The sequence below is a fragment of the Leptosomus discolor genome, chromosome 2 (genome assembly GCF_034619465.1).
Source record: "Leptosomus discolor isolate bLepDis1 chromosome 2, bLepDis1.hap2, whole genome shotgun sequence".
Classification (NCBI taxonomy): Eukaryota; Metazoa; Chordata; class Aves; order Leptosomiformes; family Leptosomidae; genus Leptosomus; species Leptosomus discolor.
In genome coordinates this window covers 38,465,815-38,607,693 of record NC_141392.1, presented here as the reverse complement: position 1 = coordinate 38,607,693, position 141,879 = coordinate 38,465,815, and the positions used below count along the sequence as shown (strand labels likewise).

The 141,879-nt window shown below is 41.3% G+C and overlaps 7 protein-coding genes across 9 annotated transcripts in view; 4 read left to right on the top strand and 3 right to left on the bottom strand.

Moving 5' to 3' along the window:
• Positions 1–998, top strand: part of SLC30A6 (solute carrier family 30 member 6) — a 16,264-nt gene extending 15,266 nt beyond the window's left edge. For both annotated transcript variants that reach the window (XM_086482331.1, XM_086482330.1), the window contains exon 14: positions 1–998. This exon is cut by the window's left edge and continues 213 nt beyond it. In XM_086482331.1, the coding sequence (XP_086338457.1) occupies positions 1–285 (285 nt within the window). In that variant the 3' untranslated portion in view covers positions 286–998.
• A 5,474-nt stretch (positions 999–6,472) lies between these two features.
• On the bottom strand, positions 6,473–19,900 carry QPCT (glutaminyl-peptide cyclotransferase). Its single transcript, XM_009946059.2, has 7 exons — positions 19,784–19,900; positions 15,559–15,705; positions 12,952–13,233; positions 10,250–10,426; positions 9,291–9,390; positions 8,697–8,813; positions 6,473–6,618 (listed from the first exon to the last, which is right to left on the bottom strand). The coding sequence occupies exons 1-7, from the start codon at positions 19,898–19,900 to the stop codon at positions 6,473–6,475; spliced, it is 1,086 nt and encodes a 361-aa protein (XP_009944361.2).
• A 10,106-nt stretch (positions 19,901–30,006) lies between these two features.
• Positions 30,007–75,185, top strand: PRKD3 (protein kinase D3). Of its 2 annotated transcripts, XM_086482329.1 has the most exons (20): positions 30,007–30,375; positions 42,285–42,423; positions 44,108–44,239; positions 44,923–45,080; positions 45,689–45,696; positions 48,865–48,872; positions 49,050–49,226; positions 52,456–52,533; positions 54,476–54,659; positions 56,212–56,335; positions 60,623–60,700; positions 62,322–62,598; positions 65,776–65,828; positions 66,654–66,726; positions 69,971–70,077; positions 70,671–70,832; positions 71,300–71,398; positions 72,917–73,184; positions 73,923–74,008; positions 74,894–75,185. In XM_086482329.1, the coding sequence occupies exons 1-20, from the start codon at positions 30,085–30,087 to the stop codon at positions 75,065–75,067; spliced, it is 2,676 nt and encodes an 891-aa protein (XP_086338455.1). In that variant the 5' UTR covers positions 30,007–30,084; the 3' UTR covers positions 75,068–75,185. The 2 variants fall into 2 exon arrangements, with proteins under 2 accessions (XP_086338455.1, XP_086338454.1); XM_086482328.1 differs by lacking the exons at positions 45,689–45,696; positions 48,865–48,872 and having other exon boundaries at positions 49,037–49,226.
• A 3,609-nt stretch (positions 75,186–78,794) lies between these two features.
• NDUFAF7 (NADH:ubiquinone oxidoreductase complex assembly factor 7) lies at positions 78,795–84,830 on the bottom strand. Its single transcript, XM_086460396.1, has 10 exons — positions 84,749–84,830; positions 84,487–84,656; positions 84,289–84,369; positions 83,539–83,649; positions 82,348–82,558; positions 81,795–81,853; positions 80,959–81,072; positions 79,995–80,138; positions 79,487–79,660; positions 78,795–79,087 (listed from the first exon to the last, which is right to left on the bottom strand). The coding sequence occupies exons 1-10, from the start codon at positions 84,828–84,830 to the stop codon at positions 78,875–78,877; spliced, it is 1,359 nt and encodes a 452-aa protein (XP_086316522.1). The 3' UTR covers positions 78,795–78,874.
• A 310-nt stretch (positions 84,831–85,140) lies between these two features.
• Positions 85,141–100,721, top strand: CEBPZ (CCAAT enhancer binding protein zeta). The gene is made up of 16 exons (XM_086482326.1): positions 85,141–85,281; positions 85,520–87,039; positions 88,098–88,329; positions 88,893–89,058; positions 89,688–89,776; positions 90,291–90,344; positions 91,031–91,133; positions 92,254–92,322; positions 94,773–94,839; positions 96,262–96,362; positions 96,870–96,930; positions 97,805–98,007; positions 98,982–99,065; positions 99,542–99,603; positions 99,690–99,771; positions 100,577–100,721. The coding sequence occupies exons 1-16, from the start codon at positions 85,141–85,143 to the stop codon at positions 100,714–100,716; spliced, it is 3,174 nt and encodes a 1,057-aa protein (XP_086338452.1). The 3' UTR covers positions 100,717–100,721.
• Positions 100,722–100,782: 61 nt separating this feature from the next.
• CEBPZOS (CEBPZ opposite strand) lies at positions 100,783–102,793 on the bottom strand. Its single transcript, XM_086482327.1, has 3 exons — positions 102,700–102,793; positions 101,138–101,182; positions 100,783–100,873 (listed from the first exon to the last, which is right to left on the bottom strand). The coding sequence occupies exons 1-3, from the start codon at positions 102,791–102,793 to the stop codon at positions 100,791–100,793; spliced, it is 222 nt and encodes a 73-aa protein (XP_086338453.1). The 3' UTR covers positions 100,783–100,790.
• A 1,290-nt stretch (positions 102,794–104,083) lies between these two features.
• SULT6B1 (sulfotransferase family 6B member 1) lies at positions 104,084–111,543 on the top strand. Its single transcript, XM_009950091.2, is given in 7 exon segments — positions 104,084–104,285; positions 107,695–107,807; positions 108,054–108,143; positions 109,137–109,263; positions 109,928–110,022; positions 110,310–110,466; positions 111,356–111,543. Coding segments are annotated over 7 exon segments (972 nt in total).
• The last annotated feature ends 30,336 nt before the right edge of the window (positions 111,544–141,879 follow it).

Here is a 141,879-nt window from a genome sequence, read left to right as displayed (position 1 = left end):
GCTGATAATTTGAACCCTGTTACATCCACTCCAGCTAAGCCCAGCAGCCCACCGCCAGAGTTTTCTTTTAATACACCAGGCAAAAATGTGAGTCCAGTCATCCTTTTAAACACTCAGACAAGGCCCTACGGATTGGGCTTTAATCACAGATCCGCACCCTACAGCAATGTATTCAATCAAGGATTTGGAATACCAGGAACGGGAGCAACTCAAGGATTCAGAACTGGTTTTACAAATGTCCCAAGCAGATATGGAACAAACGCTCATGGTCAGCCCCGACCATAATAAACACCATTATTTATTGTACTTAAGGGTATTGACTTAATTCTTTTATTACCCAATTTTTATAAACATTTGGAATGTCAGATCATTCTAAATGGCTGGGAACAAGTGCATTGTTCATATTCATGAAATGGTTAAATTGCAGTTTTTTTCCTTGCATCCATAGTAGCCTGTGTAATGCCATAAATATTTTCCAGACTTGTGATACTTTACAGGTAGTTTTTATAGAGTGTCTATTTCTATTTAGCTTTTTATTCACTTTATTTTCCCAAGAATATATTGAGATATAGCACAACTCCATGAGAGAGTAAAATTGTGACCAGGTAGCATTTTTTTTTCTAATGAGAATTGCTTACTGAATGCTGAGTAGCTGAGAGAATAGGAAATTGCAGAAATGCAAGTCCCAGGTTTTAGAGATGTTTTGATTGCTGTATTAAGCCATCTTTTGGCAAAGTCACAATTAGTTTTTGGTTGCAAAAATCCATCAATATTCATATTGTGGCCATTGTGAAGACAATCTGGCATTTCAGATTCTAATTAATTTTGTGAGACCATGTTTTTATATTTTTTATTGATGCTTTTATAGAAATTCAGATGGTTCAGCATCCATTTCCTAGTTGTAAGTATTCCATATTCATCTCTGATATTTCTTCCTTTTTGGTTTAACTGCAAAATTATTTAGCAATATACTGGGAAATAAAATATTTCAAACTTCAGATTTTACAAGCACCTCTTTTTTATGATTAACCCTATTTAAGATACAGAGCAGATGGCTGTAATGTTTCTGAAGCCAGTATTTCATTTTTGACTATGGAAAGTATTCTCTGATTCAATTGTGACTTTGTATTTTTCCTCTTTGTATTTTTTTTTTTTTTGTAGTTTCAGGGGAGAAAATACCTATTTATATTCCTGGTTTATATCCAGAGTACAGGTCAGTGATTGCTGACAGTTCTTAGTCATTGCTAGAGTGCTTAACCTTTGGGGCACACTCGGAACAAGACTGCCAAACTTGTCTCTGCTTTTGCATTATTGTTCTACTGTACATCTAGGTGGCTGTATTTCTCCAGGGCCTTTCTCAGAGAGCTCTTTCCTTTTTTTTTTTTTTTTGTTTGTTTTTGTTTTCTTCACTGCTCTTGTAACAGGGAAAGGCCTTTCAGAAATACTTCCATTTTTTTCTGTTCTCCAGTGCAGTATGTATCTTCTGACTCCCTAGGCAATACCTCCTCTGCTCTTTCTTCTGCATCTCTTGGCTGTTGAGGAATGGGTTGCCCGTTCCTGTTGTTCCACGTGCAACTCAGGGTGCTATATTGGCTTCCACCTTGTTAATCTGTACGCTAAGTAAGTCTCTCCATTTGTCCAAGGTGGTTATATGGAGCTGTAGTATCTCAGGGACTCCAAAGATGATATGTTACCTGAACATAATGGGTCTGATAGAGAAGTTTTCTCTTGTAGAACTGAGTTGAGAAAACAGCCTCCATTTGAATTTTAAAGATCTGTGGCTTCTTCACACTGGCTGACAATTTATTTTTCTGCATAAGGACATTGCTTTCCTCTTTGGCTTTTTCCCTCTGCTACTTGTGTTTCTCACTCCAGTGCATGGAGGAGGGTGTCACTCTTGCAAACAAAGCAAGGTGACACTCTGCATGATGGTATCTTGCTGTGAAGTTTTAGGCTGAGGGTAGTGTCCAGGCTGCCGCTGGTATTCCATCCACATAAGCTACAAGTAGGGAATCTAGTTCTGTACTTCTTTTGCAGCAAGAGTAACTGTTTCATTGCTGTGTTAGAAAATGCAATGACCTGGAACACTTGCATTTAAAGATTGCAGTGAACTTACAACGATTGGGTGTGTTTCTGTGAGGTCAGTATTAGTTCAGAAATCACCTTAGTTTCATTGCTCTGTCTTTATGTGTACTCTGTTACACGTGCCATAGCTGCATAGATATTCACTGAAGTACAGAACACTTCAACAGATTCTCTGTACCTCTTGGGTGCTGAACTAGACTGCACTCTCTGCAGCCTCTGCAACACCTTAGAGCCAGCAGAATGTTTACATACAATATACTACTCTCATGTGGCCTATTTGAGAATTGTTCCTTACTCCAGTTTCATAACCAAACACTTGCCCTTTTTCTGACGTTTTACATATGTTGTATTATATTGATTGCATGCCTACTTGTTTCTAATAGAAAATTAAAGCTCCATTTTATTAAAAAATGAAGCTGATCTTTGATTTAAAATGGGAAGGGAGAATGAGAATCCCAGAATTCTGAGTGCAATATAATCACTTTAACAAAATTATTTTTTGGAGTGATTGTTTACAATATATATCATATGTGCAGATGATAAAGCTTCTTTTAGAGATTAGAACAGCTTTTCAGCTGCTTTATTGTTATGAATATATTAAGAATATTTGTTAAATCAGCACAGAGTAAAATGTCACCTTTTATACGAGGAAAATAAAACCAGTGTCATCCTTAAATGAGAAGGAAAAAGTGTTAATTTGTGTACAAGATTTTATAGTTATCTTTTTATATATATTGATTATTTAAGTGATGCTCTTGGGTGATACTTCAGTCTCAATGAGCAGATGTGTGAAACTTCAGAACTGTTTTGCTGGGTCTGCTACCAATGTAGACTGGGTCCTTGTAATAATTCTACACAAAGCATTTTTACCACATTTTGTCTTTTCTAATTGTGTTTTGCTGTTAGGTCGTCACAGTCCAAATGTTTATTTGAAATGTGGTGACTAAGAATTGCTGATTTATGTCGTCTTCATTCCTAGTGATAGGAATGCTGCCCCAGCTAGAGAAAAAAAAGAGGACAGGTACTCACTATCATTTCCGTTTTGCCAGAGGATTTTGCACTGTTACTCCCTTAACTTGTTCCAACTGTGATTGCACAGGATCACTTCACTTGATGTATTTACCTTCGTATGTAAATGCATCAAGCTTTAGAGAATTTGAGGGGCACGTTCCATTACTTAGGCTTAAGATTCTTGTGAAAAACTGCATTGACCTGATAAAAAAGGAGCCAGAGCACCTCCTACAATACAAATAACTAATGTAGTATGGGGGGAGTTGCAGCTTTACCTATTAATAGCTCTTGAGTTCACGTCGTTCTGCATTGCCTTCATCCAGGTAATAACCACATACACCTCTGGGAGGGCTCTGACAAGCCAGCAACAGCCTCTCATGGGTGATGGATTGATGATTTTTATTTATTTTCCCCCCTTGACTGAGATGTGACAAATCATATTCAAGGGCAGAACCTGTGCAGCAATTCTGCTCATTTGTGTGATTATTAGAGTAGTTGAAGTCCCTCAGTTGATTTCTGTCCCCTGCTGCCACCATCCAACAGGGACTGAGAAACTATGAAGGGATGGGTTCTTCAATGTAGAGCCTGTCTCTGAATTCTGAAGTGATTATCTGCTGTGCATGTCAAGATCCTACAGATCTGGATATTTAGGGATATTCAATGTTGAAACTGAGAGTGGAAGAGATATTGGTCCTGGTCTTTTAACTTGCATTTTTTGGTTTCTGGGTGTTCTATCAAATTACTAGACCTTCTCTGACCTGCTTGTTCTCCTCTGCCTTAGTAGCAGTGAGAACCCACCTTGCACCATGTCTTCAGTTTACTGTCTACTTCAGGTTCTTGTGCTTTTGGGAGCTTAGGTTCTTGGATTCATGTGGTCACGTGGTTACTGGGCTGATACAAGTTTTCTTTCCAGCAGTTATTTTTTAAATGAATGAAGGATCATATAAATTGTTAAGATAATGACCCTCCCTTCTTTAAGTAAACCCTTTCCAGGGCTCACATCCACTTAAGAGATGGCCCTTTTTTTTTCTTGTACCTGCCCCGCCCCCCCCCCCCCCCCCCCCAAAAAAAAAAAAACAAACGCAAGGGAAAGAAAAAAAAGCAAGCCTCTTCATGTTTCCTTTTGAGAACCATTGAATATGATTCTACTACACCAACCTGTATCTCATTTGTTTGAACTGAATAAACATAACTCAGAGAACTGCATGCTCAGGCAGGGAGAAGTTGGTGACAAAATTGACATGCCAGAGGTTTGGTGGACTACATACATAGTTAAATGATGGTTTCAACTAACCCTAATAAAGACTTTTTAAAAATTAGGCTTTTCCCAGTTACGACAACCCGTTGATCCTACTTTTCATAATGAAGCTGATTTTAAGTTAACTTTCAAATTCTTGAAGAAGCAGAATAGCAGCGCACACTGCAAATGCATACTGTGTTTTTCAGAGGCCCTGCAAAGTATGGAGTACCGCAAGAGTTCACCTGTAAAAAAAACCAAAATTAGCCACACAAACTGAAGTTTAATATTTCTGTATATAGCCATTTTGTCACCTTTTTTTTGCCACTTAGGAGGGTGCAGTAGGTGCCTTATACTACTCACAGTATTCAAACTTCAGAAGATTTAATTTAGTTGTTTAAAATGTTTTCTCGTGGGCTGAAGTAGAGGAGAATATAGTAGCAGAGAGTTGAAATAGCTTTGATGTATTTACACAGATGTACAGTAATATCTGCAAATAAACAATCTGTCCAATTTTTAGCATTTTCATTATATTCTATTTCAGAAGTTGCATGCAAACTAGAAACATTTCTCACAAATGTTCAAGTAATGGGAAAACATAAAATGCTTTTGTTTCATCTTGAGCAGCAAATGTAATTTTCAGGCTGTTCTGTAATAGTAAAATTACGCAAACTTGCATTGCTGTAAATACATATTTCTATTGCCACTTTAAAATATGTATGTAAATGTTGTCTTAGGTTCAGAAATGTTTGCTTTAGGAAAATGGTGAAATATAGGCCAAATCTGATGTGCCTAGAACTCCATAGCTTATTTCCTTTTTTGGATCTCTTTGTCCAGCATAGAACTTTCTAATGGAAGAAGTTGGGAGCAGTAAAATAGTGATTTGTTTTTTTTCTCAGCTCATCCTCTACCAACCTGATTTTAAAAAATTTTTTTATTTTCTTCAAATGCTCTCATCTTTTTCTCACCAGTCAAAACCATAATTCTGTAGGTGGCTTTTGAATACTGTTCTTGCAGCTTCTCTTGTTGATTTCATTCCAGGCTAGATTTTTTGCCTGTGTTGTACTAAATTTATTGAGTAATTACAGTAAGGAATGTAAAAGCATGGGGTTGTTAAACTGGTGAGTATCTTTCTCTGATATAGGCTATGGCTTGGCCTTACTTCTTGGTGCTTAAACTGTCCTCTTGTTTCCAACTGTCATACTCTTGATAGATAGCACTTTGCCTTTAAAATTATATTTATATAAAACTATAGTTTCTAAAGTGATCACTTTCCTACTATGATTACTTCTGATGTAATCTGCATTAAAACCAGCTGGGTTTGGGTTGTGTTTGTTTTTATTTTGGTCAAATTGTGAATGTTTCTCACCTAAATGAATGGTATGTTGCTGGGGCACTGCTCCCCCACCCCACCTACTCATCTCCTGTGTTGCAGTCAAAGCATGTTGGAAACCCCCACATACCTTCCTCTTAGCATCACTCCCCACCACCCTTCTCCATCAAAAAGTATCCAACAAGTGACAGGGAGAAATTTGAATTTGGGTTATTTCATGTTTCCTGGTGGCCTGCTGTCTGCGGACAAGAGTCCTTGTGGCCCTCCTTGTAGGGAAGGAGGAGAGGGAGCAGAGAGGATTAAAAATCCCTTCTGTGTGTCAGGAGTTCTAACAGCTCATTTCAGGATGAGGTGGTTTAGTCGAACGCAAAACAGAACTCTCTTTTAAGTGTCATTTTTGTCTGTTTTGATAATGTGGTATAAATTTCCATTGCTGAACTCTACAAAAGTTGGTCACACCTTGTAAAAACTGTAGCTAACATGTAAGTCGGGAGGCATTCCCTCCTGGGATCGTAATAAGTGACAGAAAAGAGCAATAACAATCTGGAAAAATTTTGACGTTTTTTATTCAGAGGTAAGACATGGAAAGATCAAACTCTTTCCAGGCTGAAAGTAATTCTTACTTAATGCTATCTTATTTGGCTACATGGAACATTGGGCCAGAACAGCTGAATCAATAATCAGTCTAGCAAGAGCTGTCATTGTATTTTGCTTTGCTTTAGTGCTCTCCAATGCAATTAAATAGCAAATGTGAAGGTGGGCAAACAGTATTTAGAATGGAGTACAATTCACTGCCATTTTGTCTATCACAGGTTTAGATACTCCAGTACAAACACTTGCAGGATTTTGCTGAGATTATCGATAGTGGTTTTGTCAAGGTTTTCTTCTGTGTCCTCCATGGTATGCCATACTGCAGGAAAGGGGGATGGAATCAGATGTAGGACTGGAACCCCTATTAGGAAAGTGAAATTTGGAGAAGAAATATTGGAGAAGTTCTGTTAAGCCAAATGACATGTTGCAATTTTGCAATAGAGTCAGGTAAGCTTACTCAATAAGCTTACTTTATAGAGGTGTGTGTGTCACTGCAGCTTCCTTTTACCGTCTCTCTTTTTTTGAAGCTTGTGACTGCATCCCATCCATTTCATTATGTTTCCTAAAACTGGCACCTTCCTTTGAGTATTTCCCCCTGCCGTTTTTTTTTTTTAAGGCACCTATAGCTAGGAGTTTTACTGTGATACTTGCTTTTTTTTTTTTTTTTTTTTTTTTTTTTTTTTTGAGATCTTTGCTTTGTAGTTGTTGATGCCATGTTTAGGAGCTACAGGCACCACTGCAGCTCCCCACACTGAAAGCTGATTACCATGTTCTTGTGACAGTGTTAAGGTTGAGCACTTTTTGAAGCATTTTTTTAGTCCTCTCCACAAACGGTAAAATAGGGTGTCAGTATTTTTACTCTCTAAAATAGAACCAGTGTTATCCTCAGATAAAAGAACTTCTACTTGAAAGGGTCTGTGTCACTGCACAGAATATATACATCAAGCTATCTATACATACTGCAGCTTTTAAGTAGAAGGGGAGTTAAACCAGTCTTCTGCTTCCTGATAGCTTTGGGGGGGGGGGCATTGTTTCTCTCCAGCCTCTTTCCTGTTTTACTGTTTTTCCTCTCTCATTTTTCAGCTGCATCCCACTAAGGAATCTGTTTTCTTCACTAGCTGTTAATCATGTTATTAGGAAAGGTTTTGAGGTTTAGTCCTTGTTTTCCCCTATCAGCTTCTCCCATGTAGGATTTTTGATACCCCTGGACATGCATATGATGGCTGTGTTGGTTTCGTTGGACCTGGGCTCTGCCTTGGTGTGAAAAATGAAAGGTTTGTGGAGTTGAAGAGCCATTGAGCAGAAGACAGTAGCCATAGGTCAGTGAAGAGAGCGCTCAGAAGCGGAGAGGCGTAGCTGCTCTTCTGCCTGCTTCCAGAGCTGCATGCGCATTTTATATTACTCAGTGTAAAATTAGAGGCTGGATATGAAGATACGTCCTTCCTTTCGTAAGTAGATCCCCTCTTCATTGAACTAGTGTTACATTCCTTTTTGGTTAACCCTTCTCTAACAATATAACTCTTGTAGTCCTTGCTGTGCAGTGGGAAACTTCAACCAGAAGAGTTACTCTATCTACTACCCTTCTTTGGCCCACCTTGGTTTTGAAGATTCTCTGCTGAGTGCTTCAACCAAGAAGGATGGCAAATCCACAGCTTGAACTTGGACGAGTGCTTTAATCACTGACATGTAGCTTCACGAGGTGGCAGCAGTAGTACAACTGCTTTCCCTTTCTTTGATTGCATCCCAAAGGAAAAGAATGAACACAAAGTTGGAGACTATGGCATGGGTGTCTGCCAGGAGAAATGCTTTGGTAGGGAATCCCAGTTTCAGGCATGTGCCTAAAATTCAGGAGGGATTTCAGGTATATTTTGTCCTTCGCTATTTCGGCTGGCTACTCTATGCACCTTTCCCACCCCTTAAGCTGACAGCTGTGTAACCTCTATTCTCCTTAGGGAATGAGGATGTTGAATTTGAGTATGTGAGTTTATTGCAAGAGTCAGTGCCTTCAAATTTAAACAGGTAATAGTGAGCATTACTGTATCTTTGACAACAGATCTTTATGGATTTTTGTAGTCTTTGAATATACGACCCTTGAGTGTTTCACTGCTCCTAGAAATAGTAGCTAGCTGGCTAGTGTGATATGTAGTGATATCCCACTGGATCAGAGTTGCTTATCTTTGTAGGATGCTACTGCTGACAGAACTTTCCATTATCTCTGTGCCACTGGAGCTGTGCTTGTGTGAAATGATGAGGGCCATGTTTTATCGCTGCTTTTGTACAGGTATGTTTTTCAAAGCTGTGACTCTTGGCCTACATAAAGTTGGATTTAGAAGCCTCAAGTTGGGGCAAATACACTTGAAAAACAGGATCATATGCACTTGCTCATTCATTAAATGATGCATTTGTTACTGAACTTTAAAATGTAAGAGCTTCCAGTACCTCTTAATAAAAATGGAATGTGGTCATCTTCAACCAGTCCTCGATGCAAAGTAGTCTGGAAATACTGCCTTTCAACAAGGTGATTCTTCAACAGATTCATGTTGTGTAGCTCTTGCTCTGTCATTCACAAAGAAAGTGATTGTTACAACTTTTGGACAATATGAGGCATGTTAGCACATTTGAATTATTTTTCCTCTCACATGGAAGCTTTTTCCATCAAAGAAGAAAAAAGAGTTGGTGACTCTCATTTGCATTTGTTTAGTACTTAGAAGACCTTAAGACTGGTGCTATTACCGTTATTTTACAGAACTAAAACACAGAAGTGAAGCAGTTCCCAGGAGCTGCAGAGTGACAATCAGTTATAGAGTCTGTTTCACGGCTTCCAAGTGTCTCAGAATTTTCCTCAGTTATCTTATTAATTAAATATTAAAATATTCATATACATTTAAGATGCACAAAATTAATATTTACATTATTAAATATTATAACTGTAAAACAAAAGTAATCCAAAAATGTGACTTACAGGACTTAATATATTCAGAATCTATGCACTACATTTTCAAATTCATCAAAAGCCCATACCCCTCTCCTTACCAATTGCTTGAAGCCTCTGAAACCATCGAATAGTGTTTGGAAAATAATTGGGAAAAACTGGGTTTGGTGCACCAATTAAATCCAGTAGTACAAGCAGGTCCTACAGAAGAAAGAATCTTTAGTACAGAATACTTTACTGCAACACTATCAACAGCAGCAATGAAACCTCTTGGTTCCTGTATAGGTCATGACTAGGTCTTTGATAGCTCTGGGCAAAAATCTGGCTTTTCTACCATGATGCCTGGGAAGAACTCATTAGCAGAATCCAATTCCAATCTGATGCATTTTGCTGTCTTTCCGAGGAGGAAAAAGGTAGGCTGTTTCGCTGTTCCTCGAGCTGAAGCAGACTGCATTGCTTTGCAGTTTGTGTTATATCCCTTTAAAAGAAAAACTGTGGTAGGTGGGGAGAAAGAAGAGGAAATTGCTTCTTCCCCGCAGAACAAAGTCTGTCAAGGGAAAGACATTGTATGAGTCACAAGATATACTGACAGAAGAAAAGTATCTCAGCAGTGAGCAGGGAAACTAGAAGGCAGTAGGGAGAAGAGATCAGACAAGCAGAATGTCAGTAGAAATCAAAGGGAAATGGAGAGCTTGCTGTAGCTTAGCGCTGAGCTAAGGGAGATTTGTTCAAAGATTGATACAATGTCTGTGCTCTTTCCTAATCCCTTTGAATTACTTCTCTTGAGGCAGGTGGATATCTTAGTTTATATTCTAATAAATTTTTGTATTTTGATTTTTCTATTACTCTTTCTCATACTGGCATAGAGAAGGTCTAAGAAGATTTACCTGAAAAGCTCTTGCCAACTCTCTATTTTATCACATCTCATAAAATTTCACAAGCCTGCTTTTTCCTTTAACTTTGGTGGAGTTCATGGTTTCTTGGGAATTTGGTCAATTACTTCCTAATTAAATATTTTTTAAAATGCAATTTACTCATTGGGGAGGTGAAAGCCACTTACTATGCTCTGCAGCTGGTTTGTAGTTGTTGAACCAGGTGGATGTTGAGTAGATACCATTTTTTGAGCTAAGTGTTGAGATCCATAGAGGGAATCGGAAGGGGACCATTGGACAAAGGCTTCTTCACCATCAAAAAAAATGAGCTGAAGTGAAAGGTCTGGTCTTGACATTGAGCTGGTCTGTTAGAAGAAGTTAAAAGTGACATAACTGATTCTGGCTAGAACATCAAACAAAGGACAACTACTGTAAGGTAAGGGGTGTCAGGAGGGGTATATTTTCAATGTACCCTATGCAAACCTTCCTATGGCTGTTAAACACAAGTTATGTTGTAATAGTGGTAGTGATCAGCCATTATTATTTATCCAGCACAGTGACACATTCTCCAGTCTGGCATCATTTTGATTCTGGTAGCATTTCATATCTGACTTTAGCGGACATGAGCTGAGTATGTTGAGACAGGTCTGCAAAACCAGGTAGCAGAAACATCATCCCAATGTGGAGACGTGTCAGCAACACCACCTGATGTGAGTGCTAATATTACTTGATAATGCCACAAAGGAGTAATATCTCTGCTACAGATGTGCATCAGTGGAGGTGAATTATGTGTTTGTAAAGCTGACTGCTCTTTGAGGGCCAAAGAGCAGTCAGTCATGAGAAAATGACCATTTCTTTTCCTTCAGGGAGACTTGCAACTCTCTGAGGCAACCTTACCCTAAAACTAAAGCACAAAGAGTGGAGCAGATATGCCCTTCCCTTTCAACAACTAAAAATATCACAGCAGTAAAAGCTGAGAATATATATGATTAATGTATTTAAGGTCACAACGGAGACATCTGTGTGAAATTTCTTCCCCATGTAGAAAGAGCCTTTTTTCTCTTTGTGTTTACTAACTGAAGCCTTGTTTGCACTGGCAGTGTTTCCTAATAATCTACGACATGGCTAAATCCAGTTCGGTCCCACTATATGAACAGTTTTAGGGAATTGTAGTCTCAGCACTTGCTATAAATATTTTAACCCCTCTATGAATTAATGCTATTTCAAGTGAAATTGGCTGATGGGGTTAAAAAGGTGGGGTCACTGGCAATAGTCATGTCCTCTATGGGCTCCAACTCCCAACTATCTGGAGCTAATCCAATACAAACAGTAGTGGAAAACTTCTATAAAATGTTGCTTACACAGCCAAGATGATATTGATTATGCTCACAGTGAGATATGGATTTCTTTAATGGCAATGCTTTACTGCCCTTTGTCCTTTGCCTAGGACAGAGTTCTTTTGATAGCAGTCATTTTGCATTACGTTCTAGAGGAAACTGTATTAATGCTGTTTGCATATAAGAAAGTGGTATTTGTATTAACATTGTTAGTATTAGTGTTTAAAACATTCCCAGGTCTGAATAACAGAGAGCTGTCTTTGCCCTTTAATTTTAAACTTACTCTATATAACTGGAGAAACAGCAAGATAAAAATCACAGCTTCAAGTCAAAGTATAAATAGATTTGGCTGAAAACCTAATAAGGTCTGTTATGCTACTATGAGCAGAGCAAAAAGGTCATAGCTAATGTGTTAAGCAGATGGATCTCAAAGTATGTTTTGTTAACGGACTGTACAAATGGTAGCCTGTGCAAAGTAATTAGATTGCCTTTTTGTCAGATGCTGTCATCTTACATGATAGGGCAATTGAATCAAAAAATGATGTATTACTTATGAAAAAATCCTGTCTTTAAGTCGGTGTGCAGGTTTTTCCATGAATACATTTGCTTGATGGTTATTTTAAATGAAGCTTCTACATGAAAGCACGTGTATTACAGCAGTGCTTTGTTTTATGATCAAAACCACAGGCATATTCTTAAACTTCTAATTCTTAACTATTCTAATGTCAGAAGGCATCAAACCAGTTTCTGAAAACAACTGCTGACAAGTAAGCTTAATACCTGAGCTGAGTGTATTCCTGACACTTTGTAAAGCATTTGAGAGACCTGTTCCTGTGACAGCTGTTTAGTGTGTTCTTCTGTAAACAGTAAATGCTGAACCAGTAGATGGCACTCATCAATCATATTTTTGTGCTTACCAATAGCAGCACTTTGAAGAAGATTTTCATAGCACAGGTAACACAGACTGATAATATTATACTATCACTTGACTGTTTCCCTGTACTCAGCCATCATTTGTTTCATACATAAACTGTTCAAACTGATAAAGGAAAACAAGAAGAAAAGCTTGAAATTGTTATGGGATGGACGTGAGTGTAACTCTCCTGCACAGCAATTAGTTCATCAGTCTCTGAAAATAGAATATAACTGAGAGATTTTAAAAATGCAAGATTCATAAAGCAACAAAACAGATGTTACTGGATATGATAGGAGCTTCTGAGTAGGGTTCTGTGCCTTTTAGACAGAAAGACGGATTATATCTCACCGAGTCTATGAAACATGTATTATTCATGTATAAATTGTTATTTTTATATAGTATTATATTTATTAGATATTTTTTAGATAGCCACCCTTTGCGTAAGAAGTTTTAATGTGATAACATACTCTGAAGTATTAGATACAGACCTCTGCTCTGTTCTTCTTGCAGTCAATGGGAGTTTTACTACAGGCACAGCAATCAGAGAATCAGGCATGCTCGCTATGGGAGAGAACATGGCAGTGCCCTAAGGCCTAATGCTGTCGCAAACCAAACAAAAGTGAAACAAGCAAACTACCTTGATTAACTGAAGCTTGTTATCCAGGGCACGTGCCAGCTCCAATATCATAGCACAAGGCACAGCTGAATCAGTTGCTCCTACAAACACTCTCCCATGCCATTGCTGTCCAAAGAATTTTGAGTCGTAGTGGCAAGCAAGTACTAGATGGCGTTTTGCAGAGGGGTTGAGAGTCCCGATAATATTTGAAAATGTTTGATAGCCGTATGGTGTGTATCTCTGAAATGTATCTTCTTCAATTTCCCACCCAGCCCGTAATCTTTGAAGACGGTGCTTGATATGCTGCAATTAAAAAAAAAAAAAAAGAAAATCAGATTAATATTGCTTGCTTCAGAAAGATGTTGTAGACAAATTGTTATTGGCTAATTAATAGTGGCACTTAAGCTTATTTCTGTAAGTTCATGGTATTTTTATAGCCAAAAATGCCATGCCACTATATAATCAACATCTTTGCTCCCTTAGCATTTGACTGGCTCACTTGCTTTTCATTTCTCTCTTTTGTCTTTGGAATCTGAAGGTGCTTTGAATGATTGCCCATGTATATGACACGTCAAGACCTTGATCTCTGAAGTTTCCAGGCCAGGGGTTTTTTCAGGTGTAACCAAGACAGATTTAATTTTACCTCTTCAAATTTAAACTCAGTTGTGCCCTTAAATTAAATGTCAGAACTGACTGGAGAGACCTTGGTGTGGCTATTTTGACAATTACCACACATCAATACCACAGCAGCATTAAAAAAAAAGGTTTTTGTTTGTTTGTTTCATGTGGGGATTTTTTGTGTTGTGTTTTTTTATTTTTTAGCTTCTATGAGAAATCTGCCTTTCAAGTGACATAAATTGTTTACAAGGCTATAACAGACAGTCTGATTCCTGTAAATTAAAGAAAGAATTAAACATTTCAGAACAATGTTTTAAAACTGAAATCCTGTGAGTGTAGCTTATGTAAAGATAAATATTAAGAGAGTGAATCTATAAAAGAGATCATTCATTTTAGGTATCTTCCTACCTAAAGAGAATACCTCCAACAACCCCAGTTTACTTAGTACAGAGCTCTGGCTAACTGTTATTAGAGGGACATCTCTGTTGAGCAACTTATTTTTATGGGTCCCTAGAGTGCTTCTTCAAGGCAGATTCCTCTGTCTTTAAATAAACATTAGGAAAAGCCTCTAAGGGGAAAAAAGAAAATAGACTTTGAAGACTTGTCCTGCTCTTAGTGAAGTCAGTGGGAATGTTGCCATAAATTTTAGCGCTAGAACAAACTTCCATTTTGTTTGTGGTCACCCTCTGAAAGCTTTTATGACATTGTATGGTCTATCTGCTATCTGTAGGCAGAGCAAAGGATGTCTGTTACAGATTAATGGGACTATATAAGCCTAGATGGAGTTCCCAGTGACTGGCACTTGCCTTCTCCCTAGAGGCGTCTGATGCTTATTCTGTGTCTTAACAAAGAAATGTCATCCATTTCAAACTCCAGTGTGCTTTGACAATGGAGAACTTTTCTTTTTTTCCCTTTTGGTAGGGGTCTACTTTAGAACCTTGTAACAGGATGATCCTATTTTGAACATGATTTGTGGTTTTCTAGCCTAGGCTCAGCTGCCTTTTTGTTTTTCTTACTTTTTCCCCTTTCATTTGGCTGCCTTCCAGGGTATCGCTAGAAGAAACCACAAAACTAAATCTATAGAGACATGCGCACACACATACATAAAGCATAAAAAAGCTGCATTTTTGCAGTCTACCAACTGCAGAGTGGCAAATAAACTTATTGTAGTTAGGGCTGTCTTGGAGCTGTTGAGTCACTGCCTGAAGCGTAGATGAAGGCTGGTGAGATGCTGTGAATGTCTTCTAGTAAACTCAGATGTACCCGTTTTAGTCTCCCGCTTGGCTAATGTAATCCAGAGCCAGCACGGCACACAGTCCTGAAGATGCCTGCGCCATGAGTGCAGAGCAGAGGTGCTGACAGGGCAGCAACCCAGCCGTTAATTTGCAGCTCAAATACAATGTGCTGGAGCTTTTACTGGCTTGGGGCCAGGTGCACTCTGGCTATGTTAGCCCAGCATTAACACACTGCTTGCTTGAGCTAGCGTGGTACCTGGACCACTGTGCGCATCATCATGTTGACCATTTCATCTGCTTGCCCGTTTGGGCCCCTCTGATCCCTTTTTGTGTTGGTACACCTACCTGAAGCAACACTACAGGGGAGTATAACAGCACAGGACCTCTCCAGAGAAAAGAGTGTGTGGGGTGTCATTTATTTCATCCCCCTGTGTGGTCCCAGGGGGTTTGAGCCAGTGACCAAAAACCTGTTCATGTGAGGGAAAGGACGTTGGTTGTGTTGTACTTTGAGTACCAAACCTGAGGCAAGCTTTTTAATTTAAAACACAAATTTAAAAACAGATTTTTTTTTTATCATGCTATGCAGCTCTGGGAAATGATGTCAGCTAAAGTGCAAGCTGTGTCATGTGGGCTCTGTGCAGTCTAAACTTGAACAATGACAGAGTTCATCCTACCGAATGAAAGGAATGTGTTTGTCCCTTTCGTGATTGCTAAAGGCACTCCCAGCATATAAATAATAGATGTTCTTAGAGGTTTTCAGGAAATGTTGTCTTACCTGTCGTACAACATAATTTCCTGGTGATCCCGAGTATCTTTCTATCAGGATAGGGCGCAAATCATTCTCCCACATTTCAGAAACATCTGTGTTTGCTGCAACTTTTTCAATAGCATCAGAATGTAAAATTCTTGGTTGGTGAGAATACTGTAGAAGGGAGAAAAAGGAAAGATTGCTATAGCTATTACTAGACATTTTTAACTGTAGTTTTCTTCAGAATTACAGTAAATGTGATATATTGTACTACTTTGATTTACTAACAAAAAGTAATTTAAAAAAACCCTTTTCTTTCAAATATGATTTTTTTTAAGTTCTGTGGCTTCTCTATCTTTGATTTCTATGCAAAATATACTATATATATACACGGGAGAAATTTTTACCTACCAGCTAGCTGTAAAAACTCACACCAAGACTGGATTGTCTCTTTTCTAATATCTTAATTCTACATACATCAGCCGTGTTTGCAACCATGTCACCTTCAAATGAGGTTTCCATTGAGACAAACACCAAAAGCTTTGTTTATAGTAGTCAACAAAGTAGTTTATAGCAGCTTTATGCTGTGTCTACATTGTGAGGTGCAGTACCACAAAGAAATGCATAGGCTAGCTCAGTTCCAGAAAGAGTACAGCTGCGTCATTGTGGCCTCTGCCCACAGTGGTGGTATTGGTGGGACTGCACAGCATGGTGCAGCTCATTTGGGGCCAGCTGGGGTATACATCAGCTTTGTGACACATGGGTTAACATCAGAATTGGCAGCTTGTCTCCTGTGACAACAGCTAGTAGTGCTAGCTACCTCCCAAGTGGCTGCTTTTCTGTTGCCTTTAGAGCTATTTCAGGTAATGTAGAATACTTATGGTATCCCCATGGGGCTGGCAAATGCATGTCTGTCTTTGACGTGAAAGAGCCTTGTGCTGTTCTGGAGTGGTAGCTGAATGCCAGGTGGGATCCCCAAAGACATCTCAAATGCCCCTTTGAGTGCCTGATTTGAACCTATCCAATCTCTAGCAACTGTCTTCTCAGAAACTTCCTGAGCCACTCCTGTTTTTATAGTTTTCTATCTTAGGCACTATTGTAGGATGCTCCCGCAATATCCATTCCTTGTTTCTATCATAGGGACGTCCCTCTACTCCTCTCTTTCTCTCACTGCAAAATCCTGGCCTGCTTATTTGTTCTTTGAGCAGAACCACTATACATGATTGATCAGACTTGCTGTCCTGCTGTGTACCCTGTCTGCCTCATCCTTTTTGAGATGAGGAAATGGAGGGAAACTGGAACACGAGTGCACCATAGCTTATAGTGTAGGATGATGGTATTTTCTATTTTATTCTTTTCCTTTCTTCAAACGATTTAACAACTGACTTGCTTTTGGGCTGCTGCTGCATCAAACTGACATCTTCATGGATGTATTTACTCTAACTCCATCATTGTATATGTTAACAAAACATAATCATTCCCCCTCCTTTCCCACTTACTCATGTGCGTAATTTCACATTTGTCTGAAATGACTGCTGAACCTCATTACAGGGCCAGAAAGCGTACTGACCTTGAGATCTCTGCAGCCCTGTATAATAACCTGTTATCTTAATTACCCTGACTGATGAATACTATTAAAAAAATTTTTTTTGCCTCACTGTTTTCTTTTCTACTTCCATCTGTGTGTGTGCTGAGCAAAACAGGCACAAGCACAAATATTTTCTAGACTTCACTGTAAACATTTAATTCTACCCTTCTCTCTTTTCCTAGCTGCTTATCTATGTGTGGACCTTTCCTCTAATTCCACTTCAGTTTACTAGTGAAATTAAGTAGAGGGGAGACACAAAGACACTGAATCCTACAATGCCAATTTTAATGTAGCATTTAAAGCTGAATTTTAAGACTACAAGGACACCGAATTTTAGGATGTGCCGTTAACATTTTTAATGCTAGCAAATTTAGACATGGGTTAAAGAAAAATTGCATTTCATCTGATGTAAAGAACTTTTACAAGTTTGGGAATTGTATTGTAGAAGATGCATAAACTGTCTTTTGAAAGACTAGGAGTTAAATACGGTGGAAATTAGCACCAGTGTAGAAAAGACACAGACGAGAGAAAACATTGTCAGGGAGCTGTTCTGTTTACGGGGAACAGGCTCTAAGAGGAGAGAGAAAAGATAAAGCTACACACTTCATAAGAGTCTAGGAGGACAATTTAATTAAGGAAGTTCAGGAAATATGCCTTCGGTTTAACAAGCAAAGGGCTCAATTAGAATGTGGAATTGTCTTGCTTCTAACCGTAGAGCATGCCTGATAATTGGGGTCATTGAATCACTTTGCAAAGAAACATTATTATTATTAAAGTACACAATGTAGGAAAACACTTCAGAAGAGAGTAAAAAATAATAATAATTTCTAATAATAGAGATATCTTCAAATTTGGGAAGTGAAAGGAATTACAAAAGTGGTCATGAAATAGAAGAGAAGTAGAATGAGATCTGTAGGTGACTCATTCCTTACAGTTTTCGTCAATCCCTGTTTCCTCTATGGCCACAGCAGGGTGGCAGAGCAGTGTACTTATGACAGGGCTATCACTACACCTCTTGTACTAAGCTGCATCCACTTCTACAAGTAGCCCATATTTACCTGCCAATTTTGGTATATTTGAGCCCGGTGCCAATGGAGGCTAGCTTCTAGGAACTCAAGTTTAGGACCCAATTCCTCCTGCTCAGTGAGAGGAGGAGAGGATGGTCTGCACGCTGTAAGACTTTCAACTTCTGGCTGACATGTCCCTTTAGGGAGAAGGAACAAAAGTTGTCAAGGGACAAGAACTTGATAAGAAAGAGGAAGTCATTCTTGGTTAGTGTCTGCACAGGCAGAGGGGTTCAGATGCTCTGTTTCTGTGGTTAGATGATAACCACTTACATCATTGGCGAGTAGATTGACTAGCTGGAATGGAATGAGCTAAAGAGTGTATTGCTGTGGCTCAAAGAGGCTGAAAAAAGGAGCACTACGGGGCTACATGTCTGTATGTTGACTAGTATAACTAAAGAGTCAGCCTCATGATTTCTTACATATTTATTATGCATGTGGAAACATGTATTATGCATATTATAGATGTATTATGTAACAGATATGTCATCCATACATAAGCTATATAGATAGTAAGATACAATTAATAAACAGAATGACAAATTTTCTCTTAAAAAAACCCCAAACAACAATCAACGAACCCAACACTTATTTGAATAGAGAGTGAATAAAATCAAGGAGAAAGGGAATGAATAAGGGGAAGTGAGTGGAAAGGTATGAGGGAAGCTTCATTTTGCTAGTTTGTCCTGGACTCTGATCTACTGGTGAACAGTGCACTGGATTAGTGGAGTTCAGTCAGTTCTGGATGAACTTTGAGTTCAACACATCTACAACTACCTGGGGATAGGCCCTAGAAGTAAATTTTCCATTTGGAAATTCCTGAACCCTTTAATGGAATGTAATTTGCAGTTGTATGCTCTCCCACGTTCCATGTGGCTTAGTTCTTCACGTAGAAACTATGTTAGTGTTTCATTAACTGACCACTAAGAGTCGTTTCATAGAGAAATCAGGGGTTTACTGTTTATCACTGTTTCATTAACGGTTATCTCGAGACTGCTTTTTTCACTAGTTCACACAACACTTTGAATTAAAAACAATACAGCTCTACGACACATTAGAATATTATATCCTTTCAAAACAATTTTGCAGTAGCTATCCATACCATTCCTGCTTGTTTTTCCTAGCTAACTGTGCATCGCTGCTGGAAGAGCTATTTATTTTCTCAGACTAAGACACTGTCCTCTGAATCACCGTAATCACGTTGAAAATGGAAGTACAACAATGTTATATGGAACGTAATTTCGGATTTTGACCGTTCGAGTTTCTCCTCGAACTCCCCAGCCGTCCCTGACAAAGCGCCCCGCCTTCGCTGCCCCTTCCCAGGCGGTGTACAAGGCGCCGCCGACACGGCGAAGGCGTGAGGAACCCTTCTTCCCTCAGCCGCCAGCTCAGGGGGCGAGGGCAGCCATGTTACCCACCCCTCACCCGCGCTCCCCCGGGCGGGGCCGCCTACCCACGGCTGACGCCCACGTTCGCGCCCAGGGCAGGACCACACGAGGCTGCGCCAGGTTTGCGGGGGGGGGGGGGGTACCACCGCCCCGCTGCTGACCCCCTGCCTCCCGCGTCAAGGGGCAAGAAGAGCCTAAGAAACGCGACCCACCTTCTCCAGGGTCCACTCTGCTCCGGCTTCCCTCCCGTGCGCCAGGTGAAGGCAGGCGGCGAGGCACAGTGCCCCAAGCAGGCGAGAAGCGGCCGTCGGCCCCTCGCCCCCTGCCATCCCTGTCCTCTCCCCTCACGGCTTTCCCCGCAGGCCCCCTTCCCTCCGTCCTTTCGAGGCCCGGGGGTGGAAAGGGGAGAGCCAGGGCCGGTGCCGCCAGAGGAGAAGGAGGACGGAGGGAGGGAGGTAGGCAGCTGCAGAAGCGAGCGCTGGCTGCTGCAGCCGCAGCTCTGCCAGCCTCTTCCAGCTCGTCTCCCCCTCCGAAATGAGCCCCGTCCCTGGCACACGTCAGCAGTGCCAGGAGAGCTCCCTGCGGCCAGCCCGGGCCCGCCGCCCCCTCCCTCCCTCCCTCCCCGCTCCCGCCGGGCCGGGGCGCTGCCAGGGGAGGCTCCCCGGGGCTCGCCATTGTCACCGTGAGAAGGGCTGCAGCCCGCGGTTTCCCCTGAAAACCCGGTTTGTGTTTCTGGGGACGGCTTTGACGTGGGTTGAGTGAGGCTCGGCGGCTCCGTGTGACCTCGGTGCGTTTGAAGACAGAGGGGTAGCCCCGGGCGCTGGAGTGAGGGCTCCGGAGAGCGGCGTTAGGCTCTGCCGAGACGGGCCCTGCCCACCGCCCAGCGCCGGTGACCAGCCCGAAATGAGGATTCGCGAAGGCCCTTGAAAAGCAAAGACCTATGGAATTGCAAAGCGGCCTAATTTATTATTTCATAGGCTCTTCTTATGATCTTTTTAAGGCCTAAAGCGAAAACGCTTGCGAAAATGACAATCCTGTCTTCAGGCATTTTAAATTCTGTAATTATACCATTAACTACCAATGAAGCAAATTTGTGGTGAGGTGATACTTTGCAGTAGACCAATTAAAATGATTAAACCAAAGATACAAGCTTCTGAGCACATAAGCCCTTCTTTAGGTCATTTAACATCACCATCATTGCTTTGCGGTGTTGTAGAAAACATCTGACTATTTTGCATCACAGATACTCCATTTAAAGTCTCTAATTTCCATGTAACTCTTAAAGTTCAGACTTAACACTAAAACAAATTGAAAGAAAAAATAAAGATCGGAAGAAAGAAAGGAAAGAGGGAGGGAGCAGGAGTAATTATCTTGCTGCTCTTCAGCCTCATACTGGAAAGCCACATCCTGGAAACTACAGCTTTGCAAGTATTCAATGTGTCTGTGAGGGTAATATTAGAGAAATGGAGCAATTTATTGATTTACAGATTGTTGACCCAGATTCCACAGATTTCCTAGAAAAGCCGGTGGATATGCTGCCCAGCATACAGATGGGATCTCTGGTGGTGATAGTTTTACTGCAGATTCAGCATCCTTCCAGCTGGTACGTGGAATGTGGCTGTATCCAAATTTTTCATATATGGGGAAACGAAGAATTAATTTAAAACAATGCCATTCCCCTCCCCCCCCCCCCAATCTCCACGCATTGGTTTGTTAGGAAATTGTTCCAAATGCAAAGCCAAGTCACTGGTGAATAGGGGAAAATGGGCAATTATTTGATCACCAAGAAAAATCAGCATGGTTTACAGATTCTTAGGCAAGAGCCCTGGCATGTCAGCAGAGATCAAGTCACAAGAAGTTAGTCTAAATCCACCTACCAAGATGACAGTGATGCCAACAGGACGACACAACAGATCAAAAAGCTATTGCCCCTCCATCAGATTTCCTGTGGTTGACTATATAATCCAAACACTGGACAAAATTTCTGGCTCACGTGCCAGGCTTCTCATACAATTTAGCAGAAGAAACCCCAACGAAAGAATAGCTACAGGAGAAATTTGCCAAGAGTATGAGCTTGATTCAGGACTCGCCAACACTGTTTTCTCCTAAGGGACTGAGGTCCCACTGAGGGCTAAAATTCTTTGATAGATTATGAATTTGGCAAGCGTAAACTCAGCTTAAGACAGTGTTGTTCTCACCTACATGGGAAACACAGATGAAAATTTAAGTGCTGGACCAGATGCGTAGAGAGATTGAGCAGGATTTTTTAAAGGATTTTTTTCAGAATTCGGAGGGGAGACCTTCCTCCCCTCCCCCTCAGAACCACCCCTGAAAGTTCTATGTCGAATGATAGAAAGATGACTGAGAAAAAAAAAGAACATCTATTGAAATATAACAGAAAGCAGAGCACTTCACAGCTGAAAAGAGAATTATGTAACTATTTTAAAAATCAATACACAAAGTTAAAAAAAATGATCAAAGGCAATGAACATTTTGTTTTTCCAGTGACCTATAATGGGAAAACATGTTATTTAGTCCTACTCCATGCTACCAAATTGACAAGATGTCAACAAATTGCTCAGTGGTCAGCTGTTCTATTTTATACTTTTTAAATAGTTGGATTATTACGCTGAAAATTCAAATAGAGGTAACTAGATATCATCTAGAGAACAAAAAAGGTAGACTATTTGAAGAAAGGCATACATTATCTGTATTTCACATAATCTCTACATTGTTCCTTTCCTGTAACGCAGCTGATGTGACAGTGCCATCTACTGAAGCTCCGAAGGATGGACATTAGAGGCGGCACTGTCAAAAGCGTTTTCCTTGTGCTGGCACTGCAGCCTATAAGCGTTTCAGCCCAAACCGCCTCTCGGAAGCTGAGGCCGTGTGCTCTGTCATTACCCTGGTTATTAACTCCGGAGAAATGCGCTGTCAAATGCTGCGGATTTAGTGCCTGTTTTCCCGAGAAGGGGGACTCCTGCACCTTCCGCCGTTTCAAACACAGTTTTGACGCTCAGCACTTTTAACTGGCAGGCCCATGGTAGGGAGAGGAGAGCAAGTGTGGTTTGTTGTGTTTTGAATCCACCCAACATAAGGCAGTTTTGTGCCTGAGCTATGGCTGATTTGCCAGCAGTGGTAAGCCAGCAGTTAGAATATTCAGCCTAAGATTTCCAGTGTTTGGCAGCCTGGGCTGCGGCATATTCAGAAATCTGTCGGCAGCTCTTACTGCCCAGAGGGAAAGGGTGGTGGGGCTGATGTTCACAAAGAAGCATATGGGCCTGCATGTGCCTGGCGCTCATGTGCATTCTGTGGGCTTGAGCTGCTCTTCATCCCAGTCCACTCGTCTGCCGCTGATCCCTGTGGGGTTGGAATAGAGCGTTTATCTGGCTGTGGAAGTAGCGCTTGGTGATTCAGGTTTAAGAGGTTCTGTTTCAGTGGGCTGAGGTATTCGCAGACAAAGTTTTACTAAATGAAATGCACAGGTGAACCCTAAACACTTATTTAGGGAAATAACTTTTATGTTTATTTCAAAGTCGGTACAGTAGGATTATATGATATGACTGAGGCTGCTCACTCTGCAGGCACAAAGATTCGTGAGGTCATTACTTAAACTAGTTGGGGGGGAGGAAATGAATCCTGAAAAGTCAATTACACATAATTAATAATATAAAAATATATTTTGTTTTTAGTGGATTTATACTAAGGTAAATTTTGATCCCATGTTTTTTAAGCCTATACTAAACTTTTCACTGTTTTGTTGGAGGTAGACTTTAGGACAAAGTTCAGCTAAGGGCTCAAACCATGACGATGAGGTAATTCAGAGACACATCCACATTTCAGGATTTTGTCCAAACCAAACCTGAACTTCTAACTCTTTTTCAGAGCTCTTATGGGGTGGGAGGGGGGAAGGAAGAAAGGAGACCATGAACTGAAAAAAATAAAAGAGGGCGAAAAGAAAACCATTTTGGCATTTTGTCCATAGAGATATTAGTCCCTCTTTTTGCTAGTGTTTCTTGCAGATCTTGCAGATCCTGAATGGGTGCATTTGCTATGCAAGAACAGTGTCAAAACCAGTGAAAACTAATCATGGCAGCACATGCTTATGGAATTTCTCAGACAAATGCACCAGTCAAGTCTCCCCGCACATTGCTTTCTTTGTAACCCAGTTAGATGATAGGAAAATATTCCAAACAGCAGATTGGGAAAGAGAAGTGAATGTATTATGTTTCCATTTTCAGATACACAATATCCAAATACTATGGGCATTAATTTCAAACTGGAAAAACTCAACATATTTTTAGAGTTATGAAACAGTTGTTCCAAATGCAGTTTGTCCCTATAGACCTAGTGGTCCATATAGAACGAAAAACAGTTTTTTTATAGAAGCAAATAAATACAATAAAAGTTACCCCTATTTCCTGGTATCCTGTAGTCGTAAGAGAGAGCAATATGTAAAGCGCAGCTGACTTCAGCAGGGAAAGCTCTGAGCTGTGAAAACAAGCTAACTGAGGGAACGCTGTGGGCTCAGAAACAAGATGAAGAACTTTGATGAAATCCACAGGAAATCACTAATTATAGTAGTCACAAAAAAACCCAAACCAGAATGCTTGCCCTGTCAGTTGATGCAGAGAGGGCCAACGCTGCGCCATAGCGTCACCCAAAGTCAGTTGTGCACAGGCACAGAGGTATGTGCGGCTCTGAAATGCAGAGCTGCTTTCAGATGTGCTTTACTTAGAGGTCTTTACAAACAGAACAGCTTCTGGATGCTTCAGGAGTATTTGTTTAGTAGAAAGTATCGCTGCACAGATACTTAGAGCTGTTTGTTTTGTTTTGGCTGATGCTGTTCTGTAATAAACTGATTTCAGCTAATCCATCTTCTGTTCTAATTTATGAAAAAGCAGCTATTACGGCTTAGGGCAGCAAATTAAATGGCACCAACCCTATTGGATGGTATAAAGCTGAGCTTCTTTACAAAGAAGTATAATCGCTGCCCAGTGACTGTGATAATACCTAATATCCATCTGGTATTGTCCATAAACAGCTATTTTTAGGGCTGTTACTCAGAATGTGAGAAGCTCGCTGCACTTTAAATACTCTAGAGTATGACTCCTTGCTGTGCTAAACATCAAAAATCATGTTTATGGAGGCAAGCTCTGTGTTTACAGTGGTGGCGTGTGGGAGTCATACTTTAGAGGAAAAAGGAAACGAAGATTGCTCAGTTATCTGGTGCAGAGCTTTGGCAAGAACATCCTCTATTCATGGAATAGCCTTCATTAAAAAGTCCCAGGGTGTTTTTTAGCATTCAAAACCAATTAAAAGCAGAATCAACCATTAACTGCTGCAGTTTTAGTTTAAAGTAGTTCCAGATTTCGACAAGAAGCCACAAACGAAGTATTTATCAAATAAACTGTCTCCAGTCACAGCATGGACCTGGTTATGCTCTGTATCAGCTGCACTATGCAAAGGTTTGATGCAAAATGGAGTGAAGCGAGCGGAAAGACTCCACTCAGCTTCAGTGGGTTTTAGGCCAGGCCTCAGGAGTATAAGATGAAGGAAATGAGAAGCGTACGTTGCAAGCAGCGCTATAAATGACAAAGCACTGATCTGCTTCTCCATCTGTGTCTCACTGAGCTGAGCATTGGAAGCCTTTGAATTTCTGTTGACAGTTTGCCATTTCCAAGTGTTTTTGGCCTGGTATATAATTTAAACTTCAGTAACTTCTTATGGTAGTGGATATTATTTTAAGACTCATACACAGAAATTGAATCCAAATGCAGGAAGGAAGATTACAGGTTGTCGTTTAACAGGGAGCTTTTGGGCAGGAGCGAGGTTACAGATGCAGTTTTGGCTTGTGACCAGTTTTATTTAGTACTTTTGCTGAATGTTTTTGCCAAGTATCTTGTGCGCAGAGATTTTGATGTGGCAAGAGTGGCACCATTAACGCAGAGCAGGAAGACGGGCTTTGAAGGTATTAGAAAGGGGGGGCTGAAGTGGAGCAGCAGACAGGGACAGCCACGTCCGAAAGGGCCTGGAGAACTTCAGTGATGAGCTACAGGCTCATCAGTGGTGGCCGCCAAGAGGAGCGCAGGGACAGGCAGGCACGCCGCTCGCAGAAAGCCCTTTCGAGCTACCAGGTCAGAGCGGCCACGAAAAAGACCAGCGCGACCGTGTGACACACTAGGTCAAGTATTTCCTGTGCAGGGATGCGGGGCCTCGTCCGAGGCCCCGGGGAGGTCTCCGTGGGGCTGCGCTGCGCCACCCACGCCCCGGAAAGGTGAACTGAAAGTGGCGCAGATGGAGAGAAGGGCTGTGGCGGCGGCTGGGCTCGGGAGCAGCGGGGCTCAAGGCGCTCCACGAGGTACAGCGGGGAGGGCGGAGGAGCTGCCGAAACGCGAGGCCGGCGCTGGCACAACAGCAAGCGGGTGTGAGCTGGCGCGGACCCAAGTTTTGGCACGACCGGAGGCGGCGGGGGCCGGAGAGGCGAAGCAAGGGCGGCGGCGGGACGCCAGCCGCAAAATGGAGCACAAGCGACGGCTGAAGGCGCCGCCCTGCCGCGCCGCGCCCCGCCGTCCCGTTAGCGGTTCGAGGCAGCGACCGCCACAGGCAAGAAAACTAACGGAAACTCTTTCGGGCAGGCCTGCGCATGTGCTGCCTCCCTGGTTGAGCCCCGCTCGCGCGGGGCACGCCGGGGCTTGTAGTTCGCATGGGCGAGGCGCCCCGGGCCATAGCGGGGCTGCGGGACTACAGCTCCCGGCAGGCCCTGCGCCGCAGCCCGTCCCGGGCGGCTCTGGTGCGTGCGGGGAGCAGCGGGGCTGCGCGGCGGGTGAGATGCGCGCGAGGCAGCTCCGGCCCGGGGGCAGCCGGTGTCTGGCGGGGCCGCAGGTGAGGGTGGCGGGACGGGGACGGGCGGGCGTTGCCGCCGCAGTTGGGGCCGGGAGCCGGCGCGCGGAGGGGCGGGGGCTGGGCCCGCCGCGCCGGGAGTAGGGCGGGGGCGGACTCGGAAAGTTCCTGCCGCGGCGGGAGCGGCGACGTCGCCGCCGCCGACCCCGGCAAGGGCCCTGCCCCGCGGTCTGTGGTGGGGCCCCCGCCGCCCCCCGCGGGGGGAAGCGCCGTCGCGGCTGCAGCTCCGCCCTGGCGCGGGGGTGCCCCGGGGTGGGGGTGATGGGCCGAGGCCACATCATCTCCGGAGAGCGGCGCCGCGGGAAGCTGTGCCGGCAGGGGCGGGTCGCCCAGCGGGGATTTAAACCTGGGAGGGACGGGACAGGACGGGACGGGGCGGGCGGCTGCCAACGCCAGCCCGGACGGGCTGCGTGATCGGCGGCAGGCAGGACGCATCCCGCCGCCGCGCCGGCGGCTCCTCCGCTGGTCCCGTCCGCCTCGGCCTGGCCCGTGGCGGCGGAGAGGCCGCCCGGAGCCCCGGCCCTGGCACCTGCGGGCGACCCTGAGGTCCGGCAGCGGGAGCCCGCCTGCTGCGCGGCAGCGGCTTCGGTCCCTGCCGGCGGGAACGGGGAAAGCGACCAGCTTCCGCAGGGCTAAGAAGAGCGAGAGGAGCCGCTCGGAGCGGGGCTCGAAGTCCGTGTGTTGTCTAGCAGGGGGAAAGGAGGGCGAATGAAGTGCCAGATGCTGGGAGAAGCTGCCTGAAAGCTGCTCGGTTTGGGAGCAGCCCCAAAAGGGAAGGGGAGGGTCAGCGGTTCTGCGGCGAGAGCAGGCTGAAGAGTAGGCTGCGAGCTGTGCAGGGGGCGGCGGGGCTCCCTTCATCACCCTTGTGCTGCTTTGCTTTTTTGAGGTGTAGGGTTTTTTTATATACATATGCAAATATAGAGTCACAGGATTGAATATAAATTTCAATATTCACCTACTTTGGTTGATGTTCAGAATCAGTTTATCCTGACTACAAAGTGATCAGTTTCTATGGTTTTCCTTTCTTAGAAAGATCCATTTTTTTGTACTGAGTAGCAAAAATAAACTTCGTTAAAGGCTTATATGCAAATACATTTGGTATAAAAATGATTTGTAAATGCAAATAAGGCACGCTTTTGGTAAATATAATTGACATACTAATTCGGCAGCTGTAGGTGAGCTTTCACATTGTGTTTTCACTGTATAAATTAAACTTGCTTAGGAGACCTATTAATTCTTTTGCATCATACGAACTTCCCATTTTCTGTTTTTGTTGGTTAGGCATTATTGGTTTTTAATTCAGCTCCACCTCTGAAGCTTGGTATTTGCTGTCTCTGGTATCAAAGACAATTGAGGGAGAGAAAACCAACATGTAGACAACAAAAATAAGTCATCTTCAAGCAAAGTTGAAGGCACCGTGAAGCTGCTTTCTTGAGAAAGGTGCTTAAATGTAACTGTTGCTGCCCGTATTCTTCCTATTTATGACCTTCGTCCGTATCATGTCTAGTGCGTTCTTTAATGCAGAAGTTGTCTTTTCAGCTGTCATTGATAAATGACCAGTGGCTCTTGAGTGTTTGAAGACAACAGTTTGTAGATAGCTGTGCTGAAAATCCAGAAGATATCAATTTGTTCTGTCTTCTGGAGCCCCTGTTTGGAATTTTTATCACAGAACCAAGAGCTTATTTGCCTTCTGGTACTGCAATTCACGTACCTCTCTTCCTTATCTGCCTTTTCAAAGGCAATGCTAGTGGGGTTTTGAGTTATTACATGGGTAAATACCAGGAGCATGTAATCTATTAATTGGACTGTTTTACCAGTTATCAGCCTTATTTCTAGTAAGGACAGTTTATATTGTGTGTGATAAACTGTGGCATCTCTTCGAAAATTCCATTTAATTTAATCTTAGTAATACTCTTTCTGAGATTTTTTTTTTTTTTTGTATGTAAGGGAAGGAAAAAATAAGTGTTTTGGTTTATTATATTTATTTTGGTGTCCTGTATGGATCCATGTTCTTTTAAAAACTGTTTGCGATACGTAGTATGTATGTACTTGAACCACTTTTGCGTTCTTGGGTAACTTTTTCTGTGGCAGAAGTTGCATGAGGAACCTAAAAATGATTTGGGTTTTTTTTTGAGTGTTTCAGTTGCTCATGAAATGCTTGAAACATCGAATCGGGTAGCACAGCATCTTGTAACAAGTACTTTGAGCTTGTGCTCATGGAGTGATTTATTTTAAAAGGTTGTAGCAGACTTGCTTTTTTAATCAGACATGTGAGCATTAAATGATTTTTTTTTTTTTTCCCCCCAAGGAACCAATGCTCAATTGTATGCTATGCATATCTTCCTGCAGTTAGAGTTTGTGCAAGATGTTCTTTGCTTGTCTTGAATAAAAGTATTAAAATGGTATCCTGAGTACATGCTACATAGAGGTTTTTTGAGTTTTGGTATTATGGGTTCTTTTTTGATATTTTAATGCATTTAATAAATTTCTTTCCCTATCCACTAGCTTCTCAGTATACACCTACAGAGCAGAACTGTGGTCTAGTCTGTGTCCCATCCTACCCCCTCTTTTTCCCCCCTTTTTTAATTTTTTTTTTTTCCCCTCTTAGCTGTTAAGTGCTTTGCCCTACTAGGTTCCGGTTAATTAAAAGATGTTGGTAACGTATTGGGCAGTGTTAGGTCTGATTCGTCTTGCGTATCATGTAGTAGGAAAACATTTAAGTTCAAGTTATAAGTACAAAATGTTACTAACATAACATATTTGAGTAAAAGGAATTGGTCATCCTGCTGTTTCAAAATAGAGTAGTTATGACATTTCTCTGCAATTTTATGCATTTTATGTGAAATAACAACTTTATCTTTTCCCCTACAGACGGAGTACAAAGCTTCAAAATGCTGGAGATTATCTGGGTGAGGCTAGAGATTACATTTAATGTGATTGTGTCTTCAGACATTCTGCTCCTGCATTTCGTGAGCTAAAATATTTTATAAAAATGAAATCAGATACCTTCACTGGTCTCCAAGTTAACTGTGTCCTGTGAATTCAGAGAAGACTTTCTGAAGGAGGAATAGATTCATCACATATATGGACCTCTGGTGTTGCTCAAGGATATGCTTTTTTTTTTTTCATTCTAAAAGGCTACCTACATGAAGATGAGTCTGCATTTAATATATGATTTGTGGAATTAGATGAACAAGGATACTTTTAATGAGTTACCAAGATTTATTTCCATCTGTGTTTCCAGCTTTTTTTTTAATACATAAAAATGAAGGACAAGTATAAAACAGCAGAGCTGATATATTTCTGTGAGGCCTTTATGTAAGCCTCTGTTGTCTGGACGTGGTGCTAAAGGACAGGCAATCTGCTTTTGATCAGCTGATTGTAACTGCGTAAAGAGAACCTTTATTTTGAAGTAACAGCTGAAATTATTTTACTCTTTGGCTTGCACAGAATGAAAGGGAAAATTAAGTTTTACTGATCAGGGGTGTTTTACTGAACTAAGAAAGGGAAAGTTACATTATCCTTGTTTTCATTTCAAACCAAGAACTGACAACGTATTTTTCTTAGAATTTGACTACTAGGGAGATCTCACCAGAGGAAAGCAAGTCAGATGTCAGCAAACGACTCTTCTCCCCCATCCTTACAGAAGTTTTCCCCACCTACTTGTCATGTTGCTGCACCACAAACCCCAGCTTTGTCTTCAAGTCCCCAGTCGGGGCTCTCCAGTCGACTCTCCAATGGCAGTTTCAGTACGCAGAGCCTCACCAACTCCCGGGGCTCTATGCATGGGGTCTCCTTCCTTCTGCAGATTGGTCTCACTCGAGAGACTGTCACCATTGAAGCTCAGGACCTGTCCCTCTCTGCTGTTAAAGACCTCGTGTGCTCTATAGTTTACCAGAAGGTATGATATAACACTACCCTGTTCTGCTGATGGCAACAGCTGTTTTGTAACAGACTGCTTAGTAATAATAACAATGTGTGACTGGAACATGCCAAGAAGTTTGGTACTGTGACAAAGATCCATGTTAGGTATTTGCAGTTATGCACAAAGAAATTTTGCTGACTCCAAGATAGAAGCTTTTAATTTAAAAGGGGTAAACCTTCCTGTTACTTTCTTGTTTGTGAAATCTTGTAAAAGAAGATGTAGCAGTAAATTTTCTGCAAGAATTAGTTTCCACAGTATGGAGAATATGTTTTTTTCCTTTCAGTGATTGTCACTGATATCTTAGGGTTTTACTAGTTTATGCTAACTACTGTTAAGGGGTATTCTTGCAACCATATAGCCAGCTGTAATGAAAGGACCAGTTGTGGCTACAGAAGTGCGCTGCAGGCCTGCAGACTTGGGTGATATTAGCTTTTATTTTTGTTTCTAGTCAATAGTTAAGACTCCCAACAAACATGGAATAGATGCGATACTCTTTCGTGAGAGGACTATTATCAGCATAATTTCTATTAAGAGAGGGTTGACCAAAAAATAAAATCTGAGCGTACTTTTCAAATGTGTCTTGGTTAAGCTGTAGCAAGTTCTGACTCTCTAGGAAGGAAATAACATTGATCTTGCTGGTTTTGCATCCAGGTTTTATCTTTATTTAGATTAGGTAGGTTAGATCCTACTAAGCAACCTGAAGAGTAGTTAATGTTGTTTCATAAAATAATGAAGAATAATTGCTCTTTTACCTGAAGGCCAGGGGTGGCTGAGAGAGAGTTGAAGGCAGATTATTTTGTAGGCAATTGTTTTTTCTATGTCTTTCATTGTTGTGATTGGTGTTTCTGGTTGATTAGTTTTATTAGATAATTCTTTTTCACTTAATAGCTTGAAAGAGCGTAAATGCAAACATTATATGAACTCACATTTGCATATGCTTGTGTATCTTTTTTCCTCAATCTCATAACTTAGCTGTATCTTCCATATTTTTACAAATTAGTTGGCAAGCAAGATTTCATAATGACTTTACGTGCTACCAAAATGTGGTTCAGCATGTTAGTTCCTTCCTGAAGAGAAGAGTTATTTGGGTCAACTTTTTTTTTTTTTTTGTACCTTGCATGTTAGGTGTGCTATTTGGGTCAACTTTTGTTTTTTTTTTTCTACCATGCAAGTTAGGTGCACTTTTTTGCAGCCATTTTAGGGGCTGCTTTTTCTTTCTGTATCAACTCCTCTTTACATCTGCATATTTCCTGTCTTCTGTCTTAAAGATGAAAACAAATACATTCACGCTTGTTTTTCTTTTTCCTTTCTGTTCTTTTGAAAAGAAAGGAAAGAAGAGTTTAGTTCAAGTTCTTGTTATAGTGTAAGAAACTACTTATATGCTGAGCCTAAACTATTGCAAAACTGATGAGGATTTCACGATCAGTTTTCCTCTTTTGTTTGGCTTTGATTCAGTTTATGCTTTCCTGCAGCTGATGCTACCAGTAAATGACTGCTCAATGAGCGCATGTTTGCAGGCACCAAACTGGTCAGGGAACAGCTTTATGTGTGGTGGATTCATCTTTTATAAGTTGTTTTACAGCCAGTGCACAAATGGCAATATCTTCCCTTCGCCCTCTATTTGACAGCAAAGTGTCCTGCCATGACTTTTTTCTCTTAAATCTGATGACTGTTGCAAGCATATTAAATATTCTAGTATTAATATATAGCTCATTATAGCTCATTTTGTATTGTGGAAAAAAAAAAAAAAGGTAAGCTGTGTTCTTATGTGTACTGTCATGCATATAGCTGCCTGTTTTTTCCAGTTGAAAACTTTGAAGCTACTGGGTATGCCTTTGAGATTGAACAGTGTTAAAGCTTCCCTTTCCTTTGGTATCCCACAGCCTGCTTAAAATGTCTTTCCTTGACTGGTTCCTGGCTTTCAACTTCAGGGCACTGTATAGTTTGTTCTTGTGATAGTTCTGTAGTTAGTAGTCTCTATTAACTGTTGCACTTCTTTAATGAAAAAGGAGAAATATCTTGGGATTATTTATTGCTTTTCTTATTGAGTGGTGTATTTACTAGAATTAAATGGAAGTTTCCTTATTTTTAATAGTGCTTTTAAGTTGCATTTCAGCCTTGTATTTCTCTACATATCTGAAACAAACAAAAAAAAGTTTCAGGTGTCCTTCCTCATTTCTCTGGGAGCTTGAACTGCCTGCCTAACTCTATTTCAGGCTACAATTACAGTATCAAATATGTTGATTAGGACTTGCCAGCAGATTTCTAAGGAGGCTGGATTTTAACCTTTGTAAAAGTAATTATAGCATAGTTTTCAGAAAAATAACATGCTGTAGCTTTATTTGTTTCAGGGGACATTGATCAACTGGGGGGAAAACAATCCTGCAAAAGCCTGTGGAGGAGAACAGTTTAGTTAGGAAATAAATATGGTGTTTACCTAGTGCATTTTCATAGTGCTTTCTGTGTTGCTGGTCTTGCTGTATTGGTGGTCATCTGTGCTTCCTGCTTCAGATGCTCCTGTTCAGTGTGGCTTGTTCAGTTTTTGCAGAAGGGTAATTAAAAGTAGCATCAGCAGAACTGAAACTAGAGAGATGTGTCTGCAAGGAGAGCAAGATGAGTAATGCAAATATTTAATGTGTCTTGTAGCTCTGTTAAAATGTTCTAGAAATCACAGAAGAGTAGAAAAAACTTTTTTTCAAGTTTGAAGTTAAATTTGGGGAGCACTATGTTAGGGGTATTGTATATTGGAATGCTTAAGAAAAGTCCTCAGAAAAAACGAACTTTAGACTTTATAGGGATGCTTCAAAAGATTCTTAGTTATAGTGTCAATCCATCTTCTCTGTTCATTGCTTATCTAGATTGCTGTATATTAAAGTATCAGACATACAGTTCTCAGGGGAGTCTGAAGAGGAATGAAACCATGAACAGATATGACTGCTGGAATAGAGGGAGTGTGTTTAGAAGCAGAAAAATGTGTAGACTAAGTTGCAGATGGACAGTGTGTGTCCTTGCACAATGATCAGATATTACAGAGGGAAGTTCTTAATCCTGTTTTGTGTTTAAATACTGTTTCTTCATTCCTCACATGAGAGGACATGAAGTAGAATGTAGGGCTTCCTAGCTTAAAACTAGAAACTTGCATGTGGTAATGCTCCACTGCCTGCAAACTGAGAATTGTGTAGGACAGCGTGCTATAAAGGCTTTATTCTAGCTCATTTATTTTGTTCCAGTTAAACTAATAGCTATAAATGAAAAACATTACATTATTGTGTGCTATTACTTCTATAGTGTCAGTACCTGCACAACTTATCATAACTTTTTTTCTTAAACATGGATCTTTACTTTCATGATTCTGAAACTTCCCTTGTCTACATTTTTTTCATCTACAAACCTGTCTTTCAGCCTTTCATTTTCAGTCATACTCAGCATCCTCTTCCTTTACATACTTTTTCTCTGATGGCTTTGCTACATTTTGCTCTGAAATAGGCCAGTTGCGCTCCTACCTTAGGGTGTTTGCCTGAAATTCTCGTGGCCCTTTCTAACCGTGGCCTTCTCTTTGACTTGAGTACTGATACGCTGTTTACTCATACAATCTGTTTCTTAATCTTCCAAACTAGATTTTCTTTTTCCACTTCACTGAACCCACCCAAATGGTCACCACTTAGCAAAGTCAAAGGTGTGTTTCTTATGTCTTACTGATTAACAAACCTCTCTGATTTTTCTTCTGTATTTTCATAACATTGTGCTCTCATATTTAAATTTAAAAAGGAAAAAAAAGGCAAGCCAAACCAAACTTATTTTCTTGCTGTCTTCCTCTTCTTTCCCTGCCCTTACAGTGTTTCATTCATGTTTGCTGCACTTGTTTCCTGTCTATTTATCTGTTTTTTATGTAACCTGATCCAGCCTAATATTTTTTGGTCTATCTGGTGTCTTTAGTTCACCTCCAAAAGTAATTTTCCCTTCTGTGGCCTGCGTGTTTCAGGTTTGTTCTTAAGCCATTTCCACCGCCCATGTTTATAATTCTGCTATTGCTGAACTCTTCCATATGTAGTATGTTGTTTTTTTTTTTTTAATTTCTTTCTTCGAAGTAGCCTCAAAATTGTCTTGCTTACGAATAAGCTTGAAACCCCTTTTTAGGACATGTGGCTTTCATCTTGATTTCTCTAATTCTTGTGTTTGGTGTCTTTGCTTTTGCTAGAAATAGTATTTTTGTTGTCTTGATTTTTTTCTATCCTAACTCACTCTCTCTCAACGATGTCTACTGTTTTTGTCTACACTCAACAGCAAATTCAGTGTATAGTCTCATTTCTACTGGATTACTGGCTTACTTTGTGCTTCTTTGTCCTTTCATCTTATATCCACATTGGGTTTTTTGGTCATCTTTCTCTCTATGGGCAGAGTCCTTCAGGTGTCATTGTTTACCTTTAATGTTGTCTCCTCTCCCAGGAGTACTTATGCTTTCTTACCTAGTGTTAATTCCTTGATTGTTTCCTGCAACATTATGCTGTTTTGACTTGCCTGAATTCAGGCTTTAGTCTGTCAATAGCCACTTACACAGGTACTTGACATGTACACACTCGTATTTATTTCTTCAAGACTCTGAACTGTGTAAGGTGTTGAGAACACAACCACTGGAAGTATAGTTGTGTTTAAAAGGAGTTAGATTTTGCATATTACAGCTGCTTGTGATTCTTTCTGTGGTTTCTGTAGTTTCATACTTTAATTGTTGTTATAAATGTTGTAGTTCTTGTACATCATATTCCCTGGTCAATAATTTGAATAATCTGAATTGAATGCGACCTTATTGGTATGTCTGCACTTTTTTGATAGTCCTGCCTATTATTTTAATTAGACTAGGTGGGATTTCATTTTCAATAATTGGAATATGACTGAAGTCCTTGGATTGTTTGGAAAACTAGCCAGTTTCCTTCAAAGATGAAATAGACTGGGGTGCAGGGGTGGGGGGAAGATGAAGAGATGGGTTCAAACATTTTGCTTTGATAATGAGGGAAGAAAAAGCCCAACGTGAAGAACACACAAATAATCTGTGGAATTTTCTAACCAAGTGACAATTAACTGTATACCTGTATTGTTCGTGTAGCTAAGAACTCAAGTTTTAATGGGCTGAATTAAAGTAGTTTGGATAGCTAGCTCTTCAGTGAGGGCTGCTGAAGAGGAAAAAAGTGTTTCTATTAAAATACTTTTAAATTGTCATGTTATGAAAAGACTAAAACATGTGGAATGAATACGAGCTGTCTTCCAAAGGTTTGGACACTATCATGGTAATGGCTATCTAACCGAATTGTGGCAGAGGTGTTGACTTGAAGCTTAATATGAGTTCTGAAGTGTTAACAGATGTTTTGCTAATCAAATATTGAGAAGTGAAAGAATCATGTTACGATCCATCCGTGTTACGATCCATCCGTGTTATGGTCTGATCTCTGCAACTCTTGTAGTAACAACTTTATTTGGTGTAATAAATAGGTAACAGTACTGCAACCACCCTTCTGGGGTTTTCTCCAGATAAATGGTTCGTAGTGCTTATTTTTGAATGGCTCTAAAATTAATGCAAATCATGTTTGTATTCATCAGTTGTGCTCAAATATTTTTCCCCCTGTTGGTCTGCCTTCTTGATTTGTTATCTGCTTTCTTTGTATGAGTTAAATAAGGCAGCAGAGTAAGAGGGACTAGAGGCATGAGAAGCAAACATGCCTGTGAGAAGATGGGAACTGGGTAGTACCGGGGGCATGGAGCTAGTGTATGTGGGACGGATTAGCATTTCCAGCATGGTAATAGATTTGTATGCTGGAAAACCTAGCCAAGCAGTAGTCCAAGTATGTCTGTACTGAGGCATCTGGTGAGGGGAAGATCTCATGCAATGTATTTGAAGCTAATTGTCTGTGTGAAGTGATTTGGCACACGATTCTAAAGAGTGGGAGTGAATAGCTGGGTAGGGATGCAGGATAATAGATTGGAGTGATTTAAGTGAACAAAGAGGCTTTCCAAGGTAATAGGTGTTTTGTACCCTTAGACTTTGGAATTAACTTTCAGTGGTTTGAAGCATTTGTTCTGAGTTATGATGGGTCATGAGATATTGGACCTTGAAACAATATCCGCCTACGCTTTTCCCTAGTGTGAATTTTTGGCGACTGGTCCAGAACTTTGTAAAGTAAGTCCTGGAACTTGAAGTAGAGGGATTTTTCTGTTACTGCCAAGATAGAAAGAAGCCTCAGTTGTGTTTTGCTCCAGCAATACTGGCTGCTGTGTATTGAGTTTTTGAGTAAAAAGAATGGTGTAATACACTATCAATTAAAACTAGACATAGTGTAATACTTACAGTACAAGCATTCTAGATAACACCAATTGTTTTTCCTCAGTGTAACTGCAATAATGCACTAGTAGTGTTACTTGTGCTAGTACCACCCAAGTATGAAGGATTGCTTGCATTCTTTACATAAGTTAATGGTATTGGTGTACCAGAGATTAATTTTGGCACAGTCTATCGCATACGTAGACTTCCCACAAGTGATTTCCTGTAGCTAGATGCTCTTTTGGAACTGTTAACACTGGGAACAGTCTCCTTTTTGTTTTTAGGAAACATAGTAATAATGGGATTTGCAGTTTATATGTTCTGAGTCACTGTACAGATACTTTGGGCTTTTATGCAGGAAAGTAAGACCTGTATAATCCTGTAAGATAAAACAGGCTTTAAAAAATTCTGCTTTGAGTTTTGTTTTCAAGTTTATATTATGAGCTCTTAACACTTCAAAGGAACTGGATAGTGTTTTTCATTAACAACTTCATGTAACTGAGCGTAAGGAAGGCTATAAAATCTGTACTTTGCTGCAGTACAAGAGAGAAAAATTAGGTAGTGCACAACTTGAACATAGTTTAAGCTTTGCATAAAAATTCTGTTAAAAGATACCACTTGAAATAAAAACCTTCTTAATCGATGAGGTTATTCTTGGCCAGCAGTCCGCACATAGCCTTCTGGCTAAGGTGATACAAAGGAATGCTGTATTCCCAAATGTACTGGGGAGTGGAAGAGAGAGCAGGGCGCTGCATATCTGCAAGAAGCCAAGCCGCTTGCACAGCTCCCCCCATCGAAGCCTGGCCAAGTGCCTTAGACACAGGCTCTGGTGGGCCACCTGCAGCTCATCAGGACCGGCCATGTGGAGGGCAGCCAGCCAGTGCTTCCATTGCTTGGGCGCACAGGACTGTAGTCAGGACAGTGGAGGGAAATCTGAGCTGAAGCGTGTGGAAAGGAGCGGTCAGGGAGGCATCTTTGTGTCAGGGTCTGTTCTTTTATGACAGGGGAATCTTGGGCAGGGCACGTGCAAGGAGAGGGCAGGACTTCTTCATCAAACTTGAAAAGTTTCATTAAGGACAATCAAATCCGACAGCCTCCTGGCAGAGGCGAGGCTGCTGCAGCTCCGTGTCCCTGGTCCAACCAGTAGCAAGGCTGACCATGTATTCCCAGTGGCACAGGCACTTGGATACAAGTGTACAACACATATGGGTATTGTACACACAGATCAACGCAGGCAGACACAGGGAGCACTCATGTGAACACAGACAGCACCAATGCCCTCATACTTCTCTGGTGGTTCAGGATGAGGGCCTGTTAGTGGGAACACACATGCACACACACAAAAAACCCAGCCCCCCAAAAAATCAACAATAACAACAAATTGAATGTCTCCAGTAGCTGGGCTCAGGCACTCTCTGCCCAGTAGCAGCTGCTGGATCTTGCTCTTTCCAGTTGCTGGCACCTGGATATTCAAGCTCTTGCTTTCACTCACTCTGGTCTCTCTGGTTGCTGGCACCCACAGACATGTGGATCTTCTGACCTGTGGTCCGGCTCCACTTGCTGGCACTTGGACCCCCGTACACACACATGCGCTCAGAATGAGAACCCATCATCCAGGAAAATAGTTAGAAATGGAATTTAATGAAAAGGTAGGACAGAGGGTGCTGATCAGGCACAGGGCATGACCAGACAATTGTTCTGACCAGCGCCTGTTTACAGGTGACCAGCCTTTATCTTCTTATCCCTGTATTTTTTTCCCCACATTTATTCCTCCCTGAATCACCTCTTTCCTTGCCTTTGATTCATTCCATTCATGTCGCGTAATAAGTCTTGTACAATCTTAATTCCCTGGCATCTTACAATGTATCCCATACCATTGGGCAGCAGCCTCTCTTAGTCCAAAAGGTGCTCTAGTTTTGAGTTATCTTGATGGGTTTTATGGCTGGAAACTGGGGCTGAGGCTCTCCAATGACAGCTCTGGGAGGGTCCTGGACAGTGTGTCCTTTCCTTGGAGGCCTTAATTTGGGTTCTGCACCTGCCCTTGTGCCTCTGTGCTCCTCTGGCATGTGGAGATGGGACTCTAATGGGCTGATGGTTCCTGGGAGGAGCTGGGCAGGGTGTTGTATGGGCAGCCCCACCTGCATTGTTCCTCTGCGCCTCCTGGGCAGACATGCAGACAAGTGGCTAACCTAACAAGCAGGAGAGGTAAGGGAGCTATTGCAAGTTTCCTCAACTATGCCTGTCCCTGTTGTGGATTCAAGAAAACCTTGTAGCATCTGCAACTCTGTTGTACCAGTGAACAGGTTATCTCTATTCTAATGCTTTTAATTTTCGGAATTATTGTTTCAGAAATGGAGATTAGACATGCACAATGCATAGAAAAATGTGTCCTGATCTGTCACATATATCTATAGAAATTGTATACAGAGTCTGTGTTTTAATGATAGACTTCTTGAAATAAATACTAACATAAATTATTGTTAGTCTTGTTAGGCCTGGGCTTGTGATTCTGCATCTTAGTCTAGAAGCTACTGATCAAGCTGAAGCTTCTAAATAGAGGAATTGTCTTTTAGGAGTTAGTTACAAAACCGGACAACCTTTTGTAGTCATTTCATGCTTGTATGTATACTTGTTTTGAGAGAAGATGGCAGTAAAACATGTCACTACAGTATCATAAGCATTCATGATACACAGCTTAAAAGGTCAGTTTAATTTAACGTAGAACCAAATGAGAGTGTTGATGCAGACAGTTCTAACAATCTATAATAGATGATTTTGCTTTTATTCCATAGAAATTAATTTAGCCATTGTCTGGAATTTATTTGAAAACCAAATCTTAGTTATAGGCATTATACTGTTACTTACAAACTTTGGAATTAATGTTGATGCTGCTTTCTAAGGAATGTAATGTCTCGTATCTTTAATGATTACACTTGCTGTCACAACAAGGATTTGAGTATTCATCTGTAACTTTTGTTTATTGTCAGCTAATGCTTTTTAGTTACCAAAATTAATGTGGTATGTTTAAAACACTTTAACAAATCCAAGATTTGTGTATGAGAATGGGTAAATGGTGCATATGCAGAATACATGTGGTCGTAGCATTTAAAACAAGTGCTTCTTGGTATGCGGTTGTGTGACCTGTGGTTACTGGGGTGGGAAATTGTGTGTAGGGGTGTTCTAGCAGCTGTGTGATAGGTTTATGGGCTCAGAGAATGAAAAAAAGAGAAACAAAGACATATCTTTATCAAAAGAGGGAGACTTAAATCTGTGAAATATCTTAGGGCTTCCTTAAAATCTGTGGTTTGTAGGTGGTTTTGTAAACTTAATAGAAAGAGGCAATAGTTCACACTGATTCTCTGGATCATCAGTCGTCCCTCCTAGCAGCTGAAATTAATATCAGCATTAATAAAAAGTGTCATGTTTATTTGCGGGCAGATACATATCATATTCATGTTGATTTTATCTCCCTTTTGTTGGAATTAAGTTTTTCAGCAGCATGATGAAATTGATACATTATAAATAGAAGTTATCTTGAGGATACAGTTGATTGTAGCATTGATATGGTAGCTTCCTCTTCTTGATACTAGCGTTAAGATGTGATATCTGGCTAAACAGTGTATGGAGTATCAAGGAATAAAACCTCACAACACTTCCTAAAAAAAATGTAAATAATAACTTGTTTTCTTGTTAATGGAGGCACAGCAGAATTTTGAGTTAGAGCTTAAAGTAGGTTTATGCACTGTTTCAGGTATAAAGAGCTGTCAGTTCCCTCAGAAGAATTACTAGTGTGCAGTATCTATGCATGTTCTGAATGTAAAGTCAAGTCCTGCGCATACTTGCAGAGGTATGGAGACACGTATTTGGGCAGCACAGCTAATTCTCAAGATATTTGTTTGCCTTCCTAATGCAAATAATCTTTGGGAGATCGGAAAAACGTAATTTTCAGAGTATTTATGGATATTTGCTCTTTATCAAGATGAATCAGTGGGTGAGTATACTGCAACTTAGTATGATAAGAGAGGAGTTCTTATGGGTAATTCCAGATGACCTAAGGGATTTTAAACAATAGCATTTTATTTTATAAAGGTTTGAAAAGCATCTAGTTTAGGGGAATATAATGCTAGTGTCATATCTGTACCGTCATAGCTACTGCACGGAGTACCAGAGAGTATCAAATATATGTAGGGAACCTACAAGTAAGTTGGGAGGCAAAGGAAGCAACCTCCTGCTTTGGCATCAGCCTAGTAAATTGGTTTCTCGGTGCTGCGGATTAAATATCTACTAGTGTCTGTGTAATTTTGTCAGGTCCATCTTTTGCAGAGGTTAAATAGCACAAATTCTGCCTCTATTTGTGACTGTCCCAGTAGCTAGTATGCTTTCCAGACCATGGGGATTCTTCAGTATTGTGTGTAGTGTAAACATGTAGGGTGTGCACATCAAAACATAGAAGGCTAACTTAACATTTTGGATAAAATTGCTACTGGAAAGAGGAAATTATTTTCTCCTTGAATGGGAAGGGAATGTGAAAACAATCAGTGTGACAGATACCTTCATTATGTCTTTGATTTGGTAGAAACAAGTCTTTGACTACTTTAGTTAAGGATAATTAATGTACCACAAGCTTCATGCAGTTTAGACCCTGTTATTTATTGACTGTGCAAGATCTAAATTACTGAACTGTAGTCTGTTACCTAATTAAGTGAAAGTTTGTTATGTGGTTTTCCATATTTTTTTCCCACATTCTTCCTGTTTTCTTCTGTGGAGTGCTTCCATCTGTTCCCACCATGAGTCTGAATTCTGGTTTAAACAAAAAGGCCAAAGGAGGTGGTTGATTGGTACTCATTCCTCTCCAGGGTCTATTCCTGCTTTTTTTTCTGTGAAATGTTTACTTTTAAGCTTTAATTTTAAGAAGTTTCACTCACACTTGACAATATTTTGAAGAGTGGGGAAAATACAGAATAAGAAAGCTATTTTCATTGTCTTGGAAAAATGGCATGCTATGTAGTGTATCTATTCCCTTTATGGATTTGCTATATTATCTCCTGTCTTTGTGGGGAATTGAGTTTTCCTTTTCTTGCATCTGCAGATCTAAACTGTTGTAGAACAATGACATGGACCCTTTCTTGGCTTGCCCCTAAAGAAAAGTGTGGCAAGTGCTACTGTGTCTCAAGCTGAATGCCTGCCTGACCCAGAAAGGGTTACAGGTGGTGGTATCAGAGTTAGAAGGGTCTGCCTTGGCTTTCAGGTGCCAGACTGATTATGCAGGTCAAAGATTAAAACCCCAAAGAAACAAAAACCCTGACATTTTTTCTTTTCAGATTTGTTGGTCGTGGGGGAACAGGGAGGAAGTTGGTATTGATTTGTTTTGTTTTGGTGTGGGTTTTCTTTTTTTTTTTTTCCTTTTTATCATACATTTCATTTCAGAAAATACTTAGGTTCCTCAAAAATAAGCAGATCAATTTTGTTTCCATGGAACACTTAAAACACTCAAGTTCTGTAGCTGTTATTTAAAACGTATATGGACAGGATTATCAAAGAGCATGTGTAATTTAGAGTTTGCTTTCTGTTGCAGTTTCCAGAGTGTGGTTTCTTTGGCATGTATGACAAAATTCTCCTCTTCCGTCATGACCTGAACTCAGATAATATTTTGCAACGAATTACATCTGCAGAAGAGATACATGAGGGAGATCTTGTGGAGGTTGTGCTCTCTGGTAGGTATTGTTGCAAAAATGGAACAGTGCTTATTCAGTAGATTAAAAGAAAAAAGGACTTTATGGAACGTTATTATCATGCTTGCCTTGATCTCTTAAGTCTCATACTGGGTCACTGTTTGGGGGTAGAGGTTTCCAAGAAAATCCAAGTAGTGTACTGGTGCTTTAGTATTCAGTTTTGTTATTGTTTCTTTGTCATGTTTTAATCTTCTTAAGGTTTATTATTGTAAATAAATCTGAGTTATATGAATATGACTTTATAATTATAATAATAAAAATTTATTGTTATGCTTGTTGAAGCTGAAATGCAGGTAAGATTCAGAATTTGCTCTTCCAGCACTGTCATTGCTTTTTTTTTTCCGCTTAGGTCTGTCTTTTTTTCTGTAGCTTTCGCCGTTGATGGTTTATATTGCTAAAAGGCCTCATATAAAAATAATTGCTGAATCATACCTATAAGGACAGACTTTAAGGGTTATTGTAGTGCTTGAAAACAGATAAAGTCCTTAGAATGGTGGTTATTAACCTGTAGTACTCTGGAATAACAAGGACAAAATCTCCACCCCCCACCCCGCCCCTCTAACTGATTTAAATTGTATGTGTTTCTCAATACCCTGTAGAATCCAAGCAAAAGCCAGCTGTAGTTGAATTACAAATAAAATCTGGATTAGAATCAAGCAGTTCTTTCAGTCTTTGAGGACTGAGTGCCAAACTGGGGTTGCATTCTAGATAGATCTCTTGGCTGTCATGGGATTTATTTTGTAAATTGGATCAATAAGGTATAATTTCCAGAGTCATAAAGCTGAGTTCCTTGGCTGCATTTCAAGACCTACTGTTCTAGGCATGTCTAGGGTATTCAATAGTTGATCATCTTAGTTTGAGCTTTTTATTGCCTCTGGTGAATGGCATATTTGGAAAAATTGTTGTGTGTGCCTCTTCTTGACAATCTCTGACAGACCTTATAACCAGAAACCAAGGCATTTTGAAGAAATATAAATCTCTTTCAGTAGGGTTTTAAAACAGACATGAGAATTTGAATTTGAAATGTTAGTACGTATTTGATCAAAGAATAGTAGCCATCAGGGCAAGGTAATGTTGGTGTAAAATAACACTTTTTTTTTTTTTTACATTCCAAAGAAACAGGACAAAAATTAATTTAAATATATCTAGTTTAAGAAAAAGAACTTTACTAGTGAAGTTTCCAGTGATCCATGGAAACTCTATCCACAGTTCTGTTTTGATGCACACAGAGTTCAGTATAATAAGCTTTTACTGAAAAAGTCTTTTAGAAGATAAAAATCTAACCTGCAGATCTGTCCTTTGTTTGAAAAGCTTGTAGATTGTGAAAACAGCTTGAAAATTAAGTTGCTCTTTCAAATGTTTACTGTTAAGTTGATATTAGCAAAGCTTGTTGTATTTGCCTTCTGAACTTAGTGAGGTCTTCAGCATCATGACTCAGTGTTGATTAGTGGTGGCCTTCAGAATTCAACGGATTTTTTTCTCAATAGAAAAGCTTGCTGAAAACTGTGTAATCTTCTAAATGAGTATTTAAGTGGTATAGAGTAAAATGCTGATGTCTAAACAGCTCGGTGTTCTTTGAATCTGCTGTTTTAAAACAACATATTCTTTCCGTAAATACATGTTGATCCTGTGGCAAGAACCGTAACTTACTGCAATTTTTTAAAAGCTTTGGCTACAGTTGAAGATTTCCAGATTCGTCCTCATGCACTTTATGTGCATTCCTACAAGGCTCCTACTTTTTGTGACTACTGCGGAGAGATGCTTTGGGGTTTGGTACGACAAGGATTAAAATGTGAAGGTAAGTCTGTGATTTTTAGTGTACTTTTGTGTATGTATATCTATATGAAATGAGGAGGAAGAAATTGTATCTTGTTCGGTATATTAGCACATGATAAAATGTAGTTGAAAGGAGTTGTGTATCAGGAAACCCAAGGTCTGATCCTGGCATTAATGCAAACTATGTGTGACCTTGGGCAAATTACTTAATAGGTATTCTTTTTTCCCACTTTGGAGGCCGGGGAAAAAAAAGCTAGCTTACAAGCAGGTGTTCTTTGCACAAGGAGCACAGGGGAATCCCTTTCCTTATGGCCTTCGTCCAGCTGGCTGTGGAGCACTCTGCAGGCTGCTCTTAGGTACTGATGCTGCCTGCTCGCTGGCTTCTCCTTGGCTCTTGTGCTCCAAAGTAAGGAGTGATGAAAGCCTCCTGGTGGGGGGAGAAGTGAGGAAGGTGATCAGCTGCTTTTGAGTCTTAGGCCTTGTTTCTAGAGCTGGCCTTACTGGAGACCAGTATTTTAGCAAGTAGTGCAAAAGGAACTGTGACTTGCATCAAGGACATTGAAAAAAGAGAATCTAACAGAACAATCTTATTTCTGTCTTTACATTTTCCTGGATCATCTTTTTAACTGCTTTATCAAAATACTAGTACTGGTTTTATTACTTTGAATGTTGGGAGGATTTTTTCTAAAACCCCTTCTGTTTCAGGTTGTGGATTAAACTACCATAAGCGATGTGCCTTCAAGATTCCAAATAACTGCAGTGGAGTGAGAAAGAGGCGTCTGTCTAATGTGTCTTTACCAGGAGCAGGGCTTTCAGTTCCAAGACCAGCACAAGCTGAATACACATCCTCTGCCTCTGAAGAAGTATGTAATGTGAAAAGGGGAACAATTTCTGGTTTTAAATCCTTTAATCTGTAGGGAGCTAGATAGTGTTGTAAGTGGCTCATAATGAGTATGAGGGAGTGAGCTTAACCATTATGATTGGTTTTAGTTCATTTTCAAATCTGGTGAGTCTTAGACTGTGACAGTTACTGTTATTACTGTCAGAAATGAAACGGAAAGTAAATTATAACTTTTATGTATAATTTTGCTATTAGCCTGTCACTCATGGTTATATGAACTCTGAGAACTTTGATTTCAGGAATGATAAAATACCTTGCCTTCTTTGTAATACAGATTTCCTCTGTAATTACGGTATCAGTATGGAACAGTTGCTTGGCTAAAGCAGTACAAATTGTAAGCTTTTATGCTGGGAGAGGAGAGAGTGTTCCTGATATGCTGTTAAGCTTTCCACAGAGTTAATCTAAAAAAAACCCGAAGCCCTATCAAGAAGGGTGTAGGGCATGAAGGGCTGATAGTGAAACCTGTCATCCGTAATAGTTCTTTATTATAATGATTATGATGATTGCTGAGAGGTTATCGGTTATACTGCAACTATATTGGGATCGTAACACAGGACAGGCAGTGATTAGATCCATTTGTTTCATTGCTGCTTTCATGGTGGGGTAAAAGCAGTGCTTTTGACACTTGGTCTTTCTTGCTTATCTAATTATATTACTTTACAGTATAACAATTCTTACCATAGTTTAAAATATTAATTGTATAGATTGTCTAGTTCAGGAACATAATTATTTTAGCTAGAGGCTATGAAGCCTAATCTTGAGTCATGAAAAATATTTATTCTGATGTTTATTGGTAAGATTTATTCAGTGAACGTAGAATTGTAACCATTTCTCCTATCACAGCATTTAACTTGGATTTCTACATGCGTATGTAGTACCTCTTTGACACCTCACTTTGCTATCAGATTTCAACTACTTAGCTTAGGTGATCAGTAATATATTATCATATTTGTGGCCATGTTCCTTTACATTTTTCTGTAGATGTACATAACTAAGTTTACCCTGCTGAATGTTCAGCATGACTTTTCTGTTTTAATTGCCCAAGTTTTTGGTTAAACTTAATTTCAAAGTTTTTTTGGGGTGTTTAATTTCCAAAATTATTTTTAAATTTTCTGAATATTTTTGCCCACCTTAGTAACATGTTCAGGCATGCCATTCTTTGCTTTTTAAAACTGATAGCTTGAGGTAGTGATTGCTGACCTCCAACATTTTCCATTTTATCCCCTTTATGTGTCTGTATATGCTGTCTGTGAACCTTGCCAGGTTGCTTTTTTTAAAAAAAAAAAAAAAAAAGTCATGAGTGAATTTTTAGCATTTTAGCTTCTGTGGAAGTAAAGATTCGTACATACTTTCCTGCTCTCTGCGAGGCTTTTCCATCTGGTGTTGTCTTGGTTTTGTTTTATGATACCAGAATGTCCTGTTGAAGCTCCTTGGCCAGATTGCTTTCTTATCCAGTAATTTTCTGAGCCAACACCTCCCTCCCAGCCCCACTGACTCTTTTTTTTTTTTTTTTTTTTTTTTTTTTCTTTCCCTTTAAGTAGAACCATAGAATAGTTTGGTTTGTAAGGGACCTTTAAAAGCCATCTAGTCCAACCCCTCTGCAGTGAATAGGGACATCTTTAGCTGGATCAGGTTGCTCAGAGCCCCGTCCAACCTGACCTTGAATGTTTCCAGGGATGAGGTTTCTGCCACCTCTCTGGGCAATCTATTCTAGTGTTTCACCACCCTCACTGTAAAAAAACGTCTTCCTCATACCCACTCTAAATCTACGCTCTTTTAGTTTGAGATCATTCCTCCTTGTCCTGTTGCAACAGGGCCTGCTAAAAAGTGTGTCCCCATCTTTCTTGTAAACCACCTTTTAAATACTGAAAGGCTGCAGTAAGGTCTTCCAGAGCCTTCTCTTCTCCAGTTGAACAATCCCAACTCTCTCAGCCTTTCTTCATAGGAGATGTGTTCCATCATACTGATCATTTTTGTGGCTCTCCTCTGGACCCACTCCAACAGGTCTGTGTCTTTCCTCTACTGAGGGTTCCAGAGCTGGATGCAGTGCTCCAGGTGGGGTCTCATGAGAGTGGAGTAGAGGGGGAGAATCACCTCCCTCGACCTGTTGGTCACGCTTCTTTTGATGCAGCCCAGGGTATGCTTGGCTTTCTGGCCTGCAAGCACACATTGCTGGCTCACAGAATCATAGAGTCATTTAGATTGGAAAAGACCTTTAAGATCATTGAGTCTAACCATTAACCTAGCACTGCCAAGTCCACCACTAAACTGTGTCCCTAAGCACCACATCTACACGTCTTTTAAGCACCTCCAGGGATGGTGACTCAACCACTTCCCTGGGCAGCCTGTTCCAATGCATGACAACCCTTTTAATGAAGAAATTTTTCCTAATGTCCAATCTAAACCTCACCTGGTGCAACTTGAGGCTGCTTGTTACTTGGGAGAAGAGACCGATGCCCACCTTGTTACACCCTCCTTTCAGGCAGTTGTAAGGTCTCCCCTAAGCCTCCTTTTCTTCAGGCTAAATGGCCCCAGTTCCTAGCTAGTCCCAATAAGACCTGTTCTCCAGACCCTTCACCACCTCTGTTGCCCTTCTCTGGACCTGCTCCAGCACCTCAATGTCTGTCTTGTAGTGAGGGGCCCAAAACTGAACATGGTATTTGTGTGGCCTCACCAGTGCTGAGTACAGGGGCACAATCTCATCCCTACTCCTGCTGGCCACACTGTTTCTGATACTTGCCAGGATGCTGTTGGCCTTCTTGGCCACCTGGGCACACTGCTGGCTCATGTTCAGCCGGCTGTCAACCAGCACCCCCAGGTTCTTTTCCGTCAGGCAGCTTTCCAGCCACTCATTCTCCCAGCCTATAGCATTTCACGGGGTTGTTAGGACACTTGGCCTTGTTGAACCTCATACTACTGGCCTCGGCCCATTGATCCAGCCTGTCCAGATCCTTCTGAAGAGCTTGTCTACCCTCAAGCGTGTCAACACTTCCACCCAATTTGGTGTTGTTTGCAAACTCCTTGAGGGCGCACTCCATTCCATCATTCAGATCATTGGTAAAGATGTTAAACAGAACTGGCCTCAATACTGAGCCCTGGGAAACACCATGTCCAGCTCTTTGTCCACCAGTAACCCCAAGTCCTCCTCTGCAGGGCTGCTCTCCGTTCCTTTGTCCCCGAGCCTGTACTGATGATACTGGGGGTTGCTCCAACCTAGTTGCAGCGCCTTGTTGAACCTCATGAGGTTCACATGGATTTGCTTCTCAAGCTTGTCCAGGTCCCTCTGGGTGGCACGCTGTTCCTCAGGCATGTCAGCTGCACCACTCAGCTTGGTGTCATGTGCAAACTTGCTGAGGGTGCACTTGATACTGCTGTCTATGTCACTGATGAACGTTTTAAACAGTACTGGTCCCACTATGGACCCCTGAAGGATGCCACTTGTCACCAATCTCCACCCGGACGTCCAACCAGTTCCTCACTCACTAAACAGACCACCCATCAAATCCATCTCTCTCCAAATTAGAGAGAAGGGTGTTGTCAGGGACCATGTCAAAGGCCTTGCGGATAGATGACATCTGTAGCTCTTCCTTTGTCTGCTGATGTAGTCATTCCATCATAGAAGGCCACTATGTTGGTCAGGCAGGACTTGCCCTTGGTGAAGCCGTGCTGGTTCTCTTGATTTGCCTCCCTGTCCTCCATGTGTCATAGCATAGCTTCTAGGAGGATCTGTTCCATGATCTTCCCAGGCACAGAGGTGAGACTGACAGGTCAGTAGTTCCCAGGGCCTTCTTTTTACTCTTTTTTAAAAATGGGTGCAGTGTTTCACTTTTTCCAGTTGCCAGGGACTTCACCTGACTTCGAAAAGTCATGGCAGTGGAACTCTTTTGATGCAAATAATCTATACCTTCTTTATTCCAGCGCTGCTGCCCAGAACCTAGTAAGAGGATTCCCTCCTGGAGTGGCCGTCCCATCTGGATGGAAAAGATGGTGCTTTGCAGAGTGAAGGTTCCGCACACCTTTGCTGTTCACTCTTACACTCGTCCCACCATATGTCAGTATTGCAAACGGCTGCTCAAGGGCCTTTTTCGACAAGGAATGCAGTGTAAAGGTAAACATTTAATAATGCAGTAATAAATTTTTGTAAAGGTCTTGTATTTAAAACTGATTTCAACTTATGTTTTGATTGCCAGGTTGTATACTGTGAAATAGGGCAGTATGATTTTTGAAAAATTGCATGGTTTTGAGAGTATTACAACAGCCTTCATTTTCATTTTAGTAGACCGTGCATTGTACATTTTTCTCAAAAATAAGGTTTAATTACAGGTAGATTGGGAACACCTTAGTTCTAGAAGGATAATTCTAAATTAATAAAAATGAGAAATACTTCCCTTTGTTCAGTGTCTGTCTTCTAGACTCATCACTAAAGAATTTGTAAGGTTTTATTACATTTTTCTAGTACAGAATGCTGGTTATTATCTTTTAGAAAAATTTTACACAGGTGGGTGCCTTTCGTGGACTCGTGTAGGCTTTGTCAGCTGCATGGTTTTTGTTTAGCATATGTTAAGATGCATGACTTCAATTCTCAGACTCTTCCGTGCAGTTCCCAGGGCATAACTATGACGTTGTGATCTTCTTCTGGCTCTTTATTGCTGGATAGTGCAGATCTGTCAGCTTTGTTGCAGGAAAGAAAACTGTAGTAATGAATCATAAACATAAATATGGAAGGACTTTCCATTTCTCTCATGTTAGTTTGTCAAACTTGAGTACCAAATTTTGAAAGAGGTGGCTTAATAAATTTTCAGTTTGCTTTAGTAGAGCAGAGCAAAAATTGTAAGCTTATAGTCATGTTAACTTCCTTTTGACTAAAAATAGTGCTGTCTCATGTAAGTAAGTAGTTTTATCTTTCATTTCTGCTTTTATTAATTTGTAGTCTTTGAGTCCATCTGAAGTCTGCATCCTGAACGTTTTTTAAATTTTTTTTCAGTCAATGTGTCTCTTGGAAACATGTGATATATAAATAATGAAACCTGAAAAAGATGCTTTGCAGTTTTAACATATAGGTGCTACTGTCCGTATAGAGTTGTTGTGACTGTATATCCTGCTGAACAAGCAAGGCCACCACATCAGTTTCAGGGAGGTGAATGACACTGGATAAAAATAGCATTTACATATGGAAAATGAGCAGAGAGAAATGTTATGTATATGCACAGGACAGAAATAAGTACATTAATAAGCCTCTTTTTATGCGGTATGGACCTATATGCATTTTTAATGATCAGGAATTTATATCAAACAGTCAAAATATTTTCATACTGCTTTCTCCTACATGGAGCTGGTGGAACGAGTCCAGAGGAGGGCTGCCAAGATGGTCAGAGGGTTGGAACACCTTCCCTACGAGGACAGGCTGAGAGAGTTGGGGTTGTTCAGCCTGGAAAAGAGAAGGCTCTAGGGAGACCTTATAGCGGCCTCCCAGTACCTGAAGGGGGCCTACAAGAAGGCTGAGGAGGGATGTTTTGCAAGCGCCTGCATTGACAGGACGAGGGTTAATGGTTGGAAGATGGGAGAGGAAAGGTTTAGACTAGATAGAAGGAAGAAGTTCTTCACCCTGAAGGTGGTGAGACACTGGGACAGGTTGCTTGAGGAAGTTGTGGATGCTCCATCCCTGGAATTGTTCAAGGCCAGGTTGGATGGAGCTTTGAGCAACCTGGTCTAGTGGGAAGTGTCCCTGCCATGGCAGGGAGAATGGAACTAGATGGTCTTTGAGGTCCCTTCCAAGCCAAACTGTTCTGTGATTCTATGATTCATAAGGTTTCCCACCGACTTCCTTGTGCACATTGCCAAAGCTTGGGGTCTTTCAGCAGTCCCATGTTCCTGAGTATCCATAAGAGCCCTGGATTTCTTGAATTAATCCAGGCTTCTGCTTGGACTCTGACGATGATCTTTGGGATGCTAAGGCTGTATTTGTGGCAATAAATTAAATGTGCCCAGGAATGTTCCTGGATGCTAAGGTCAACTGGGACAAAATGACCTGTGCTCATGAATGAGTTTTCTTAGCATCCCAGCCTGGGTGGCTGTATGCAGACTGCATGTTGGGAACAATTTCATGGGATGCTCTGGTTTATGAACTAGGCTTGGGAACTGTTTGGGATTGTGCTAATGCTGTGGGCCAGAAGCATGCTAAGGGATGTTCCTAACTGATTACTAGACTAGAGAGTTGCATTGCGGTGCCTGAGAATGTTTCTGGACGTAGTTTATTAGGATTGACTTGTTCTTAGTCTTCCTAGTTCCCTGGTAGGATTTGAAACGTCTGTGTTTTTTCCAGCCCCCTTCAATCTAGTGAAGTAACCATGTTCTGTAATACAGACTGAAAACACTGCTATAGAAAGGACAGTTCATTGGTCTCCTAGGGTGCTTCCTCGTAGACACTCAAAAGCTGAACAGGATTGTATTTTGCTCTAGGGCTTGGCTTCTCTGCTGCTAAAAATGGGAAGATAATGATTTTTCTCTTATGTGGGCTTAAAAGGAAAGCGCAATGAGCTTTCTTTGGATAGCAGAAAGGGGCTAAAATATTAGTTTGAAAACAGTTGTGGGGGCAGTAGGGAGTTTTCAAATTCATGATGTTGATACAGAGTTGAAAATCACAGCGATGCTGCTAATAAAGGAGATGCCTGTTAAAAGCACTAATGTTTTGTGCTGGACTTTGTTGAGTAGGCTGTATCCGATATCTCGGATGCAGAAATGGCACACATCCAGGTTAGATTCCATCTCCACGTCAGGCCAGACCTGGACATAATGTTATTCTGTCTGCCCTGTGTCAGCAGGCAGAAATGGAGCTTAAGTGTTCAGCCAAATCTGTGGTCTGAATGACTGGATTTTGAGATTTACTGCAGAGCATATTTGCTTTGTGGTATGGGTGGGTGATCCTAGAGGCTCTAACGGCTACAAGTCTTAGGCAGCAGGTGGAGAAAAATGATAGAGATAAGACATTTAAATTGTATAGCAATGGAAAAAAGGATGTGGAACAGATGAGAGGATGGGGAAAAATTACATCATAATGGAAAAAATATCTACAGAGAAAGCTAGAGAAGAAGAAAACTGTTTTGTACTGGAAGGGGAAGTGCTGACATAATAAATAGTGGTAGGGCAAATCAATGTGTGACATCAAGACAAGATTGTTAACTTCCTTCTGAAGGTGACCTCATTGGTGCTGTCTTCAGTTACATGCAAATGTATGAATCTGAACTGAAGTTTGTGATGGAAGTAGCGAATGATAGAATGTTAGTGTCTGAGTAGGAGAAAGATTCTAGTATCGTGGGCTTATTTATCTTCTATTTTAGATTGCAGATTCAACTGTCACAAACGCTGTGCATCTAAAGTACCTAGAGACTGTCTTGGAGAGGTGGTTTTCAATGGAGGTAAGATGAGAAACATGCTTTCAAATACTGACAGATCTTTGGAGGCTTAGCAGGATATGTTAGCTTTTGGTTCCCTCATCTTTGAATATTTTACATCTTTTTATCTTCCCATTTCCTTCACCTGAGATTGCTGATAATTAAGAAGAGTCACTGTAAAACTTATACTCTGGTGACTTTAATTTTACTTTATCACTCTTGACAAGTACAGTATACTTACTTTGCTTGAGATGGCTCAGGGGAAATAAAAATCAAGAAGCCTCAATGTACAAAAATGAAACATCTGTTGTGATCAGTCTGCTCATTGTTCACCATGAAATACGTATTTTTAAATGTTAATATCTGAAGACAAGTACTGGTTCTTGTGACTTTCTCATATCAATGATTTTTAGTGGCCAGAGTTAGTCCAGCAGTTTGAGGTAAAAGAGAAAGGAAAAAACCCAAGCCAAAACAAAACAAACTTAAGTTTTTTGAAACCTTAATTAAGTAGGACTATTTTCTGAATAAAGCTTACAGAGTTGAAAGGTGAAGGTAGGGAACAGTATGTGGAACAAAGTTTAGAGAGAGTCTTATTCTTACAAGTTTTAGATCAGTGTTAAGTTGATGAAACATGGGATGGATGAGTGAGGTGGATTGAAAGCTGGTGAATGGGTGGGCCTAGATGGTACTGATCAGTGTTGTGAAGTCTAGGAAGCTGGTAACTACTGATTTTCCCCAGGGGCCAATACTGGGTTCAATCCTGTTCAACATCTTCATTAATGATCTGGATGATGGGGCAGAGTGTACCCTCAGCAAGTTTGCTGATAACGGGACGGACTGGCTTGTATGACAGAGGGTTGTGCTGCCATCCAGAAGGACTTAGGCTGGAGAAGTGTTGGACCAGATGACCTCCAAAGGTCTCCATTGACTTCAACCATTGTATGATTGTGTTGCCCAGAATCTTGATCCTTGGCGCACGCATTTTTGACGGGAATAAAATTGATGACATGCAGCAGATCACACCAAACTGCACAACCTGATTCAAAGGCCTAGGCAGCAGCCCTGTTAGCCAGTGGATCTGTTGCTATTGCATGATGTGTGCCATCCATTCATGCCTGCCTTCTCCAGCTCCAGGGCTCTTGCCTGGGTCTTGAGATTGGTGACCATGAACAATAGCGTGCAACATGTTGTTGGTGCAGCCTGCTTTCCCCACTCTTGTGGTGCTAAGGTACTAGGACACATGGTTTGGGAACTATGATTTCCTACTGTTCTTCTGTGGACGTAAGGAATCGTTTATTTTTTGTTCTTTCTCCCACCCTTAAATTGAGCTCTCTTCAGACAAAAAAAAAAAACCGACCCAAACCCAAAAGGCTACAGATGAAGGTATTTGTATGTCTTAATTCTTAGTTTTCCACAGTGCAAGTTTTACAGCTTCTGGAAACTTTAAACTTCTGCCAGCAGGGAGTCAGATGTGAATAAGATCTATTCTGCTTTTCTCTTTCCCTGCAATACACATCCCCCCTTTTCTCTCTTACTTTTGCTATTGTGGGCTACAAGGGCAGGGAGAACAGAGTTGGGTTTCTGTTGACGGAGAATTAAATTTGCACAGGAATAATTCTCTGGGTCATCTCTAGCCATTGAAAGGTTACTTTGTACTGATTACTTGTGTGGAACAGAATTACTTAGTGAGATTTAGATTTAGACCTAAAGCTTTTCTGTTTCTTTCAATATGATTCTTCTTTTAGTTGGGTCTCTCCTTGGCATTTAGCCAAACCAAGTTGATGATGTTCATTAGCATACTCTGCATCATTTAGCAAAAACTTGAGGATTTTTTATATTCTGATTGTACTTCTATATTTACTTGCATAAATATGAACTGAAGAAGAAATGTGGGGGTCTTTTTTGTTTTCTTTGTTTTTTTAAATTGTATATTTGAAGTAATATCTGAATCTTGTGTTGTTTCCAGAACCTGCTAGCCCAGGCCAGGACTTGGACATGCCTATGGAAGTTGATAGCAGTGAAATGAACAGTGATGGTAGTCGAGGCCTAGATGATGCTGAAGAGCCCTCTCCTCCAGAGGACAAAATCTTCTTTATGGATCCATCTGACCTTGATGCAGACAAAGATGAGGAAGCTGTCAAAACCATCAGGTAAGTCATAAGATGGATTTCTTTGCTCTGGATGTGCTTTCCTCAGTATTGTGAGTAAAACATTTCTGATTAGCCCGGTTTTACTGGTCACGGTGTTGTTTTTTCATTTGTGTTTGGTTTTTTGGTTTTTTTTTGTTTGTTTGTTTGTTTTTTTTTTTAAAAAAAACTTGAAAATGCTTTATAAAGTCATCTTGTCTCAAGAAAATCTGAAACATAAATAAATGAAAATAATATAGTCTCTTCTAATTGAAAAAGTGCTGTGGTATGACTTATCAAGGAAATAAAACCAGATTATCAAAACATGGTAAAATTTATGGCTTAACACGGCTAAGACATGACTAAGGTCTTTGACTTTAGTCTAATTTAGTTAGTTATACATGTGTGGATTTAAAAGGAATTACTTGACACATTTTAATATTCATATCATAGTCCATACGCATTTTAGGCAGAAGTTTGCTTTATTTTTCTTGAATGTGATTTTTTCTGAAGTCTTCTAGCTGATAACTGTTACATATTTCCTTTAATCAAGTTTGTTCTTTTTACTTTCTGTATTATTCTGAATCGTGTCATCCTGATTTTCTGAAGTCATTCATAATAACATAAAAGCAGTTGTATTAGGTCAAACTAAAAGTCATTTTAGCTCAGGGATTAATAGCAAATAAGTGAGGAAGAGCATATAGTGCTACCTTCCCAACTTTCAGTGATTTATAGCTTGGGGACTTCCTGAGTTGGAAGAAGCATCTTTTTTTTATGTTCCGCCTCTAGGTAGGATTTTTCCATTTATTTCTAATTTGATTTGAAGCAATTAAAGTTTTTGGCATGTACAGCATCCTGTGGCAGCCAATTCTATGTGCTCTGTTAAAGCATCCATACATTTTTGGCTTTTACTCTACCTTGTGATTTCGTGTGTTTACAAATGTTTCTGTAAGTGACACGCGTAGTAGCTCTGGTGTTAAGCAGGCAACTTAGTGGTTGACTCCATCTTCAGTGCTGTTAAAATGTGTACTGACTCTGTCAGAATATTAGAGATATTCATATCCTGTGTACAGGACAGTTAATAATCCCTGAGAACTGATAAAATTTTCTAGTGCAGCTGTGATTTGAATTAACACACCCCTGTTTCTATTTTCATAAATTGAGAAGTATGCTTAGATAGGGACATTCATTAGTGTAATAACAATTTTAAGAAGTAGCATAGTCATCTTACACACATAAGAGAAAATAATAGCAATGTTGATGTTAATTACATTTTTATGCTGGATTAAGACCAACAGTCTCAGCTAATTGTTTTGAGAGAGGATGATTTCTGTAGGTGTCTTCATTCCAGTGTGTCTTCTGTGTTCTGCAGAGTAATTTTAAGTACTGCAATACTTGGACTAGGAGAGCTAATGGGAGCTCAGATACCTTATCAATTTCATCTATCAGTGAAACTTATATGGGAAGAAAAGGTGCCTGTTCTGAAAATTATGGGCTATTCATGTGTAGTACCAGTATAATTGCAGTACTGTTGTATTTTAACTTGTTAAATATTAACTGTTGTATCTTATTTTAGTCCTTCAACAAGCAATAATATTCCACTCATGCGAGTTGTACAGTCGATCAAGCACACAAAGAGGAAGAGCAGTACAATGGTGAAGGAAGGATGGATGGTTCACTATACTAGTAGAGACAATCTGGTCAGTGACTTTAGTTTCTTCTTACCTTAAGTTAAATTATTTCTCTAAACCAGTATATTTTATTTCTTTTATTTAAATATTCTGATCTACAATGTCATTTGAAAGAACTTAGCCATTGTGTTCATTTTAAAGAAGTCTGGTGCAAAAGAGAAACTGTAGTTTATTCAAAATTTTTCATGTTGTAATTCAGCAGTACTTTTTTTCCCCCTCCTTTTTAAGAAGGAGAAGCATCTCTACATTGTCTTAAATGAATTGTATGTTTAAGATTTCAGCTTTCCTGAGATAGTAATATGGAATAATTTGCTTATGTCTTCTTTCTGTTCTGCAGTTGAGCTAAATATTTATATTAATGTTTTTATTCTACTGTGTGAAAAGGTGGAAATCATTATAAAATGATGAGTACTGACATAGTTGACACTATTATTCTAATGATCTAGGTGTTTGTAAATATTTATGGGTAGATATGGGAGCCCTTCATTTCTCTAGCAGTTCACTCTAAAAGTTCACTCTAAAACTCGCTTTTCCTCTTGATGTCAATGGAGTAAAGAGTTGTGGCTTGCCTGCATGTCCTTGGGTAGGGGTGCATCCTCCAAAAAGACTGCATTGTTTGTTTCCAGTGGTACCAATAATGATCTCTTAATTGAACCTTCTTAGGCAAGCTGCTTGGTTTTCTTTATTGAGGAGGAAGATAAGGAAGAATAACTGGGTTCTTTAGAGATGTATGATGGGAGGGAGTCAATCCTCTTGGCTTTTGGTAGATGAATGAAAAGAAGTCAAGAAGTTCCCAGATCTTGTGAAGCAGTGTGTCCTATCAAGACTGTTCATGAAAGGCAGTATAAATACTTTTGCATTCTTTGTCTGTACGCTGGAGTCTAATTGAAGGGGACTTCAGGAGTTTAGGGAAGCAAAGTTATTTAAGTTCTGCTGAAACCAAGCTGAGGGGTAATACTAGTCAGTTCAGGTTACTGTAGTATTTTTACTGTTCATGATTGTCAGCTAAACAGACGACTGCAAGTGGCTGTCAGAAACTGCCTTACAAAAAGTTTCTTTGAAGTACAGTTTTCTAATACCTAGATGTATTTATCACAAACCAAAATAAGTATCTAGTGTATTTTGGATGAGAGTCCAGCCAAGGCTACTTAACAGACACAATTAACATCAGCTGGCTATGGAAAAACTGAGGCCAGGTAGCAGACGAAGGTGAATAGTTCTAGCAGAACTGTTCAGGGCAGACCTGGTATTTGGCTCCGATTTAATCTTTCAGTACAGCTGGTACATTTTTCCATGGACTTTTTTGAACGTCCTTACAGAGCAGTGATCAGATTGTACACCTTAGCTGTGACTTTCTTCATCTGTCAGTCTGACTGCTACCTAGATGACAGCTACCAAAAAAGGCCATTTGAATAGAGTATTCTACCCCAAAGCAAGATACCTTCAGCCAAACAAGATCTTGTAGAACTTCCTAATGGGAGGAGACTTCCTTATTAGGCATTACAACATCAGCTATTTCCCTTGACCGCTCTGTTCTCAGCAAGGTCAGACTGTTTCCTATTCCTGAAACAGCTTGGCTTTCTAACAGTTCCAAAGAGGTTAATTTTAACAGCAGTAGCTGTATGCTTCTTGCTGACCCTGGATAACAAGATATTTCACCCTTTATAATGAGAAGTTTCTGTGTCACAGAATCACAGAACGGTAGGGGTTGGATGGGACCTCTGGAGATCATCTAGTCCAACCCCCCTGCTAACCTAGCTTCACCTAGAGCAGGTTGCACAGGATCACATCCAGGCAGGTTTTTAATATCTCCAGAGAAGGAGGCTCCACAGCCTCTCTGGGCAGCCTGTTCCAGTGCTTGGTCACCCTCAAAGTAAAGAAGTTTTTCCCCGTGTTGAGGCAGAACTTCCTGTGCTCCAGTTTGTGCCTGTTGCCCCTTGTCCTGTCACTAGGCACCACTGAAAAGAGCCTGGCTCCATTCCCTTGACACCTGTTCTTTAGGTATATATAAGCATTGATAAGGTCCCCTCAGTCTTCTCCAGGCTAAAGAGCCCCAGGGCTCTCAGCCTTTCCTCATGAGAAGCATACTCCAGTCCCCTAATAATCTTTGTAGCCCTCTGCTAGACTCTCTCCAGTAGTTCCCTGTCTCTCTTGAACTAGGGAGCCTGGAACTGGACACAGTACTCCAGATGTGGCCTCACCAGGGCAGAGTAGAGGGAGAGGAGAACCTCCCTTGACCTGCTGGCCACACTCTTCTTAATGCACCCCAGGATACCACTGGCCGCCTTGGCCACAAGCGCCCACTGCTGGCTCATGGCTAACGTGCTGCCCACCAGGATTCCCAGGTCCTTCTCTGCAGAGCTGCTCTCCAGCAGGTCAACCCCCACCTGTACTGGTGTGTGGGGTTATTCCTCCCCAGGTGTGGGGCCCTGCACTTGCCCTTGTTCAACTTCATTAGGTTCCTCTTCACCCAACTCTTTGGCTTGTCCAGATCTCATTGAATGGTAGCACAGCCTTCCAGTGTATCAGCCACTCCCCAGTTTTGTATCATCAGCAAACTTGCTGAGGGTGCACTCTGTCCTTTCATCCAGGTCACTGATGAATATGTTGAATAAGACTGGACCCAGGACTGACCCCTGGGGAACACCAGTAGCCAAAAACCTCCAGCTGGCCTCTGCACCGCTGATCACAACCCTCTGAGCTCTGCCATTCAGACAGTTCTCAATCCACCTCACTATCCACTCATCTAACCCACATTTCCCAAGCTTACCTGTGAGGATATGGTGGGAGACAATGTCAAAGGCCTTGCTGAAGTGGAGGTAGACAGCTCTCCCCTCATCTACCCAGCCAGTCATGCCATTGAAGAAGTCTGTCAGGTTGGTCAAGCGTGATTTCCCCTTGGTGAATCCATGTTGACCGCTCCTGACCTTCTTTTCCTCCACATGCTTAGAGATAACAGCCAGAATGAGCTGTCCCATCACCTTTCTGGGGATGGAGCTGAGGCTGATTGGCCTGTAGTTTCCTGAGTCCTCCTTCTTGCTGTTTTTGAAGACTGGAATGACATTGGCTTTCCTCCAGTCCTCAGGCACCTCTCCTGTTCACCATGACCTGCCAAAGATGGAGAGTGGCTTAGCAATAACATCAGCAGTATCACTGCCTTTATTCCTTTCCTCACTCTGAGACCATCCTTTCTCAGAATAAGGTATGGGCAGATTTTGAATCCCTCCGTGAGTTACCAGCCTGTTCCTTAATTCCCCCGCTTCTAAAGTCATCCCTGATTCATGATTTAATAAAGAGCATATATGTTTAAAGGACAGGGTCACCCTTATGCTTTCTCCCAGTTTCCATTCAGTGCTTGCTGGGAGTTCCATTTAATTAAGTCCATTCATGACCTAGCTTTCTTTGTCTAACTGTCACAGGTAGTCTTAGCTTCCACATGACTGAAGTGATGAAGCTCAGCTGTATTATGTTTCAGACTTTGCCATCCTAGGCCAGAGTTAAGGGTCTTGGATTTTTGTCACAGAAAAATGAAAATGGGTTTCTAACTATATGAGCATGGTGCAAGCAAAGTAAGTTAGATTCATACAGCCACATTAGCTTTCTGAAAGCTTCTTTGTTTTGAGGACTGTTCTTCTGTTTAAAATTACAAGACAGTTACATGCAACAGCTTATTCATATGACTTTTTGGTGGGGAAGATCTTTCTCATTGGTGGAGACTTCCAGAAAATGGCTATTCAGTCTGTCTTAATTTTTTTTTTTTCCCCCCAAGATATTTTGTCCACTTGAATCTCGTAGTCTGTCTGTCTTGATGCTTGCTTTTGACCTTCTAGAATTCTGTGTTGACAAAAAAAATAAGGACTTGTTAGGCTTGCTTAGTCCTTGAATCCTTGCGAAGTTGGTGTGAGGGCGTAGAGGGAGAAAGCATGACTCCTACAATTATTAGTAAATTAAAATAATTGAGATTTTGTGAGTACATGCACCTGGAGTGAAACCTGTGTAGGTAAGTTTTATTCCTGTATGAGATAACTGCTGTTGTCACTGCTGTTACTGTAAGGTAAGTGACATTTTTTTTTTTTTTTCTGGTTTGTGGGAATAATTTTTGAGCCTCTTCTTGACTTTAAAAAAAGTCTTTATTTCCAAAGTGTATTTTTTCATGTAACTAGTCTTAAGATGCAAGTGTAGATTAACATGAATTGATTTTCTTAGTAATTTAAAGCTTTTCTCATTTAAATAATCGGATAACAAAAGCCATGCTAGTGATTTATTCCTTATGTTATTGTACTGTGCATTTTGTAGAGAAAAAGACATTACTGGAGACTGGACAGCAAATGCCTCACGCTATTTCAAAATGAGTCTGGAACAAAATATTACAAGGTAATTAATGAGGAGTATAATTGTGTTGCACTTGATTTACTCAATGCATTGTAGATCTGAAATCTACTTGTGAGCAGTATAAGTATTATGTCCATTTCCTCATCTTTTTTAATGAAAACTATGACCAGGTTAATTGGCCAAAGCTTGTAAGTGTGAAGGACCAAGACTAATTCTGAGAAGTTGCTTTCAGCTCCTATTCTAATCCCTTTGAGTATGTCTCTCCTTACATTTTACGTGTACTGTTCTCCTGAATGACCTAGCATATTAAGCTTCACAATTATCAGAGGATTTTTTTGGCTGCCAGTCTAATGAAGGTTAGGATTTTTGTGTTCTATAAGTAGTGACTGAAAGTTTGCATGCTTATGTATTTTATTTTGAGGTTCCTAAAATTAAATTGTTCCCAACTGAAAGTTGCAAGCAAGATTTAAAGGAAGATTTACTGCGCAGCCTGGTGTTACATAAATGAAGCTTAGCAATAAGTTTAGTATATTGTTAATATAATAATATGTTCAATGGTGGAATATGCAGAAAATGTGTTTGAATGTATAAACAGGACTTTTCCCTTTCTTGTCTTACACCTTTAGGTGGGGTCCAATTCTTGCAGCTTCTTCCTTTATAACATCTCTAAGATCAAGCCTTTTCTCTGTACACCCAGCTAAACTTGCCCAGATCCTTTTCATCCCTATCTTGAGCAATGCAGTCTCTTCTCAGACCTCTCTGATACTTGTATTGCCCTGTGCATTCAAAACACAGCTGGTAAAATATGTTCCTTGCTTGTTGCTCCGTTATGTCACTGCTTTTAGTCCTTTGACTTGCCCTTTTGCACTCCTTTCTTTAACTGCTCAAATCTCAGGTTATTTGTCTTTGCTGTTAGAGTCATTCACAGGTTTTGCCTTTACATTTATTTCCTCTTCATCTTCATTAGCTACTGTCTCTTATCCCCCTAATGCCAGCCTGATGTTCACCTGCTTGTTCACTACTCTTGCAAGTGATGTGCTCCCGTACACCTTCCCATGTATGTGGAATGTCCTCCTCCAGCTAGTGTGAACTTGCAACCATTTCTTCCTTCAGATCTGTTCTCTAGTACTGCTTGTACCATGATCTTAAACTGACAAGGTAGAGGATTCAGTAGAAACTGTTAATATCTGTATGAAAGAGACTCTTTACCCAGAACAATTCAGATACATGAAGCAGTGCTTGTTGTCTGGCTTAAATAACCCCATCTTCTTAATGTTGTCTTGTTTCAATTTTTTCCCCTGTCGTGTTCTTCTTTAGCTAAGCTGTATAAACTACAGGGGGAAAATGGTCATTCTGTAGTTGTGCATCATTTGTATGTGGTGGGAGCATGTCTCATGCTGATATAAATGCAGTTTGAGTAGAAAATAGTAGTTGTATAGAGAGAACTGTGGTGGGGCTGGAAGTCTCTAGTCTTGTATAGAGGAATTCAGAAAACTGTGGGTGGGCAATGGTCATGCACAGTTCGACAGTAGTTACAAAGCTTGGTGTTTTGATTTTGGTATTTTGATATATTTGCTTTGATTTGTTTGCGAACACTTTGAGTATCAATATATTAAAATACTATGTGCGTTTTCATTTTTAAATCTTTAATATTTTTCTTCAGGAGATTCCACTTTCAGAAATTCTCCAGGTGACTCAGCCTCGAGATTTTTCAAACGTGGTGCAGGGCAGCAACCCATACTGTTTTGAGATCATCACTGACACGATGGTGTACTTTGTTGGCGAAAACAATGGCAGCAGTCATCACAGTCCTGTTCTTGCTGCCACCGGAGTTGGACTTGACGTAGCTCAGGGCTGGGAGAAAGCCATTCGTCAGGCTTTGATGCCAGTCACTCCTCAAGCTAGCATTTGCACTGCTGCAGGACAAGGAAAAGATCACAGTAAGCAGGCAGACAAGGCACTGTTATTCATATTCTGAAGCTGTTAATGGTAGAGATTCCTTTCAGAAAAGTGCTTATTTAGAGTGAAGTATTGTCTGTCTATTCTCTGCTGAATTGGGTCTGTCATTTTCCAGAAGTCTCTAAAATATGACATTCAGGTTTGTGGAGGGTGGGCAAATCCTTTAATCTGTTGTAGCAGGAAGTAGTAGTTAAGAATCAGATTTACAATATGAATGCATATTGCGGAGCTTTATTGTAGGGGCATTAAGGACTCGCACATAGTCGTTGGATGCGAGAAGGGGCCATAGTTTAGATTTTTCTAAGATACTTAAATAAATAAATATATTCAGATTATATACATACACTCTGAAAAAACTAAATTTGGATGCTATTTGATGTTATCCTCTATATTTTTTTTTAAATCTCTGAGATGTCAGTAACTAAGGAGAAGAAAAGGAGCTTGTGATACAACGTAAATACTGACAGTGATTTTTCATCAGTTCTTTTCAGAACTTTTGCTGAGCTGTGGGTAGTAATAGAAAGTACCTTATTCTTCTTTTTATGCACCTGCCCTCCCTTTCTTTCTCTGGCATAGGATCGTATTTGTTATCAAGGCTCCACTAAACTATATATTGTGTTCTTTCTGTAGATGTCTCGTTGTTCCTTGCAATGACATTCATTCACATTCTGTACAGAGATTTATGCTTTCATTCTTTAGTTTCCTTTCATCGTCCAGCTACTCCTTAATCTTCTTCTAGTGAAATTTTCTTTTGCAGGAGATTCTGAGTTTAGTTTCTCTATCTCTGATATCTGGCTGCTCTGCATCAGCAACAGTTAGAAGTATTTAAATGCTAGTCTGAGGTAAAGGCTTTTTCTGAAAATGCAACCATGGTCTGAAGTGGTAAACTATGAAATGCCAGTACGGGTATCTGTATTTAATTACAGTGAAGAAACATACCTGTAAGGTGGTAGCTCATAACTGGCCTTATACGTACATAAAATGCCGCTTTTGATATTAATTTCTTGGTTCCAAATATGTATGTACACCAAAGCTCTCTTTGTTTTCTAGAACCTAAGGCTTACTGTTGCTGAGAGACTTGTGAGGACAGTTGCTTTTTCCACAATCAGTATTTTTTCACATAGAAATAATATTTTTATATTAAAACTTGACAGTGGTAGAGAATAGAGCTGCAGGGGTAGATACAGAGAGGAAGTGTTTCAGCATGTTTAGGATTGTAGGAGTATAAGAAACTACTATGAGTTGTGGAGTGGCATTTGCATATTCTTAGACAACTCAGGTTGATTTTTAAGCTCTAAAAAGTCTACAGAATGTCTGTTCATCCCTCCTCTTCCTACACATTGTGATCCATGAAATGTATCCCAAGATCTGTGAAGAAAATGAGGTTTTTAGTTAAACAAACAAAGCCCCAAAAGCCTCAAATATATTCTTTCAAATGAAAAGACCAGAAGAGGATGGTGACATTGCTAGTGCTTGAAATACTTGCAGCAGCAGGGAATTTGTAGTGTTAAAATGTCCACAAGACACTAGCTAGTCAATTTATACCACATTCTGGCCAGAAAGTAACTAGAACTGAGGATGCTCTTCCAATCTGACCCATAGGAAAAAGTCCTTTCTGACCTTGTGCCTGGTGGTTGGGGTGGCGTGTTTATTTGTGGGATGTTTCTGGGCTGAAATGAGAAAAAGATTAGTAAGCTGTTACCTGGTATAGATTACATATTGAATCCTGGCATTGCCAATTTCTTCAGAAGTAACAGTTTTTCAGCCCTTAGTCTTATGCATTTCAGACACTAGAAAAAATGGTAGGTAGAGATGGAGTTACTCCTTCCAAATAATTCAATTTTTCTATTTTGTCTTTTGTGCCATCTGTGGAGAAGGGTTCAGTGTGTTCTCTTTAAACAGTTTCAAAAACTGTATCTTCACTTTCTAGTTATCTTGTTTCAACTTTGCTGCAGTTTGTGTTAACCTTAGTAACTTTTTTGTCTGCCTTTCTTGTTTTTCCGTGTGTTCCATAGTGTTATTCCAATACAGACTTGACAATAGTCAATAATCAGTAGGTATATGCCAGGCTGTAATTCCAGTTCATATTCAAAGTGTCTTTGAGAACTAGTTTTTGTTGCTGTCTTAAGTCTGTCAATTCTTTCTTTGAGATAAAGCAGAGATGGCAAAAATCAGATACAGACGTTTTGTTTTTCTCTGAAATTGAGTTTTTAAAGTTCAAGGCTCTTAGGGTGATAAAGGCTCTTTTCAGAGTGCTACTAAATCTATAGTATATCTTCTATCCACCTTGTAGGTGAATTGGTTCTACTTTTTTTTTTTTTTGGAAGTTAACAAATCATCGATGTCCATTTGTCTGCGAGGCTTCACCTCTGTCTTGGAAGTCAAAGGAAAGGGGTGTTTTCTGCCTGCCTTGACATATCTCTTCTTATCGTAATGTCATTCTTGTGATGAAAACTGTGTCAGCATCTGCTGCAGGGTGAAAAATCCTGTATTTTTATCTGGTGCTTTTACTTGCAAATTACCCTTCTTAGATGTGCTCTTGTATTCCAAAGATTGATGTGCTTCTGTAGTTTTATCTGTGAAACAAAGATTGTTTATATTATGGGTTTTACTACTTTTTTTAATTATCAGGTCTTCCATTACTTGCTTTGCTTGATTTGTTTCCTTTTCTTATGCATTAATTCTGTGTATCTTGATACCACAGAAAATTAGTAACCATGTTCATTTGGCTATAAGGGATCTACTTGGTCTTTTTCCCTGTATTTTTCTATATTACTATCAGAAATTCTTAGTAGTGTAATGAACTCTGATACAATTGCCACACTGCTGTTGCTTCTGATTCTCCAGCTCTCTACTGTGTACACACTCATACTGTTCTACTGTTTTTGGAATCAGTGATATGACTAAAATAGACAAGTAATCCCAGCAAAACTCCCAGGGTTTTTTATCTAATCAGTGTGTTAAATTGGAGTTCCAGGGTGTGATGTTTCTGCAGAACATCGATAAAAGTTGTTTCAGCATGACTGGGTTGGAAGTCAGTAAGGATTTTTTGGTTGTGTTTGGTTTTTTGGGTTTTTTTTTGTTTTTTTTCCCCCCTTTTTACTAGAAAAAGCCTGCTCTTCCTATTTACTTACTCAGTTATATCTTCTTTATTGCAGAAGAGTTATCTCTAAGCATCTCTGTTTCAAATTGCCAGGTCCAGGAGAATGTGGTGAGTCATGTGCATTGTATAATAGTAGTGTTTATTTATCTGGGTATTACAAAGTAATTGGTAGTAATGGTGTCCGGATGAGAAAGCAACACCCAGGGTATTGTAGCTAAAGAATCACAGAATCATAGAATGGTTTGGGTTGGAAGGGTCCTTAAAGATCACCTAGTTCCAACCCCCTGCCATGGGCAGGGACACCTTCCACTAGACCAGGTTGCTCTAAGTCACATCCAACCTGGCTTTGAACACTGCCAGGGAGGAGGCAACCACAGCTTCTCTGGGCAACCTGTGACAGTGTCTCACTGCCCTCACAGTAAAGAATTTATTCCTAATACCTAATCTAAATCTCCCCTCTTTCAGTTTGAAACCGTTACCTCTCATCCTATCACTACCTTCCTTGGTAAAGAGTCCCTCCCCACCTTTCCTGTAGGCCCCCTTTAAGTACTGGAAAGCCCCTATAAGGTCTCCCCAGAGCCTTCCCTTCTCCAGGCTGAACAACCCCAACTCTCTCAGCCTGTTCTTGTAGGAGAGGTGTTCCAGCCCCCTGATCATCTTCATGGCCCTCCTCTGGACAGAAGTCTGTGTTATATACAGGAAGTAATCTACTTACCTGGCAGAGCTGTAGGTTTGTATGAATCTATGCAGCTAAGTCAGTCCTCTTCAGGAAAAGTTTCTTGTGTTTTTCCACTCCATTCGGTGTAATGATGGGACCCTTTACAGAGTTTGATAAATGTCAAATGTAAATGCAGCTTAGCCAGTACTAACTAATAAGCTTGTGAACATTTTGATTACTCCTGATATTTGTGATTTCTTTTTTTCATGCATTAGGATATCAGCTCTGTGTACCAAATATTTGCTGATGAAGTTCTGGGTTCTGGTCAGTTTGGTATTGTATATGGAGGTAAATTACATTAGATTCCATTATGCATTTATGGTAGCATATCCGTCTTGATATAACTAGCCTTTTTGTAACTACTTAGCTATATCTAGAATGTCTAGGTGAAGTTTACCTTGTTAAAAGTTTTTTTTTTTGGATTACTTTACTTATCTCTGCAGTTTTATGTACAGTATTTCCTGCATTTGAATTTTTTGAATTTAGAGTTTTGCATTGGCATCAAAATTGGTTTAGAATATGCATTGCATTTTGACCACAGTTGAGTACAAAGCAATCTCTGGTCTGAATTTGGCCTTCGTTAGTGCTTTGGGCTTTTTTTAAATTGCAAATTCTACACTGTTGTCTGTATTATACAGTATTAGAAGTCGTGTATTTAAGGAGGCTGTCAGTTACACCTGTTTTTAATGATATTTGAGAGGTGTGGCCAAAAGCAATTAGAAAAATGTATTTTAGTTCAAGGTTTGACAGTATTTATGCAAACATATTATTGACATATCTTATGCAGTTTGCTACGAATTTCTGTCAGTAGGATAAAGTACAGGGAGGGATTATTTGTCAATAGATCTGAGTTTAAACTTCAAATGTAGTCTTATCACTTTTAGTTTTTTAAAACTTCTGTTGCAAGATACAACTTGTTCATCGTGTGTAATCACAAAAAGAAGAAATACTAGAAATACATCATATGAACTCTGTTTCTCTCTATTTTTTTTCTTTTTTTTTTTTAAATCACATGTGTTATATCTGAAGTATTGAGAAAACCACAGACCATAAATCTGGAAAGAAAGAAAAAGTGATAACTAATGATTTAAAGTGGTAACCTTTCTGCTTCTGTCATATTGTCTCTCTAGTCAGGAAGTTTTGTGGCTATGATTTTTCTGTGTGCCACTTGTGTAGTTAAATACTTTTCTCTGTTACTTCTGAACTGCTTGATGAAAATGCAGTTTGATGGTCTGGTTTTACATCACTCTTAAGAGAGATCTATTTTTTTCCCCTCAGTATTTCTTAAACCATATTGTAAATCAAACTATGCTTCCTCTCTTTTGAATAGAACATGCAAAAATGCAGACAGTATTTTAAAGTTTTAATTTTTTAATTAAAATTTTAATTTTTTTAATTGTTTCTATATATACTCTCCTAAATTGCCTTTTAGATAAATCTCAGCTTGGTATTTTTCATGAGTCAATGCTTATAAATGCATATAAACATAATAAATGCTTATAAAAGGCTTTTATTATATTAATTTTTTTCAGTTAATGATGCCTTAAAATATACAGGATGTGCATACTCAGTTTCACAAGATAAAATTGCAAGCTGAAAGAGCAAGAAAAGATAATATAAAAGAATATTCTTTTGCTGGCTCTGCACACTTGCTTAATTGTTGCTGGTGTTTGAGGAGACTAGATCTGGTAACTTCTAATATTGGCTTCTCCCCACTTGTGTATGATTACTAAAATGATGGTAACAAAACCTTTAATTTAAACAAATACAGGTAAAATTAAGTTGCTTCCATTGTTGTGGGGTTTGGGTTTGGTTTTTTTTTTTAGTGTTGTCTATTCTTGACAAACATTTACAAATTTTAAATCAAGAAGTTATAGGATATTGATTTCCATCTCCTGTTCCTTTCAGTGAGAACAGTTTCCTGCTTTTTTTTATTTCGGTTAGTTTTGAAGTGTCTGGAAAACGGCGACAGAAAAAAAATTATTGACATTTTCTCACTGATGTAAAACTTGCCTGTTGGTTGTGTTTTACTTAGGAAAAGGAATTTTCAACTTGCTTTTCTGTTAAACTTTCTTCAAATTTTAGCTGTAGTCTAGCTTCTGTAGTTAAGTGTTTCATTAGTTTAGTGGTTTGCTTTATGTTCCCCTGCAACCTAGCGTTTGCCTTCTGGGTTATAGCTGGGTGCTGTGATTTTGAATATTTTGCCTAAAAATTGTTGATTCGTTACAGACAAAATGACACACTTCCCCAGAACTCTCTTTTAAGACTTCTGGCTTTATGCTGTTGCCTGTGATAGTCCATTATGCAGTGTATGCTTTCCTTAGAACTAGTGTAGTCTTTTCAAAATTTATTTTTCGCTCTCCAATTGTTAGTTCTATTTGGTAACCTTGTAAACCCTTTTGGACCTTGAGTGATGTCTCTATAAACTGCCTTACTTCATCCAGTGGCGATAAGCCTGGTTTTGACCCTTTGTTCATGATGATGTTTAAGGCAGGTGCATTAGTTGCTTGGTGCAGCAGCCTTTGGAGCAATTCCTGTGCCCTGCCTAAGCCCTGGCCACCAGTACTGACTGCAGAGCCGCAGGTGAGGCCTGGCTGGGTGGTTAGCGAGGCATAGCTGGGCTCCCCGTAGCAGTGCCAGTGGAGTCCTCTGTGCCGCTTGCATCATACGTTTTCCTAAAATGGCTTCCAAACCCTTCACTGAGGAGATAATTACTTTTTTTCCTTTGGTGCACACTTACTGTTCTATGTGAGTTTAGTATTAAATGTCTTCAATTATCAAGGTCTTGCAATGTGTGATCCCATTAACCCTTCTGATGTGAGTGTGATAGAACTCAGTTTGGCAGTTGTGGAGAAGCTGGGTAAGCATTTACAACCACTCGTTTAGCCCATGAAACACCCTATCTGTGTACTGAGGAGTGCTTCTCTTGTAGCTCATGCAGGTTATAGCAAGGAATAGCATCTGGTGCTGTCATCATGGGGTTTTTTTGCTTACCACAACCTTTTAGAGCTTTTCAATCACAACAGACTGTCTGTGGGTGTTAAGGTGGTGTTCTTCATGGCACATAATTACTCTCACATTCCTGTAGAGTATTAGGTATGTAATTTCCTGTGCACGTGGAGCCCATGAAAGTATGAACCCACTGGAGAAGACTTGTAGATCTTCACATTGGTCTTGAATGGTTTTGTTGTTGTGTTTTTACAGAAGAGAGGCAATATTCTGTGCGAGTAGGTATTACTTGCTCATGTGCAAGTTCCTTGCACAAACAAAAGCTTCACCTGATACATCTGGATGTCAATGTGCTTACCTGACAGCAGAGTAGTACTAGTTTAAATTTATCTACAGCACTCCTGTTGAGGCTGATCACTTCTTGTTACTCATGTACCAGTTGCAATTTTAAACATAAATATAGTAATATTGTGCAATTGTACACAGAATATACTTGTTTCCCCAAAAAGGAACTTCTGCTTTAATGATTTCTAGCTATTAATTGCTTCTACCTCTTGATGGCTGACATTGACTTTTTGTTTAGGGAAACACAGAAAGACTGGAAGAGATGTGGCTATCAAAGTCATTGACAAGATGAGGTTTCCAACAAAACAGGAAAGTCAGCTTCGTAATGAAGTAGCCATTCTCCAGGTACAAAAGTGTTTTCCGACCACATTGGAGTTTTGTTTCAAATAAGCCATTAATGAGATTTTGTAATGTGTGTAAGTGCTCTGAATGGATTTCTAAATCTGCACCTGTGATTTCTGAGTCTCTTTGTAAGAGGGAATCTTAAAAGAGCAGGATTTCCTGAGTATTTGGTAGAGTTGATAGCTTGGGGGTGGTATCTACCCCCTATAGGGGATCCACTGAAGACATGTACTTTGGCTCCATGTTGTCTCCCTCAGATAGCAGGAAACTATTATTTTTTGCTGTCCTCCCCTACTGCCTCCTCAATCTGAGTGTTATTCTTGCATGTCCTGTACTGAAGCTACTTGGTGTATCAACTGTAAAATTAATCATTATGGGTAATTTGTGTTAAAACAAATCAGTCTTAGTATTCATAACTGGTATGTTTCATGGGTTGATGTTTGTTTTAAGCTAGTTTCTTGCCTCGGACATTTTGGTTTTGCATCTCTTAACTCTCTGCTTAACTGCTTTTTGATTTGTGGTACAACATTTCTGTGTAATTCAGGATACTTCATACTGTTTTATTTTAGTGATGTACGTATACTACTTTATTTTAGAATTTGCATCACCCTGGGATTGTGAACCTGGAATGTATGTTTGAAACCCCGGAACGGGTCTTTGTTGTGATGGAAAAGCTGCATGGGGATATGCTAGAGATGATTCTTTCCAGTGAGAAAAGTCGACTTCCAGAACGAATAACTAAGTTCATGGTCACTCAGGTTGGCATTAAGTCTCTCTACTTTGAGAGGGAAGGCTAGATTTATCTTTAGTAATTATATGAGAATGGAGTTTGGAGAAGAGGTTTTCTGTATTGTTATTTAAAAGAGACAGCACAGAGAGCTGCGCATCTAATGAAAGTTGAATAACCATGGAAAGAATTTTGAATTTAATTATGTTAATTCTTTTGCTCTTCTTTCCCAAGACATAACATTGTGGACATCCAAAGATGCACGTCAGAACAGTATGCATTCAAAAAGACACACAGGGAGGAGGGGGATGGTGGGGGGAGAGAGAAAATAAACCCCGTCAGTCTTGATAGTCTGGGAAAAATAGTACTTGCACAGTATACACAGATTAATTCTTGATGACTCTTTTGATACAAATTACTGTATTGGTTACTGCGTTGTGGCTTTTGACACTTCTGATCCGCTTGAATAGTGCTGAAAATGTTCTTTCCTTTTTGTAGATACTTGTTGCTTTGAGGAATTTACACTTCAAGAATATTGTGCACTGTGACTTAAAACCAGAGAATGTACTACTAGCATCAGCAGAGCCATTCCCTCAAGTGAGTGAAGATTAAAAAAACTTATTTTGTAACTTTTCATTGTTCTTTTTAAAGAATTAATAGGCATTGCATCTTAAAAAGTGACCTCTTGTGGAATTGTTCAACTGACTTTGTCTAGAATTACTTGAACGACATGTGTTATAGTTGTCTTTTTTTTTTTTTCTCCTTCCAACTCTTAGCCTAGCTTTATGCTCAATACTCTGTTTCAGTTTCTTTCCCTTCAGACATGGATCATGTCTCACAACAATGCTGTGCACCAGCATTCTTTCTTCCAAGGAGCCTGAGAAGTACAACTGCTGCCAGCACTTAGAAAAAGGCTGTGTATACGGCATCTATTTTTATGCTTGTGAAGAGTGCATGGAAATTGGTATTCTGGATTAGTGAGACTATTTCAGTGGAAAAGGCACAGGACTGGAAGCTTCAAGACCAGTCCTCCTTTCTGTTCCAGTGCTGTTTGACCCTGGGAAACAATCTCTTCTCTGTGGTGCATCTCATTCTCTTCCTTACTCTTGTCTGTGTTGGTTATAAGCTGTTGTGAAAAGAGACTGGCTCATTTGTTGCTGGTCTTGCTTAGGGATCTTCATTGTCAGTATGTGTGATATTACTTTGCAATATAAACTAAAAAGCTAATTTCTGTAAGAGAAATGCTGTTCAGCAGTATTAGTATTTAGGTACTGTCAACACTTACCCCTGCCAACTATTACCTTAGATACCTTGGATGGTGTGGATTTTGTGGAGGACATAAGAAATTAGAAGCTGCTAGGCAGCATCAGGAAATTGCTTACAGTCCTGTGACATTAATGCAAAGTGGAATGGACTTCTGGAGTGTCACTTGTATGCCTTTAGTGCATTGCTCTTTCTTATACCCTGAGGAGAGCTTATTAACTTGGGGTTAGCATTGGACTTGATCTGGATCCTTTTCTCTGTACAAGTGCCTGCTGTGTTCAAGTTAAGGAACCATCCCAGAACCATGAAGGTTTGAGTGTCAGTGCAGGCACCAGCTGTTGATGCTTTTTACCTGGATGATTATTGGATTGTTCTGTCCAGAGCTGGCTGGGTCTGGGTTCTAGCTAAAACTCATAGTTTGATTTCTGTGTAGCTGAAGCCTCTAGCTTCAGGAATATTATTAAGAGGAACATGATCTGGCTGGGATTGATGTGCTTTTAAAATTTTGGTTCTGTGCCTTGTGAGGGTGTGGATTTGCCTCAGAAAATGATCTGAGTTTGGAGTTAAGTTTTTTGTCCTTATTTGCACACTCGTGACAGTGTACTACACAGACTGCCTCAGACCTGAGTCTGCAAGGCCAGTTCAGGTCTTGGTCTGAAGCAACATTGCTCTGCAGTCTGCAAAACCAGCAGCCTAAAACCTTAACTGACTGGCTTACCTAATGTTTCATCTCTGGTTTAGTGCATACAATGTTTAATGATGGCAGAAAGGGTATCAAGTACCACTCTGGTCTTGGGCAGCAGCATGCTTTCAAGCAGAGATTTCTCAGTTTAAAATGTATTTCTTTTGCAGGTGAAGCTGTGTGATTTTGGCTTTGCACGTATCATCGGTGAAAAATCCTTCAGGCGCTCTGTGGTGGGGACACCTGCTTATCTTGCCCCTGAAGTGCTCAGGAGTAAAGGTTACAACCGCTCTCTAGACATGTGGTCAGTAGGAGTTATTGTCTATGTGAGCCTTAGTGGTACATTCCCATTTAATGAAGATGAGGATATAAATGATCAAATTCAAAATGCAGCATTTATGTACCCACCAAATCCTTGGAAGGAAATTTCTAGTGAAGGTAAAGAAATTAATTTTTCTATTAGAATGTCTTTGTATGTAGATAACACATTCAAATGCTTAAACCTTAAGGTTCATTCAGATAGGAGTGTGAGAATTATTGATAGTTTGAGTTTAGTAGACTATGCCAGAACGGATAACTGTGAGCTGGCATATATTTGTGAAAGATAAATTGTCAAATAGAATGTTTTAGATAATTTTCAGGGCAGGAGCAGCCAACTGATTTAGCAAGGAAAAATAATTGCATGCGTGAGGAGTGGATGAATAACCTGAAACTTCCCAAAATTCCCAATAAAAAGTTAAGTCATGTGTGAGTATTTGCTGAATGCTTACAAGGTTGGTCTCTAGAGCTCTCCAGTGCCAGCTTTGTTATTAGTAATGTATATGTCATTAACCCACCCGTACATGTGGAAAGACATACACAAAAGCATACAATAGTGGAAGTACATCATTTTGGCACTTCTGAAAATCACTAAAATTTCTAGGGAGAAAGATTAACGAGTAATATAGTAAAGCTTTCACTGTTTCCATCACAGGAGAGGGGAAGCTTACCCCATATGTATTTTTTAGCCTCATTTAACATAAGCAAAGGTAAATAGAAAATTCAGGAGCTTGATTAAGTTTAAAAGAGTTGAGTAGGATATACACACACACATATGCACTGTTAAAAATTCACTTTCACTGCAGCATGTGATTAGTATTTAAACAATGTAATTTTTGTTCTGTTCTTCTTTGTCAGCCATTGATTTAATAAACAATTTACTTCAAGTGAAGATGAGAAAACGTTTCAGTGTTGACAAATCCCTTAGTCACCCATGGTTACAGGTAAACCTGTCTGCCTTTGTCACTATGTTTATAATGGGTGAATAATGATTTTTTTAAAATAAAATCCTTCAGAGGCTTATTAAAACTGCAACTGTCAAAGTCTGTAACAAGCGTTCATGGAGGCTTGAGTATTTGTTTTTAGCTTTGCATTTTATGTGCTCCAGGATTCTGCACATCTGTTAATGGCTTTTTTCCTCAAGGAAAATTTTGTCTTGCTGTCTCTCACACCCCTTACTTTCTGTTTGACACCAACATAGAGTTTTACTCTTCTGGCACCTTTCCTGAATGCAGGCAGTGATGAGTGCCTGGAGCCCCACTGAAACCAGTGTAGAGACAAACATTGTTCAGCACTGAAGCGGAAACACGAGCTGGTGTGTGCTGTAACTTGTAATTGCTTGAGAACAGAATTGTTTGGAAGGGAGTTTATCCACTGCTTTGACGCAGGTTCCTTTCACAATGATTTCACAACACTGTATGCACATACCCACGTACACAAACAACTTAAAAGATGTTAAGGGGAAAATCCAATTAATTTTGAGTCAAACAATATTGGAAGAGTGTAATTTCATGTATGTATATATATACAATTAATTTCATAATAAAGCTAACTTAGCTGTCTTGTTACAAAAAGTTTTCATGATTTACAGTATTACAACCTTAGAAACTAGCCTCTTTAATCTGGAACCATTCTTTGGGTACACTCTGGGTATTTTGGGGGCAGCCGTTTTGGTTTTTGGGTTGTGGGTTTTTTTTTTTTTTTTAACAGATCTCATTGATTATCTTTTGTGGCTATTTATACTAAAAGTAGAAACAAACTGCAGAATTTGAGTGAATGTAGTTCTGCTGTTTCTTAAACTGCTTCCTTAAATCTCCTTTACTGCTTAGGATTATCAGACTTGGCTTGACCTCAGAGAATTTGAAACACGCATTGGAGAGCGTTACATTACCCACGAGAGTGATGATGCACGCTGGAAAGAACATGCTTATGAACACAACCTTGAGTACCCGCAGCATTTTATTATGGCTCCTAATCCAGATGACATGGAAGAAGACCCTTGACTTATGCATTATGCTAAATTGCAGCAAAGAAGGATACTCCAAACAGAAACTGAAGATAAGTTTTGGAATAACTGTTGCTCTTTCTGAATGCTGTAGTTCAGTGTACAAAGCACCACCCCCCCACCCCCCCCAGAGGATCCTGCATTGACATGGGAATAGACTGTTGTCTGACAAGCTTTTCTTCCATCTCTGACTTAAATGAGGAGTAGTTACTGGACAGTGGGATAAGCCCTGTTGGGTAACATTTCACCGAGCTGTGTGGCTACAAAGCCATTACTGAGGTGTAATGTGTACAGATTGAATGGTTTGTGTTTTTCAAGGGTTTTTTGTTTGTTTGTTTGTTTTTCCATAGCCTGCACAATAAGAATTTTTGTAATGGTTTTCTAATCCCTATTTACTAGGCCATAGAGGACTGTTTTCTGTTACTTAGATACATCTCCCGTTTCTGTAACTGTGCATGGTGAAAAGAGACTGTAAAAAGAAATCGGTGCAGAATACCTTGGCTAATAGAAAACCACAGTGGTTTAGGTTGAATACAGCTTCATAGATGAAGGAATAATTTGCTGCTGTTAAGACAGTTAAATATGTGTGTCTTTGCCCTAATTGAACTTTTTCCAGATACCCAAAAAAGAGAAAACCCCTTAACTTCTTACATTCCTCTTGAAATGCTGGCTGACAATCTAAAGAGATGACAATCAAAGCTATGCTAGTTCTTTATTTTGTCTGTTAAAGCAGAGCAATAAGCCACAGCAGTGTGTTGCTGTGGACGGCTGGTAGATGTCATTGATACACACCAAAGGCATTTTGTCCTAAAACTACACAAGTAATGCACAGAGAGTACACACGACTTGATGTAGCATATGCTTTATCTCTGGAAAAACGGCTTCTAGCAGAAGGATGTGGAAGAGTAGGGAAAAATACATGCAGCTTTCTTCTGTTGTTTTGAGTAATTAGATTTTAAAATTTTTCTAATATTTTTCTAATTTGTTTTAAGGTTCCCTGGACTTAGATGAGGAGTAGTTTGTAGCCTGCTAGCTTGTATCTATCTTAACTGCTCAAAACCTAGGAGTAGCAGTGGACATCCAATCACCTGTTGCTTCTGCCAGGGCAGCTGGATTGTAGGAGAAAGGGCTTTGCCTTCTGACCTTAGCCTGCAGCCCTTCCCATCCTCTTTACTGTGCTCAGCGTTGTTGTTTGAGCTGAATGAAGAGTCCAAAACCAACTCCTAATTCAGTTTTTTTTATGCAGATGCCTCAGTTGATGGATTCCCAATTGCTTACTGGATTTGTGGCACAATAGAGAGGAAGCAGCAGTGTTCTTTGGAAATTATTCCCTCAGAGGACTGTGTTACAGTTAAAGTTCATGGTATTTCAAAGAAGTTTGAGGCTATGAATGCTAAATGCAAATGGAAGAGGGTTGTTTTTGCTGTATTTTAAAAAATGGAGAAGGTGAAATCTTTGCTTTTGCATGGGATAACAGCATTGTGCTGCTGGAAGGTGCTGAGTGGCTGTACATATTCCTGATGTGCCAAGCTGCTTAGCTGGAGCTTGGTTTGGAATGCTTTCTAAAATACTGATACAGGCTTGAACTGCAAAGTCAGTGAGAGGCTTTGGGTTATCTCCTCTCTCTCCTACAAAGATTTTTTCGTGTGTGTGTGTGTGTAGATAAGCATTTTTTTTTCTACTGTTGTTATTCAGGTAAGGAAGCAGGTGAGCAGACTTTTTCTAAGTTGTTAGATATACATAAAATTTTACAAGGTTTTTTCAGGGCTGGCAGCTGCTTGTGATGACAGTGACCTGGCACTAAAGTCAGTGGCAGTTGCAGAAGTATGTACCCACAGGTAGGTTTGGGTCTTTAACCCACCTTTTTTTTTTCCTGTCGCCCTTAATCTAACTGCCACTGTGTTTTGTAGGTATCAAGCTGTCAAATTTTGTGTAAGTTGGTAAAGGCTGAGCTCTGGCTTCCCTGGTAGGATACACCAGACGTTGTACAAAACGGCAGTGCCATCTGTGTGGCAGTTTCCTACAGCCGGCAGCGGGCAGGACGTTTCAGCCCTTCTGACCACCGCGTGTCCTCTCTCCTAGCACATGTTTTTCTCAGGCTTGTGCAGGGGACTTGGCTGATGGCAGTCCCTCCCGCTCCTATGCTGGCAGTCATCCTCCTGCTTCTATGCTGTCAAGGCAGTGCAAAGGAATTCAGAAGGGGTAGACTTTGTCCCTGAACCTTGTCCTCCTGTTAAGGCAGGGTTTAGGGACTGGTTCTTCAGAGAGGCACTATTTTTCATCTTTGGAACCAGAACAATCATCTACGAAGTTAGTGGTCTGGTGTTTGCCCAGGCTTGGCAAGGGAACCAGTGCTGTTTTTCAGCTTCCACTGCTCAAGTAACCAAACTTCACTTCCATCCTAAGTGTAATAATGTAGATACAGTCTGGTTTTATACTTGAGCTGTCACTTCAGGTTTTCCTGCGGGTTTTTTTGTTGGTTTCTGTTGTTTTAAGGGAGGAAATAAAGCCAGCTCAGTCACTTGAAAAAGCACAACACAAATAGAGGAAGGAGGGGACAACAATGAAGTAGGTGGCTTGGCTGATGTCTCTCCCCATGAAGTCTGCTCTGCTCCAAAATATTACATGAGCTATTTATACTTCAAGTTGTATTAAATATAAAATGCTGTTGGCCTTTGGAGGAGATTGCCTGACCATATACAGAGACTTATGGGGCCAGACAATAGAAGCCACAAGCAGCTAATAGTCGAGGAAGCAGAAAAATCAGACATACATTAGGAGTAAACTTTCTTCAGAGTAATTAAAAATAGCTGAGGTTTTTTTAATTCCCTTTTTTCCTGCCTTTACTGCAAACTTTGACAGCAGTAGGTTACAGTTTTTTAATATCCTTAACCTTAGATTAATTAAGTTGCGTTCATTCAAGAAAGTGCTATGATGATGCTAGAAAAAAGCTCATGTAAAATTTATAGCCTCAAAAGGACAGTCAAGTACTTTTATATTTTTATACATCCCATTGTTTGTAAATATCTTCTGATAAGCTTGAAAATAAAATTTATTTCCCTATCAGACTTGTTTCTGTTTTTTTTTTTTTTTCACATGAATTATCTCTCCTATCAAATGTTCTTAGAAGTAAATTTTTTTTTTGTACTTCCACTTGTGGCTTTGTCATTAGATACGCCCTGCTGTGGGAATCCTGGTAGTAGGTGCTTTGAAACTAATAACTATTTTGCATCTTTCCTGTCACTATTTCTTTATAAAAATACCTTAAAAAAAATGTCAAGGCATCCTGTGTTTTAGGCAGGTACCAAAGCAGAGTACATTTGAAGTCTCCTTAGCACATCTGTTTGTTACTGATAAGGAACTTGATTCCACTAGCAAATACTTCACTCGGCTCTATCATAAGACTCCTGAAACATTGTTCATTCCCTGCTCTGTGCACGCTGCTTTCTGTATGTGCAGCGTTTGATTTCTACACATGCTGCTTCGAGTAGGTCAGTCAACAGGGTCAGCATGCTGCACTAGCTTTACTCCGAAATAGCATTCCCCTAACGTGTACATTAGTGTGAGAAAATTACCTGGAGAATTAATGTGACATTTCATGTGCTTTAAGTTCAAAGATAAATCAAGATGTTTAGTTCTTACCTTACTGTGTAGGAAGCTATATACTGATTACACTAGTGTAAAACATTTAGTATGTGAAACCATAAAATACAGGACTCTATTCCTTTGATTTTTTAAATTTATTTATTAATTAAGTTGCTATTGAAAGCTACTGCTGTCAGACATTTTGCTACAGTATTTGAAATTATTTCAGTAAGAGTTCACTAAACCCAGCCACAGGCGGTAAGGCAGACTTTGATTCTGGCTTATGTTTCTTTTCTGGATGTACCAGTCTGTGGTGAGGCAGCAGGGCAAAAAAGTTAAAACAGTCCCCCATCTTCTTGGGATTCATCAGCATATCATAGCTGTGAAGCAACTGCTCACAAGTTGCTTTGTCAGGTGAATTCTGCAAGAGCACCTAAAAACAAGAATGCAGGTTATAGCCCTTCCTGCTTTCCTAGAACCTCCCTCATACCTTCAATCTCTTGTTACATGCATCCTTTTCACTTACACTAATATAACAGCGCCATAATGTTCAACAGAACTGGTGAGATCCCTGGTGGAGCTCAAACATTGATATATGTAGCTAAGTTTTGATTTAAATACTCATAAATATAACACCTTGAGTTAACTCAAAAGTTCACTTTGAGGGATCCAGAGTAACTTATGTCTAGGAGAAGCAACTCTTTGATCTCACACCTACATCTTGTTTTGAACAACTTTATTTTAAAATCAGATTTTTGTAAAAGCTCTCTTGCTGCTTAAGAGTATTGCTGGTGGATTAGGAGAGTTTACATACCTGTAAACACTATCGTACCTGTAATCGGAGGTCAATGCCCATGTTTTTTAAAAACTCCCGCTGTTTTATGGGGCCTAATGTGGCTGTTCTTCCCTGTGTCATCTTTCGAAGATAGCTGAAATCAACATCTGCTGTCAGGTCTGCTGTACCTGGAGCTCTCAGCACATCGTGAAGTTTGTGGTTCTGGAAGCCCTGAAAAATTAAATTGGAAGATTGTACTCAGACCTAGCTACCACAGCTGGGGCTAGCAAAGACTGAGTTGTGCCTGTGAAGGGTAAGAATAGCAAATTATACTTTTGAGATAAACGTAGGATGGGCTCAGATTACCCTTCTCCTCTGACAGAAACCCTTACGGGCACTGATTAAATAAGAACTCAAATACTCAGTTTTATGATTGCAGCATAGTGCAGTTTTTGCTGTTATCTCCACCTAAGACCCTTCTCTTGGAAGAGCCTAATGATCCAATGGACAAACAGAAGATTATAACAGAGTGTTTTAGCTTATTGTTTCAGTGTAAAGGGCTCACCCGGAAAGTGTCAGTTTTGGTTCCATCATGACCATAATCAGCAATCAGTGCAGCCCCACCATCTTTTTCTATACGACAGGCAAGCCTCTGAATGATGATGCCAGCCTCAGGACACACTTCCACATGATCTCTCATTTCTTCAGGCTAATGCAGAGTTCAAAGATCAAAACACTTGTATTAGCAAATGAGTACAGGGCAAGAGTACATCTTGGGCTTGTCAATACTTCATTGAGGCACAGAGGCCTGTTCTGGGCTACCTGGAGCCTGAGCTAGTTCTTGCTAACTACTGTTTTCAATTAGTGTTTTCTGAGTGCTGGATTTCAGTCATCTCTTCTATAAGCGACAGTCAACTGAAATGAAATTTTTTCTAACAAGTAAGAATACCTGTGTTGGGTGAAGCTACATTACTGTGATACTGAAAGAACGAGAACAGGTCTTCAGCTGTGCGCACCCTTCAGAAAGCCTTTCTCTGAGAAACTTTGTTGTTAGCTTTAATCTCAACTATTTAATTTTGTAACTTCAAGAATCCAGTGAAGTTTGAAAAAAAACAATCTTGAAAAACACTTTCCACTACAGGTCAGTATAGCACAGAAGCACCTAGCTGCACTGGGTACGGACACAGCGGGTTGAGAGCCTGGCTTAGGCAGGGCCACTGCCGAGATGGTGACGTGACATACGCAATGCAGAACTCTTCCTGTCACTTGCTGCCTCAGTTTGCTCTCCGAAGCATTTTGTCTGTTTAAGCTCTGATTTTGTGAAGTTTGCTGGACGTGTTTGTTTTTGTGTTGTATTTTCACGGTGTGCAGCTTTTGTGGAAGCTTTGTAGAGTGGAAATGCTAAGCTGTATTTACTCATTTATAGACTGGGAGCCCTCCTCTTGCTGTTGGAGTAACTGAGAAGCTGCAAATGTACTTGAAAGAGTCAGTAAAGATGTAAGGATGGACTTCGGTAGGCATAACCTTACCTGAACAAAGCTTTCGGTTGCGGGGGTACTGGATGGTGACAGGACAAACCGCAGCTGGTCAGGGACTTCCGGATCTATATCAACCAAGACCTCATGCCAGCCTTTCTCTGTTCTCTGTTTAACAAACCCCAAGTACTCATTTTACACTCCAACAGGTGCAACAGTATCTTTTTTATTTGATGGAACTGATGTGTCAAGCATTTTCACAAATGTTTTAAGAACAAAATATGCTATTAACAACAACTACGCATTCCAGTAACTGTCTTGGAAAAAGCTTGTGGTAGAGACTCATCTGCAGAGTCAACAAATACAGGTTTAATTATACTTAAAAAGGAATGAATGATGCTGTTAAGAAAAATGCTGCCTCTTCTATTGATGGTGCAATGTTTAACATATAAAAATAAAATATTTTATTCTCCCAGGGATTTTCATAAACTATCAAACTGAAGTTGAAAGTTTCTTCTGAATCCTCACTAGCCTCTATTTTGCTCTTCTCATTACCACTCAAAGGACAGCCCTTCAGCTTTTGTTAGTGGTGGTACATAAAATAATGTGGAAATTAAAAGCTTCATTAATGTAGCACAAGAAATAAAAAACCTTGAGACTTATCTCAGCAGAAAGAAATCTTTAGCTTTCTACAAGTTTTTCCATTCAAGAACAATTACCAATTTTACAGTTATTAGCTGAATTAAGCCTTATTTGTCCAAATTCAATTAGAAATATTTTATCACCAGAGACCACACATGTGTCTTGTTTGGCACCCTACTTCTACTCTTCCTCAAAGAGAAAAGGTGTTTAAGCAGATGGTCACGATTACAATAATCTTCTTGCTATACCTGAAACTTATGTATTGGCAGGGCATCAAAAAACTCATGTGCTAGGTAAAAGCTGTAACCTGTGGGAAAGTAAAAAAGAATGCATTAAATTATTAATGCTTCCATAGCAGCTGCCACTTGGAAATTAAAACGTTTTTTATGATTTTTTACAACTTAACCTAGTTAATGTGGCTGTGAGATTGTATCTTAACTTCCAGCTTGGATACATCAAAGACAGCATTTCTACAGCAAGCTCTGCTTTCCAGTGTATTAATTTTAGATTGGTATCTCAGGAAAGGAGAGTTGCCCAAAGCCAGTAAATGGTTTCCCACTGAAAGGAAAAGTCAAAATACATGAAATGGGGTAGCTATCCCAAAATGGAGTTCATCAGAATAGGAGCACTTATGAAAATGAGTCAAGATGTTGCCTCAGACTTACACAAGAAGTAAGAACAGGTATGTCTATTAACTGCTTTTCTGTCCTGTATGAAGGCTAGTAAAGATGTCCTCCGCTATCAAAAGCTGCAAGTGGAGGAAGGACACCGTCCCTGTAACAAGACGTTCAAGCTCCTCACCTGGTGGCACATCTTGAATGTCTCTGTACCAGAAAATGGGAACTCCAGTCTTGCCAACGCCTTCCATGTAAGCAGATTTGTCCTTGGGGTGCGACTGCGCCTTCCCTCCTGTCAGCATCAGCGCTTGGATCTCGCTGAGTTTGGGACTCACTTCTACCAGATGAATAGAGACATCACATTTACTAAGTAAAGAGGCAAGCTGGTTGAAGACCTAGAAAGGCAGATGAATTCTATTAGACACAGTCATGTGCTGTATACATTAAAGGTTTAAGAATTAACCTTTAATCTCATTATTTATATTCGAGATAAAAGATTTAGTTGGCTTTCCTTTAACAAAATACTCTCAGTGAAAGAGGCTGCCTTTTGCTCCTCCAGAAGGAAGTGGGAGTTTCTTGACCAATTTTAATAAAAGCTGCTATGTTTCTAATAAATTTGGCAAAATACAGCACACATTACGTAGTTGTAAGGACATGAAATGCTAATTTAGAACAGTAATAGCCTGAGAGTGAGTAGCTCCTCTAAGACCTGCAGAGAGTGTTAACATTAGGAGAAAAATGGTTCAGTTTTCCTAGACACCATAAAAAAAAAAGCATTCAGTATCCTACATTTCACTGTGCTTATCAGAGTTCTTTCATTAACATATGTAAGCAGAATAAAAGCTCTTCTGAGGTACTAAATCACATTAGCAATCTGTTTTTGAATCTGTAGTATTTTAATTAACAGGCAGCCGTGCAAGCATGGTAGAACAGAAAGGGTTAACTCGGAGGAAATAAGCCCCTGAAATCCCCAAAGGAACCCCCACAACTTCACTCCTGTATTATTGCCCTCCTTCCCAGTTACACACAGCAGCACCTTCCTAAATGGTTTTCAGTTTGGATAATGCTTTCCTCTGCAGAAATAATTCGTAAGGGAACATTCTTGCCCTCCTCTTCTGTCACAGAGCGTTTGAAGATTCCACTCATGTTGGCGCAGCGTGCACACACTGGCCTGTGTTCTGCTTTCAGCTGGGAGACCCTGTCTCAGAAACATGCGTATATTTTAACTGGAGTCTAAGCTGCAAATCTCCTAACTGAAATGATTTGGTTACTAGGGAAGGTTAAACCCTGCTAGCAAAACATCCTTCCTTCAGATTTCAGAGTAGCCATGGAATAAAGCCAGAAATAAAGAATATTAGTATTAGTTTTCACCTACCCGTAATATATCACCAGTAAGAGTGCCTCTTCCTGGGCCCAGTTCCACCAGCTGGAGCGCTTTTGGCTTGCCCGTGGCCATCCACTCACTAATACACCATATTCCTATTAACTGACAGTGAAAGACAACACAAAGGAAGAGTCACATTGTAACTGGAGAACTTGTGAAAAGCAACACCTGGCTTTCGTCTGATGAGAGCTAAGATATGATGCAGTATTCTCTCTCCATATTTTAAAGTTATGAGAACTCATTATGATCCATAACCTCACCCTCTTCTCTTTAGGCATTAAAACCACAATTATTTGCGGTCAGCCCAGCAGAAGCAGCTCCCCATTAGTAACACATGGGACTCTTTCCTGGCGGAGCAAGAACTTAAGGCTCCAACGCAGCAGGTCATTGCCCAACTGTTCTTCATGACAACGCATCTACTGAAGTGTCATCAAGAACAGCGTTTGGCCAGTCTTCACTACTGGAAGTGATGCACAAACCAGAGCGAACGAGACCAAAATCTGAAAATTATTTTTGCGTGGAGTTTTCACAGCATCAAACTACTGGAATGCTTCTTACTTATAAACAAGTTCTATATGAAAATAAGTGTTACTAAGCACAGATGGTGTCCCAAATCACAACACGAGCAAGGACTCCCTGATCTTCCAGAAAAACAAACCACCCCGTCCTCCTCCAAAACCAACTTAGCCCTAACTTAAGAGTAAAAAGAAGGTACCTAAGGCATAAGGAACTATGCATTACCTCTCCAAATATCTGACTTATTTCAGGCGAGGTGACAAAATCCCCACTTTCGCCGATGCCGCCGCCGCGCGTGTAGTAACCCTGCAGGGGGAGAGGGGAGAGAAGCCGAGGACCCGGTGAGCGCCGCGGCGGGGCCGCTTCCGCCCAGCTCCGGGGCTCATCCACTGCCGCCTCAGGCCGGCCCGGCCCCACCCGCACCTGGCCAGGGTTGGTGAGCGCCTCCCGCATGTACTCGGCCACCGTCACCGGCCCGGTGGCCCGCAGCTTGAGTAGCAGGTGCCGCAGCATGGCGGTGGCCCGGCTGGGCCCCCCGGCCTCCGCCTCGCTCCCCGCGCCCGAGGAGGGCCGCGCTGCCGCCGCCGCCGGAGCTGTGGGGAGACCGGAGCGGGCCCCAGGGGGTTAACGGGGCGGCTGGCGCGGCGCTGCGCCGCTCCGGGGGTGGGGAGGGGGGGGCGGTTACCATAGTGACAGGGGAGCCGGAGGCGGGCGGCGCGGCCCAGGGCGGCGGCGAGGAGCGCGCGGCTCGCGAGCAGCGAGGCCATGGCCTCAGCGCCGGCAGTGCTAGCCCCGCTCCTCCTCCTCTTCCTCTACGGGTCCTGGCCGCTTGGTGGCCGCCATGCGTCCCGCCGCCCGCGAGATGACAAGCCACCGGGTAAACGACTCGGGGGGTGGACGCAGGCAATCTGGTGTTTGCCTGAGGTGCCCCCCTCCTTCCTCGCTCTCTCGCCCCGCCCCGTCTCCGGCGAGGCCCGCAGGCGGTCTCCACTCCCCTTGCAGGACCTGAGCTCCCGTGGTCCCGCGGGGCCGGAAGGGCGAGCCACGCATGCGCGCAGGAGCTTCCGCTGGGCGGCCATGGCGGCGCTGTGGGAGTTCGGTGTGAGGGACCCGAAGAAGGCGAGCGGCGATAGCGGCGAGGAGGATAATGAAGAAGGAGAAGATGGGAATGCTGAAGGGTTCACGCTGGACGAGGTGCTGCGCCTCGGTGGCACCAAGGTAAAGGGAGGGGGCGGGCGGGAGGGAGGGAGCGGCAGCACGTGGCGGCCGGGCCTCCCCCGGGCCGGGCCTCCCCCGGGCCGGGCCTCCCCCGGGCCGGGCCTCCCCCGGGCCGGGCCTCCCCCGGGCCGGGCCTCCCCCGGGCCGGGCCCGTGTAGGGGGTGGCGGGGGGGAGCCGTTGGAAGCACGCGGCATCGCGCCGGGTACGCTGGTAACAGCCGTGCGGTGCCACCCGCAGCAAGACTACCTGATGCTGTGCGCCGTGGACGAGGCGGAGGAGATGGTGGACGGCGGCAAGAAGGACGCGATCGACGACCTGAAGGAAGGGGAGCTGGAGGCGTTCGTCAGCTCCCTGGGGCTCGGCAAGTATGCGCAAAGTTGCCTGGTGGTGGAGGGGGAGGAGGAGGGCGGCGGCGGCAGCGAGGGGAAAGAGAAGCCCCCAAAGAAAGAGAAAAGCAAGAAAGAAACTAGTGCTCCTTCGTTGGAAGGGAAAAAAGAAAAAAAAGTCAAGGAAAAGGCAAGTGGTGTGAAAGACAGCAAGAAAAAGCAAGCTGGCAGTGATCAGGACCAGCACATTTCAGCAAAGAAAGAAAGGGTGGAAGAAAATTTTGAATTTCGTGCTAGGCAAGTAATACTGATCAAGCCAGGGGGCAAATGGTATGAACTAGAATACACCGACGAATTCTCTTCAGAGCCCCAAAATCAGATGCTTCTGTCCAAGTATAAGGCCTTGGCGCAAAAGCTGTACCAACATGAGACTGAGCTGTATAAGAATAAGACAGATTACCAGAAGGGGGCCTCTTCGGCGTGGATGAAAACTGTTGTGTCGTCTGGTACCTTGGCAGACAGGATGGCAGCAATGACCCTTCTCATTCAGGACAGTGCTGTCCACAGTCTCCAGTTTGTTGAGAACTTGGTAAACCTCGTAAAAAAAAAAGGCAGCAGACATCAGAGCCTAATGGCTTTGGATACTTTCAAGGAGCTTCTCATTTCAGATCTCTTACCAGAGAATCGAAAATTACGGTCTTTCTCGCAGCGCCCGTTTAACAACATAGAGAAGATATCGAGTGGCAACAGGGATTCAAGAGACAGACGGTTGATATTGTGGTACTTTGAGCATCACCTTAAACTGCAGGTGGCAGAGTTTGTGCAAGCGTTAGAAGCACTGAGTCATGATTCTCTGACAGCAACAAAGTCCCGAGCGCTGGCAGTCTCCCACGAGCTTCTCTGTAACAAGCCTGAGCAGGAGAAAGTTCTGCTTGTTCAGCTGGTAAATAAACTGGGAGACCCTCAGAACAAAATCGCCACCAAAGCCTCTTATCTGTTGGAGACGTTACTTAACAAGCACCCAAATATGAAGGTAGTAGTGTGCAGTGAGGTGGAGAGGCTCTTGTATCGGTCAAACATTAACGTGAAAACTCAATATTATGCCATTTGCTTTCTAAATCAGATAGTCCTCAGTCATGAAGAAAGTGCTTTGGCTAACAAGCTGATAACTTTGTATTTCTGCTTTTTTTGGAACTGCATTAAGAAAAAAGATGTTGAATCCAAAATGCTCAGCGCACTTCTTTGCGGGGTAAACAGAGCTTACCCTTATGCTGAGACTGGTGATGAGAAAGTGAAAGAACAAATGGACACATTGTTTAAAGTTCTACATCTTGTGAACTTCGGTACTGGTGTCCAGGCCCTGATGTTACTGTTTCAAGTGATGGACTCTCAGCAGACTGTATCGGATAGATACTATGCAGCACTATATAAGTAAGTGACAGGTTTGCATTGTGTTTTATGAGGTAGTCACTATTAACTTAAAGTTGTAGAAACACTTACTTTGCTTTTAACGTCTTGAGAGTTTTGTGTCTCGTTGGCTAAAAATTTCTGATATTTTGTATGAGCTAGAAGAAAATGCACATGACTTCTTTGACTTAACATGGGGAGAAAACAAACAGTAGTGATAGGTCGTGAGAACACATGTCCATTTCATCTCTTGCACTGTTTTCTGGTGGCATGTTTTAATTCCAGATGTTTTTCGAAACTAGTAGATAACCACTTCTTCTGAAATCACTTTTACAGGTACTGTGGTCTAGTCATGTAATAGCCTAAAATCTTATTTCCTTGTTTTCATATGGGGGGCAGGGAAATATGTTAGCAAAATGTCTAGCTTATTTAATTTGTGTAGTTGGAAAGCCTTGTGTTATAAAAGTATATATATATATATATATATATATATATTTTTTTTTTTTTTTTTCCCTAGCTGATTGTTTAGTGTCTTTTTAGGATTCTTACAGGCTTCTGTTTAGTTGACCAAAGGGAAGGTGCTGATTTTTTTAAAAAGGGAACTCAAGTTCTCCCAGAATGTACAGTGTATTTAATGGCCTGACTGTGCCTGGCAGCCTGGAAAAAATGTGGAGTAGAAAATTGCCAACACATGTGTCTGGTCTGATTGTGAAGCATGCTGATTGCTAACCATTTTCTTTCTATTTTTTTTGGATATCTGGATAAATCAGATTAGTTTCTTACTTTGAGTATCTCAGATTTTAAAACTGTTTTCAGTTGAACTCTGTTTCTGTATATTTTCTTACAGTGTTTTTTGTTTACTGGTACAGAGTTTTTTTAATCTTCAGTGTCTCATGTATCTAGAAATATTACACAGCTGTTGACAGCTCAGGGTTGATCGTGATGGTTTTCAGTATTGGGGAACAGCGGTCACTGGCCTTTTGGAAGGCACTCTGAAAAATGTAGATGATTGTTGTTAATAGCAATTATTCTTCTACGTGCATTGTGACGATCAGCAATATTTTCTCCTGTGTGTTCTACAGGAAGCTTCTAGATCCTGCTTTAGCAACCTGCTCAAAGCCGTCCATGTTTCTTAATCTTGTCTATAAATCTCTGAAGGCAGATGTAGTGTTACGGCGCGTGAAGGCCTTTGTGAAGAGGTTACTTCAAGTCACTTGTGGACAAATGCCACCCTTCATTTGTGGAACCCTGTACCTTTTGTCTGAGCTTCTGAGAGTAAAACCAGAGTTAAGGGTCCAGTTACAGGATCGTGCGGTATAAGATACTTCTTTATCTCTTTATTTTTTTTCAGTAAGAGCTAGTTTCGTAAGCACCTTTCCCTAACCTGTTCGTTAGTAACGTGAGGGTTGGCTATTATGTTGTGTTATGGGAGAAAGCACTTGAACAATTATAGCTACATTAAAAATCTACGTAGGTGAAGGTGTTTTAGGTATTCTAGTGGGTTCTATGGACTTCATTCATGGAGAGAGGATTATTTTGCTAAATGCTGTATAAGTGAGTAGGTATTCTTCACCCAAAGGCTTTGTCAAAACATGGCCTGTTTTTCTGTCTGCCGTCTCTGAAGAATAGATAGGCAGGACTGGATTTTTTTTTTTCTTTCTTCAGATGGGGAGGGACCGTTACACGTGTGTGATGTAAGCTATAAAGTTCAATTTTAAGTCTTGCATCAAGGCTAAAAATCTGTATTGCTTAAATATTGTCTATCATTTGGTTATATTTTTGTAAGAAGCTTCTTAAGAATTTTATGTGCACTGTTCTAATAAATCTGAATAAAACTGGAAAAGAAAGGCTATTCACTAACGGTTTTTGTTGTTTAGGAGTCAGATGATGAAGAATGCTTTAAGGATCAAGAAGAGGCTGAGGAAAAATTTGTGGGTGCAGACAAAGAAGTAGAAGGTGAAGAGAGGAGCACAACGGAAAACTCTGCTAAAACAAATGTTTCAAATTCAGCAGCCTCTTGGGTGCATCATCTGAATATGGGAGGTAAATTGACAAGAAAATATAATTCATTTAACTTCTAACATTCTGTAACAGTGACGAGTTGATCAAGGCTTGTAAAATTAAGTGATTAAAATGTTTAGTTTTTCAGATTGAAGTTTGATGCAAAGCAGTCGGTGAGAATAGTTTTTCTTTGCTGGCTCAGCAGTGATGAAGAGACTGTATGAAGCTGCTAGCTTATTTCACTTTGTGCAGTTTATTGCGTTTGTGCCTAAGCAATAAACAGGCTCAGGGTTTTTTGCTTCCGTGTTCAAACACCTTCAGAGCAATGTAGCCAAGATTAGTTCATGTAACTGCTCATTCCCTTGTGAACCTTGCTAAAACAATTCATCTAGCTTTGAACCTGCTTCTAGTTTCACTCTTTCCTGAGGACCTTTTGGAACAGAGCAGGGGTTTTCAGGAGCTTTCTTGGAAGCACGTGGGAACTCACCTGTGCACCTCATGATACATTGGGGAAGGGCAGCTGCATATAACCCTCACTTGCTGCTGAATGAGTCTGTAGCCTGTCCAGCTAAGAATGACAAACAGCGTTACTGTCACGGAGAAATGAAAATAATACTCGCATAAAGTCACCTGATGGAATTGAAGTTGTTTTCATCTCCTCCGCCCCTTAGGCAGGAAGAGTGGAGCTTTGTATGATCCTACGCACCGAAGTCCTTTATACTGTGGTGCTGAAAGTACAAGCCTTTGGGAACTGAAGAAGGTAAGGCAGTCTTATGTTGCTGATTACTGTGTTCTTAGTGTGGCCCTTGTATTGAGAGAAGAAAATTAACTTGGTTATTCTTGGAGTAGCCACCTGGGTAACATAATAGAAAGGTTGAACCCCACATTGTTCAGCTTGAAGCTTGTACGTGGTACATACAATGCTGATGTTCCAGAGTAGGGAATGGGAATTTTTAAGTGGAGATTTGGACAATTATAATCTTTGACTTTTCAATCTTAGCTTCATATCACTAAGCTTTTAAGTGTTGAGTTAAATAAAATGGTAAATGAGAATGTATTTAGTTAACGCAAACAAAAGACTAGAACCTGAAGTTCTTCAGTTGTTCAAGGGCAGAGCGCATCAGCCTTGCAGAACTGCATGCATCTGCAGGTTATTTGGTGAGTTAGAGTGGTCTTATGACATAGTAGTGTTGTCAGGAGTCTGATACGTCAACGTGAGTAATGATTGCATTTATTTTTAAAACAGAAATAAATAAGTGATTCATATTTTTCAGCTTTCTGAACATTTTCATCCATCTGTGGCCCTATTTGCGAAAACAATTCTAGAAGTAAGTGCTTTTACTAGTCTGGAGCTTTGAAGTTTGATTTTTGTGTTAGCTGTCTTTTGCTGTTTGAAAAAAATACATAATAAAGCCTTCTTGCACTCTGCAGGTAACTAGTAGCTCTGCAGCACTGTAACATACACTCAAATGCAAAGCTTTTCATGGAATTACAGTGTTTTATATAAAGGAGACTGCTCACAGAAGTAATCAGCTTGGTAGAAATGTGGGTATTACATGATTCTTAAAGTGTTTTAGAGTTTTGGTCTTTTTATTTAAAGTGGTTGTTTTTTTTATGTGGGGAACCCTGATGTTGGAACAGATTCTTTTTTAATACTGTTGTGGTATCGTGCCAAAAATACTCAAACCTACACAAATACGTGTTTTAAAATATTTATTTTCATTTGAATATTGGTATCCAAATAGTGCTGAGTATTAACTGCTGTTAACGCAGGACATTGCAAGGCAGTTCATCAGAAACAAAATAAAGGAGATGCTTTTTAGTTGAGAAAATACTGAAATTCCAAAAATAACTGTCTGTACAGGAGTCATGCGTATGTGATGAAGTATTCCGGAGTCTTTGTCTTTTTAAAGTGTGGTTTTAATGTTCTTGAATGGTTTGAGTCCTCTGTGTTTAGTTGCCATCTTTCTAAAATGAAGACCATAATGATTTTTGGCTTTTTTTCTTCTTTCAGGGAAATCACATTCAGTACTCCGGTGACCCTTTGCAGGATTTCACATTAATGAGATTCTTGGATCGCTTTGTGTATAGAAATCCCAAGCTTAATAAAGGCAAAGGTACGAACTTCTCATATTAGCGCATGATCTTGATTATTGATGGTGACCAAACTCTTTCACTCTTTGATTGCCAAGTAACCCTTTGTGCTTGTCAGGTGTTCAAGGTGCATGTTGTTGAACAGAGGAATGGGGTCAGTCTTCAGGGCTGCAAGAGAGATGTCTGCAACTTAGAACCAGCTGACAGTCACATACTGCTGCCTCTCATATCTGCAGTGCAGAAGTTGCTAACCTAGGCGGAGTAAGCAAAGCGATAGGGGAATGTAAAGACTACAGAGTGGTTGAGGTTGGAAGGCACCTCTGGAGGTCATTTGCTCAAGCAGGGCTGCCTAGAGCAGCCTGCCCAGGCTGTCCAGATGGCTTTTGAATGTCTTCAAGAATGGAGACTCCACAGCCTCTCTGGGCAACCTGTGCCAGTGCTCAGTCACCTGCACAGTGGAAAAGTGTTCAGACGGAGCCTCCTGTGTTTCAGTTTGTGCCCATTGACTCTTGTCCTCTCACTGGACACCACTGGCAATAGCCTCGTTCTGTTTTGTTTACCCCCTCCTTTTGGGTATTTCTATGCATTGATGAGGTCTCTCTGAGCCTTCTCTCCTCCAGGCTGAACAGTCCCAGCTCTCTCAGCCTTCCCTCACAGCAGAGATGCTCCAGTCCCTTCATAGTCTTAGTGTCCAGTCTTAGCTGGACTCTCTCCAGTATGCCCAGACCTGGACACAGCACTCCAGGTGTGTCTTCACCAGTGCTGATTTGAGGAAGGATCACCTCCCTCCACCTGTTGGCAACGCTCCCCCTCATGCAGCCCAGGATACCATCAGCCACCTGGGCTGCATGGGCACATCGCTGGCTCATGGTCAGTTTGGTGTCCACTTAGGGCCTGTTCTACCAAGCTGCTTTCCAGCTGGGCAGCCCCCAACACGTACCAGTGCCTGGGGTTATTCTGACCCAGGAGCAGGACTTTGCACTTCCCCGTGTTGAACCACATGAGGTTCCTATCAGCCCATTTCTCCTGCCTCTTGAGGTCCTTATGGATGGCAGCAAAACCCTCTGGTGTCAATCAGCCACTCTTCACAGTTTTGTAACCGTAGTAGTAAGTAACTTGTTTCTGATTTATGTTGTGCTATAGAAAACACCAGCAGCGTGGTAATGCAGCCGAAGAAGAAGCGGTTTATGAAAGATACGCAGAATCTTGCAGGTAAGCCAGCCCCTTTTCAGTTAAGACTATGATGGGTAAAGAGTTCTTGGCTAGTTGTCATCTGCACTATCTATACTATTGCCGTTAGCGATAAAAGAAAGTCCTGTCCATCAGGAGTGCATCAGTGGGGGAGGCGTCATTGGTGGGGGTGCCTGATGTTTAGGATCAGGTCTAATCTTTTTGTAAGGGTGCGTGGAATCTCCACAGCTGAAACTTTGGATCCATTGAATTGTTTTAAGAACAAATGACATAAGAGAGTGAGTTACCTCAACTGTTAGCCTCTTGAGTAGGAAAACACTTTTATTTTCTACTGTAGCACTTGTCTTTACACACACCAAATTTTTTTTTAAGACCTTTCTTTTCGCCCTGTTTTTCCCCCCTAGTTGCCAATTAGTAATTGTATTGTAGTAATTCTTTTTTCTTAGGCAATGTGAGATGAAGATCATACCTTGTGTTTAGCCTCCCCATTAAGAAATGTGTAACAGTGAAGGACAGAGCTACTTAAAACTACATGCCTTGTTTTCTGTGCAGTTTTTGCTATGACCTGCATATGCTTCCTGTACCTTCTCTTATGCTAAGTTATCTTTTTCCTCCATCCCCCTAAAATGAAATACACCCCCTGGGTAAAGAGTAGATTTGCAGACTTGTATAAAAAGTTTAGAACATTGTTAGAAATTTGCTTGTAGCTGGCAATATGATCCCTTAGGGGGGAAAAAAGCCTAAAAAAAGTCTTAGAATTTGTTCCAGCTAATGATATTTCTAGTTAGAAGAGCAATCTGTTAGGTTATTAACTTCAGAGGGACATGAATTTATAAAATACTAGCTAAATTTTCAGTTCACAAACATGCCATTCTTATGTCTGGCATTCTAGTTTTACAAATAATGTTTTTTAAAGTTCTTTAAAAATGTAAAATTATATAAAAATCTTCAAAAACATATGCTGATCTAGCAGTATTTAATATAGTAGTGTTGTGTAGTTAATGTTTTTTATTTGTTACCGGGTTATCATAGAAGCACTTTTATTTTGCTTGTTACGATTGAAAAATGACTTAGTCTCAGAAAATGGGTTTATATTAAGGATTTAAATCACATTAAGCTCTTTCATTAAATGGTATGGGTTACTCCATACAGTGCCACAGCTGCAGCTATTGTTAGGATTAGTGTAAAGTATCTTTGGCCCTGTTGTTTTGCTGAGAGTCTTCCCGCGTCCAGAAAGACGTTGCCTTTTGTCTAGTCCCACTGTTTCCAGTGAATAAGGGCAGGATTTGGTGGTAAGAGCCAGCAGTTAAAAATCAGGGTAAACCATCAGTAAAACATGGTGCTTGAGGACAGAAGAGGTACCATCTTCTGGGGTGGAACCTCTGTAACATTCCCAGGGATGTGCTGTGTGATAACTTTGGGTCTATTGTGTTGCACAGAGGTTTTAGTTACACAGATTAGCTGATGCACCTTTACTGATACATGATTTTATGGCTATCAAAACTTAAAGTAGGAATTTTTACCCAGAATGCATTTGAAGGTACAGTTTATTGCATTCTTTAGTTTATTCTGAGTTGAAGGAGCAGCCAGAGCGTTTAGAACTGGGATTGAGGAAGTTGTGTTCTACAAATGCAGCATCCACTATAAAAAATATGGATATATTAATATGGATACAAAAATGTGCACTTACTGCATGTAGCTGGGCTCTGCTGGGGCTTAGAGAACTGAGATTGCAAATGCACTGGTACCTTCTACTATTCATCTGGAGAGTCCTGTGAGTATGCTGATCTGCTTTCAGAAACTTGGACCCTTGTCACTTAGAAAATGTTATAGTGTGTGCCCACTGAGATAATCAGTAGGTCTTTCTCCTTTGATTTACTTCTGAGGTGGAGGAGGGAAGGGGAACGTATGAGGGTAGAAAGCTTCTCTGCAGGGAACCTGATCAATACCCTAGTCGATCTGCTGTTGCAGTGTTGTGTTTTGCTTCAGCTCCTCAGAAATGGAGGCATGGTGAGGCTTGATCCCTTCTTCAGCGTGCTTAGCTGGTATATGGTCCTGCCTTGCAGCTGCTGACGAGCATTATTCCCACTGCTTCTGGGCAGAAGCAGTTTCAGTATTTTAGTGCACGACAGTGAGCTTATCTTATTTCCTGCTTTTTTTGTGCCTTTTTTTTTTTTTTTTTTTTTAAATATGCATTTCTGCTGTAGGTGATTGCAGAACCTCCCTTGCTGACATATAGATTAGAATCGGGTTAGGGCTATGCCTCTTGAGTTTTTCCATGGGGCCTGCTCGCATCTAAGTATCAGTATATACACTGAGAACTGTTGGTTCGAAGTTTTGAGGTGAGCTCCATTTTATTTAACGGATGACACTGGGTACCTGCACACTTCTGTCTGTGCATGCTGTCTAACTTTTTAAGAGTAACAGTCATTTCAGCTTGAGGTAAAATCAGTTCTTTTTTGTTTCTGCAGTCAACAGTAAGGAATTCCGTGCCAAAGATGAAAGCAAAATCCCAGTGGATGAAGTGTTTTTTCACAGGTAATGAAATACTCGTGAACATTAATTTTAAGCGTTGTTTTTTAATACAGTGCCATCAAAACCCATTATATTTCATAAGTATTCTCTGGTATTCTAAGTGCTTGCAAAATTTGATTAGATTTGATTAATTTGAGTGACTTGTGATGATAGTACTTTCCTTAGAACATAATTTCAACATTTGTCTAAAGTGCTTGACAAAGAATATTACTTACGAACAAAGACAATCACTGCTTGTAGTCTACAGTCAAGTAAGCTGACATTCTAATAAAGAGGCCTTAAACAAGGGGTAATGATGAATGTCTTGTGGGATGTAATTCTTATGCATTAGAAGTATATTTTTTATAAAATGGAGTATACCTTGCCTTTGTTATTAGTGTCAAAGCTTATTAGAATGGAACAGTGCAAAAAAAAAGTCAGAGGAGCTAGTTTGCCATGTATTTCTTCTTTTATTATTCATAGTTCTTTCAATTTAGTTGACTTTCCTCTTAGGTTGTGATATAAAAATGCAGCAGTAATACTAAAATTGGAGTGGTACTTATTTGGCAAAGATTGCTTCTTATTAAATCAAAATACTGGTTATCTGTGAGTGTCTCTTTAGGAGAGCAGTGTTTGTTTATTTTGTGTAATTCACTTTGGGTTTTTTTGTTTAATGTCTTCATTGCTGTAGGGGCTTTAAAAAATTTTTGAAGTATCGGGTTAATGGAACTTAATTTTAATTAATGGATAGTATAATGTATAATATATATAATGTATATTTTATATTGATATGGTGGTATTAATTTAGTGATTAAAGGAAAGCAGCTTGAAAACATGCCTCTGTCTGAAAAGTTAACAGTATTGTTACATTGAGGATGACTCAATCTGAGATTACACATTTAAAGTCTCCCATACAAAGTGCTGTACTGTTTTGCTCTTGTATATGATCAGATTTGCCTTCTGTGTTTGGTGGTTCTTTAATATGAAATGAATGAGAGAAAGTGGTTTAAAATGACTGACAGAATGTAAAACTAAGCACACAAAACAGGGTTATGGGGGAAAATTAACAGAATGTAATGGGTGAATCTCTTTTTTTCTTTTTCTTTTTTTTTTTTTTTTCTCAAGTTGAACTTGATACTTTCTTCCTTATCAGTGTAAGACAGATTTTCATATCTTTCTTGTGCCCTTTTATAAATTCATTGTCTTCAAAATACTTTCTGGCACGTTTGGCTGTGAAATTTCTTTGTTTTAAATCTTACACTAGTGGCTTAGTCTTTGAAAAATACAGAAAATATAAATCTCTGATTTGGGCTGTGTTTGAAACCATTAATTACAATTTTCAACTGTCAAAGTACAGGTGAAACAATCTGCAGGTTGTTTTTTAAAAAAAACCCTTGTCATAAAGATCATCAATTTTGTATAATTGTGATCAATATATTATTTCAGATTTTATTCGAAGTTCGATAAGAGGAGAGAGAAACAAAAGCGTCAGGATGATGAAGAAAGTGTGGAAGATGTAGATGATGATGAATTTGAAAGAGCATTGGGTAAGGTTGTGTTTTTCCTTGCAGGAACTATCCCAATATTTCCTGCTTTTGCAGATTATTAATTTATCCTTTTTATAGTTTATATTATATAAAAAAGCCAGATACAAGAATATGGAAGTGGAAGAAGACTGGCTTTCCAATTCCCATTCTGTGCTAGCACAGCCAGCAGTTCATACTGTCCATCACATAAGCTAACTGGATGGCCATCTCCTAAAAGAGATCTTGCTCTCACTGCTCAGTAGCGTTCGGCTTGTTTGAATGGTTGAGAACTGTCTGATTTTGAACGTAAGCTTCTGCTTCCCACGTCTTCTAGTCCGATTAGTTTTAGGTAATTGTTTTATGGAGTATTTTTCTTACAGGACTGTGAACCCTTTCGTATCAGGGCCCTTTGTTACTGATGCAGATCATATAAACTGTTCAGGAAAATGATACCTGTATTTTGCAATGACTTCGTATTTCTTTGTTTGACTTTGTTTTGTAGTAATAAACAATTTTTTTTCCTCCTAGATGCATTTGAAGCTGCTGATAATGCCATTGATGTTGGCCAGGATGACCTTGATTTTGCTGGGTAAGATTTTAAACTGGTTCTTTGGTCTCTTATTTTAATACCTATATAGAGTTTTACTCTGCAAAATTGGATACACCTTTTTCAAAAGGACTCGGAATATCACCTTGGATAAAAAGCAATAGCAGTGGAACGCTGGGTGATGCTGCTTTTCTGTATGTCCCATAATGGGGCATTGTGATCTTGTGGTGCTTACAGTCTGCTGGCCTGACATGTGAGACCTGCAGTATTTTATTAATATAATGCAGTGACCCAGTAAGTGCAAGGTAAAATCCTCCTGGCTTTATATTGTCTCAGGTTTCTTTTTGAGTACAAAAGTACACAGAATGAAGCATAATGGTACTGCTGCTGTAAGGACTGGTTGTAACTGGACCTGATGCAGTAAATAAACTCTGTGGAATCCAGAATCAGAGAGCTCTGTTCTGAGGAAGTCAGTTTCATTAATCATAGAATCTTAGGAACATTTAGGTTGGAGAAGGCCTTTAAGATCATCGAGTCCAACCATGAGTGATTAGGTAGCCTCTTTTTTACTTGAAGTATCTGCAACACAGCTTTTCTTTTCTTGAGGTGAAAGGAGAATTAAAGCTTAAACTTCTAGTGAAACCTGAACATTTTTTGTGATCCAGACTGATGTGAGTAAAAAATAGCAGAGAGGAGAGAAAAAACAAGTAACCATCCATATGCTGATGTTGAAAACATACCTGAGTGCATAACACGTTTCTCAGGTCTCAGCCTACATTTACAATAGTTTGCAATGATGTTGAACTTTTCTAACATAGTGTTTGCCCGTAGACAGGTGTTACCTGGATGCAAACAGTATTTGGCCAGATGAAGTGCTAAGCTCGTTATATATATATATATATATTTTTTTTTTTAGTAATATAAAAAAGAAAAACAGAAGTGGTAAGAAAGGCCAAAGAAGTGAGGAATCTGGTGCTGACTGGGTGGATTCTGATGATGAATTCAGTGATCTGGATGATGAGGAAGTCTCCTTGGGAAGTATGGAGGAAGACTTCGGAGACGATATGGATCAAGAGGGAGGTGTATTTATGGATGTGTCTGTTGATGATAATGGCCTAGGTAAAGTATAATTTATTATCAAAAAATGAGAATAAAAAAAGCTTTAAAAAAAAGTTTATCTAATATGTAATTACCATTCAGATTTAGCTACCTAGGTGGGAGGTTTGGCTTTTAAGTAAAGAAGTAACAAGTCCTTCTCTGACAATGAATTCTTAAGAGAAACATTTCGTGGCACAGTGTTCTAGGTGAGAGTGGGAATTTGGCATCTGGGTATAAAAACTTGCCAACAAGACATGTTTCTTTCATTCTGAAAACAGTGGCAGTAACATAAGTAGCTTTATACACAAGTAACTGGCTACAGTAGGCAGAAATACTAAAATATCTCAAAGAGGAAAAAAAATCTGGTACTTTTTTTATGTCTTCAGACCCAGTTAATGTTGATGGTAACTTGTCTCATTAAGTAACAGCTTACTCTTCTAATACAGCTATGCACCCAGATTTTTATTACCACTGTAATGATAACTGATTGTTGCACTGGAATGGTATTGTCTTTTCAACTGAAAAGCACAGTTTACACAGTGTACACTTCATGTGGCTGGAAAAGCACAGATTGATGGAGTATTTAAATTAATAACTTCAGGTCACTCCTTCATGGTGGAGGAGGTAAACTATTCATACAGCTGTTAACACATTAATCTTTCAAGAGATTATTATTTCACCAAACTTACCAAGCAGACATTCAGGGTTTACGTAACACCTGCTTTTAGCCTTCCTATCCTAAGATACGTATCTTAGTATCATATTTCACTCCTTTTTGGTTCTGTGGGGAAAAAGCGTAAAGAATGGCACACCACTGACCAGTTTTTAATTGTCTCAGTTGAAGAAGTCCCAGATTTGGTTTTACTTTTCGAAAGTAAAGACTCAGACCATTATGACAAATATGCCTAAAAAGAAATTTTAGTCTCTGCTGTGATTTAAATACACGTACATGGTGTGAGAATGAGGGATTGATGTAGCCTTTTTTTTCCTGACAGACCTGAACAGTGACGAGCAATTGAAGTCTGTCAGTAAAAAGGGCAAGAGAAAGAAAGACACGGATTTTGCGGGATCACTTGAAGGTAAGGAAACAATGCCATGATTTCCATTTGAGAAGGCTTAATACAAATAGAGTGTCAAAAACTTCAGAATTCGTGGGTTCTAGTACAGTAGATTATCTACGCTTTTGGATCTGGATTCAGATTTGAATAAGCCGTAAATGAAAAGGATGTTGTCTTCCAACCAGCGTGGCCTAGTTCAGAGTGACAATCTGCTGTTGGAGGACTGGGAATTGAAGGAGGAACTTTTGAAGGAAGGATGGAGTTGTACTGGTGGTTTGTGCATCTATTACTAACACCTGGTGCAAATTTATGCTATTTAGTTCTTGGCTGGAAACATTTTTCTCCTTTTTTTAGGGGAGGTAGAGAATAAAGGTTTCTAACACAGCTATTTTAGATGGTCTCATTAAATAAATAAAAAAATAAAAACATGGTTACACTTTTAGTATCTTTGTGAACTTGAAATTCTGTCTCATGAGAACAATACTTTTTGTTTGAAGGATCCAACCGAGGAAAGAAGAGAAAACTCAAAGATGCCAGTATACTGGCATCTGCAGAAGAGGTGAGTTTGATCAGTGCTTATCAAAAAGTGGCCAAGCATTGTACCTGTTTCTTTGTAATAAAATACTGACATTTCTCTCTTTAAAGTTTGGCTATCTGCTGGATGAAAATTCTGGGTCAAAGTTTGACAATATCGGGATGAATGCCATGGCTAACAGAGATAATGCAAGTAAGTACATGCTATAAACAGTTGTAACACTGTTTTACTTCTTTCTCTTCGAATTCTGTACTTAAAGACGTACCTTTGTAACTGAAATATTTGTGCGGTCAGAAATCACACAGTAGGGACTCAGTGTCAGTAAGACATGACTTCATTTTCTTCAGTTACAAGAGATGCCCAGTGCTAATATTAACTGTGACTACTGCAGTGAACAGGGCTTCAGAAGAAGGGAAGAGGCTGTCATGTGGCCCTTTCACCCTGAATAAGGGTGGGCCCTAGGCTGGTTGTCAAGCGTTTGTGTGAATTCTGCTGTGATAGAGAGCGTCCTGGATTCTTGTGAAGGGAAGGTGTAAGGCATGGCTGTCTTTACCTACCTACTGGCATATTTCCTTGCAGGATTGGTGAAGCAGAAGTAGTTTCCCAGAAATAATTCTAGTGAATTAAATGTGTATGTACTGATTGAATAATCAGTCCTTTGTAGAGCTTTTACAAGTCTTGCTGGTGTCACCTGGAAAACGTTAACAGCAGCACTGAAACACTGTGCTTCTAACGCAAGCATGCCTAGCATTAGTACAGTACAAAGCAATGGAAGAGCAGTCTTCAACTCTGAGATTCTAAGGTGTAGGGTATGTCTTGTGAAACAAAACCCCAAAACTTTCTCTCGTGTCAAAAAAAAAAAGGCAGCTTGCACTTTATTAACATTCATAAATACAGTAGCCAAGTTTAAGTTTTAACTTTTACATGATTCATCTGTATTCCACATCCTGGTCAGAGGTATCCATTGGCTCCTTATTTCTCACCGTTCCTCTTACAGATGTCAAACAGATCCAGTGGGAAATAGAGCGTGACAAGTGGCTTCACAACAGGGATGTGAAAAGCATCATCAGAAAGAAGAAACAGTTCAGGCACAGAGGGCTGAAAAACAAGTACAAAGGCAAGAAATCAAAAAGATGAACTGGACATCTTAATGTGGACACTTTTACAATAATTATTCTCAAATAATTTTTTAATTAATCACACATCTTACTTCAGTTCTTGCTGCTTAACCATGTCACCTGGTCATTCTCCCTTATGCTGTGAATTCCGGACCACTCATTGGATTTGTAATACACTGAAAAACAGGAAAATCCACATCAGCTCTAGTTAGGCAGGTCTGGTGGTGAGCCACCGTGTGGCTCCTTTTGTTGGATGTACAGTCCTCCAGTTCTGAGGGCTCTATCCAACAGTCTGACACTCCAGCCACCCCTGTGCATAACAACGAACATTTCTGCAGTGTCTCCTGGGGTAAGTTTTAAGCAATAATAAAATTGGTTTTATACATGAGATGTGACAGAAGCTTCAGCCATCTTTCTGAAGCCGACAACTACAAACCTACCTTCCAGAATTGATGGAAACTTCTTCTGCATTGTGTATCTGAAATCTGACAAGAAAGATAAATCACAGTTACTTTACCCAACGTATTTTAAGACAAATAACTAAATGCACTATTTTTCTAACTAGATTAGTTTAACCTAAATTTGTCTGACCTCCTTAGTTTACAGCCACCATTAAATAATGTGATCCAAATTTACTTTTTTTTTTTTAAATTGTATCAGGCTACTTCTATGTGCAGCCCTGTCATCACAGTGTTTTCTGAGCTTCTTCACAATTGTGATCACCAGATACAAGCTACAGATCCACAGGAAGCTGAGTGCCTCTCATAGACTGACTTGCAAATGAAAACTGGGAAAACTACTTGGTTTCCTTATGCAGCTTTAGGTGTTCACTGGATCCTTCTGTGAGCTGCTCTGGCAGCCTAGTAGAAAATCATGTAATGATAGCTTTATGCTATTTTGATGATTTACAGCAGCTCATAGAAGGATCTTACCTTGCAGAACTACAGTTGCAAAGGCGTATAGGATCTAGGCCCTAGAGCTGAAAAAGGGGAGATATGAAAAACCAGGAATGCTCAGCACCAAGTTACCAAGATAGGTCAATGCATCTATTCTCCACATTTGGTTTATGTATTTTTTTAATAAAAATGCAAAGAAAGATAACTTAGGTGCAACAGCCTGCTAGCATCTCTATCTGGGATAACATGCAAACTATAAACTGGTGCAGTTCAGCTTGAACTTGGTGTAAGACCACAGTACTGGTGAAATGGGTGGGCTTGCACCCTCTTGCCACCGCAGAGCTACTTTCTGGCTCGCCCTGCGGGTAGCAGGGCTGCCTGCCTTTTCCTGCTGGGGCACAGGTTTGTCACGCTAGCGCTGCACCCTGCGGAGCCCTGAGTGCAAAACAAGGCTGCTGCTGCGTAGAGTGAATCTCCTTGCAGCGATGAAGCTGGTGCTCAGCTTACTTTTGTGTTACCTACTGAGTCACAAGTTTGAGAGACTGAAGCTCGATCACCTGGAAGATGATGCTGGCTGCCTCATGCCAGCCGGGTCCGCTGACTGCCTGGGAAATGGCAGATCACGGAGGCAGCCAGACCTGACCACGAGCCAGGAGATCGCTTCAAGGGCTGATCGCCAGCTGCCCGCAAACAGGATTGATCAGTTCTTGCCTCATTTGCAGACAGCCTCTCCTCTTAAGCTCCCCTGTCGAGCCGATGCGGTTACTAACCCCAACGCACAAGGTTCAGCTGTGTTCCTGGTGGTCACGTCCTGCCTGTCGACAGTTTCCCCACGGCTTTGGTTTCATAAGAGTAAACCAGCAGCTGGGTTTTGGGGGGGTGTGTGTGTGTGTGTGCGCGTCCGTCCGTCCTGGGGGCCGCCTAACAACCTACGCAAATACAGGCCGAGCTGCTGACCCCGACGCGGCCGCCGTTGTCAAAACAGGCGCGCCGTGCGGTGCGAGGTGCTCCGCGGGCCCCGCGTGGGGCAGGTCCCCCCCGCCACGGCAGCACCGGCAGCCGCTCCCTCCCCCGGCGGGGTGTGACCCGCGGCCGCCCCGCCGCACCTTGGCTGCGGTCCATGGCGCGGTAGAGCAGGAGGGCGCCGAGCAGCCCCGCCACCTCCAGCAGCAACAGCCCCCTCACGACACGCCGCGCCATCGCTGCCGCCGGGGCACAACACCCTTCCGTTACCCGCCGGTAACGGCTGCACATGCGCAGTGCGCGCGCACCGCCTGCGGTTTGCGCGTTTTCCGCACAGGCGTGCCGCGCATGCGCTGTCCTTGCGCTCGCGTCCGGGGGGTTATGTAATGGCCGGCGGTGCTGCTGAGGCGCTGCCGCGCGGCCCGGCCGCTCTACTGCTGCCTGGGCAGGCGCAGGCGGGGCTGTTGCTTAGCGCGGTGATGGCGGTGGGCGCGGGTGGCGGGCCCTGGCCACTGCTGCTTCCCCTCGGCGGTCCCCTCTGGCTGCTGGCAGCAGGTTGGACTTGCCACCACCTTTCCTTGCTGCCCAGGGGGACCCACTGTCCTCGCCTCGCCGTTCCAGCTGTGAGCTGGCAGCACGTGTGGCCGCCACAGTTAAGAGGCCGGGCCAGGCCTTGCTGCCCCATGTTGTGGCTCTTGAGCAGGTGCCCCCTGTTAGGTGAGGGAGCAGACCTGCACTGCAGCGCTGCTCTCCTCCTGCTTTAACGGGTGGAAGAGCTCCTCTGCTCCCCTTGGGAAACAGCAGCCCTCTTGTCTGTGGTTCCTGCTGGGGGAAAATACAGCTAGATGCATAAGGCTCATGGCTGTTGAAAAGGGATCTTACTGCTGTCATGAGGATGTTGGAAAAGCCTGTGCCATGCAAGATCTCAGTATTTAATTGTCTTTTTAACATGAAAAGGGCATTAGTGCAGACTGACTCCCACAGCGGGTATTTAGAACTTCAAGTAGCAGCATCCCTTACCTTAGTATTGTTCATTCTGCTTTATGGTTTTGATTTCATTGTGTTCTATTATTAACTCTGTTTCTCTTAACTGGTATGGGGCTGACTTTATTCCCGAAATAAAACCTCTTGGGATTTTTCTTATTAGAGACTTTCTTTGTGAGATTCCACCCCCCCCCCCCCCCCCCCCTTAATGTTTATGTAATATTAGATACAATATTTTGCTGCTCATTCTTAGAGGGTGATTCATTTTCCAATTCTGTTTTCCCTAGTGGCTAAGCTTGCAAGTATTACTTGCCTGCAGTGGGTTTTCTAACTAAGTAGCTCTCACTCTGTAGAGTATCAGTGGACAGGATCAACCCAGCTTCCATTTCCAGAAAGGTGGGAAGGGAGGAGAGAAAGAAACGTATCAAATTCAGGGGAGGGCAGAAATAATGCCAAGGATTTCTACTGCGCCACTTAAAAATGTCTATTTAAAGGCACTGAACTGCATTAGACTAACAGTTTCACACCCCAAAGGTGGTAAACATGGCTGAGGATAAAAAAGCCTTTGTTGATGAGATAAATGAAGCATTGGCAAAGTCTGATGGGCTTACCTTGAAGGATCTGCTGTTCTCCTATCAGGGGACCCCATATCCTGTCATAGTGTGCAGTGCGGAAACGTTCCAAGCCCTGGAGAACCTGGAAGCCGGAAGAGATGATATGGTGCTGGTGTCCTACCCCAAATGTGGTGAATACTTTATAAATTGCTTGTTGTGGTCTACAATACTAAAACTAGTTAGCTGACACAATAAGAAGGAAAACCAGCTGACTGTGGTTGTACGCTGTGTGAGGATATTGGGCATTTCTACCTCAGTCAGAGGCAGCAGGTTTCTGTCCTGCTTTATCTTGATTAAGCAGTCTGTTGCATTGCTTTTTAATATGGTTTATGTTTCTGAAAGGAAAAGGAGTTTTACTGTTCAAAGGTATTTTTGGCTGAAGAAGTGAGAATGAAGTACATAATTTTTAATATATCAGTGGGACAAGACAACTCTGCCAGTATGATAAACTGTATTCTGAAAAGCATGTTAGTAATGTAGTGTAGTGTAGTCTAGAAGAGCAATAAAGGTATGCATTAGACTCTTTAAGGTGTAGAAAGTGACACGGCACAGCATCTTTACTTGCAAAATTGTGAGCTGTTTCTTGGCATTATTCAGTATCAGCATTGTTTTTTGTTTTGTTACTGCAAAACGGTACTAAGACATCCTGGAAGTCTAAATCTTTTAGTCAAAGGTTTGCAGAAAGGAGGAGAGGTGCAAGAGGAGCAGTGAAAAAAACCCAGACAACCAACTAGTTGATTCTGATCAGTTTTATTAAATGTCAGTTATGATGTGGTTACTTACAAGGAAAGTTTTGCCAATCTAGGAAATCCCATCCAAGCCTATGTTTCTTCTTTGAGACCCAAGCAGCAGAAGCTTAGGGTTGTCAGAGCAGATGTGGGTCCAGGGAAGGATTTTCTTGCACTAGCATGGTAGTGGATGTGGTCAAGGTGGGCTCTAACCAGAGAGTCCTAGGTCAAGGTCTCATTCAGCACATGGAATTCCTGTTGGCGAGTTCTGATCTGGAAAGAAATGGTGGTGTGTTTAGGGGCTTAAGCAATATGCCTGTAGTGTTTAGGGTGAATTTGTAGCACCTGTGAGACAGGACACTGAACAAAGAGAAGGAGAGGGCAAGTACAGGAGGGTACTGGCACAAAATGTGAGATGCACACCTTTATTTTAAGGAGCCTGTAATTCCGTTGGGTTTGGGTCCAGAGTTCTGCTGGGTTCTGAAGGGTCATTGTCATAACTTGGCACTGGCTTCGATTTCTCACAGAGTTTGGAAGAGTTCAGATGTGGAGTCATGATGCTGATTGCTTCTCACATTTAATAACTCAGTAAACCTCTTGTGCTCAGGGAGAGGGATCAGTAGATAAAGAAAGAGATCTCATACAGTTAATAGTGAGTGGTTTGTGCTGGGTCAGCAGGGGGAAATTTTACCAAAGGCCACTGCCAGTTGTTCAGTAGGAGAGGGAGTACACAGCTCGCCGTGGTTTGCCGGGGCATGCAGCATCCTGTTACCTGGCAGGCACTGGTGGAAAAGTGTGTATGGGAGGTTGCACGCAAGAAATGGGAAAGCAGGAGGGAGAGAAAATGCTGCGTTTGTGCAGTGCAGCGTAGTTACAGTCTGCAGGTAAATATTTTGGAATTTTCTCCCATTTGCTTTTAAACAGTGCTAAACAGATTTCTTGTCCTAATTTCCTATAGCTTGCGAAGTGGGGGGAAAAAAGGCAAGAGAGGAGGATAAAGAATGAAAAGGAAAGATTAGCTTCCCTGGTTTGAAACCAGAAGTTGCTGGGCTCCCTCTTGCCCCTTGATGTGACACCCACCAAGCCTTAGCGTCACCATGCTGTAGTGAAAATATCTCTACAGGCCTCTTTCCCTCTTGAACCAAGGGAGCTTGGTGTCGCTTCCTCTCCCAGCTTCTCGTGTATTTTCCATTTGCCGGGTCTAGATGGTCATGAACATGTCACATTGAAGGAGTCACATTGAAGCCCTTAAGAGTTTTGTCTCTCAAAGCTTTAATGTTGTCCTCATTCATTTTACATATTAAGGATTATGAAGGTTAAGTTACAGTAAAGTGTCACTACATAAAATGTTTCCCCTAGCTCAGGTGTGTGCAGCAGAGAGGAAAACTCTGACAGAGTGTGCTGTTGAGGTAGAGGTGAAGGATGATGGAGCTCAAGGATGCAGTACTTCCTAGGGACAGGTTGCGTGGCTGAGAAACCACAGGGGATTTAGAGACTCAGAATTTCAGGTTTAGCAATTGTAGCTTTTATTTAAAATAAAATTTGTGTTTGTGCACATGCAATTATTTCTGGGCAGATGAGGATGTGGATTTGGAGACTCTTAATGCTTTTGGCTCAAGTCTGTGCGTAAATGGGAGAGTAATATAAATGATACGCATCATACAGTGTCAGATATAAATATGATATTGGGTGATGTATAAATATAACATTTTTCTGCATTATAAGATGTTGTATGATGTGTACACATTGTATACACATTATTGTATAAATAATAAATATGAGATGTGTCAGCTGCTTCCAACCAAGCATCCTAAGGCACTTTATATGACATAGGGTGGAGTTACTCCTTTCTGGGAACAACTTTCCGCTGAAAGCATGAGAGGTTAAAGCTGTTTGCATTGTGCGTTCTTGGTTAGTGCCTCTGGCAGCTGCGTTCACAGGGGACTTGCAGTGTGCAGGAGGCGGCGGCAGCTCCACAGCTCCATCTCTGTGGGCCTGGTGGGAAGCCTGCCAAGTCCCTCCCCACAGGGACGTGGGGAGGGTGCTGCGGGCCCAGGTGAACACGCTGTTCCCTCCCTCTGTCCTGCCAGCAATGGGCAGAGCATCAGTGGAGCAAATGTGATCCCTGGAAACCTTGGGGAAGCAGGCACCACAGCACAGCTCCAGCACGACAGGCTCACGCTGGAATGGGATGCTGCATGGGGGAGGCTTTGCTGCAAGATCCCTTCCAAAGGGTCAGGGCGGGGGGAGGGATGCAGGTGTCCAGTGGGTAACAGCTCTTCCAGCACTTGTTCTGGCATGCGCTCTGTGGAGACAGGAACAGGCACAACGGAGGAGAAGCGCTGGCAGTGACATTGAATAGATGACTCCATTTTGTCCTTGACCCAGGGCAGCAGAAAGAGGCAGACGCTTTCCTTGGCAGAATGAGCGAAGCTCCTTGCTCCTTCCTCCCTTCTTCTGTCCAGACCCTTCCTGTGTGTTCTCTGTAAAAGCCAGGAAAGCTCCCTTTATTGTCTGTCACTGACTGTTTTATGCATGTATTAAAAAGATGTTAAGTGTATCGTTGAGTCAGTTCTGCCCACAGTGTTTTCCGTGTACCGGTTATAAGTGAGCTGAGAGGGTCACAGTTAAGAAGCTGAGGATCTCATCAACAGAGAACATTATTTTGTTTATAATAATTTGAGAGCTTTAGTGTTATTTGTCATTTGATGACTGTCTATTATGCTGAATTAAACCATGTAATGAGAAGGCTCTGACATCTTATATAAACCTATAACATGTTTTATTTTGTTCTCTGGATTTCTTGGTACAGGTGTGAACTGGCTTATCCAGATTTTAAGTGATTTGGTATTTACAACTATCTGGAGTAAACCTGTAAGCCCAGAAATACCGTTTATTGAGTGTGGAGATCCAGATAAATATCAGGTTAGTGAAAAGAAACTATTGAACCACTTAAAGTCTGTTGTTTTCCTTCCCCTGCACCCCCGCACACAAGTTATTAAAATGAAGTCATGCAGCAAGTAAAGATATTTCTCCTGAGAGGGGAAAAAGGATAATCTTGGATGACTAATGCCTTTTGATTAGGGGCTGTTTCACACAGGTGACTCACAGATCATTGCTGCACCCATGTAATAAACATGTTCTCACTTATGATTCTGTTTATTTCTAAAGAGGATGAAGCAGATTCCATCTCCAAGGATTTTGGCAACACATCTGAATTATGATTGCCTCCCTAAGTTTATTTTCACGAACAAAGCCAAGGCGGGCTTTTTGCTTTTTCCAAGAACAAGCCTCATGTCTCTGATAGTACCAGCATGCAAGAGTAATTTTGAAGCCACATCCTCTTCTTGCGCCCAGGCAGGTGGCACTGGGGGAAATCAACATGGAGACAGTGGCAGTCTCATGATGCCTGGGCTGGCTGAGTACCCCCTGCGATTTACAGCAGTCTGAGGGGTGCTGTAGGTTCACTTAAACAGAAACAGATCTAGAGGCTGTTGCAGGCTCAGAAATGGCTGGAGTGTCACACTTTCCTCTGTTATGGTACTCTTTTTCTGTGCACAACGGTGGTAGGAATGAATGTGGCAGCAGCATCTCTGGGACATTGACTGTCTTCTTGCAAAGAGTCACACTGTTAAAACGTTAATATTTCTGGTATTCGGTCACTGAAGAGTGGCAGATACATAGCACTTATGAAATGTACCGCAGATGAAGGAAATAATTGATTAAGGGATGTGGATTTTTTTCCATGTTTCGTTGGTATTTTTTCCTGTATGAGACAGGGAAAAATATAATGTGTGTTACAAAAAAATTTAATGTATATAATGTGTTTTCAGAAGTGTTTACGCTTCTCTGAACATTGTGGTCTTTTAGGATTTCAAGTACATTATTGCCATGCTTCGAAAAATGGGAGATGATTATAACAGCTGTGGTTTCCTGAAGGAGAATTGAACAGAGCTTTTCCTAGCAGGGGTTTGGCAAATGATTCCTGATAATTTCCCAGGTCTTAGGTAGTTATGGGACGGTATTCAGTGACCATAGTACAGTTTTTCCAGTTGCTTCTTTCTACAGAAGCAAATCTTAGAAGTGGTAACAAGGTCTTTATTGTGATCGCATTATAAATTTGTTTTCCATGCGATGACTAATAAAATGTTTTATAGCCACCAGTATGTTATTGATTGCAGAATGTTTGGTTTGTACTCTCATTTTGGTTGCCAGGGAAAATAAGATCTAAAATTGTTCATCTCTTTCTCATAGATACTAGTGCTGTTTTGAAACCCTAAAGATACAGCTGTTTCATTTTTCCATTTCCACAACACTGTGCCAACTGTCCCCAGTTACAGCTCCTGGGATGAGTTCTTCTCAGAGTTCATGAATGGGAAAGGTATTGTAATAGCTACTGAATATAGCTGAAGAAGCAGCAGAAAAAAAAATAATCTGAAACCAGCTAAATGGGGCCAGTGGGAAAACAGCTGTGTCATAATTAGTTTACTGATGGCCATACATCATGATAAAGGAGGCAGCTGAATGCCAGAATGGGGGAATGTCCAAAAGATGCTTTGCTTCTGGGTATTTTGGTCTTCTTGGCAGGGGTGAGGGAGTTGCATGGCAGCTTGACAATGGCGCTGGGTCAAAATTCTGCCGCTTAGTGATGGAGGAAATGCTGCAGATCTGAAATGGTAATGAAATCACAGTTTGTTGTCTTTGCTGTTTCTGCACACCTCATTAGCAACGCAGATTTTAGATTTAGGCTGATGTCTGGCTTTAGCTTTTAAGAGGTGTTTAAATGACAGTATAGTAACAGAGGGGAAGAACATAGTGAAATTCATATTTCTGTGTGGAAACCATTTATGTACAAAAGTCCAGAGGAAGCCTCTGTTGTTCTGTTGTACAGTACGGTACCATGGAAAGGACAAGCTGTTCCATTTGTTTGCCTTGATGTTGCATTCTGTTGCAATAGGCAACAGAAGGCACTTCTTCAGTCAGAGAGAAATAAGTACCCAGTAAGAACGGAAGGTCACACTGATGCTTTTTTCTCTTCCTTACAGTTGGCTGAGGATCTTACTTTGATCATGCAGTCACCTGGAACAAACACATTGAGGATGAGAATACTATGATCATGAAATATGAAGACCTGAAAGAGGTAAAGCAGATGCTGTGTACTGACAGGCAAACACATATGAGCCCATTCCTTGAAATCTGCTGAAATTAACAGCAAAAGGCACAGGTTTCTGAAAGAGCAAAATCAAGTTGATTTTAGTGACAAGTTGAATCTGGCTGTACGAAAGCTGAGCTCTGGTGTAATGCAGAAAACATACTGCGAAGGAAAAGATATTGTTAATAGATGATGGCAATGCACGTCCCAAGTGGTAACTCCTTTTTTTTGGAAGAAGCATATTACATGTCTCCCTTTCACTGTGTTGCTTTCAGAACCTGACTGCCAGTGTAAAGCAGATAGCTGGATTCTTTGGATTCTCCCCAATGGCAGAGCAGATCCAGTCCATTGCAGACAGGGCCACTTTCCAGGCGGTGAAGGATAAGGCTCAGGAGACTCATGGTGCTGCTGGCTCAGTTCTTTTCCGCAAAGGTAAATTTGTATTTTGCCAGGGTTGTGAATGGTAGCACTGTGTCTTGGGCAGACAGGAATTTGGGTCAGTAGATGGTTAACGTTTCTGAAAATTTTCAAGGTTGGGATTGTTTAAGAAGCAGTGATTGTGCTTCAGGACGCTGTCACTTGATTTCATCACAAGGGCCAGTACCATTTGGTACAGGCCTGTACAATGCAATTAGCAGAAGTGCCCTACAAGTAGCTCACCCTTCAGTCGTGGGGTGCAGTAAGCACCAGTTAAACAAAGTAGAGTTTTATTTTGGCTTCTGTGAGTACTGGGGATAGCCTGGCACTACAGAGTGCCTCCACAGATGTTTCTTCTTGGGTTTTCTAAATAACGCTTGTGATCACCTATGAACCTCAGTCAACAAGTGGAATCCAGACACTGCACAGATTGAGCTCTGTCTTTTAGTCATGGATCAAGCTAGAGTTGTAGACTCAGGCAACCTCAGACTGTGGGTTCTCCAAAATCTAGATTAAAGGTAGACTGCAGCTTAGGGCAGTGTCTGGTTGCAGTGCACAAAGCTCGCTCAGTTAAAAGCCAAATATTTGAACTTTCTGGGTTGGTTTCACAACTGCTGGTCATCTTTTGTGGTCTTCTGCAGCTGTACAAGGCACATGCCAAACCTATGAAGGCAGACCGGTAGCTTCCTGTGTTTGCTTTATGTTCACATTCTGTTGAGGACACCAAACACAAGGCAAACATAAGAGTATGTTCTTGGGTCAGAGATTATTTTCTTGCAGGGGAAAAATAAAAAAGAAAAAAATGGATTATCATGAAATATGATAATAAGAGAGACAAGGTAGTTTTTGTTTTAAATTATACTCCTTGGTCCTTAGAGTCAATATACTTTTCTTTATATTCCAGGTGTTGTTGAAGACTGGAAAAAACTTTTCACTGAAGCTCAGAACCAGGAAATGAATGCCAAATTCAAAGCGTGCTTAGAAGGAACTAAGCTGGGAGCAAAGTTGAAATACGATGCAAGGCCTGAATGTCCTTTACAGGAAAAACTCAGGTTCAGGCTGATTTTCATTCACTGTTATGAAATAAAATGAAAGCCAGGACAATATCTGATTTTAAAATTGGAAAATCCATGTAATTTGCAAACTTCTTCTGCTGTCTTAGCTTAAGCAAGCAATCCTTTCTCATTCAGTTAGTATCATTGACTTCACTGCAATCTCTTAAATGATCTGTAGCTCTTTGGCCTCACTTGGTTTTTAACACCGATCTATGATTTCATGTTACATGGTAGAATCCTGTGTGGAATATATAGGCAGTACTTAAACCTGCTGAAATCACTGGAAACGTATCTAGTATGTTGGAAGATTTTCCAAGAGATTTCTTAAAACAATTGTGAAGTGTCATTTTGATTCTTAATTTCTGGGTTCATAGTGTTCATATATAATTTTAATTTCTAAGTTCATAGTGTAAAATGAAATTTCAGAAGGTCTTGTAGTTGTCTTTTGCTACTTTCTGTGTGCTGATAAATGTGAAAAAAAAAGTAAAGGAACTCAGGGATGGACATTTTCTCCCCCTTCTGTCAATAATATTTTTCTTTCCTTTGGTAGTGTGAGATCTCATCCTGAGCAATTGAAGGAATTGCCTTGGACAGCACTTGCTTATGGAGGTTGGAGTCCCCCTCCTCGTGCTGGCTTGCTTTGTTGCTTAACCTCAACACAGGGTTACCCATGGGGGAAGTTGGAAACATATGTTAAGAACACCAGGTTTTGTCCATGTGATTGTGGAGACTCCCAAGCACTCACCCTGCTTTGGATGGTGAGGCAGGAAATGGAGAAGCTCCTGGGTGGGCAGGAATGTGAGGAAGTAATTTTATGGCATCAAGGCAGGAGGGTTGGGAACCATATGGTTGAATTGCTTGGAAGGAGGGACTATTTAGACATGAAAGAAGGAAGTGTGCTACCTGCATAACTCTGGAGATGGAGCCTTTGCCTGGGTTGTCTGGGTTTGCCTGGGTTACTTTATGCCCAACAGTAGTAGTAAATGCGATCTCAGAGGCAGGATGTGGATTTTTTTCTGGACATCTGTCTGGGAGCTTTGAAGTGCCACTGTCCAGAACAGAATGACTGTCCCTTGGTGGTGCCAGAAGACTGGTGTGCACAAGATGGTTGAACATTGAATGGTCTCATAAAGGGCTGCCTTTTAAGGCTGCAGTTTTCCCTTGGGAGGCTGGTTAAGCACCAATCTTTGACAGCTGGTTGTTTTCCCCACTAGAGGCATTTCTTTATCTCAGAAGGGAAGGACTACAAAGGAAAAAGTACTTGGAGAAGGAATATGTGGGTAGTGGGCACAAGGTTGCTAATATAGCCGGTAGGGGTGGTTACAGTCTTTCTCCTCATGTCAGCTTCTGTCTGAGAAATAATTGTCTTAAGTGTGTTAAATGACTTGGCAGAAGGAGTGTTTGTTACAACAGTGTTGGGTAGAGAATGTACCTTAGCCAGGCTGAAAGCTCAAGAATTGGGTACTTGAGGTATCGACACAGATAGACTCTGTTAGACCTGCTGCACACTTTGTTACCTGATGGTAAACACAATGTCACGGTCCACTCAGTGGACTCGTGATGGTTCGTTTTCTGTGTTCTCGAAGTGCAAAATTAAGGCGACCACACCAAAGGGGTTTGCTACAATCAAACAGTGAAGCTTTATTGTTTGCCTGTAAAGCAGTGTGCCGATAGGTAAAGAGGGTGAGAGGAAAGGAGAAAGTATAGTTAAAAGAGGAAAGAGGTCAATAGCTACCACCGTGGGTCCAAGGTGTCCCTATGGTCCCAGGTCCAGGCAGCGTCCCACCAGTCCTAACGATCATCGTGATCCTTGGTGGAGGAAGCTTCCAAAGTTCAGGTGCTGAGGAGCCCCTTTTTATGCCAAGTAGCACCCCTTGCTCCTCCTCTGTATCTCCACCTCTTGGCTCCATCGATGCTAATCGATCCTTCTTGATAATGATTCTCAGGCTCGTCCCTGGCACTGGAGAACAGCACAGCACTTTTTAGCCAAAACAGAGCCATCTTGCCTCCACAAGGCTTCCTCCTTTAGCTGTTATCTCCCCCCACAACGTTTCTAGAAGGGAGAAGTGGATAGCAGCATCTCTTATCCATTTGCTGTTTTCTGCCAGATGAACAAGTTGCTCAGTTCTTGTCCTTGCTCTGTCCAGGGCATAATGACCTTGCAAGCCTGGCATTTCCTAGGATCAGCAACTGCTTCTCAGGCAGGCTGCTGCAGACTCATGTGAAGATGTTAGCCTAACTTTCAGAGTCCATATTCCTGATGACAAGGTTGAGACAATGCTGTTTTTTGGACCAACTCTACACTCAACAAACTCCAGTCATTCAGTGCTGATGAGAATCCCTTTCTAAAAGTCTACCAGTGACAAAGGAAAGATTAACTTCAATGCATAGTTAGGAAAGTCTTGTCATTTTGTAGTCGGGTCTCCACAAAATCTTGTTTGTCTGTCTTTCCTGGCATATTCCCCTTTTAATTTTCTTCTCCTGTTCTAGCTGTGTTTGCTGTGTCAATGGAAACTGGATACAACTCACTGATGGTGCAAAAAACCCTTCAGCTGTTGGTCCTTTAGGCTGACTAGCAAAGACGCTTGTGCTGCAAAGACTGGCATTCACATGGTGGGAAGAAAGGATCGATGCAGACATGAATTTGCTTTGAAAATTAACACCTCTAGTAATGGCCATTTAAAATAAGTAAATCAAAAAAAAGGGTACCAGTGTGGATTGAAGAGCAAAATAGAACACACAAAACCAGAATGTATCAGAATGAAGTGGGTTAATATCAAACAAATGAAAGTTTCAGGTTGCTAAAGCTATCTCAAACAAATCTGAGGTTCCCAGTAAGCTTTACATAGGCACTGGAAAAAGCAGCGGCATTCCGTGGCTGTTCACCTCAGCTGTGCATTCCGCAGCAGTACATCAAGATCATTGCTAAGCAATTAGTAAAAGGAAGTTCAAAAGGCTTTGGATGAGGATGAGGAAACAGGAGCACTACTTCTTATTAAAGTAGGTTGCCTGAATTACTGGTAGATCAATAATAGTCAGCCTGTCCATCTAAACTGAGGTATTTCTCAGTTTAAGATTACAATGATGTATTCCAGGGCAGTTCAAGAGAAAATCCTAACTCAAAATGCTAAATGGGCTACTCTTAAATTTTTACAGCTTTTGAGCAGGAAGGTCATTCAAGCTGAGCTTGTTTAGTCTGAGGGAATATTTTATAGGTGACATTCTTAAATTCCTTCAGTCTGATCTGCACATTCTTCTCAGCACATATTCATGTACTCAGTAATTACCATCTAATGATGAGCATTAAAGAACATCGAGTATAAGACTAGTGAGTGTGATGGGTGACTGATTTTTTTGTAGCTTTCTGTGTGTTGTGGGTTCGGTTCTGTTAAAAATGATGTGGTGGGGTGACAGGGAAGAAAGCAAGATATAATGTCACCGGAGAAAGGGGGAATTTGTGCTTTCCTCAAGCACTTAAGTGCATTCAAGATGAAAAAGCGCTGTGAAGTGCGTTGAGATGGTGGCACTGAAGGTCAAATCCAGTAGCCCACAATGATTGCAGCTATTGGCAGCTGCTAAATTAAACAAAAGTTTCAAACCCAACAGGAAAATGAAACTCCTCATTGTGGAAAATCACCAGTTGTGTATTCTTTCAGCCATACATATAGGGAGCAATATTTTCCATTTCTGTATTTTATACTTTATATACGTTTTCACTTTCATACTTTTCTTTTTATTACAGTACTCAGCAGTAAAACTTAAAATGGTATTTTTGACACACAACATTTAAGTAATATGTTGGATCATTCAGCTTCTAAATAAGAGGTTTTTTCACTCCCTGACCACAGTTTTGATTTAGTTTTTTTCTGTATTTGTGACCTGCTTCACACTTGCCATTTTCCAGCAGTTGTAGGTATTTACGATGTCTACATTTATGGTAAGTGGTAAATGCAGGTCTATTAGTACATCTGTCACCTCCATTTCCCTTATGAGCTGTTCAGTAACAATCATAAGGTGGGAAAGTATATTAAAATGATATTGAAAAAGAGAAATTGGATGTCTTCTTGGAAAAGAGGAGCATAAATTTATCTTTTGTATGCAAGAGATGGCTCCCTTGTGTGTTCAGAGTGTCAATAACCCAACCAAAATGGAAAATAATTCTGATACTGAATTATAATAAGAGTAAAATGGGATCCAAGCAGACAGAACTGAGCTCAATTTTCTCATTTACAAAATGTGAACATTTCATATTGCAGCATTATGCAGTACATTAATTGGAAAGATAATTAATGTTGAATTACAATAGAAACGCTGTAAAAGTACAGGGCATGTATGACATCCACAGGAACATAAATTTTTTTTCTGAGGATGACTGGCTATTAGAAAGGATGCCAAATGGATTTATAATGAAGGGGACATGAAAAACAGTCATTGCAATCTTGTTATGGCAGCAAATGCCTGGACTTGTATTCTAATGGGTATTTTTGTTAAAGTCCTGACACTGGTCTGAATTTTGGCCAAATGATCACCTTTGGTGGGGATTGGCACCTTCTGTTTTACTCTTGACACACTGCAGAGCTTGGCAATGTACACTGGAAGTGTTGAAATGAGACTGGTCCATGTCTGTTACGGATGTAAATATTGTCAGGAATGATGCAAAGGAGGGAAATAGAAAACAGCAACATTATGAAAGAGAGAATGCTGTAGCACTGTTGTGTTTGAGTGCATTGCTAGAGCACCCTGGTAAAATTTACGTTCAGATATTTATGGTCATGGATACAGTTGTTCTGTATTGCTGATGCACTTTGTAATACTTGTAGATGGGATAATGTGAGGTATTAGCTGACAAAATACTCAGTTTGCATCTGAATGGAAAGTTTTTCCTATGATCATTTGGCTTCTGCAAAAACTTCAGAGGCTTGAGGAAGAGAGAAAATTAGTCTTTGTGCTTAGAACGTGAGGTAGTCAGAGCAGTCAGGAAATAAAAGGAGGCTGGGAAACTGGTGTCTTGGGAGGCTTGTGTACTTGTGAATAATATAAGTTTATTGACATATGCTTGTGGGGTCTCCAGTGAGTTCCCTGCTGTTCTGCATTTTACAAGCCAGTGAAGCGTTTTCATTACTAGAACACTCATTAGCGTTCCCCTAGCAGATAAAAAAGTCATAGCTTCATTGTTCTGTATTTCTGATATACCCCAACAAACAATGAAAAAAGGAGCACTTATATTCCCACTTCTTCATTTCTTTTCAGCAGGCACAGAGAGTGATCAGAATAACTTCTGCAGATGACCGGGCTGGTCTCTTCTTTCATTCTTTGGGCAAGCATTTATGCTGACTACAATTTTAATTTTTTTCCAGTCTCCCAGCACAATCCACCCTGTTTTTTTTCCTGGTAGCATGGAATCTTTTTTTTCCTGACTGTGATTTAGAATACTCTTTCATTTTCTTCTTTTTGTTTATTTCTTTTTTCATTTTTCCTAGCGAGCTGCTGTGTTTGTCTTCACTTGCAATGTGTAAGCTTCTGAACACCTGCCTTCCTGGCTGCCGTGGTACCACAGGCACGGTCAGCCATTTGTACATCACCAGAGAAGAGTTACCCTAATGTGATGCTGAGGGGATATGAATAGAAACTTTATGCATTGAGGCCATGAGGTGGTGAGACTTTATGCTCCCAGGCGAGAGGGCCCCTGGGGGCTGGTCTGCCTGTGCCCAGGGGAGCTGGGGCATGGCCTGGTGGAGGCTGCCTCCACCAAGGTGCTGTTAAATAGTCTCCCCATTAAACAGGGTGGCCCTGCCTCAAGAGGACTGGACGTTAACTGGAGTAGGACAAGGAGTAGCGGTGGAGACTGGGCTTACCTGCACCACAGTCCCTGCAAAATTGGGTAGGGACACCTGGCGTTGTTATGTCAGATGTGAGCCCAGGGCCCTCACCCTGCTGAGGGGAGGTTATGGAGGGAAAAACCCTCTTGCCTCACCACAGGGGCAGTGGGAAAGTGGGGTCTTCCAGGGCTGCCATAGCCCACCAGACCGGGGCTCTCCTGCTGCTGGAGTTTTCTCTCTTGGGCTGCCCAGCGCTACACAACCTGCTTTTAAATGTGAGAGGAATTGTTATCCCGTGTCTCTGAGAAACTCAGCTCTCAGCCTGGCCTGTGGCAAATACACGGGGAAGTCAGTTCCCCTCCTGGTGACCAAAGAGATCTTGTGCCAGCCTGCCTGGTTGCAGGGTGGTGGTAAATGCAGTCCCCCATGCTCTCTAAATCCCAAACTCCTGAGGATTTTCTATCAGTGAAGCCTGTCTGTGGTCTTACCAGGGAGAAGAAACATGGCGTGGGAGTATGTGGAGGAACGGGAGCACACAAAATGAGCGGGCATGGAAAGAAGAATGTCTCTGGAGGCTGTATGTCTTTGATGAGTGTGTTCCCCATACAGCTGGAGATTACATTTGGAGCAAAAAGCCCTGGGGAAAGCCACCTGCATGGTGATGCTGGAGGGAAGTGTCTGTGTGCTGCAGACCCTCAGCAGAGCAATAAACGTGTCCAAGCGCTGGGGTTTGCTCAGGCCTCCTGTTGTCGTACCGTGGAGCACAGTATTGATGGTGGAGGAGTAAACAGGGCAATAAACAATCTTTCTGCGGTTGTCAAATGCGAATGTCTCTGTGGCACTTAATTGCTTTTGCAGGCCTTTTTATGCGTCTCTGTCCCCTGTGCCCTGACTATTGCCATTTTAAATAAGCAATCTGAAGCACAAGAGACAGAGTGTATTTTATACATGGATGATTTCAAAGTTTCTATGCAGTGGAGGACAGGCCCTCTAGGGCTCTCTAGTGTTGCATTTTTCACTGCCAGTGTTTTGAATGGTTTATGATATAGGGCCATACAAGTGCTTTGTCCACAAATGAATTGTGTGCTGAAAGCCCAAGGGCACTGAAAGAGATGAAGAATGCATTATTATAGAAAGACAACAATGTAATGCAGTAGAATAAGTATCATTATTAACTGCTGTAAATACAAAGCTATTTGCCGGCATGACAGACCCTCTAGAATAAATTACAGAAGTAGCTTGAGTTTGCTTCGGAAGGAAAACTGCTTGAAGTCCGGAATTAAGTCAAAGTCACTGAGGGTAAAAGGAGAAGATGAGACAGTGTTAGCTCAGGTACAGTGATGCTGCAGCCTTTCGATGTCACAGAAGTGGAGATGGATGCTGACACACCACAGAAAGTGTATCAAAGGAGTCAATATGGCAAATCGCGTTCATTGAGTAAGGAACAGTTCAGTTAGAAAAAGAAGGAAATGAAACCAAACAGAGCATCTCACTGTAAAGGAGTGAATGTAAGTACAGAACAAATTGGAAATAAAGAACCCAAAATTTAGGCTCACCTTGGGGCAAGTTGAGCTCCTCTTGCTTGCGGTCCCATGGATTACATTTACACTTATTTACATGAAGTCTTGTTTTAAGATATGGAAGCCTCCAGGACCGAATCCTGCTTGTTGCCTCTGTAGCCCACCCATGGCAGCACATCTCTCCCCTGCAGGTCCCGCTGCACCCCATGGCCGCCCTGCTGTCCTCTGAGGCAGCACCAGGTGTGGTGTCCTGGGCATGGGACCTACTGAGATGTTTCAGCGATTTTATGGTGAGCTTAAAGAGAGGAAAGGAGCTTGAAAAGACACGCATTGAATTTTTCTGCATGATTTTCCCATAGACATGATGGCCAGGCAGGAGTAATCTGTAGCCTCGGAGCTGTGGAGCCATGATTACTGCAGTCCCAAGGACTTGCGTTAGCAAGGGCCACAGGCCAAGTTCATTGACTAACACAGTCATTGGACCACTTGCACGCTGTGCCTCCAAAAGATGGTATAGACATTGACAAAAGAGGATCTAAGAAAGCATTTGCATACATAAAACCAGATGTGTTTATTTAAAATAGCACCCTGAATTGTCTGCCAGAAGGGCTGTTTTGAAAGAAAAGCGTGTACTAATTGCTGGAGGCTAAAGGGAAAGGTAGATGCTGGAGGCTAAAGGGAAAAGTAGATGCTGAAGGCCAAGAAATGCCTTCAGGCTCTGCATTCCAGCTTCCTGCCTCTGCCTGCTGCTGGGGTGAGGGAAGGTGGGTTTTCAGATGTGCTACATTTTGTGGTCTTTTCTAGCAGTTAGCTGTGGTGATGTCTGCCCTCCCTCTGCTGCTCCCATTCAGCGTGCCGGGCACTGTGAGCCTTGTTCTTGGGTGCTTTACCTCTCTTTAACTGTACAGGGGACTTCAACTTGCCAAGCTGGGCTGCTTGGTTTGTAGATCGGCTGCTTTCAAGTTGCTGTCCTCGAGGGGGCTGTCAAAGCACGCGTGTTGTTCATTTAGTTCTTTGGTTAGGACAAGTGGCTTTCCCTAGCAAGTAGCTCTTGGTGTTTACTCTGGGGTGTTGTAGTTATGGCTTTCCCCAAGGAAGCTGCCCTGAGTGACTCACTGTGGGATGGGGAGAGTGTATTGGCTTGCACTGACAATCTTGTGAGTTACTCTGTGGGCTCTGGAGAGCGTACACCAGGTCTGTCTTCTTGCTATATTTCTGTGCTGTCACAGTGTTTCCATATTGCTTCTGTTTCCACCGAAAGCCCAGATTGACTAAGTTTCTTAATGACTGTGAAAGAATAAGCATTTGGGCTCATCATGCTGTCTGGCAAGGGATATGCTGCATTGCAGGCTTATATGCTGATGATGCCGTCATCTTGTGTCTGCAGTCAGGCAGGAGGTGCCTGCTGAAGCAGCGCGGGGCTTGGCTTTCTGAGGGTATGGAAATCGTGTAGTCTCATGGCCCAGCCTTTACCAGTGCTTGTGAAGTGGACCTAACGGGTCTCCAGTCTGGGAGTACTTTTTATCTCTGTAGCCAGAGCTGCCTTTAGGCAAGCGGTGGATTAAAGATGGGTGCTGCCAGGTGCCCCTTCTATGGTTAAGGAAGCCAGGGCATCCTTGGTGTTTATAGTATAAAGGTGTCAGAGATACCAGACAGTGTCATGCTCTTCTGCTGTTCTGCTGGCAGCGGTGGGCTCTGCCTGGGTAGTAGGGATATGGCAGTAAGTGTACATGGCACAGTGGCAGCCTCTTGGCCTGCGTGACTGTGCCGGGTGGAGTGGCCATTTGCCCACCGCTGCTGAATGTGGTGGGACCCAGACCTGTGTGCTGGCTGAGAGCCTGAGCGCAGCCCCTCTGAGTGACACTGGTGCTCAGAAGCGTGACGTAGAGGAAAGCCAGGTCCCACAGCATGAGTCCCATGGGCTTGAGTAATCCAGCTTGCCAGCCTTGTGGCAAATCGTGGCCCAGTGGCCAAATACCATGTCAGTATATCCTGAGGTGAACATGGGGGCTAAATGCTTGGTGCCATAGGGCTGATTGTGGGCATACTTCTGGGCACATGTGTAAGTGGCTGCAGTATTGGTGCAGTGGAAGAATAAAGCAGTGGATGAGTTTGTTTTGGGGATGATCTGGAAAATGGTGGCTGCTATTTGCATATTTAAATATTGATACGTGCACTCACTAATCTTTTAGTGGTAAAACTGAGTGTAATTTTATTGTGTTCTGGGGTGATTATATGTAAATCACTCCCTATTAGAAATGGTTGTTTAGAGTTAAGTGAAATATTATATTGCTGGAGTTCTCAGACTTTTGCTAACTTATATGAACATAATAGTTAGTTGGCATTTAATTATACGTGTAACTAATCCAAGGCAATACAAGGTTTTATAAGGATAATTGGTAAGTTGTCATGTAGGTAGTTTCTCTAAATGGCTTCATAGCATTTAGAAGGACAAAAGAAATTGCACATAAATAATAGGTTATTAGAAATAAATGGGTACGCAATTACTCATAGCATGAGAAATGGACAATTCAGCTCACAATGGAATTCTTCAGAACGCTACAGCTACAGTATTTGCATAAAACAACATCTGAAATTTGCAATTCGCTTTGTTTCACGTTTAGAAAGCCTTATGTAATTACTACAGCAGTCCCCTTTTGAAGAAATCCATTGTAATTTGAATTGTGTTAATTCTGATGCTGTGAATAATTGGTCATATGTTCAGTAAAATTAATTTGGTTTTTTGGCCCCTTAAATATGAGTGAACCATCTTGTGGGGGTACATGCTTGACATCTTTGTAGACATTTTTTCTGGTTTATTCTATAAAGTGGTATAATTGATTCTTTAATTTGGAGCTAATTTGGGCATAGGGAGAAAGTTGGGATCTATATTTGGCTTTGGAGAGTGTAGCTGGATGGTGGTGATTGTTACAGCAGAAAAAAAACCCTTATTTTTTCCTTCTTTGGACTAAAAATGTTATCTGAAATTAAGTAAGAGAAGAGCAGTGCCACATTCTGCTCTCAGGTAAATGCTTTCCTTAGAAACATCTGGTGTCGTGGCATCGGCATCAGTCTATTGGGAATGAGTTTGACCTTTTAAGTGCTCTCCCATGTGTACTGGAAAATGCTCCAAGTCCCTTTCTATTGAGGGCAACAGGAGGGAATTCATATTGTGCTCTTGTTTTGTGCCATGGGAACACAGTCGGGTTGCTGAGGGGCTGGCACTGGTTTAGTCAGTAAATATTAGCTTCATTCTATCTGTTTGATTACCAGGTTCAGTCAAAAATAATATACGAAAACACCTATCAAAATGCCCTTTAGCAAAACATGGCATGATCCTGCCCTGTAAATGTCAGATTACTGTTTGTATTGTGTCAACCCATTTCTCTGTGCAGAGTAAAAACAAGAAGCTCGATGTATTTTCACACCATTACAGGAGACATGCTGAATTGCAGGGAAAATCCTGAGCGACAGTAAAATCTCTTCAGTTGTACGTAATTTCTTCACTTCTCTCAAGGCAATAGTCCTGGGAATGAAGCCATCAGCATATAGGTACTGTCAGATGTTGTAGGATATAAGGAATGAATTGGAATCCTCCTTTGTTCTTTACACTGCTTTCCCTAAAATATTGGCTTGGGTTCCTTCAGGTGGGTCCCCCAGGGGATTTTGATGTTTCAGACATCTGAGATCAGACATTGATTCCTTCCTTTCCCTGCTCCCCTTGACCCTGCAAAACAAAAAAAAATCAGAGACTGGCCTTCTCTGCTTGTTTAACTGGAGCGATGATGCCAGTGTCACCTTCTTATCCTTATGGGACAGCATATGTTATGGTGAGATTCCTGCTCCTAAATTTAACTCCTGCAGCTGGAGGGATCAAAACCATGTCTCCCAAGACAGAATGAAAGTGCCAAGTTGTAGGCTCCTGTTGCATAAGTGGACTTCAGCCACTTTCCTATTGAAGCTGTCACACTTAGCTTAAAACCATCAAAATTAATTGGGAAAGACAGGGAACGTGACATTGACTGGGCCAGCGTACATGCTGTTGGGAGGTGGGAGGTGAGGGGCTGAAACTTGAGGAGGAGGGAAGGAAATTACTGGTCTCTTGTATTCTGCAATAGTACATTAATGGCTGAACTCTGCATTGTGCTGTATCTCTCAAATGTAAATGTCTGCTGTTGCTGTGTGTGGTGTGGAGAGCAATCCTATGGTGTGTGTCAGGCAGGCATGTGAGGTCAGAGGTCCTCAGGGGGACTGGGGAATATCCATATGCTGATTCTGGCAGGTTTAGACATGGGAGATTGAAAAGATACAGACATATGGGCATGAAAACAGTATGATCCCAAGGTCAAATGGAAATTTCTGCTCTCAGAATAATGGTCATGTGGGTAAACTCCTCTGCCTGTCTGTCCTATGCTCGCTGGATATGAGGGCAGTACCCTGTCTTCATCACCTCCATGTCTCTCAGGACAAGCAACAGGACTGCTGGAAAATGAATGGCAAAGAAGGGAGGCTAGAGCAGTTTGAAAAAGAGAAGTGTCTGGCAGGTGAAATGTGGGAAAAGGTAGCTGAGGGTTGCTAAAAAATTCTGTACAACCCATGTTCTGCTTGTACCTTTTAGTCCAACTGTAGTTTAGTCCTCGTGTAGTTTTCAGCCTCCAGTGTGACTTGCCTGTGCTGTATCCAAACACTTGTCTGAAGATACCCGTTCTGGTATGTGTAAGACAGCACAGTGTGGCTTTACTGCTGCCTTATCCTACCTGCACCATGTCAGCGTGGACACACCAAAAGCAGCACAGAAAATATAGGAAAAGAGGTGGTTTGTCTGGTGTTGATGGCACTATGTAACTAATGCCTAGAAGGAGAATGGATGGGTAATCTCTAGTTTACAGTGTCATTTCTAGCCTGTGCCATCTCTGCAGCTCTTCTGGAGAGAAGAGATTAAAGAGCTCCAAGATGTGACAGCATTACATGGAAATCTTGCCACGCAACAGCCCTGGGAACATCTGTCACAGTTCTTGGCTTCTAAAATGTCTTTTGTTCCCACTGTTGTTTCCAGGGAATATATTCAGCAGCACAAGTCCGACTTGCCTCTGATCCTCCAGGGAAAGCCTACTGAAGAGGTGAGCCTGATGTTGCAACCTGCAGGTGTCAAAGATTTGTTAATCACCTTGAGCCAGCTACTTCATAAGGGGTAACTAAGGGAGTAGCAAGATGGAGAAGAAGAAAAGGAGACAGCAGGTAAGAGAATGAAATGGGGGTGTGTGTCAGTCAGTCAATTGTAGCAAAAAAAGTTAGGGGTATCAGCGTTCTGTAACCAATTTATTCATACCACAGAAGACTTCCTCTCACCCTGAGTCATATATTGTTCTAAGATTGTGCATGTGTATTCAAGACATATCTATGTACTAATGTAGTTACTATTATTTTTACACAGAAGTACATTAAGAAACAATTTGTGCAAGATTATTAGTCTTGTAAACTTCTCATAATGAGTCCTACTAATCCCTAAACAAAAGCTGAAACTGCTGTACTTGATGTTTATTGACCAGATAAATAATAGTCTATCTCCAGCACTGGGTTTACTGTTATTTGGTTGTTTTTTTTTGTTTTTTTTTTTTTTTTTTTTTTTTTGGTATTACTGCTAGTGAAATTTGACAACACTTTAGTTGTAGGGGGATTTTAGGTTGAGTTTGAAAGATTGGTACTAAGAATTAGCTAATGGTATGACACAACTACTACAAATTCTAATTCTGCTTGCGTAGAAGGATGTACTCTGAACCTAGTTTGCCTGCAGCATTCATTTTGAATCAAAAGTAACTGGTTTTTACCTTTTCCTGATAAATGCTTATATTGATTTCTCTACTGCTTAAGCCCCTGCTTTAAGAAAAAGCACTTGTTTAAATCAATCCCAGTTCAGAAAAACATGTGAGAATAGGTTTAGTTTAAGGTCCTCTGTAGACCACAGGGGAGTTCTCCCTGCATAAGAGTGTTTGTGTTATGAGACTGTTTGGGTTAAGTCCATTAGTCATGGTCTCACTCACCTTTCATCCACCACTCCCCTGTATCTCAAATGGTGATAAAATATTCCCTCCTGATAAATGAGTGGTTCTCAGGTGGGTGAACCCCAAAGTCGTCCAGGAGATTGTTGCACAGACTGCCCTCTTTAAAGCTGAGACTGCCTTTTCTTCTTTCCTTTGCTCTGGGCTCCTTTGATCCAGAGGGCTGCAGCTGTTCTGGTGGGTTCAGGATGGAAGTGGTCACTGTTGCTTCTGGTCCAGTGATGGCCTTCCACAGCAGGATGAAGGCCACAGGTTTGTTGCTGAGGAGTGCCTCTTTTTCCTTGCAATATCATTTTAAAATATTGTATGTTCTTCATACAAGGTATTGCTGAGCTATTGAAACAGAGTCATACCACTAGTTTTAAAAAGTATATTCTGCCTGTAATTTAATGTTACCTGAATTATGCCCTGGATTCCTAATTAGGAAAAGAGTCCGAATGTTGAATTCCTTAAAATGTGGCTATATCTATATCTGGGACTGGTCTGTCCTGGTTTAGATAACGTGACCAGCTGGGAAATGTAAATCCAGAGTTTTAACCATACTCGCTCTAAGAAAGTGTGTTTGTAGTTAGGATTCAGATTTGGGCACCGGGTCATCAAGAGCCACTCTGCCAGTGCAGCGTATTGCTAGGCTGGTAATTTCTCTTACCTGATAAACATGGAGACGTTTAGTAAAATAATACGTATTTTTATATAAGCATCTTTCATATGGAGCATCACAGAATATTAATGAGAGTGAAAGGAGGGGAAAAAAACCCAGTCTCCCAGGCTAAGGTGCATCCACAACAGCATAGTGCTTGGCACAGCAGCTATCAGCTCTCTTCTCAGACCTTTAGGTGGCACTACAATGTAACTATGTGGTGGATTGACCCTCGCTGGGTGCCAGGTGCCCACCAAAGCCACTCAATCACTCCCCCTGCTCAGATGGACAGCGGAGAGAAAATATAACAAAAGGCTTGTGGGTCGAGATAAGGACAGGGAGATCACTCGGCAGTTATTGTCACGGGCAAAACAGACTCAACTCAGGGAAATTAGTTTAATTTATTACCAATCAAATCAGAGTAAGGTAATGAGAAATAAAACCAAATATTAAAATACTTTCCCCCCCTACCCCTCCCTTCTTCCCAGGCTTAACTTTACTCCTGATTTTCTCTACCTCCTCCCTTGAAGTGGTGCAGAGGGATGGGGAATGGGGGTTGTGGTCAGTTCATCACATGTTGTTTCTGCTGCTCCTTCCTCCTCAGGGGGAGGTATTGTCACTCTCTTCCCCTGCTCTGGCGTGGGGTCCCTCCCATGGGAGACAGTCCTCTGCAAACTTCTCCAATGTGAGTACTTCCCATGGGCTGCAGTTCTTCACAAACTTCTCCAGCATGGGTCCCTTCCGTGGGGTGCGGTCCCTCAGGAACAGGCTGCTCCAGCATGGGTCCCCCATGGGGTCACAAGCCCTGCCAGCAAACCTGTTCCAGCATGGGCTCCTCTCTCCATGGGGTCACAGATCCTGCTGGGAGCCTGCTCCAGCACTGGCTTCCCATGGGGTCACACCCTCTTCCGGCATCCACCTGCTCTGACGTGGGGTCCTCCATTGGCTGCAGGTGGATATCTGCTCCACTGTTAACCTCCACGGGCTGCGGGGGGACAGCCTGCCTCACCGTGGTCTTCACCACAGGCTGCAGGGGAATCACTGCTTTGGCGCCTGGAGCACCTCCTTCCCCTCCTTCTTCACTGACCTTGGTGTCTGCAGAATTGTGTCTTTCATGTGTTCTCACTCCTCTCTTTGGCTGCAGTTGCCGTTGCACAGCAACGTTTTTCCCATTCTTAAACATGTTGTCACAGAGGTGCTACCACTGTCACTGATGGGCTTGGTCTTGGCCAGCAGCAGGTCTGTCTTGGAGCTGGCTGGCACTGGCTCCATTGGGCATAGGGGAAGCTTCTAGCAGCTTCTCACAGAAGCTGCCCCTGTAGCCCCCCACTACCAAACCTTATCATGCAAAAACAAGTTCATTCTTTCCTCCTTCAACTGGATTCTTTTAAACCATTTTCTTCCAGTCTGCTGTACGAAGTGCCTTCTGTGAGGTTTTTCATACTTAGGTACATGCCACAGTGGAAACAAAAAATTTATGCCCTAAATTCTGTCATCCCTGTATTAGCTACTCATAAAGTAAGTGTGACTTACACTTATTTACTGAAGAACTTCCATAGCAAAGTCACAAAGTACAGTGTATTTCAGGCTGAAATTTAGGACCAAACTGCAGATCTAATCAAGAAATTGGCTTTTTCTGTGCTTGAGATCTAATACTCTATGAGATTTAATGGCTGAAACTTCTGTTTCTGTTTATCTTCAGAGGATACCTTTTCTTTTGCTGTCATTCAGAAGTATAGGAATTGCCCCTACGTGGTTTCACCTGGCATCAGGTTACTCTAGGTTTTGGGGAATTTACAGGACCTGTGGGAGAGCAGTCATCCTGATTAAAGTTTCAGTCTAACCCCTAACAGTTTACTGAGCCAAAGATCAGATATATGGTACTGAACAAATTCAGATACAGTTGCATTTGTATAGTTTATATAATTCTAATTGTCCGTCCTTAAGTCAAGTACAGGTGGTTCTTCACTTCAGATTGCTTATGCAATTGCTTTGTAAGTTTGTAAAAGTATTTGCTATTCCTGTTGCTTGAGGCTCAAATGCAGTTTTGACATAGCCTTCATGTGTACTGCCAAAGGTCATGGATTACAAAAACCTTGTTTTGTCACATGCATAGAATGACATATATTTTTTTTCAGACAAGATAAAAATCCCGGGAACAGTACGTTTGCTGAAACAATGACCTTTTGAAATTAAGTGTAACTAAACTCCAGTATTTATTGAACTGCATGAAAAACAGTACCTCAAAGCACTTTGTGAAGTACTCCTGCCTTCTGGCGTCACGTGAAATACTGAGCATTAGAAAGTATTTTGGTTATGCATTTAAAAATATTTGTGGCAGAATGAGGACTGTATGAATATATATTTCGATGGATTCTGTGGGATATAATGGACTCTCAGGGAGTGCTAATGCCAGGCTGCAAACTTCATTTTGAGGGCAAGGTGAGTCCTTGCCTTCCTCTCCTCTGTCTACCTCCAGTGTAGGCTGTAATTTGAAGACATAACAGTACATGGCTGCCAGTAGAAGGCTGTCAAATTCAGAGTTGTTTCCCTGTACATACTGTGCTGATCAAGATGAAATGGGTGGTGTGTCTTCTACATCAGTTCATTACATGACTGGGCCCTCAGAGATATCTGATCCTCAAAAAAATGACTGACGCCACTATTTGTGGTACAGTGAAAATGTGTAGGAGGTTGAGTTTGGAATATTTTTCTTCTTAAATGCTCGTAGATTTAAAGGATTAGGGATTCAGATTAAAGTTCAGTATTTCTAGGCAGTTGACAATGGCCTATAAAAATAAAAGGAGGTTTTTGGGTTTTTTTAAAGATACCTTGACATGAAGAGTCACAGAACCACCAGTGGGCCCTCGTTAAGCTGTTGGCCTCATGTCTTCGTCGAGCTGTGTTCCTGATCCATGTATGTTGTCACACTTTTTCTGTATGTTTTCTTGAACGTACCTTGAAGACGGGTTCACACTCTGCCAGCCTTTTGTGGAAAAGCCACCATATTGCATGCTGCCAGAGGTCTTAAAACCAGTGACTGCCCTTCTCAGCTGTGCTGCGGGTTTATGTACACTCCTTACAGCTCTGCCATGTGGCTTCTCTGAAAAAGAGTGGATCACTGCTTATGAGCCCACAGCAGAGGAAGTAGGCAGCATGTTACATGCTAACACAAAATATTCTTGGGTAGCACTGAAGAGTTGTACACCCAGGCAGCCTCTGTGCCTTTCTCTGCATGAAGTTCTTCACTGTTGTGCCATGTTCGTGGTACACCCCAAAGGCTTTGTGTGGTATGCAAGAACAGCACATATGCTACATGAGCAGTTGTAAGTTACACCTAGCCAATTCTTGAAGGAATTTTCTTTGTATTTGTGTCACCACAGTTTTACTGTGACTTTGAAGTTGCCTCTCATGGAATGAGATCACTATCTTAAATGTTTATGGAAACCTTCAAATGGGTTTGAGCCTCAATAATAACATTGTAAGGTGCCCACACCAGAAAAGGTGTTGCAGACCTTCTCTCTTTTTCCCCTCATCTATTTTTTTTTTTCCATAGTTACATGATTTTATATAGAAACTTTTAAGTAATGCCAGTATGGAAACACTTTCAGTTTAGATCACACCAAGTTTTTGGTGATACTATCCTGCACTGGAACTTCAGCAGACCACTGGGGTGGAACAGAGCAGATACAGGGCCAGTTCCATAACCCCATGCCACATAACCTCAGGCAATCTCGGGCTTGCATAGAGATCCCAATTGATTTATTTTGTAATTAAAATGATACACCTGTGTTGCAGCCATCTTAGAATAGAATAGCATATTTCAGTTGGAAGTGACTTACAACTATCATCTAGTCCAACTGCCTGATCAATTCAGGGCTGACCAAAAGCTAAAGCGTGTTGTTAAAGGTATTGTCCAAATGCCTCTGAAACACTGACAGGCCTGGGGCATCGACCATCTCTCTAGGAAGCCTGTTCCAGTGTTTGACCACCCTCACAGTAAAGAAATGCTTCCTAATGTCCAGTCTAAACCTCTCCTGGTGCAGCTTTGAACCATTCCCACACATCGTATCACTGGATACCAGGGAGAAGATTTCAGCACCTCCCCCTCCACTTCTTCTCCTTAGGAAGTTGTAGAGAGCAATGAGTCACCCCTCAGCCTTCTTTGCTCCAAACTAGACAAGCCCAAAGTCTTCAGCTGCTCCTCACAGAACATTCCTTCCAACCCTTTCATCAGCTTTGTTGCCCTCCTCCGGACACATTCAAGGACCTTCACATCGTTGTTAAATTGTGGGGCCCAGCACTGCACACAGTATTCAGGGTGAGCGGCACCAACGCCGAGTACAGCGGGACAATCGCCTCTTTTGACGGGCTGGTTACGCTGTGTGTGATGCACCCCGTGGTGCGGGTTGCCCTCTGGGCTGCTAGGGCACACTGCTGACTCGTCTTGAGCCTGCTGTTGACCAGCACCCCTGGATCCCTTTCTGCAGGGCTGCTCTCCAGCCACTCCTCTCCCAATTTTTACTTGTGCCCAGTATTACTCCATCCTAGGTACAGAACTCGGCATTTGGACTTGTTAAATTTCATCCCATTAATCATTGCTCAATGCTCCAATCTGTCTAGATCCCTCTGCAAGGCATCTTGTCCCTCCAGACAGTCAACAGCAATTCCCAGTATGGTATCATCAGCAAACTTGGGAAGGGTGCATTCAACTCCTGCATCCAGGTTGCTAATAAATCCATTGTACAGGACTGTCCCTAGAACTGAGCCCTGAGGAACGCCGCTCCTGGTTGGTCACCAGTCAGGTGTAGCCCCATTCACTACAACCCTTTGAGCTCTGCCCTTCAGCCAGTTCTTTGCCCAGTGCGCCGTGAACCCGCTCATCCCACAGTTGGACAACTTGTCCAGAAGGGTGCTGTGAGGGACAGTATCAAAAGCCTTACTGAAATCCAGAAAAATTGTGTCCACTGCCTCCCCTTCACCCACCAGGTCAGTGACCTGATCATAGAAGGATACCAAATTAGTTAAACAGGACTTTCCCTTGTGGACCCATGTTGACTGTGCCTGATGACTGCATTATTCTTTAAATGCCTTTCAGTAGTACCCGTGTAACCTTCTGCATATTTTTTCCCAGAACTGAGGTTAGACTAACAGGTCTGTAGTTTCCTGGGTCTTCCCTCACACCCTTTTTGCAGATTGGAATAACACTGGCTGCCTTGCAGTCAGCAGGGACCTCCCCAGACTCCCAAGACCTTCGGCAGATGAACGAGAGGGCTCCTGCCGTAACATCCGCTAGCTCCTTCAGTACTCTGGGGTGAATCCCATCAGCCCGATGGACTTGTGAACATACAGCTGATACGATTTCAGTGTCCACAAATGGAAAGTCACTGTTCCCACGCTCATGGTCCTCTGACCTAGCGGACTGGGCAGCCCAAGATCTATCTTAACTTTCCAGATGTGTGTACCTGGAATTGCAATTGAATATTTTAGCTAGATTCTTGTTAGAAAACAAATCTTCATATATATATATGTTTATTGGTGGGCTTGGTGGTGTTAGGATACTGGTTGGACTTGATGGTCTTAAAGGTCTTTTCCAACCAAAATGGTTTTATGAACCTCTTCTGTAGGGAATCTGATTTTCATGTGTAAAAGGATCATACAAAGACTTATGTGGTGTTATAGAAACCCCCTTCCCCATCTGTTTGATAGAATTGAATTACAGAATCTTACCTTGTAATCTGGAGAGGAAACAAAATTAGATACAACTAGAACAGTGTCCTACTCTTATCTTATGAAAAGTTTAAAAATTCATTCTTTTCAGATAAATAGCTTCTCTCCTGTGAGTAATAAAGTAGAAAGGTGGACTAGAGGCTATGCTTCATCTGGACTAATCTCAGTGGCTAATACAGAAGATGATGGATAGTAATGAAACTATCTGCTTTGAGTTGTCTTTGAAATTGAGCCAGATAAGCAGCACTTCATCAATTTCCAGTCATTACTCTTTTCTAAGAAAGAAATTTTAGAATTGCATCATGGCTACAGCCTTGGACTCCATACTGAGTATCATTTAATAAAAACTAGGTAATTTGGGGACATGTAGTATCACTAGCTAGAGGTTCTACATAAAGAAGAGCTAAGGGCTACTACAGACTAGAAACTATGGAATCCATCTTTAATGAGAGATTTGGTTTCCTGTTTGTTTGAATTAAGAACAAAATATGAAATAGACTCTGAAAACTGGCTTTTAACAGTATTTTCTTTCTTGTATATGTCAAAATCTGTCTAAAATACTAGGATCCAAGTCTCATTTTACTCAACTCTATTGCTTCTGTTATTGTAAATCATATTTGCTTTGTCCTGAGCTGCTATGTGATTCTCAAAGTCACCTTTCTTTAGTATTTCTCTGCTTTGATATTTTACAATGCCTGTTAGCTGTTATGGCTGCTTTGTCCATGGAGAAGATTTATGGCTAAGTTGAGTGGAGACAGGTCCTAGGGAAAATTATATACTCTGAGCCAATGTTAGGGAAGTTCATTCCCTTTTGGAGGTGTATGTTGTATGTAATTATTTTCCATGTGTACCTTTTAGTGGATCTAGTATAAGGCAGAGGCAGTATCCCTTTTAAACCTTTTGTATAATAACCTTAATATGGGCCATTACTGAATTTCCTGGCAGATGTTCAGGTTGATGAATGCCTCAAAAGCCTTTTTTTTTTTTTTTTTTAAAAATTACTGACATGCCAGCATTTGTTCCATGATTGAGAAAATCAGTGGATACCTAACTGACCAACATGAGCAGGTTTCATCCTTATAGATTAGCATGGATAAACCATAAATGCCATTTGCTTGATTTCCACAGGTGTTTTTTCTTGGACAGTCAAGCAATCCAACTAATAGCGCAGAAATACCCTTGGAGATATAAGCAGCCTTGTCCCTTGAGGGCTTTTTGATTTGCATGTGGGTAACCTTTCTCCACAGATTTATCTGCTCAGGAGAGTTATCAGGATAACCTTTTCTTGCAAAGAGTGAGTTTGATGTCGGTTCCTCTCAGGAAGACCTGCTTTTCTCTGCACCACTAGTGTTAGCCAGAGAGGCTGGGTGAAGCGTTTAACGTTCCAATGCAGCAGGCAGAGCTAGCAGTTGGGAGATGAGCCACAAGAACTGGGTTCAGATGACACATATAGTAATCCTGATTCTCCTATGTGGCCTTAAGCAAATTGTTTCTCCTTTTGCACTTTAATTTCCTCTGAGCTGTAGGCAGACTGTTTCTTGTTCAGGGGCACTTAGCACTGCAGGTCCAGCTTTATTCGTGCTCTCATCTCTTAGGCAAAACCTCTACATGGGCCTTGGGAAGCTCGTATAACTCATTGGATGAGCTAATCTGCAGCTCCTGAGCTGTTTCTGTCAAGCCAGGGCAGCTCTATCTGGTTAAACACTTGTGTGCCTGCAGGGTTTTAGGTTTGATCGAAACCCCTAAGGGTCTCTTTGCACTAATTCCACTGAGCTTTGGATCAGCAATTTAATGCTTCGTGGGAAGCATACACTCATTCCTGGTGTTTCAGTATGGTTTTAAGCTTCTGGCTAATTCCTATTTACAGATTTTGCGTTCTGGTGATTTATAAATCTGTAAAATGAAAGTAGAATTATTTAGATTTCCTGGGGAATGCAATCATAGACACACCTGGTCTAATTAGAGGTTTAATTTCTCTCCTGAGTTAAAGTCAAAATCCTTTTAACTCTCTGGAGAGACAGAGAATAAAAATGGTTGTGAAGTATTGAGCAGAGCCAATTACAGAAAGAAAAGGCTATTGTTGGATGGCCATAGAATCTGCAAAGCACTACCATAGATACAGAATAAGATGGCTCAGAGGTTCGCTATCAATCTATCTCCAGCCTTGTTAGAGCAAGAGAAGCAATTTTGAGGCATGCAGTTTTGCAGACTTGGCTGAATATTAATACCTTTTGCATGTGAATGTGTTTGGTTTGCTTTTTTTTTTTTCCGTGTTGCTGCAGGATTGTTCCAGTTTCATCTCCCTCTGAGTGATCCTACTCTGGTTACTGTAGTAGTGGTCCCACAGAGCTCAGGAACCTCCCTTACAGTTCAAGGCTCATTGTGCAGAGAGATGGTAGGCACAAGGCCAAGTGCAAGTTGGAATTTTTGTGCTTGAGATTTGATTTAGGATAAATTCAGGTCCTTGAATCCTAAATAATGATCCAGAGAGCTTTGTATAGCCACTGTTTAAACCCTGGAGGTTTCTAACTTACACAGGGGCATCTTTGCTTGGCTGAAGTTCCCCAAGTGCCTGCACTGTCCCTCTGTACATGTTAGGGGTTATCCTTGTCTTGACAAGTGAAGCAGCTCAGGCATTAAATGATGTCTGAATCCTCTGCAGGTATAGAAATGAAATTGTTTATTTGCCTCTGGCTTGTGGGCTGCTTGATTCTGCAAGTGCTCATGGAGTAGGTCTATAGTAGGAGACTCCCTACAAAAAATACAATTTGTGTGACTGATTTCTTTTAATCACACTTAAAAGAAGGGTCAATGTTGCTGCCTAACATGGTATGTTAGCTTTAAAATTCTGTCCCAAGAGTGTGTGTTTGTGGTTGAGTGGTTAAGACATGTAGTTGGGAGGAGGCAGACTTGGGTTCTGGTCTTTATTTTCTGGTTGAATTTTAGTCAGCACTGAATCCAAAATATGGACTTTTTTTTTGTCTAAAAATCAGCTTAAAAGAAAGAGCCCACTCAGCTATAAGAATTAAAAAGGAAGTAAGTAATAATTAAAGTGCAGTTGAAAACCAGTTCTACTGTATTCTGTGCTCAGAAACAATCTTTGTCGTATATTTTGGACTAGGCTCTCACCCAATACTGCTTGCTAGTTTTCTGAATCTTTCTCTTACAGCACCAAAATGCTTCAAAAAGTTGAATTCAAAGTGCTGCAAATACAGAACAGTATTCAGAGGAGCAGAAAGAAGTATGAAAGGAAGATAACTCATTAAGTCTGTTCTAAATTAACATCTTTCCCAGGTTAGGGAAATAGACAATACACTTTCATCAGCTCAGATCTGTGTTTGGGGAAAATTTTTCATGAGAAATTTATACTTGGAAGGAAGGGAGAGAGAAACATAAATATCTGCAGGTGTTGCTGTGCTGTCTTCTTCAGAGTACTTGGCTTTTGCAGGCAGTGTGCATCTTGGGCAATAATTATAGATCTTTTCAGTACATCTTTGTTAAAAAGGCAGACAGATGATAATTTTTCTTCCGCAGGTTATTTGCCTTTGGTTTGTATTTATTTATTTCTGAAGAATACTTATGTTTTCACTATAAGTGCTCAAATTATGGGGAGGGAGGATGGCAAATTAGAAGTCTGCATAGAAGAGCTGTATGCACATGCAACTGACCCTATAAATGGATTTTCTGCTGAGTGTTTACAAAAAGCTCATTAGTTATTCTTGACATTTTGGTGTGATGAGCTTCCTCAAAAGGATGAAAAATCAGACCTTCTCTCCTGGAAGACATAGGAAAGTGCTAAATGTTGACAGTAATTGCCTTGTCAAATAGTCAAGAATAGCAAGACATCAGGTAAACAACTTTTCATTATCTGTATCATTCTACTGTCGTGCTCAATTGCTGCCTTTGTCTCTGAGTCTTTTCATTTTGATGACTCGGACTTGCCACTGATTTAGTTCTCTGGATGATTTGGCCTTTCTAGTTCTGACTCCTTCCAGCATGTTTTAAACCATGTCTAATGGTCAAAAGTAAAACCTTACTGCCCAACCCGCTCTCACTAGAGTTTTTGAGTGACTTTAAAAAAATTATTTATTTTTTATTGAAAGAGAGTGCTCTGTGCCAGCAACCCAGCGTTTGGCAGGAGGCAGTACATAAGTCAGTGATTCCTTTTGTTTTCTCCCTGTGAAGCTATTTAGACCTGATGTTTGCACAGGCACCACAGAGTTTTAAATTAACAATAAATTTTTTGAGTGGCCTATCTGGAGTCTCCCAGACTACAGCAGTCTTCTCCGTTTGCCACCATCTGAGTCTGAAATAGGCAGACCAGAAGGTAAAAATCATCATTATCATCTAGTTCTCAAAACAACCTGTGATGCAGGTACTCAGCCTGTACCATACAAATCTTGCCTCTCAGACTGCCTGGTGTTGGCACTGCCAGATATTTCAAAGCTCTCCACATTGAGTGGATTCTGGGTTTTTATTGTTGCCCACTGTTCTCCCCCTACCCTTTTTAATGTCTTGGGTATCTGTAGTATTCCTGTTGTGGAAAACTGCTCTTAGCCAAGGTTAATCACAGTGAATGATTATCTTCTAAGTTTTCAAATCTGAATATGGAGGTGTATGTTGAGAATTTTCTCTTTTCCAGTGGTTACCCTTGCTGTTGACTGCAAGCAGTTTCTTGTATTATCCCTCTCTATCAATCACCCTTGACTTAGAGCTTTAAATAGGGTCTACAAATCTGTTTTGGTCAATGGATTAGGAGCCAACATTTGATCTGTATCAATTTGCCCTGGAGAGAGAGAGGGAGATATATATATGCTGCATATATAGAAGAGATGTCTCCCACACTGTTACAAATTGGTTGATGGACTTTTGTCAGCCAGGACACAGTTGCAGGTGTGAGTTTCCCTGGTGATACAGGATAAGGCCAGGAGATTTAAACACAACCAGGTGGGCGCTCTTGTGTGTAACATCTAGAGATGAGCACTAGATGGCAACGTTACATAGCTGAAAGGGCTGATCTCGTCTTCCTGTTGCAAGGTTTTTATTTGTTATAATCAGCAGATGAAATGGTCCTTTTCACTTAGGTTGTTTAGCCAGGGTGGAAGATTTCCATAAGCCTGTAGGATGAAGAAGTTATCACTGCAGATTACATAGCCATCTCAGAAATGAAATAACTATTTAGACAGCTCATGTTAATCATTCTCAGGTAGTCTAAGGACAGACCATTCTGCACCAGGAAAGAGCTGCGATAGTTACTGTTCCTTAGGGTGATGGCTTAAATTTTGGATAAAGGTACTTTAAAAAAAAAAAAAGGGGAACACTGCTGATTTTTTCTTAATGAAAATATGCTTTTGAAGTTGTAATAATGCATTCTGTGGCTAATGTATGATTTTTCACATGAGCAAAGCACTGTCTATGTTCTGTACAGGTAAATTAATTAAATATGAGCAGCCTGCACTTCACACTGATACTCAAACTCTGTCGTGATAATGTGATACATTGTATGTGCCAGAAGGAGTAATGTTATTTTACAGCACAGGCCTTGAGCTGAAAGCAGGCAATGCGGATTTCCTGGAAGGTGTGAGCTGGAGGGATGAGAGGCCAGACGTGCATTGAGATTTCTTTGTTGTGCAGCTCTGGTCACTTTTGGTCGGAGGTTCTGGTGAACATCAGATGTTGTACCAAAAGGGAGCTTGCTGGGCCCAAAAGTGTCTCTGAGGTTTCTTCAGCTCCTACCAAGGCATTTTCCAGAGATGAGGACACAGAATCTCTTTGGAGTGCATAAATATACTGTTAGAGGGGTAGATTTCAGAAATCATTGGTGAAGCCAGGGAATATTGTTTCTCATTGTAAGAGATCAAAATGAGATTGATCATTTGTGCGTTAAAGAAATATATTCCTTTAAATACAATATGAATGTTGAAGGCTAACCAGAATAACAAACCTCAGCTACGTCAGAAGGGAAACAATTTTCTGCTGATATAGTAGTGGATGAACATTATAAAATGGTGATTTCAGTAACTTTCATGAGGGCAAAGACTCTGTGAAGCTGGTTGTTCCAGAATCACCATATTGCACAAGAATTTCTTTTGCAAATTGGAAACTGCAGACTGGGGAAAGACCACGTATATACATCGTATATACGTAGCCATGACATCCTGGTATGAAAAGTAAAGTGCAGGATGTTTCTGATAACGTATTCCCAGAGAAGACAGGGAAGAACTCTGGAGAAGTTAATCTCTGATCCTGATATATATATTTCTGATAGTTCTGATCACCCCATGTTCAAGGAAGATAAACTTGGACTAGGACAGGTGTTAGCTCAGCCCCAGGTCTATTGAACCATAAGGTAGAAGATGGGACTACAACAATTCTTCTTGTTTAACCAGTAAAATAAAGCCTGGGAGACTGAGCATTTTGGGGTGACAATGACAAGGGGAGAAGGGGAGGAAGAAGCTAAAGAGCCATGGTAGCAAAAGAGCAAGTGGACATACATTAGACATACATTCTGACTGGAAAGTATATCTTTCCATCAGAACAGGGAGGTCTACATGAACTTCTGGTAGGCACAGCACAGGCAAGACACATTACTGATGCTTTTCTTGAATGAATTATGTGACTTAGTTGACTGTGGGAGTACTGATCTCCTCAGCTCTTTTCATTCCTCAAGCACATATACAACTGAAGTGTTTGATGCTCCAGGTAATGATCATGCAACAGTGGACTATACTGTGGCTCTAAACCACACTGCTTTGGGGAGGGTTGTGTGCTGGATAGCTCAAAGAGATGTGCTTCAGATTACCCTCTGTTTTCAGGGCTAATGTGGGAATATTTACTAGTGGCAATATTCTGCTTATTGATACAGGTATTTCAAAAGCTGAACTGCACCTCTACTGATACTTAATGGCATGGACTTAATCTTTTATTTTACCTCTGCCAAGCTGAAAAGCTTCGGTCAGCAGTAGAAACCTTCTTTTTTTGGACATTTAGATGAAATGGGCAAGATTTTAAATCTGTACTCACTTTCATGCTGCTTTGTTGCTGCTCGCATGGTCTGGGGCAGATACAAACTGGTCTGAAATGCATAGGATGGAATGTAGAAATGCCAAGATGTATCTCCCTCAGATCTTCAGGTACGTGTCTCCACATGTTTTCTCACCTGTACACCTGAAAAGACAATGTCTGGTCTTGTCCACTTCACAGTCTGTATAGCACAAGGTGAGAATACCAAATGGTTGCTGCAGCGTTACCTTTCCAATGCTCTGATCCTGAGCCCTGCACTATGGAGAAATTCCATGGAGATCAGCCAGCTGATCTGTCCCGCCTTGTCCCATCAGGGAGAAGGGCAGAAGAAGAAGGGGTCATGTGCTGATGTTCACATATTTTTAATGTAACTAACGTAAGTAATAGAAATTCCAGGCGCATTGACACATGACTTCAGTTTCTTTTGTCTTTTCATGGGAATACGTGCAAAGGGCACAATTTTGCAAAGACATCCACAAGGAGGAGCCCCACGCTTGCCGAAGAAGGGTCTGGCTCTGCCCAGTTTTTCACTGCTGCATCTGCCGAGGGTAGCCTTCTCTTGAAGCATAATTAGTTCTGAGGAAAAATTTTATCAGCCTAGTCTTTGGGGAGTGGTAGCATGTAAACATTTATTAAAATGTTATTTTGAGGTCATGATTCTATCATGAGTCAAACTTGACAGATGCAGATAGAAAAAGGGGTTATCTCTCCACAGGGACCATTTGTGTTTTCTTCTGAAGATTTACATTAAATGGTGCATTTTCCCTTACGCAATCCCTGTAGGATTGCGTAAGGATACAGAACATTTTCATATTTTGAATAAGACAGCGCATAGCCTTTTACACTAGGAAGAATGTAGACAGTGTAGTTTCTTGTAAACAAGATTTTCTTTCTGGTAGCTTCAGAAAGAAAAGTAATGGGCATTAATTGACGAAGACATCAGGTCTGATTCCCCTCATCCTTCCTGAAAACTTGCCACTCAGCTGCTTTCAAGTTATTAGAAGGGACAGAGGAAATGTGTTTTCATCTCTGTGATCTTCCACAGGCTTGCTGTGTGACTGGATGGATTGCTTCGTCTCTGTATCTTGGCTTCCTTTTGGTAGAAGAAGGACCACAGTTCTCCTAGCTTTCTATTCCAAAGATGACCCCTTTTTGTGGGAAGGTCCCTTACATACTGCCTTACATGAGAGAACATGGTTACATAGAGGCTGTCTAGGAGAATATCCCAGGATGCATTAACCTTTTTTGAGTTTTCTAGTTGGGAGGTGACTGCATTTACATTATAGCCACGAACCTACTAGTCAAGGCAGATTGGTGATGGCTCTGTGGCTACCTGCCACGGACTCTGATGGATGCAGCCCCCTTCCTAGTGAAAGTGATGCTGTGTCATGCCATCCTGTTAGGTGTTGCAGACCGTGTGCTTCCTTGGGCAATATTGCATGGGAAAATGGCAGGATTACAGACATCTAACTTCCTGCCTTCACAGAAAGTTAGGGCTTGGAAGGGACCTTGAAAGATCATCTAGTTCAACCCCCCTGCCAAAGCAGGACCACCTAGAGTTCATCACACAGGAACACGTCCAGGCAGGTTTTGAATGTGTCCAGAGAATGAGACTCCACAACCTCTCTGGGCAGCCAACTCCCACCTCCAGTTCTGTTCTTGTGACATGATTGGCAAAATTTCCTCAGACATCAGTGGGACTAGGAATAAGCCTTTTGAGTCTGTTATTTTTTTTTTTATTTTTTTAGAATGAATTGCATTTGAAATGTGAGTAGGAATTAAAGTGCAACCTTCTAAAAATCACCTACCATTACCTTTGCCAGCTGAATGCACAAGTACACTTCAAAAGCAGGAAACCAACATGTTCTTAAAGTCTTTTATCTTGCTGTTGCACATTGCTGAATCAAATGCCCGAGGTAGTTGCCTTCATTAGAAGCCTAGTTCTCATCTCACCTCACAAAACTTTTATTCTGGGGCAGCCCTAGTACCCACATTTGGATCTTGCCTATGTAGTTTTTACAACAGTGTACTTGCCCTGGCAACAGTGGTGCCTCTCCTAATTTGGGGGGACCGCTGAACTGGCTCCAGGAAATCATAACATTCAGAGAACCTGCTGATACTTGTGTTGTCATTTCTGGACACAGGTGTCTGCCTCTGAAGGAAGGATACCTAACTGTTTTTCACTGTTAAGTGAACACAAACAGTGCCTAACACTTTCGTTTGTACCTACTGAAAACTGTGTTCTATTCCTCAGTGCTCATTAGCAGTGAAATTGATAACATCATCTGATTGTCCCAGCATGAACCGGGCTTCTGTGATTGATTAAATGCAGAGGCAAGTTTGAGACATTAAAATTAGCTGTAGGAGTGGTTTCTTGCAAGTGGACGATGGACAGTAGTACTGATTATTGTTGTACAGTAAGCCACAGGGGTCTTTGTCCTTTACCTCTTTAGAGGCTTAAATGTGTTGTGGCATTTTGTTTCCTCCATGGCTCTGTAATGAAGAGGGATTAGGTTATGGTCATGGAAAGGAGCAGCATGTGACTAGGTGTCAAGAGATTTGTGTTGTGCCTTGGCTGTTTCAGTCAGGCTGCCTGCTCATGTCAAGGTAAGCATCTTTGCCTCTGCTCTCCATCTATATAATGAAGCTAATGTGACTCTGCAATTGCCTGGGGACATCAAGAGGCTCAATGTTAAAAGCTGATAATGACTACCAGCAAGTGAGCCTCTGGAGAGGGATTATACCAAACAGTTTTTTCAACTCAGTAGAAAAAAAAAATCCCTTCATGTTCTTCAGGACAGGTAGGAGTTGTGGAGTTAGTGCCACAGGGTTATGGAGGCTTTTGAGCATCTAAGAAATGCAGGGCCAGGTTTGAAGGCTCTCCCCCTTTGCACATCTGGAAGTGAAGAGTGCTTGGAAGCCCAGAAGCCAGAGACAGCGCAGACACTTCTGTAAGGCCTTGAGAAGACAACTGATTTCTGGGTTGAGAGTTTACAGAAATGGCTGGCCTGGGATTCCTCTGAGTGAGAGAGCAGCTTAGTGTGCATTTCTATTGAATTTAGGGGAAGAACTTTACATTCACGTTTCTTCTTAGCATAGCCTTACTCACTTGTAAAAATTATTTCTCACTGAAATTCTTGCCTCCTGCCACAAAGGCAACGTTAGTATTTGTTAAGTACCTCTTGGATCCTTATTCTGGCAGTACCACATAAAATCAGAGACTATTTCTGTGTGGAGGCTGAGGGAGTGCCTCATCCATAATTGAAGCATTTAAAATTAACCATTAAGATTAAATGTGTTAGTGATTCAAGAATCCCCGTCTAGTAACTAAGCAGAACAGAAAAGGAATGACCTGGAGACTACTTCAGCTCTTCTAAGGATAAATAAGCGACTTCAGTTGTGGTGTTTTTCATTGGTGTCAGTTTTTGATGGGAAACTGTCAGCTTGTGAGGGCTAGGATCCCCCCAGCCTCCTCTGTGAGGTGCAACCAACTGAGAGGTTAAGTGTAGTATTTGGGCCGTGGTTTAATATCAGGAAACCTGTTGTGGCAATGACTTTAACTTCCCTCTTCCCTTCCCTGGT

Excerpts from the sequence above, each read along its gene's own strand:
- NDUFAF7 (XM_086460396.1), bottom strand. The coding sequence starts at position 84,830 with ATGGCCTCGCTGCTCGCGAGCCGCGCGCTCCTCGCCGCCGCCCTGGGC. Across the intron at positions 84,657-84,748 it reads CCGGCTCCCCTGTCACTATG|CTCCGGCGGCGGCGGCAGCG; the intron begins GTAACCGCCCCC and ends GTCTCCCCACAG. Across the intron at positions 80,139-80,958 it reads CAACCGAAAGCTTTGTTCAG|CCTGAAGAAATGAGAGATCA; the intron begins GTAAGGTTATGC and ends ACTCTGCATTAG.
- PRKD3 (XM_086482329.1), top strand. The coding sequence starts at position 30,085 with ATGTCAGCAAACGACTCTTCTCCCCCATCCTTACAGAAGTTTTCCCCA. Across the intron at positions 62,599-65,775 it reads AGGACAAGGAAAAGATCACA|AAGAGTTATCTCTAAGCATC; the intron begins GTAAGCAGGCAG and ends TCTTTATTGCAG. Across the intron at positions 66,727-69,970 it reads GTTTGGTATTGTATATGGAG|GGAAACACAGAAAGACTGGA; the intron begins GTAAATTACATT and ends CTTTTTGTTTAG.
- CEBPZ (XM_086482326.1), top strand. The coding sequence starts at position 85,141 with ATGGCGGCGCTGTGGGAGTTCGGTGTGAGGGACCCGAAGAAGGCGAGC. Across the intron at positions 85,282-85,519 it reads TGCGCCTCGGTGGCACCAAG|CAAGACTACCTGATGCTGTG; the intron begins GTAAAGGGAGGG and ends TGCCACCCGCAG. Across the intron at positions 99,066-99,541 it reads TTTTGCGGGATCACTTGAAG|GATCCAACCGAGGAAAGAAG; the intron begins GTAAGGAAACAA and ends TTTTGTTTGAAG.
- CEBPZOS (XM_086482327.1), bottom strand. The coding sequence starts at position 102,793 with ATGGCGCGGCGTGTCGTGAGGGGGCTGTTGCTGCTGGAGGTGGCGGGG. Across the intron at positions 101,183-102,699 it reads CGCCATGGACCGCAGCCAAG|ATTTCAGATACACAATGCAG; the intron begins GTGCGGCGGGGC and ends CTTTCTTGTCAG. Across the intron at positions 100,874-101,137 it reads GTTTCCATCAATTCTGGAAG|TGTATTACAAATCCAATGAG; the intron begins GTAGGTTTGTAG and ends CCTGTTTTTCAG.
- QPCT (XM_009946059.2), bottom strand. The coding sequence starts at position 19,900 with ATGGCAGGGGGCGAGGGGCCGACGGCCGCTTCTCGCCTGCTTGGGGCA. Across the intron at positions 15,706-19,783 it reads CAGAGTGGACCCTGGAGAAG|TATTCTCACCAACCAAGAAT; the intron begins GTGGGTCGCGTT and ends TCCCTTCTACAG. Across the intron at positions 10,427-12,951 it reads ACAAGCTTCAGTTAATCAAG|ACCAGCTCAATGTCAAGACC; the intron begins GTAGTTTGCTTG and ends TTCTTCTAACAG.